This window comes from Trachypithecus francoisi, unplaced genomic scaffold (genome assembly GCF_009764315.1).
Source record: "Trachypithecus francoisi isolate TF-2019V2 unplaced genomic scaffold, Tfra_2.0 Lachesis_group15, whole genome shotgun sequence".
Taxonomy (NCBI): domain Eukaryota; kingdom Metazoa; phylum Chordata; class Mammalia; order Primates; family Cercopithecidae; genus Trachypithecus; species Trachypithecus francoisi.
Window position 1 is genome coordinate 65,813,421 of NW_022681460.1, and position 144,179 is coordinate 65,957,599.

A 144,179-nucleotide genomic window follows, 5' to 3' on the forward strand; every position below is an offset into this window, starting at 1 on the left:
CTGGATTCTAGTCTTCTAAAAATAAAATGAATATTTTAAGTTATAGCTACTTTAGTGGATAAACACAGATTGTCCAGCTAAATAGGAAACCACCAAGGACAAAAATAAAGTTAGACATCCCAAAGCTGAATGTTTTTGGGAATTGACGGGTTAGAACTGAGCCTTCTCCTATATTTCCCATATTTAGGTCTAAGCATATCTTCCTAATTATTTTAATTCTCAAATCACATTTTTTAAATCTTGTTATGTCATCACCCTGCAAATTGGAAAGAGATCAACTTACTATTCAGCTTAAATCCTTTTATGAAGTTATTTCAAAATTTAGGAAACTTCTCAAAATATTTTAATACAAAAATAATGTTACTTTTACAAAAATAGCTTAGGGAAATTGGGCCAGGTGCGGTGGCTCATGCCTGTAATCCCAAGACTCAGAGAGGCCCAGGTGGGCAGATCACCTGAGGTCAGGAGTTTGAGACCAGCCTGGCCGACATGGTGAAACCCTGTCTCTACTAAAAATACAAAAATTAGCCAGGCGTGGTGGCACACCCGTAAAGCCCAGCTATTCGGGAGGCTGAGGTGGGAGAATCACTTGAACCAAGGAGGTGGAGGTTGCAGTGAGCTGAGATCATGCCACTGCACTCCAGCATGGGGAACAGAGCAAGACTCCATCTCAAAAAAAAAAAAAAAAAAAACGGCCAGGTGCGGTGGCTCACGCTTGTAATCCCAGCACTTTGGGAGGCTGAGGCAGGAGAATCACGAGGTCAAGAGATCAAGACCATCCTGGCCAACATGGTGAAACCTTGTCTCTACTAAAAATACAAACATTAGCTGGGCATGGTGGCGCACACCTGTAGTCCCAGCTACCCAGGAGGCCGAGGCAGGAGAATCACTTGATCCTGGGAGGCGGAGGTTGCAGTGAGCCAAGATTGCACCACTGCACTCCAGCCTAAAGAAAGAGTGAGAGACTCTGTCTCAAAAATAAAAATAAAAAAAAAAAGGAAAGAAAAAGCCAAAAAGATGAAGCCAGAAGTGGGGAACCAACAACCATTATTGTAGCAACAATATTAGAAGGATTAAGGATAAGGAAATTATTGGACTTGATTCCCTTTTTGTCTGATACGGAGTCTGGCTGTGTCACCCAGGCTGGAGTGCAGTGGCGTGATCTCAGCTCACTGCAACCTCCGCCTCCTGGGTTCAAGTCATTCTCCTGCCTCAACCTCCCAATTAGCTGGGATTACAGGCACACCCCACCACACCCAGCTAATTTTGTATTTTTAGTAGAGATAGGGTTTTGCCATGTTGGTCAGGCTGGTCTCAAACTCCTAACCTCAGGTGATCCACCCACCTCGGCCTCCCAAATTGCTGGGATTAAAGGGGTGAGCCACTGCACCTAGCCTGATTTCCTTTTTATCATATTACAATACACAAACATTCCTTGGCTCCTTGGGTCGGTTGGTTTTCTTCAAGTGGGATTCTTTCAGCAGCCCTCTATTTGAGCCAGGTGCTAGGTTCAGTGAGAACACAACACTTATCTTTCCGGAAAATGGTCAGAGGAATCCAGAGATCCAACTGAAATCCAATCAGAACCCATTTGTTTTACTGTTCAGTTCTTTAAGAACACAGTAAGTTGTAGGAAATGATTTATACCTAGAAGAATTTTAGCACTTACCCAAAATAAGGTATTAGCCTCTGAACCCCATTTAGAACACTAAAAATAATCCATTTATTTCATTTATAATATTAGTGTTCAGTTACCATACTCATATATTTTAATAACGTATCAAACTATTGAAAATTTGTTAACATTTAACTGAAAATCAAAAATACCCACCTGGCTAATGAAACAAAATTAAGCAGCTTTGTTTCCTGGCAGACAATGACTAAGAATAGCTTCAAATAATTTGTGAGCATTTTCACTCAAAAATTTTATTCTATTTTAGATCAACTGAATTTTTAGGATGCTTTAATACAGGTACATTATACACCAATTTTAAAAGTTCAGTGGGCCAGGCACAGTGGCTCACACCTGTAATCTCAACACTTTGGGAGGCCAAGGCGGATAGATCCCAAGGTCAGGAGATGGAGACCATCTTGGCTAACACAGTGAAACCCTGTCTCTACTAAAAATACAAAAAATTAGCTGGGTGTGGTGACATACGCCTGTAGTCCCAGCTACTTGGGAGGCTGAGGAAGGAGAATCGCTTGAACCCGGGAGGCGGAGGTTGCAGTGAGCTGAGATCGCACCACTGCACTCCAGCCTGGGCGATGGAGCGAGAATCTGTCCCAAAAAAAAAAAAAAAAAAGTTCAGTGAACTTTTTTTGAAAAATGGCACTTTTAAAAATTAGGGCAGTGGAATTTAAAATACTTGCATGAACAATGTTATGGATTATTTTCACCCCAGAATGTCATTTTCTTCTAACGTTATTGACTAGAAAAGAGTTGAAACTCTCGGCCGGGTGCGGTGGCTCACACCTGTAATCCCAGCACTTTGGGAGGCCAAGGCAGGTGGATCACTTGAGGTCAGGAGTTCGATACCAACCTGACCAACATGGTGAAACCCCATCTCTACTAAAAAAATACAAAATTAGCTGGGTGTGGTGGTGCATGCCTGTAATCTCAGCTACTTGGGAGGCAGTGGATATATTTAAGAATTGCTTGAACCTGGGAGGTGGAGGTTGCAGTAAGCTGAGATCGCATCATCCCACTCAAAAGAAAGAAACCCTTAATAAAAAGCTGATATTCATAATTCAGGCTTAGATTTTATTAGTGGTTTTTATTTGAAGAGATAGGGTTCTTAGGTTTCTACTAGAAGGGTGTAGGAAAGATTTTTTAAAAAAGAGAGGGAGAGACTGAGTCTTACCCTGTTGCCCAGGCTGGAGTGCAGTGGCACGATCATAGCTCACTATAGCTTTGCTCACTACAGCCTCGAACTCCTGGGCTCGAGCAATTCTCCTGTATTAGCCTCCCAAGTAACTGGGACTACAGGAACACATCACCATGCCTGGATAATTTTTATTTTTTGTAGAGACAAGATCTCACTCTGTTGCTCAAGCTTGTCTTGAACTCCTGGCCTCAAGCAATCCTCCTCCCTCGGCCTCCCAAAGTGCTGAGATTACAGGTTTGAGCCACCATGCTTGGACAAGATTACATAAATTTTGAGAGGTTGATGTGGCCTTTAATAAAACCAAATCTGTAGAAAAAAATCTCATTTCAACAGGATCTCACTAGACCAAAACTTTTTGAAATGTTTTCATTGTTGCCCTTCATATTATGTAAAGGAATCACTTCTACTAAGGAAAATGACATAAGGAAATGTTTTAGAAATTATGAATACTAAAGATAAAGGAGACATTTCTTGACTCTAACCTATACACACACACACACACACACACACACACATACATATATATCTTACAGAAAAAAAAACTCTTAGGCCTAGCTAAAATCTATTATTTCCATTTCTACCCATTTATTCATGCTCCTTAAAGCCCATTCCTGTTTATTCAACATTCTACAATTTTTTTTTTTTTTTTGAGACGGAGTCCGCTCTGCCGCCCAGGCTGGGGTGCTGTGGCCAGATCTCAGCTCACTGCAAGCTCCGCCTCCCGGGTTTTACGCCATTCTCCTGCCTCAGCCTCCCGAGTAGCTGGGACTACAGGCGCCCACCACCTCGCCCGGCTAATTTTTTGAATTTATTTTTTAGTAGAGACGAGGTTTCACCGTGTTAGCCAGGATGGTCTCGATCTCCTGACCTCGTGATCCGCCCGTCTCGGCCTCCCAAAGTGCTGGGATTACAGGCTTGAGCCACCGTGCCCGGCCCTCAACATTCTACAATTTTAACTTATAAACATGTAAAGTCCAAGAGCAGTGCTTGAACAATGCTGAAGGCATAGCACTGTCTGTACTAATCAGGTGGCATTTAAGTTTGTCTTATCATATTTACATAATTGTCTCCTCAAACAGCCTTCACACTCTTGAGAGTAAGAGCCTTTTTCTATCCCTAAAACCAAACATAGAGACTCACATATAGTAAAATGTTGGTAATGGCTATGAAAGACGCAGATTAGTGGATACATTTAAGAATTAATTTAAATTGTAAAGAAAATTAGACCTTTACAACTATTTCAAATGGACTAGTCCTGGACCACAGGAGTTCACGGCCTGAGTATGGAAGCAATAAACAGCAGCAAACTGAAGCCAACCATAAACAAACTCTCAAGTTATGGGCAACAAATAATGCTAGTTTCCTGTGTCTAAGACCTTACCCAAGAAGAGGCACTTGTGAAAAGATGTACGCACAATTTTTAAAAGCCATTTTATTTATTTATTTATTGAGACGGAGTTTCACTCGTCACCCAGGCTGGAGTGCAATGGCATGATCTCGGCTCACTGCAACCTCCGCCTCCCCAGTTCAAGTGATTCTCCTGTCTCAGCCTCCCTAGTAGCTGGGATTCCAGGTGTGTGCCACCATGCCCAGCTAATTTTAGTATTTTTAATAGAGAGGGGGTTTCACCATGTTAGCCAGGCTGGTCTTGAACTCCTGACCTCAGGTGATCCACCCATCTCGGCCTCCCAAAAGTGCTGGGATTACAGGCGTGAGCCACTGCACCCAGCCTAAAAGCCATTTGTAAAGAAGTAATACACAAGACTTTTTTCAAGAGCTGGGGGGAATGTCTCACATGCCCACAAAGGTTCTTTGCCAGAATTACACACATGCACCCAGTAGAAGGGCTTTGCTGGGAGTGCTGATTCTGCTCATTCTGGAGCTTATATTTCCTCAGTTCTAGAACTAGAAAAACTAACATCTTATTATAAAAGTTATAAATCACAACATTTAAATAAGATCCCAAAGTGCTACTGCCTTCTTAGAAATTCAGCTACAGTCATTGTATTAATAAATGTATTTATAGGTGAGAGATGGGTTTTGGTCTGTTCATCCTCAATCCTGTTCTTTCCTGACTTTAAGTCAATTCATTCACCACTCACTCATCAGCATTTATTGTATAGCTACTACAAGACAAGCCCTGGGCTAGGGAGTTAAAGAGAAATGACGACTGAAGTACGGTCCTGGCCCTGGAGCAGTGTAGTCACATTCTGCAATGTACAGTTGGATTAATGCTATTTACTTACTCAGACTTCGCAAAAGGAAACAACCAGAGAAATAGTTTTTTCCTGTGATCGTAAACACTCCCTATCTGGTGGATTTGCTGTTCTTTCTTCTATATTCAAAAACAACCAATGCCTCTTTTGCTTTTAACTTTATTTGGCAAAGCAGCACTGCATAAACTGTTCAAGAACTGGGACACAGCTTACACAGCATGTTAAGTTCATGTACATTATCAGCAGCACATTAGAAACAGAAAACAACACTAAACTACAAGTCTCCTATAATTTTGAGAGAGAGAAGGGAAGAACTAAGTCAGTTATGTCCAATCTGAACAGCTGAGTGTTTACAGGACATCACCTGCCATCTTAAGGTTTAATATTTACAAATGCCTAGTTTTAAGGTAACAAAGCAGCTGATTGTATCTACAACATGCTATTCTATGACACCACATCAAAAGCTTTAAAAAGAAAGCTCATCTCTATTTTCTTAGTAGCATCTAACAGACATCCAAATACCAAGAATCTTAACTTGTGAATGGTGGTGTTATCCAATGCACAAAAGCAATCTGATAAATTAATATCAGAACAGAATTAAGTGTCCAAGAAAAGAAAAACCACTCCTCAAAATCAAATGACAAACTAAGTTTTCCATTTTGCAGAACCCTTTCTTTTAATATTTCCAAGTAAAATATAGGCATGTTAAAGTAATATTACACAAATTTATACTCTGTATCCTTCCTCTACCAATTTGGCTCTGTGCCTCTTTGAAGAATCAGAAACCCTAAAAAAAAACACACATTTTCATGCTGAAAATAACAGTGTAACAAAGTCCAAAACAAGCTGTGATGGTGTTGGTTTTCAAAAAGCTTTGAGGACTGAGATGAGCAATCCACTGTAATTTTATACTGGTCAAGCTGATGTTGCTTCTACAATTCATCCCTGTGAGGAAAAAAGAGAGAAATACATTAGTAGGAGTTACACACTGCCCAATTTGACTTTATAATAATTTAGATACAACTATTAAGTCAATAAAAATGCACTGATCACCAAGCAACATATTTAAAGGATAAAAAAGCAAACAATCAAAGTGAAAGCAACAGAGCGTCAGCCATTCCAAACATCTTCCATGCCACTCCAGAATGAAGTATGCAACCTCAAGGGCGTGAGTTCTTTTTTATTTCTAAAAATAGATATCTTCCTTCAATGTCAAAATTCAGAAAAATTATCTTTTAGACCTATGTTCATCTTTACACTATAGTAAAATGACAACTTAGGTGTTTTAGAGTTCAAATGAGTTAATAGTTACATTCATAAAATTGGACAAAAATGTGGTCTTTTGCTCAGAATGTCCATTAGCAATTGTGGAGTGGGTCAATCTCAACCTAAGCTCTCTGAGAGAAAAGGCATCATCTGTAGGTATAATATACCTGTCAGCTGATTTCATAAGGCAGCTTTATCAGCTCCAAAAGAAACCATTCGCTCAGCCAGGTGCAGCACTGTACCAGCAACTGCCAGTGAGAGGAAGGAAGGAATAAAAATGCAGTCTAAAATAAACTGTATGGTATCTCAATTAGACCTCAGTAAAACTGTTAAAAGTGAAAAAATGAATAAAACTATGAGAAAAGCCCACAAGCCTCATAGCTGAAGGTAATTTGAGTGAAAAAACAAGAACTTTAGGGGTAAAGAAGCAAGATATTGATAATTAAGTCTCAACTGGTTTAAGAAAAAGGAAAAAAATTACATATATGTATATATAGAAAGAGGGGAAAGTAATGTAGAAAAATGGTAATAATTGATGACTCTGGATGAAGAGATTTAGGAGTTATTTGTACTATCCTAGCAACCTGTCTGCAATAAAAATTAAAGTAAAAAGTTTTGAAAAAGTTGTTAAAATAAATTTGAAGGGAAGAAGAAATAAAGAGCTCATATTTCACAAGTGGGGGTAAATTACTGGACAATTTTTTAAAACTAAATTTTATAAATTGTGCAAGAAAATATTTTAAAAATTATTTCTCCAATAAGCTGCCTTTATCCTACAGTAATGGATTATCTATTAAATGACAAATTATAAGTCTGCTTCCTCTTACTATATTCTACCAAATAACAATATTATAATTCTCATAGAACAGCTTTTACTTAAACTCATGCAGGCGTTAAAATATTTCATCTACAAAGAATTACTTGCAAAGTGCTCTATTCATAAACTAAAATTCACTTGTGCTTTTTAGAATATGAATTGAAGAGATTGTTTTTCTTGTTTTGACTTTTTCTTTCTTTCTTTTTTTTTTTTCTCCTGAGATGAAGTCTCGCTCTGTCGCCCAGGCAGGAGTGCAGTGGTGCGATCTTAGCTCACTGCAACCTCCGCCTCCCTGGTTCCAGTAATTCTCCTGCCTCAGCCTCCGAAGTAGCTGGGATTACAGGCAGGCACCACCACACACAGCTAAATTTTTTTTTTGTAGTTTTAGTAGAGACAGGGTTTCACCATGTTGGCCAGGCTGGTCTCAAACTCCTGACCTCAAGTGATCCCCCTGCCTCAGCCTCCCAAAGTGCGGGATTACAGGTGTGAGCCACCATAACCAAGCCAAAGATACTGTTATTTTTAAATAATTTACTACAATTTGGCCGGGGGCGGTGGCTCACACCTGTAATCCCAGCACTTTGGAAGGCCGAGGCAGGCAGATCATGAGGTCAGGAGATTGAGACCATCCTGGCTAACATGGTGAAACTTCATCTCTACTAAAAATACAATTAGCCAGGCATGGTGGCATGCACCTGTAATCCTAGCTACTTGGGAGGCTGAGGCAGGAGAATTGCTTGAACCAGGGAGGCGGAGGTTGCAGTGAGCTGAGAACACGCCACTGCACTCCAGCCTGGGTGACAGAGCAAGACTCCATCTCAGAAAACAACAACAATAATAATAATAATAATAATAATAATAATAATAATATACAATATACCTCCTGCAAGACATTAAGTATACTGTAAATAAATTCATGCCCCCTCAACAACATAGTACCATTTTCCCAACTATCCTCTCCATCTAAAAAATACTTTAAAAAAGGAAATTAGGTTTATAGACCTGAATTTTAAAATTAGGGGTTCTAGGGAAAAACAAAAATTTGCTGCCAGCGCATGCACAATCTTGTAAAAGCCTATTACTCTAAATCCATGTAACTTTCAAGTTATTAAATTTTTCCCAATGTTCAAAATTCTATATGACCATTTCTTTATCTGACTTACATGCAAAGATCATTTGCAATAAAAAATAGCGTGTACTAAATTTTTAGAAAGGCTCTTTAAAATTGCTATATACTATGCTAAATATATTCATTAGGTTAATAACTATATATTTCTACTAGTATATAATTATACATAATTTAATTATTAGATTTTAATAACTCTATGATACTAACATTTAGTCTTATACATTCTTTACCAATAATAAATGAAAAGATATACTATAAGGAAACAATAATCAGAATCCATGAATGTTTTCTAATAATTTCATGGATCTTCCAAGGTAATAAAAGTGTTGTACAATTTGCTTTGTATGAAGCATTAAGAGAGACAAAAAGAATTCCAAAAGTAACAGAATATATCCCTTCTTTTAAGGATGCAATGTATGTCACAATACTGGAACATATGTAAAGAGATTAAAAAGGAACAATATAGAATATGGAACACAGGATCAATTGGATCCCTTAGCACCAATACTGTCAATCTTGGAAATGCAGTCAATTCCTAACATCTTTTTCACAGATGCAAGGCACTTTAAGAAGATATCAATAAACAAAGAGCTTATGGAATAATAAACTTGAACATTCCTCAGTTTCACAAACCCAAGATGGGCCAATTACACTAACTCTTGTGACTATCAAAAACAAAAATAGTCTGGGTGTGATAGCTCACACCTGTAATCCCAGCACTTTGGGAGGCTGAGGCGGGCAGATCACTTGATGTCAGGAGTTTGAGACCAGCCCGGTCAACACAGTGAAACCCTGTCTTTGCTAAAAATACAAAAATTAGCCAGGTGTCATGGTGTGTGCCTGTAGTCCCAGTTATGCGGGAAGTTGAGGCAGGAGAATCACTTGAACCCAGGAGGCAGAGGCTGCAGTGAGCTGAGATCGCACCACTGTACTGCAGCCTGGGCGACAGAGTGAGACTCTGTCTCAAAAATATATATAAATACATAAAAGTAAAAATAAAGCTTTTACCAGAAAATTAACAAAATAGTTTTACATATAAATATATTTATTTAAAATAAAATACATACTTAAGAACTATTAACTTTCTGTAGCAACTAATACAACTATTACATATCCATAGTCATGAACACAATTCCACAGATTCTAGGTGTGTGGCCTATAGATCTAGCAGTCTCCCCTTCTATTAATCCACTAAAATTACAAGTGACATCTTTCCAAGTGTGAAAAGACTCAAGTCTACATTCAAGTTTGGATCTTTACTTGGTACTAGAATTCCGCATGTCCACTAATTCTCATTTTTAAAAATACAGTTTCTGTCACATCTCCTCAGCAAAAATGGGATCTCATCCTCATCAGAGCACTGCAATTAGCTCTGGATTCCTCAGTAAGAAAGGTGGAAAGCTGGTGAGACACAAAAGAAGGTTCCTAGGAAAATATTTAATGAGTTAAAGTAATCCTGAAGAAAGTTTGAGGCTGGTGGCTCAAGCCTATAATCCCAGCACTTTGGGAGGCTGAGGTGGGTGGAATGCTTGAGCTCAGGAGTCTGAGACCAGCCTAGGCAACATGGCAAAACCCCTTGTCTACAAAAAAAAACCAAGAAAATCAGCTGAGTATGGTGACACGCCCTGTGGTCCCAGTTACTCAGGAGGCTGAGGCAGGGGGGTCGCTTGAGCCCAGGAGGTTGAGGCTGCAGTGAGCAGAGATCATGCCACTGCACTCCAGCCTGGGTGACAGAGAGAGACTGTATCAAAACAAAACAAAAACAAAAACAGAAAGTTTGAAAGAACAGAAATCATGTAGCCTGGCAAGAAGTTGACTAGGGAACTTTTTAGATGATAATTCCCAGAAAACAGTGACAGTTTTTTAGATGTAGCTATCCACTCACTTCTCTCTACCCTTACTAACACTGCCTTAATGCAGACCATCATCATTTCACTCCTGAATTGCTATAACCACTTCCTGTTTCTGACTCGACTTTTGTCCCTTCCCAAGCTACTCTCTACACGACAGCTGGAGTTATCTTTCTGAAATGTAATTCTGATCACTTCACTGCCTGGCTCCCTACTGCGAGTCTGAACACTACCCTATAACTGCCTATTCATCTTGGTCTTTGCCTCTCCTACGTTACTGTAAGCTCCATGAGAGCAATCAGTTTCAAATTCACAGCTGACGACTCCTGGCACCTAGTACAGTAACTGGCCTAGTTGGCATATGCATATTGGTTAAATTCACAAATAATATTAAGATCCTCATGCTGAAAAATATTTAACAACTGAACAAATGGCCAAAGAAAAGCATTAGATGTTTCTTTTTCAAAGGCAATTTAAAATACACTTTTTTTTCTGTCAAGAACAGTTTAAGCTTACATTGGCCTAAAAAGAACAGAAATAGTGCACACAAAAACTAGAGGACCCTCAAATCTATTCCAGACTTAAAATTTTAAAAGAAGCGTGGGTACCTACTTGTGGGAAAGGGAAAGGAGGTAGTGGTGAGAACTGATTTCAAACCACGTTTGCCACAGGGCCCCTTCCTCCGACTTCTGGTCTAAGTGATGCCCCAGTAAGAGAGCAGAGAGGGGAGATGAGAAAGCTGAGGTGACTCAGAGACCTAGTAGTAGCCACTTCCCTCTCTTACGACAGCTCCTGTCAGGAACCAAGCTCCCATGACCTCCACCCCTGACCCTGGCTGTCCCTGTTCTCAATGGGTTTCAGTAAAGTTGTTTCCTGCCACTTCCCCTTTAGGTCTATAATGGTAAAAGCTTCTCGCTATTACCCTGGGTGTCCCTGATCCCTGGGTACAACAACATCCTTTATTTGTTTCCATAACCTTTCCCATATTTCTCTGAAAAGTACTTTTATTAAAATCATTTCGAAATCCTGTCTGAGTACGCCTCCGCCGCCTCCCAAAGTGCTGGGATTACAGGCATGAGCCACTGCACCCAGCCTAAAAGCAGGTATACATTTAATGTTTAGCAGATGACTGAATAATTGTCCATAAATTTAAAAATTATTCTAAATTTTTTTTTAGAGATAAGGTCTTGCTCTGTTGCCCAGCCTGGAATGCTGTGGTGATCACAGCTCACAGCTGCTTCTGGGCTTAAGTGATCCTCTCATCTCAGCTTCCCAAGTAGCAAGAACTAGAGGTGCACACCACCACACCTGGCTAGTTCTTAAATTTTTAGTAGATATGAGGTCTCACTATGTTTCACAGGCTTGTCTTGAACTTCTGGCTTCAAGTGATCCTCCCACCTCAGTCTCCCAAAGCATTGGGATTACAGGCATAAGCCACTGTACCAGGTCCTATTTTAAATTTGTTAATACAAATAGTTTGGTTTTATCAAGGGTGGATTCAGGTTTTGTGGCGGCCTAAGGTTTATATAATTAGAGAGCAGGGGAACCTTTTTATGAAGTTAAAAAAAAAACAACAGTAAGACTATGCTTAATATAAAATTAAGAACAGAGCCGGACATGGTGGCTGACGCCTGTAATCCCAGCACTTTGGGAGGCCAAGGCGGGCAGATCACCTGAGGTCAGGAGTTCAAGATCAGCCTGGTCAACATGGTAAAACCCCTTCTCAACTGAAAATACAAAAATTAGCTGTGCGCCTGTACTCCCAGCTACTCGGGAAGCTGAGGCAGGAGAATCGCTTGAACCTAGGAGACGGAGGTTGTAGTGAGCTGAGATTGTACCATTGCTCTACACAGCCTGGGTAACAGAGCAGGACTCTGCCTTAAAAAAATTTTTTTTTAATTAAATTAAATTAAGAACAGGGTCAGAGAAAACCTACACAAGCAAGGGCTCTGCAGCTTCAGCTTTGTCAGCTTCACAGTAAATCTACCTCTAGTCATAAAAACAAAATTCCCTTTTTATAATTCCTTCATAATTAAGTTATAGGCAAGATGTTCACTAATATTTATTGTATATAAAAAGAAAAATTTCAAAGTTTCTAATGAAAATCAACTCTTCTTATCAAATTTCAGTAACATCTTTGCCCCTTTTATACTGTAATAATCTCACAATTATGTAATTGTATAAACCAGACTAGAAGCAAAGTGAAGGAAGGCTGTAGTTAGTTATTAGTAACTACATCTGATTCCAGTTGAAAAAAACCAGTAATTTTTTAAATGCCTTTTTAATTTTAATTTTAATTAATTAATTAATTAATTTTTTGAGACAGAATCTTGCTCTGTTGCCCAGGCTAGAATGCAGCAGTGTGATCTCGACTCACTGCAACCTCCGCCTCCTGGGTTCAAGCGATTCTCCTGCCTCAGCCTCCTGAGTGTCTGAGACTACAGGTGTAAGCCACCATGCCCAGCTAATTTTTGTGTTTTTAGTAGAGACACGGTTTCACCATGTTGGCCAGGCTGGTCTCAAACTCCTGACTTAAGATGATTGGCTCGCCTCAGCCTTCCAAAGTGCTGGGATTACAGGCATAAAATGCCTGGCCTAAAATGCTTTTTTTTTCTTTCAGTGGCTGTGTTCCAGGCTATAATTCACAGAAAATAGCTATTTGTGAAGAATAAAAACAAAATTGAGAGATCTATTAAACTTATTATCACCCCTTTTACTTATTAAGAAAATATTTTAAAATAAGAATCTTTATGTCAAATAAAAATAGATTCTAAGACAAGGAAACTGTAAAGCCTTTCTTGTTTTGGCATTTAATTTCAAGTAATTTGGGCTAATGGCACTGTTATGTACTGATGTCACTCTCTCTCATGGAAGGGAGTGGGAAGCAGAGGAAAAGAGAAGAGAAATCTTGGCTTCAAACAAAATACTCAGATTATGCTGACATAAAACAAAAGTGGACATTCTTTATAAGCCATGCTGTGCTGAAAGTTGCTGCATGCTGCTGACCCTTTGGGTGGGTTTGTGAGACCTGGGCACTCACTGGGTAACTTGTAGAATCCTTGCCTGTCCCTAGGAATTTAGCCAGAATAGCTTAAACAGTGGTTGGCCTATTCTATAGAATGGGAAGAAGGTGACTCTTAAACAAGGCTGAATGAAAAATAGATATGGGCTGTCAGGTATCTATGATTTGGTTGAAACAGATAAACCAAGCTGAGAGGTAGAATGTCCTCTCTGGTATTGTGACATTTTAGAAAATTGAGACAACTGTTATCTTTCCCCTTCTTTCTCCTTGTTGGTACAATAAACAGGGCAGGAAATGACGGCCCCGGTTTTGTTTTTTGTTTTTTGTTTTTTTTGAGACAGAGCCTCGCTCCGTGTCCCAGGCTGGAGAGCAGTGTCAAAATCTCAGCCCACTGCAACCTCTGCCTCCAGAGCTTAAGCGATTCTCCTGGCTCAGCCTCCTGAGTAGCTGGGATTACAGGCCTGTGCCCCAACGTCCAGCTGATTTTGTATTTTTAATAGAGACGGGGTTTCACCATGTTGGCCAGGCTAGTCTCAAACTCCTGACCTCAAGTGATCTGCCCACCTCGGCCTCCCAAAGTGCTGGGATTACAGGCGTGAGCCACTCCGCCTGGCCTCTTTTACAGACCAAACTCATTGTTTCCATGCCCATCCAGTGCTATAAAAATAATTTAAAAATATAAAAACAGAGTGGCTGATAATGAATAAAAAATCCTTACGAAGTACTCAATTGTAGCTGAAAGTCTCTTAAAAAAAACAAAGAAAAAAAAGCCTTTGTGCCAACTAAGTCTCACCCTCCCTTTCCCAAAGATATATATGTTAAACCAAAATAAGGGCAGACCATGCAACATTTTTCACATTTTTAATGTAATGAATTTCTGATGTTATAATGGAGGAACATAAAGGTGACAACCAAAAACAGCTCTTGTAATCTAATGTCTTAAAATCCACACCCTTTCACCTTGCATGTGTGGAAGAAGAAAGAGCAGAAGATAAAATCACTTCCACCTGGACCACTGCTTTTCTTTATCTGTTAAAGGCACGTATATCACCCCCATCAGAGGCTTCATTTTGACGCTGCCATCTTGTAGCTTGTCATACTGCTCCAACATTTGGTTTCCACCTGCAGGACCAACTGGCAATATCAATCTTCCTCCAGGCTTTAACTGGTCTATTAGCTAAAAGAAAAAAAAAAAAAAAAAGCACATACACACCAAGTTACAGATTTTATTTTATTTTATTTATTTATGTATGAGACAGGGTCTCACTCTGTCACTCAGGCTGGAGTGCAGTGACATGATCTCAGCTCACTGCAACCTCTGCCTCCTGGGTTCGTTCAAGCGATTCTCCTGCCTCAGTCTCTCAAGCAGCTGGGACTACAGGCACATGCCACCATGCCCTGCTAATTCTTGTATTTTTTTTTTTTGAGACGGAGTCTCACTCTGTCACTGGGGCTGGAGTGCAGTGGCCGGATCTCAGCTCACTGCAAGCTCCGCCTCCCGGGTTTACGCCATTCTCCTGCCTCAGCCTCCCCAGTAGCTGGGACTACAGGCGCCCACCACCTCACCCGGCTAGTTTTTTGTATTTTTTAGTAGAGACGGGGTTTCACTGTGTTAGCCAGGATGGTCTCGATCTCCTGACCTCGTGATCCGCCCGTCTCGGCCTCCCAAAGTGCTGGGATTACAGGCTTGAGCCACCGCGCCCGGCCTAATTTTTGTATTTTTAGCAAAGACGGGGTTTTACCATATTGGCCACACTGGTCTGAAACTCCTGACCTCAAGTACTCCACCCACCTCAGGCTCCCAAAGTGCTTGGATTACAGGTGTGAGCTACCGTGCCTGGCCCAGATTTTATATTAATAGTCATTTGACATCATTATAAACAACTTTTAGTGTCCATGGGCAGAAAGCAGAAATGTTCTTCATTTAGTATATACAGGTTAAGGCCGGACACGGTGGCTCACGCCTGTAATTCCAGCACTTTGGGAGGCCAAAGTGGGCAGATCACTTGAGGTCAGGAGTTTAAGACCGGCCTGGCCAACACAGTGAAACCCCAACTCTACTAAAAAAGTACAAAATTTAGGCCGGGCGCGGTGGCTCAAGCCTGTAATCCCAGCACTTTGGGAGGCCGAGACGGGCGGATCACAAGATTAGGAGATCGAGACCATCCTGGCTAACATGGTGAAACCCCGTCTCTACTAAAAAAATACAAAAAACTAGCCGGGCGAGGTGGCGGGCGCCTGTAGTCCCAGCTACTCGGGAGGCTGAGGCAGGAGAATGGCGTAAACCCGGGAGGCGGAGCTTGCAGTGAGGTGAGATCCGGGCACTGCACTCCAGCCTGGGCGACAGAGCGAGACTCTGTCTCAAAAAAAAAAAAAAAAGTACAAAATTTAGCCAGGCTTGGTGTCGGATGCCTGTAGTCTTATCTACTCAGGAGGCTGAGGCAGGAGAATTCCTTGAACCTGAAGACGGAGGCTGCAGTTAGCCAAGATCATGCCACCACACTCCAGCCTGGGTGACACAGCGAAACTCTGTCTTAAAAATAAATACACAGTATATACAGATTGAGCATCAATAATCTGAAAACCCAAAACTGGAAATGCTCCAAAATCCAAAACTTTGAACATCAACATGACACCACAAGTAGATAATTTCACACCTGACATGTGGCAAGCCGCAGTCAAAATGCAGTCACAACTTTATTCCATGCACAAAATTATTTGAAATATTACATAAAATTACCTTCAGGCTATGTGTATAAGAGTTATAACATAAATGAGTTTTGTTTAGAGTTGGCCCCATCCCCAAGATATCTCATTATGTATATGCAAATATTCCAAAACGCGAAAAAATCTGAAAAAATCCAAAATCTAAAACACTTCTGGTCCCAAGCATTTTGGATAAGGGCTACTCACCCTGTACATACTTTGATTGTTATATTATTACTCAACTATCAGCCTCCTCTACTAAACTACAAGCTCTTGAGGATGGGGACTGTGTCTTATTCATCTTTGTGCCTTTAGCATCTAACACAGTACCTGGTACAATTGTAGTGCTCAAAATGTTTGAACTGAACCACCTAATATAGAACTATCCTCTTGGCAGGCCAAAGGCAGAACACAGAATTCTAATGCCTGTGTGCCTGTTTGGAATCTTTGTGGATTCGAAGAAAGGAGGAGGGGAGGAGAGGAAGTGTAGAAAATCAACAAGGAATCCCTATCCTATTATTGTAGAATCTAGGGCATCACTGAAGGGATAAGGGAACCCTAGTTACATGATTAAATTCAGGTTTACTGGTACCATAAGGAGGGAAGGTAGGGCTGGAGTCCCTGTAGCATTACAATGAGGACACTCCTGTCAATGAAGAACCAAGAGTACTCAATGAAAGCTCTTACAGTCAGAAAACTTTTAAATCATGTTACCATTTTCATATAGCTTTATGGATCACTATTAATAAAAGACATTAAAGAAGAAACCTTACTTCGGTTTTCTATTGTAGTTTTTCATTTTTTTGAGACTGAGTCTCACTCTGTCACCCAGGCTGGAGTACAGTGGCACGATCTCGGCTCACTGCAACCTCTGCCTCCTGGATTCAAGCAATTATCATGCCTCAGCCTCCCACGTAGCTGGGATTACAGGTGCCCACCACTGAGCCCGACTAATTTTTTTTGTATTTTTAGTAGAGACAGGCTTTCAACATGTTGGCCAGGCTGGTCTCAAACTCCCAACCTCAAGTGATCCGCCCGCCTCGGCCTCCTAAAGTGCTGGGATTACAGGCATGAGCCACCACGCCCAGGCAGAAACCTTACTTTGGGTATTTATTACCTCAGGAAAGGGTGCCCTCAGTCAAAATTTGGGTTGTCTGCAAGTCTATTTTGTTGTTTTTCTCAATTTCAAGGCTTATAATGATAAACAGCTGACTTCCTCTCCCTACTCCACCCTTGCTCTCTAAATCCAGTTATTTCAAATCATTTTAGCTATGTCTTCTAGTATTTACCTTTATATTTCAAAACATAAGCTAGATAAGGATTGAACTCTCTTAATCTACATTCTGCTTCCTTTCCCCAAACCAACCAATCATTTTTTGTTAAAATCATTTCTAGTTATGACTGTGTAACTATGATTTGCTGCTGAGTCAAGAAGTATCCAATGATTGTTTCCTTTCCTCCTCTTGCTCCAAATCTGAGCTGGTTATTCTCCAGGCTTGCTGCACAGCTTCCATCCAGGCCCTTCCCTGGGTAACAATCCCGTAAACTTCCATGCCTCTGCCTGATCAAGATGCCCTATGTGGTTTCCTCTTTTGGTTTCTCCTACTGTCTGTCTCTTCCCTCATTTCATTTTTGGATGACACAAATAGCATTTTAAGACATTAAATTTTAAGACTTTTTTTTTTTTGAGACGGAGTCTTGCTCTGTCGCCGGGGCTGGAGTGCAGTGGCCGGATCTCAGCTCACTGCAAGCTCCGCCTCCCGGGTTCACGCCATTCTCCTGCCTCAGCCTCCCGAGTAGCTGGGACTACAGACGCCCGCCACCTCGCCCGGCTAGTTTTTTGTATTTTTTAGTAGACACGGGGTTTCACAGTGTTCGCCAGGATGGTCTCGATCTCCTGACCTCGTGATCCGCCCGCCTCGGCCTCCCAAAGTGCTGGGATTACAGGCTTGAGCCACCGCGCCCGGCCAATTTTAAGACATTTTAAGACATCTTAATCATTTAAGAAAGTTCCTTCGGAAGCATTTTGTGAAACAGTGCATGGAATGTATTAAAAGAAAGAGATGGGGATTTGCAAACCTAAAACTATCTTTAATCTATTTGGTGATGTGTGTGCATACATACATAATTCAAGGTTGGAAATAATTTTCAGCTCAGAATTTGATGGTTTGGTACTCTGACTTACAAATTCTAATGCTGTTTGCAGTCTGATGCCTTTCTGATTACCAGTCCTTAACAGGAGATGTTTTATTTTTCTAGAAGCTTTTATTTATTTATTTATTTATTTATTTTTAGAGACCGGGTCTTGTTCTGTCACCTAGGCTGAAATACAGTGGTGCAATTATGGTTCACTGAAATCTCAACTTCCTGGGCACAAGCAATCCCCACCTCAGCCTCCCATGTAGCTGGGACTACAGGCACAGGCTGCCACATCTGGCTAATTTTTAAATTGTTTTGTACAGATGGGGTCTTGATATGTTGCCCAGGCTGGTCTCAAACTCAGGTCCTCAAGAGATCCTCCTTCCTTGGCCTCCCAAACTGCTGAGATTACAAGTGTGAGCCACTGCACCTGGCCTCTAGCGGCTTTCAGAATCTTTTCTTTATCCCCTAATATTCTGAATATACATGATATGGGTTTCTTATTTTAAAAATTCTTTGTGTTAGGCACTCAGTTGCAAACTATAGAATTATGTCCATCGGTTTTTAGAAAATTTCTTACTTAGGGATTAGTGCTGATCATTCCTCATGCGGAGTTTCAAGCAGCACTCCCTCTTTTCAGACCCATGCTTTACCTATGATTTTCAAGGTCTTGATGCCACCAATTCCTAAGCCTTTTCAGAGTTTTGCAGAGCAAACTGCGTATGCATAATATTTCACTCTGTAGTCTCTTTAGCTTCCATTTCCTCCACCCTCCTGGGTCAGCTATTATTCCATCTGCTTTCTATCTTCACACACTGTAGAGTTCAAGATTGCAGGTATAGTCTCCTAGTTAATTGAGTATGGAGTTTATGCTTCTGTTTTTCCGGCTATCTTGGGGTGATATCCAAGAGAAGGCATAAACCTCTTCATTCTGCTATCTTAAAACTGGAAAGCCCCTTCAGTACATCTATCTTAAATCAGATGTATACATACCCCTATAATACCTGCAAGTATTACTACAATATTTAAATTCAATTTAATTAAATCTAGAAATATCTTTTAAGATCACCTCAGGGTCCCAGAAGGGAGAAATGGGCCCTGCACCCACCCCCCTCATTTAAGCACAGTTCTATTTCAGGTTTTAACTGTTCACTCTAGGTTGTCAATATATTTTTTTTTGAAAAGTTAAAAACTCATTGGTCATGTGTTCAAATTCAATTGAGCTGTTTGTTTATGACTTGTAAAATTTTCTGTATTATATTAATACTTCAGTTAAAATGTGTTAAAACCACTGGTTCAATCTACTTTTCTTTTTTTTTGAGATAGGGTCTCACTTTGTCACCCAGGCTGGAATGCAGTAGTGCAAGCATGGCTCACTGCAGCCTCAACCTCTCAGGCTCAGGCAATCCAAGCTATCCTCCCACCTCAGCCTCTTGAGTAGCTGGGACTACAAGTGCCTGCCACATCAAATTTTGTATTTTTTGTAGAGATGGGGTTTTGCCATGCTGCCAAGGCTGGTTTCGAACTTCTGAGCGCAAGTGATTCATCTGCCTTAGCCTCCCAAAGTGCTGGGATTACAGGCGTGAGCTATTTTAAAAACAACAACAAAACAAAACAAAACAAAACAAAAAACAGATAATCAACAGGGCCAAGCAATTAAGTGATTTTCCCAGTCACTCGGCCAATAAGCAGCAAGTCAATGACCAGAACAAATTATCCAACTTTCAGCTTCCCATAACTGATCTAAGCCTACAAAAAAACCAGATGAGACTAGGCAGAAGAAACAGTGTCACCTTCATCCCCTGGTCATCTAGTCAAGAACTATGCAAGAGGCATATATAACAGAAATCTAGGACCACAGGCTAGAGTGCCACGGCACAAACACGGCTCAATGCAGCCTCAACCACTTGGGCTCAAGCAATTTTCCCACCTCAGCCTCCAGAGTAACTGGGGCTACAGGCATATGTGCCACTATGCCTGGCTAATTTTTTTTTTTTTAAACAGAGTCTTGCCATGTTACTCAGACTGGTCTCAAACTCCTAGGCTCAAGCAATCCTCCCACCTTGGCCTCCCAAGGTGCTGGGGTTACAGGCATAAACCATCATGTCTGGCCATATATCCTACTATTCTTTAAGATTCAGTTCAAGTTCCATCCCTATGTGATGTCTCCTTGACCACTCACTGTACAATTCTCTCCCTCATATGCATATTTTATTTTCCTTCCAATAGATACCATGTGTTAATTATATACTATCATATCGCTAAATTCCTGGTTATATATATGACATATCTCTTCTAGAATACAAGCTTTGTGAGAATACAATGTATGGCAAATACTTTCTCATATCTCCCATACACCAAATACAGCCGTACATATTATGGTATTTAAAAAACATCAAACTGGCCAGGCGCAGTGGCTCACGCCTGTAATTCCAGCACTTTGGGAGGTTGAGGTGGGCAGATCACCCGAGGTCAGGAGTTCAAGACCAGCCTGGCCAACATGGTGAAACCCTGTCTCTACTAAGAATACAAAAATTAGCTGGGCGTGGTGGCAGGCACCTGTAATCCCAGCTATTCGGGAGGCTGAGGCAGGAGAATCACTTGAACCCAGGAAGTGGAGGTTGCAGTGAGCTGAAATTGCACCACTGCACTCCAGCCTGGGCGACAAGAGCAAATCTCCACTTCAAAAAAAAAAAAAATCAAACTGATTATCAGGTCATAAACTCCAAAGGGATTTTTCCAATTCTACTGTTGTCCTAGTTCTTACCCGGATCAAAGATGAGCGCCACAAGCTGGGGTTTAGTAATTTTCATGCCATTTATACAATTGTTTGCATATGAAAAAAGAAAAGAGTAATAGCTAATTGTAACCAAAATGTATGATACGAAAATCTAATTATATTTTAAACATCATCTAGAAGTCTTTTCTATTTAAGTCTTGTAGAGTTTTAGTTGAATAAAACACACAAACAGAAAAAAATCCTGACTCACCGCCTGGGGTACAACAGGGGCTGCAGCTCCTACATGAATGGCGTCATAAGGGGCTTCTTCAGCATATCCCATTCTTCCATCCCCCACTGAAAGAAAAACAGCTATGCTTTAAAAACCTGTTCAGATCAACCCTAATGTGAAGAATTCTAGTACAGGAGGTTTACAATGGAGAAAGGATAGATTTTTCAATAAATAATCCTGGGACAACTGGATATTCACTTTTTTGCTGTTTTTAACTCATTTTATTTTATTTTTTGTTTGGTCAGAAACATTAAAACAATGGAATTTGATTTTGATGAAAAACTGGAGTTTACAATCATTTAGTAAACGAAAAGCACTTCATTTTCCTATCTCGCAACTCTTTTTTATGAACTCCTAACCTCAGGTGATCCACCCACCTCAGCCTCCCAAAGTGCTAGGTTTACAGGCATGAGCCTGTATCCCACAACTCTTAAGAACAAAAGCATTAGTAAATAAATATCTGTGAACAGATTAAGGATAAGGCAGACTGGATAATAAACCACCTCTGTCGTTCACACTCCCTGCACGTGACTCACTCTAAAGGGTGAAACGCACTGGAGATAATGGAACTTATAAGTTCTGTTTTAAATCTCATCCTAATCATTCAAATAAACCCAAGATAAATAAATTTTATTCCTTATGGGCAGCAAACTACATGAATTTTACTGGAGGAATACTTTGGCAGAAGCACCTATTTAAGTTAACCTAATAGATAGTACCTTAATAGTACTACATTCAAAAGCGATACAAGATAGTCCCATGCTTCTCTCAATTCAGGAACAGCTATGCCATCAGGACAACAGGTAATTCCTATTTTATAGTAATCCAGAATAGATTGAAACACGGTGGAACCAATTCCCTCTGCTACTCCATACTCTCCTTTCTCGTTGGGTTGTGTAAAGTTATGTTCTTGGCCAGATCCAAACAAACATCCTGCCCAACACTGTATTTGGTTCTGCAGTAGAAACATATGGGTCTACAACAAATCTAGTGTTACTCACTATTGGTGCTATTCGTTCAGATGTTCTTATATTCCGAGCTCCTTCTTTTGCATTCTCAAATACAAACACCATCTCCCCAGATATCTTAACAGCTATTATCTAAACTTGACTGACTACTGTTTCTAATGCTGTTCCCAGCACTGCTAATGGAACCATGTGGGGAGGCTTTTGGAGAACAAGGACTGCTTGGACAAGAGGAACTGTGCTCAGGTAATCCGCCTGCCTCAGCCTACCAAAGTGCTGGGATTACAGGCATGAGCCACCGCGTCCAGCCGGAGAAGTAACATTTCTAATACAAGAAGTGAGTTGAGACGCTGTTCTTTCATGAGATGAATCCCATGATCTGTCACTTGACCTTCATCTATCTCTTGATCTCTCATGTCTCTCACTGGCAACATGAGACTCATTTTGGTGTGGTTTACTCCTGTATTCCCCTTTCAGTGTCCACAGAGGATCAGGGCAAAGGCCAAGGCCAGTAACAACTCCACTTCCTCCTCAGCCACATCCCTCTAGAAGTGGCTGTGGAGGCTGCCACTCAGGCGGCTGTGGCTACTAGAGCTTCCCAGGCCTATTTTTTAATTTAATTTAATTTTATTTTATTTATTTATTTTTATTTTTTATTTTTTTTGAGACGGAGTCTCACTCTGTCGCTCAGGCTGGAGTGCAGTGGCTGGATCTCAACTCACTGCAAGCTCTGCCTCCCGGGTTCATGCCATTCTCCTGCCTCAGCCCCACGAGTAGCTGGGACTACAGGCGCCCGCCACCTCACCTGGCTAGTTTTGGTTTTCTTTTTGTATTTTTTAGTAGAGACGGGGTTTCACCGTGTTAGCCAGGATGGTCTCAATCTCCTGACCTCGTGATCCACCCGTCTCAGCCTCCCAAAGTGCTGGGATTACAGGCTTGAGCCACCGCGCCCGGCCTATTTTGATTTTATTTTATTTTATTTTATTTATTGATTTGAGATGGACTCTAGCTCTGTCGCCAGGCTGGAGTTCAGTGGCACGATCTCAGCTCACTGCAACCTCTGCCTCTCGGGTTCAAGCGATTCTCCTGCCTCAGCCTCCCGAGTAGCTGGGACTACAGGCATGTGCCACCACACCCACCTAATTTTTGTATTTCTGGTAGAGACGGGGTTTCACCATGTTGGTCAGGCTGGTCTCAAACTCCTGACCTCCTGATCTGCCCACCTCAGCCTCCCAAAGTGCTGGGATTACAGGTGTGAGCCACCGCTCCTGGTATTTTATTTTTTAAATAGAACTAAGTGTGTCTGGGGAAGACAACTGGATATTCCTATACAAAAACATGTAACTGCACCTTTACCTCATACATACACAAAAACCAACATCAGGAAGATCAAAGACCTAAACATGAAAAGCTAAAAATGATAAAGGTTCTAAGAAATAATAAGAGACGTATCTTCATGGCCTCAGGGTATCCTTAAAAAGCACTGAAAAAAACTGGTAAGTCTGAGTACATTAAAATTAAGAATTTCTATTATCAAAAGGGTAAGATGAAAAGGCACACCCCAGATGGGAGAAGAAATGTATTTATATATATAAAGGGCTAGAAGTCCTATAAGTCAAAAATACAAGCAATCCAATATCTGAACAGGCACTCCACAAAAGACAAAATCCAAATGGCCAAACACATTACAAAAAATTCAATCTCATAGGTTAACAGGAAAATACAAAATTAAACTCACAAAGAGATGACTGCAAAATACTCACTAGGTGAGCAAAAAGAATAATCATTTTTATTTTTTAGTACTTAAAAGTGATTGTAAAAAAAATACAATAATTATATCTGAGTATTATTTAGCTTGCATTGGATCGTCTGAAAATAAAAATCCTCTGAAGAAATTTTTAAAGTTTTCTGATACTCACCAACAAGCTGTACTCTCCCTGAAGACAGAAGTGTTGGATCGTCCTTCCTGACATTATTTATTGAGTCATCTACTAGCTCTTTAATGTGATCAATTCCTATGACTTTTCCGGTACATCCAACCTTGAAAAGAGAAAACAATTCAGTAGTTCATTGGGCTAAATTTGTTTTTCTAAAGTATTACTGAAGTTTTTCCTTATCTAAAGTCATACTCTGCAAAGAGAAAACAAAAATAGCTTAAGCCTTCTATAGATTGCTAAACACTCAGTTTATCATACATTATTTACCATATATACACCTTTCTCAACTATCACTCCCATTGAATAAAACTTATAATACTAAGAACAATTACTTTCTTAGATTAAATCCAGAACTTTGTAGAAAATTGCCAATATTTAATAGTAGTACAGTAATTTTTTATTTAAATGCCATCTAAAGTATAACTTTAAATATTAAAATGTTACATAATGAATTTGACAAGGAGGAATTTTTTTTTTTTTTTTTTTTGAGACAGAGTCTCGCTCTGTCACCCAGGCTGGAGTGCAGTGGTGCAATCTCAGCTCACTGCAACCTCCGCCACCCGGGTTCAAGCGATTCCCCTGCCTCAGCCTCCTGAGTAGCTGGGATTACAGGTGCACACCATCATGCCTGGCTAATTTTTTTTGTATTTTTAGTAGAGATAGAGTTTCACCATGTTGGTCAGCCTGGTCTCAAATTCCTGACCTCGTGATCCGCCTGCCTCGGCCTCCCAAAGTGCTGGGATTACAGGAGTGAGCCACCACACACCCTGCCTCCCGCCTGATGGGAAGAAATTTCTACACTTGATTCTACTGCTGTTAGTAGAAAACAAGAAAATATATACAGTAGCTCACACCTATATTCCCAGCACTTTGGGAGGCAGAGGCAGGTAGACTACTTGAGCCCAGGAGTCCAAGACCAGCCTGCCCATGGCAAAACCCCGTCTCTACAAAAGAATACAAAAACTAGCCAGGTGTAGTGTCACGTGCCTGTGGTCCCACCTACTCAGGAGGCTGACATGGTGCGAGGATCACTTGAACCTGGGAGGCAGAGGCTGCAGTGAGCTGAGATCGTGCCACTGCACTCCAGCCTAGATGACAGAGTGAGACCCTGTCTCAGAAAACAAAAAACAAAAAGCAACAACAACAAAAATCCCTTCTTCGCATATTTATTTATTTGTAAATTAAAATATTAAGTATAAATGTTTTAAGAAAAAATATAAAAATTTTAAAAAGTAACCCTTACAAAGCCTTTGAAGTCAGACTATCTGGGTTCTTGTCTAAGTGTCATCACTTGCATACATACATACCTTGGCAAGTTAACCATTCCTTCTCCTTTTTTTTTTTCTTTGAGATAAAGTCTTGCTTTGTCGGCCAGGCTGGAGTACAGTGGCACAATCTCAGCTCACTGCAAGCTCTGTCTCCCGGGCTCGAGCAATTCTCCTGCCTTAGCCTCCCAAATAACTGGGATTACAGGCACGTGCCACCACACCTGGCTAATTTTTGTATTTTTAGTGGAGACGGGGTTTCACCATGTTGGCCAGGCTGGTCTCGAACTCTGGACCTCAGGTGATCCACCTGCCTCGGCCTCCCAAAGTGCTGGGATTACAGGTGTGAGCCACCACACCCGGCCAATCATTCCTTCTATGGATCAGGTTCCTCAGTACAAAATGGGGAAGAAAAAGGCATATACCCCATCATAAAAATGGGGTAGCACTTAGAACACAGGCACTAGTGTTTAAAACACAAAGCACTTTCACACATGGTAAATGTGTGAAAAACATTAATGCCATTTTATGAAAACTCAGGAACCAAATGAGTTTTTAAAATGAATACATCCTCTAAAACTATAAACATGTCAAGTATAGAGAATGAGTCATTTATTAAATGGTATTTCTAACCTTAAAAAAAAAAATCACTGATACCCATTAATAAGGACTTAACCTCTACAAAATGAGCAAAACATCTGAGAAAATATGAGTCCTTATTATGTGCCAGGCATTGTTTTAGATGTTTAGGATACCATCAATGAAAACAAAGAGCAGAGAAAATGCCCAACTCCCTGGAGCTTACATTCTAGTAGGTCTGCTGATTATACATTTATAGCAAGTTACATGGATTCTAGTCCAAGGTGGATCCACAACTCCCAATTTAACTAGATCAGAATCTTCCAATCTGGCCTCCAGGCACGATATTTCTCAAATCACACTGATTTGATGATCTAAGCAAAGATCAACCTTTACTCCAACATACATCAGTGGGTCCCCAGTTAATACTCTGGATAGCCATTGACCAGATAAGGCTCTGGTGAGAAAAGGCAGAAGTATAACAACAAGGCATTATTTTTCTAAGAGCACTTTTTCTAATGCAAAAGTTCTACCTTCATCCTGGTAAACCTGTAGGAATGTTTAGAAACCAGGCTCATTCTCGGCAGGGACAGTGGAGAGGGTGCTGGGAGATGAGTCCCCTGGGAGAGGGGGCCCGGCTATGATGCTAAATATCTCAGGCTCCTGAGTGGCTGGATTTCCCTGGGACTCTCAGACATGTTGCAGGGCCTGGTGGGAAAACTGTGGCCCAAACAAGGAAGTAGAATTCTGAGTTATTGGGGCTAAGCCTGACCCCCTCTCCATGCTAACCCCACCCCCCACACTGTACCTCAGTAGGTTTTTGTTGTTGTTGCCCAGGCTGGAGTGTAGTGGCACAATCACGGCTTATTGCACCTCCACCTCCTGGGTTGAAGGGATTCTCCTGCCTCATCCTCCTGAGTAACTGGGACTGCAGGTGCTCCACCACGCCTGGCTAATTTTTGTATTTTTAGTAGAGATGGGGTTTCACCACGTTGGCCAGGCTGGTCTCAAACTCCTGGCCTCATGTGATCCACCTGCCTAGGCCTCCCAAAGTGCTGGGATTATAGGCGTGAGCCACCGCGCCTGGCCCCTCAGTAGGTTTTCAGGAGCCCCCAGCCCTCCTTCTCAAACCGTTCTGGGCCTGACCATCTATACTGCCCTGTCTCCCCCGGCCACATGCCCCACCAAGTACTACACAGATTCCCCTACCTAGGGTCCCTGCACCATGAGATAAGGTGAAATACCAACTGTGGACCAAACGCAATAAAACCTGTTTTTAAGAAGAAAAAAAAAAAGAAAAGAAAATCAGGCTCATTCTATTCTTTTCCGCCAAGTGAGAACTTGGAAGAAGGTAGTTTGGGAGCTAATGGCCACCATCTTGTGGTTACAAGGGTAGAGCTTACCAGATAATGACACCAACATGTGGAGGAAAGTAAAGCCAAACCAAGAAACTGAGAGAACCCTATTGCCAATAACAACATCTGCTCTTCTAAATCCAGCCACACAAAAGATCGTATATACCCCCAGACTTTTCTGTTATATAAACTAAATAAACTCCCTTTTAGCTCTGCCAGTTTGGGTTGCATGTTCTGTCACTTGCAACAACAACAAAATCCTAAGTGATGCTCATTCCAACCACTATCCTAATAGAATAAACAAACAAACAAACATGAAAACTACTAGTGAAAAAAAAATACAGACAAATCATATTATATTCTTCCGTTGGGGCCAGAACGAGAAATAAAACTCTTACCATACGTGCAAAACATGCAGTAAGGATTCCACTTCCAGATCCTACATCAAGAGCTTTAGCTCCTTCATGCAACTGATCAAATAGAAGTTCTAGTGCATATGCATGCTGCCAAAAGAAAACAAAATATTAATTAAGACTAAAGTACACATATCATGGCATATAAAGAAAGTTGCCAACTTTCTACAAATTTTCCTACTACTGTCATCTACCAAGATAACCAAAACATATATCCTTATATCTGCCCAGGTATTACTTAAGAAACCTGTTTGATTAGAATTCTTACATTCAGATCACGTGTTTCAGTAATTTTAGACCTCCAGTGTGTGAATTTTTAACTTTTAATTAATTCAGTAAAAACATTAAAAGATTTATAAGTGAAAAGTCTCCACCGTACTCCCATTTCCAACCATCCAGGTTTCACTCTGTAAAGATAACCAATATTACTAGTTTCTTGTGACTCCTTCCAAAAAGGAAGGAATTCATTCTTTGCATATATAAGCAAATACAAAAATACAAAGGTAAATTTTCTATTTTTAGTAGAGAAGGGGTTTCTCCATGTTGGTCAGGCTGGTCTTGAACTCTCAACCTCAGGTGATCCGCCCACCTCGGCCTCCCAAAGTGCTGGGGTGACAGGCATGAGCCACCACACCCAGCCAGTATTCTCATTACTAAAAATAATCAGATCAGGCTGGGCATGGTGGCCCAGGCCTGTCATCCCAGCACTTTGGGAGGCTGAGGTGGGTGGATCACGAAGTCGGGAGTTTAAGACCAGTCTGGCCAAGATGGTGAAACCCCGACTCTACTAAAAATACAAGAAAATTAGCTGGGCACAGTGGCGGGCGCCTGTAATCCCAGTTCCTCGGGAGGCTGAGGCAGAGAATTGCTCAAATCTGGGAGATGGAAATTGCAGTGATACGAGATCCCGCCACTGCACTCCAGCCTGAGAAACAGAGCGAGACTCCATCTCAAAAAAAAAAAAAAAAAAAAAAAATCAGATCCAATAGCAGTAAACACATTTACTACCAGATCTTGGTTGATAAAAATACATCCATTAATCAATAGTGATAAATTAATACATCATTCTATACATATATAAATGAAAAATAGGGGAAACTTCCCAACAATACATATACACATAATAAATACATGTAGAAAAAATGATGAAAATCATCCTTTGGGCAGCCATCTCAATAATAACTGATTGATTCAGGTAAAAATCATAAATGGAAGCTAAAACTAGTGGACTAACATTTGAAAAACAGGATTATTTACATAATCTCAAAGGGTTTGCCTCAGATAAATATTAATCAAAAAAGGAAAAATAGTAATTTTACAATGGAGTTCAGAAAAAAGTTTTCCAGTGGAAAAACTTGGTCAACACTACCTTAATCAGATGACCAAAGTTAACATCACAATTATGGGACACACTGACATCAAATGCCTCTGCTAAGATACTTCATTTCTGGGATATGCCAGGCAAAAATGCATAACCCATATTGAATTATGAGGAAACATCAAACAAACCCAAATTGAGGGACATTATATAAAATAAGTGGCCCATATTCGTATAAATTTTCAAGGTTTTCGAGGCCGTAACAGAATAAGGAACCATTTCTCAGTCATTCTTTAAAGAAAACTAAAAAGACATGACAATCAAATAAAACTCACACTCTACCATTTTCTTTTCCTATAAGGAACATTATCAGAACAATTGATGAAATCTGAATAAAGTCTGTAAATTGGCTAATAGTGTTATATCAATGCTGACTTCCAGATTTCAAAAATTGTACTACAGGTATGTAAGAGAATGTCCTTATTTTTAAAGGTGAAGAGCATTGGCCAGGTGCGGTGGCTCACGCCTGTAATCGCAGCACTTTGGGAGGCCAAGGAGGGCAGATCACGAGGTCAGGAGATCAAGACCATCCTGGCTAACACAGTAAAACCCCATCTCTACTAAAAATACAAAAAATTAGCCAGGCGTGGTGGCGGGCGCCTGTAGTCCCAGCTACTTGGGAGGCTGAGGCAGGAGAATGGTGAGAACCCGGGAGGCGGAGCTTGCAGTAAGCTGAGAACGTGCCACTGCACCCAAGCCTGGGTGACAGAGCGAGACTCCATCTCAAAAAAAAAAAGGTAAAGAACATTATGCCTATAATTTCCTCTAAAAGAGTTTGGGAAAAAGGAAATATAATACACATACACACATACACACCCACACACAGAGGAAGGAGGGGATAAAAGGGAAAGAGAATAAATGATAAAGCAAATGGTGAGATTTGCTTTACCCATGGTAAGACTGTGTGGACAAAGGTATACAGGAACTGTACTATTTGTATATTTCTGTAAGTCAGAAATTATGTCAAAGATTTAAAAACATTTGGGCCGGGTGCGGTGGCTCACACCTTTAATCCCAGCACTTTGAAAGGCCCAGGCGGGAAGATCACCTGAGGTCAGGAGTTCAAGACCAGCCTGCCCAACACGATGAAACCCCGTCTCAGCTAAAAATACAAAAAATTAGCCGGGCATGATGGCGGGCGCCTGTAATCCCAGCTACTTGGGAAGCTGAGGCAGGAGAATCGCTTTAACCAGGGAGGTTGATGTTGCAGTGAGCCAAGATTGTACCACGGCACTCCAGCCTGGGTGACAGCGAGATTCCGTCTCAAAAAAAAAAAAAAATTAAAAACATTATATCAACAAAAATAGCCAATGCCAAAGAGAAGGAATGAAAATGCCCTATTCCACAAAACGAATCTAGGTGATAAAATCCAAAACACTTGTTACCTTGGGGTTGGGGGATAATTAAGGGAGGGCACAAGAGAACCTTCTGAGATGCTGAAAATGTCCTGGGTAGTGGTTATACATGCATACTGTGTTAAAATTCACCAAGCTGTACACTTAAGATGTGTGAACTATACTGTGTGTGTAACAATTAAAAAAAAAAAATTGACAACTACTTATTCCAGTCACTAAAAGTGGATGACCAGACGTTATGGACCTCCTGACGTGATGCAACAGGAAGGACCATTAGGAAGTGTTCCTAGAAAAAAAAAACGTTTCAAGAATAAGTCAGGCCGGGCGTGGTGGCTCAAGCCTGTAATCCCAGCACTTTGGGAGGCCGAGACGGGTGGATCACGAGGTCAGGAGATCGAGACCATCCTGGCTAATACGGTGAAACCCCGTCTCTACTAAAAAATACAAAAAACTAGCCAGGTGTGGTGGCGGGCGCCCATAGTCCCAGCTACTCGGGAAGCTGAGGCAGGAGAATGGCGTAAACCCGGGAGGTGGAGCTTGCAGTGAGCTGAGATCCGGCCACTACACTCCAGCCTGGGCAACAGAGCGAGACTCCATCTTTAAAAAAAAAAAAAAAAAAAAAAAAAGAATAAGTCAACCACCACCAGGAAACAATTAACCAAATTCAGAATATGGGAAATTCTATATAACAAATACAGAACTGACAAAAATAGTTTTGTCAATAAACAAATAGCATTTAAAAAAAGAAAGGGGTCTTTCTTTAAAAATTAAAAGAGACTTTAAAAAACTGAAACAAGACCAAAAAGATGCAACGTATAGACTCTGTGTGGATACTGATTTAAGCAAATTAACTATGAAAATTCTTAAGCACCTGGCAAAGTTTGAACATGGACTAGACATAAGATATTAAGGAACATTGTTAGGTATGATAATGGCATTGTAGTTTATTTTTAAAGTCATTGAGATTTATAATAAACTATCCAGGGATAAAATAATATTCTGTATGTTTGGGATTTGCTTTAAAATACTTCAGGAAAAGAGAGAGTTACACCGGGAGCAGTGGTTCACAGCCTGTAATCCCAGTCTTTGGGAGGCCGAGGTGGGCAGATCGCTTGAGTTCAGGAGTTCAAGACCAGCCTGGGCAACACAGCAATACCCCATCTCTACAAAAATACAAAAATGAGGTGGATGTGGTGGTGCACACCTGTAGTCCCAGCTACTCGAGAGGCCAAGGTGAGAGGAGGGTTTGAGCCCAGCAGGCGAAGGCTGCAGTGAGCTGAGATTGTGCTACTGCATCCAGCCTGGGCCACAGAGCATGGCTCTGCCTCAAAAAATAAAAAATAAAAAGAGAGAGAAAGAGAGAGTTAGATAAAACAAGATTAGTAAATTGTTGGTCATTATTAAAGCTGGGTGATTTATAGGTTCATTACACTATTTTATTTGTATACATTGTACTGGAACTCCTCCATAATTTTCCATAATAAAAAGCTGTGTTTTTATTTAAAGCTAAGGTTTCCAAGCACTTGGGAGCTTAAAGAATTTTTAAAAAGTTAAAGCTATCTTTTCCCCCAACTAATATAGAAAGAAGGCCTTTTTTTTTTTTTTTTGGAGACGGAGTCTCGCTCTGTCCCCCAGGCTGGAGTGCAGTGGCACGATCTCGGCTCGCTGCAAGCTCTGCCTCCTGGGTTCACGCCATTCTCCTGCCTCAGCCTCCTGAGTAGCTGGGACTACAGGCGCCCACCACCACGCCCGGCTAATTTTTTGTATTTTTAGTAGAGACAGGGTTTCACCGTGGTCTCGATCTCCCAACCTTGTGATCCGCCCGCCTCGGCCTCCCAAAGTGCTGGGATTACAGGCCTGAGCCACCGCACCCGGCCGAGAGAAGGCCTTTAATAGATACAGCCTCACATAATCCAAGACATTTCAAACTTTCAAACCAGAAAGTTCTTAATGTTCCACAGAACCCTTTTAGGGGTAACACACAAATGTTTTCTTCCCCAATATATTCAAGGTTCATGCATTACATTTGCCAATCTAGAATGTTGCCCCAATTATCTTCCTCCACTTTGCTCTGTTCTTCAGACACTGACTCATTTAAGGAGTTCTGGCAAGGCATGGTGACTTATACCTATAATCCGAGTCCTTTGAAGGGCCAAAGTGGAGGGATAACTTGAGGCCAGGAGTTTGAAATCAGCCTGGACAACATAGTTGAGATCGTATGTCTATAAAAAAGTTAAAAATTATCTGCGTGTGGGTCATGGCACATGCCTATAGTCCTAGCTCCTTGGGAGGCAGAGGCGGGAACATCACTGGAGCTGAAGAGTTTGAGGTTATAGTGAGTTATGATCTTTTGCACTCTAGCCTGGGCAACAGAGCAAGACCTTGTCTCAGGGAAAAAAAAAAAAAAAAGAGTCCTGTCCAGTTGTCCCCACACACAATGCACCACATTCTAGATGTGTCTACTTCCTCAGGGTTAGATTCAGATCAAAGACTTCTAGTAAGAACACACACAGGTCTTGCTATGCAACTTCCCCAGAGCATCACATTAGGAAGTACATAATATTGGACCACCTCACCACTGGACATGTCAACCTCAACCACTCAGTAGATGTGGTCACCAATAGATCACTCTACTTTCAAGGCATATTTTTCTCTTTATAACTGATAATATGTGGGCCAGGTGTGGTGGCTTACGCCTCTAATCCCAGCACTTTGGGAGGCTGAGGTGGGTGGATCATGAGGTCAGGAGTTCGAGACCAGTCTGGCTAACATGGTGAAACCCTGTCTCTACTAAAAATACAGAAATGATCCACGCATGGTGGTGCATGCCTGTAATCCCAGCTATTTGGGAGGCTAAGGCAGAAGAATTGCTTGAACCCAGAAGGCGGAGGTTGCACCCAGAAGGCAGAGGTTGCAGTGAGCCAAGATCTTGCCACTGCATCCAGCCTGGGTAACAGAGCTCTGACCTGAAAAATAATAATAATATGTAGAGTACTAATTTGAGACTACGTGAGTATTTTTGTTCAACAATCTTCCTCCTAATGGTTTTAGATTCATTAATAATCTTTGCCTAATTCATTACATTGATGATTACAAAATAGTGATCTTTATTTTTATTTTTGTAGAGTCAGGGTCTTGCTTTGTTGCCCAGGGTGGTTTTGAACTCCTGGGCTCAAGTGATCTGCCTGCTGGGCCTCCTGAAGTGCTGAGATTACAGGCATGAGCCACTGCACCCAGCCAAAATACTGATTTTTAAAATTTCATTACTCCTTCTACATTTATTAATTAACATTCTTCTGTTTTTCTGGGAAAAAAAAAAAAAAAAAAAAACATTTTCACTTTTTTCCCTGTCTTGCTCTTTTTGTTTTTTTTCTAAGTCTCCACAGACTCATAAATTTTTCTTTTTCAATTCACTGTGCTATAATCTGTTACCATCATTATTCTTGTTGATTCTCAAATCCTCTCCAATTTGGCCTTTGGGAGCCTCTTCAAATCTGCTCCTATGTCCTTCTGACATTACCTCCTCAGTCTTTGAGTACCTCCTCACTTGACAGATGTCAGTCACTACTCCAAGGGGTACTCGACTCTTTTAGTAAGCAGTGGTATTTAGGATCCCAAACCTGGATGCCAGGTGTGCTCACTGCTACCAGGATACCATTTTAACAGGTTGCTTTTAATCTCTTCACCACTGCACATATCACATTTTTCTTTATAGGTTTGGAAAATATTCCAGGATTATAGTTACTTCCAAGCTTGTGATTTTAAGGTTCATTAGATGTAGACGTCATTTCTCTTTGCATTCTCACTTTCTGCTTCTCTTACAATACTGCTAAGATTTATGCAATAAATGATTCAAGATCACAACTGCTTGTTCACATAATACAATTAAAAATATTTTACCCTACTCACATCTTGCACTGTATGCTTACTGTCTGTATGTGCCTATATATAAACATTCATATAGATGTTCCATGTAACTATATATACACATAGATACATAAGTTTTCCTTATTAAGAGTCATAGATTACTCAGAAAATGTAAGTCATTAAAAATGCATCCATTTTGGGAGAAAATTCTGACATAAGCTATGACATATGCTAAGTGAAATAAGCCAGTCACAAAAAGACAAACACTTTATGATTCCACTTATATGACGTACCTAGAGGAGCCAAATTCATAGAAACAGAAAATAGAATGGTGGTTGCCAGGGGCTGAGGTAAAGAAAGAATGGGAAAACTAGGAAATTGTTATTGAATGAGTGTAGAGTGTTAGTTTTGCAAGATGTAAAGTGTTCTGAAGATTGATTGCATAACAATGTAAATGTACTTAACACTACTAAATGGTATACTTAAAATGGTTAAGATGGTAAATTTTATGTTATGTGTATTTTAGCACAACTAAAATTTTCAATGCATTTATATAAAATACAGTTTTGACAATAAAAAGACAAATAACCCAATTAAGAAAGGTCAAGAGGCCAGGTGTGGTGGCTTATGCTTGTAATCCCAGCACTTTGGGAGGCACAGGCAGGAGGATTGCTTGAGCTCAGGAGTGAGACCAGCCTGGGCAACACAGCAAGACCTTGTCTTTAAAAAAATTTTTTTGGCTGGGTGTGGTGGCTCACGCCTGTAATCCCAACACTTTGGGAGGCTGAGGCAGGCAGATCATGAGGTCAGGAGTTCAAGACCAGCCTGGCCAACATGGTGAAACCCTGTCTCTACTAAAAATAGAAAAATCAAGGCCGGGCACGGTGGCTCAAGCCTGTAATCCCAGCACTTTGGGAGGCCAAGATGGGCGGATCACGAGGTCAGGAGATTGAGACCATCCTGGCTAACACAGTGAAACCCCATCTCTACTAAAAAATACAAAAAACTAGCCGGGCGAGGTGGCGGGTGCCTGTAGTCCCAGCTACTCGGGAGGCTGAGGCAGGAGAATGGCGTGAACCCGGGAGGCGGAGCTTGCAATGAGTTGAGATCCGGCCACTGCACTCCCGCCTGGGCGACAGAGCGAGACTCCGTCTCAAAAAAAAAAAAAAAAAAGAAAAATCAGCCAGGTGTGGTTGCATGCCTATAATCCATGCCTATAATCCTAGCTACTCAGGAGGCTGAGGCAGGAGAATTGCTTGAACCTAGGAGGCGGAGGTTGCAGTCAGCTGAGATGGCACTACTGCACTCCAGCCTGGGTGACAGAGTGAGACTCTGTCTCAGGAAAAAAAAAAAAAGTTTTAATTATTAAAAACAAACAAACAAGAAAGGGGTAAGAGACTGAATAAATGTTTCTCCAAAGAAGATACAGAAATGGCCAATATGCACATGAAAAGATGCTCAACATCATTCATCATTAGGGAAATGCAAATCAAAACCACAATGAGATACCACTTCATAGTCACTAGGATAGATAAAATTTTTTTAAAAGAAGAAAATAACAAATGTTAACAAGGAAGCAGAGAAACTGGAACCCTCATACATTGCCAGTGGGACTGTAAAATGGTGCAGCTACTTTGAAAAATGGTTTGGCCATTCTTCAAAATGTTAATCATAGAGTTTTCATATATGATCTGGTAATTCCAACCCTAGGTACATACTTGAGAGAAATGAAAACACACAAAAGTTTGTACACAAATGTTCACAGCAGCATTATTTAGAATAGCCAAACACTGGAAACAATCCAAATGTCCACCAGCAGTTAATAGATACATGTCGTATAGCCACACAAAGGGATATTAGTCAGTCATAAAAAGGAGAGAAGTACTGATTCACACTACAACAGGGATAAATCTTGAAAACATTATGCTAAATTTAAAAACACAGTCATAAAAGGCAACATATTATATGATTCTATTTATATGAAATGTCCAGAATAGGCAAATCTATAGAAACAAATAATAGATTAGTAGTTGCCAGGATCTGAGCAGAGCAGGGGTTGGGATCTGACCGCTAATGGGTATAAGGAAGGTTTCTTTCTGCAGTGATGAAAACCTTCTCATATTAGATAGTGGTGATGTTTGTGTAACTCTGAATAAACTAAAAACCACAGAATTCTACACTTTAAAGGGATGAACTCTGTAGTATAAGAATTGTATCTTTTTCTTTTTTTTTTCTGAGACAGGGTCTTGATCTGTCACCCAGGCAAGAGTGTATTGGTGTGATCATGACTCACTGCAGCCTCCAACTCCCAGGCTCAAGCAATTCTTCCACCTCAGTCTGCAGAATAGCTGGGACCACAGGCATTTATTATCACGCCCAGCTAAATGTTTTTTATTTTTTGTAGAGATGGGATCTCACCATGTTGCCCAGGCTGGTCTCAAACTGCTGGGCTCAAGAGATCCTCCAGCCTCGGCCTCCCAAAGTGCTGGGATTATCGGCTCAAGGCACTGTGCCAAGCCAAGAATTATATCTTAATAAAGCTGTTTTGTATTGTTGTTTTAAAATGCATCCTTTGCCTTCAAGTAATTGCTATGCTTTGTTCAGCAATAAACTGGACACGCAGACCAAACTTCAGGGGAATGAAAAAAATCACTAAGTATTTCCCTTAATACCTGAAAGCACACCACTCCAGTGAATTTCCCAACCATGCTAGATACTGGTTCTCCAAAATAACTTTTAGCATTCGTGCTTCTTTTTTTTTTTTTTTTTTGAGTCAGAGTTTTGCTCTTTTGCCCAGGCTGGAGTGAAGTGGCGTGATTTTGGCTCACAGCAACCTGCACCCCCAAGCCAGGTCCAAGTGATTCTCCTGTCTCAGCCTCCTGAGTAGCTGGGATTATAGGCGCCTGCCACCACACCCGGCTAATTTTTGTATTTTTAGTAGAGACGGGATATTGCCATGTTGGCCAGGCTGGTCTCGAACGCCTGACCTCAGGTGACCCACCTGCCTCAGCCTCCCAAAGTATTAGGGTTATAGGCGTGAGCCACTGCACCCAGTCACATTCATGCTTCTATATAAATCTTTCATTTAGGTAGTGTTGTGGGACAAATCAGAGATGGGAGAGACTGAGCTCAGTTCAGGAGAGTGTTTAATTATTAAGGTGATCACCTGCTCAGTCGGACTAGGGTCCAGAAAGTCTGATCCCTGAACAAGGGGATCAATCACCTTTCAAGCAGTTTGTGGCGGGAGTTTCGTGCTGCAGGAAGGGTACTTGCAGAAGCAAGAACAAAGGCAGTCAATTAGTCTTTTACATTTGTTACACCATGTCTTACATCCTTGGGAATACATGCTTTTGTAGCAATTGCTTATCAACCTTGTGACTTTACAGCCGAGCTAGGGAGGGAAGCAAGAAATCACTGTGCCTCAAGGAATGTAAAACGATGGAACACAGATAAGCCTCTCTGGGCACAGAGGAGGGGTAAGCAGTTAATATTCTCTCTTAACCTGGCCTCCTGCTAGAGCGGGGGTGCTATATTACATTCTACCTTCAAGAAAAAGAATACATTTTTCAACCATTATACTTACAGAATTCATTAATTCCCCCTTCAGTAGTAGTTCAAACTGTTTGCAGATTATCTTAAGACTGTAACTTTTCTTTTTAATCACTTACTGAATAGGTAATATACAAAAAAGCCATTCCTAATCTATGGTTTAAAGAAAAAAGAAAGCCAGGCCCAGTGGCTCACGCCTGTAATCCTAACACTTTGGGAGACTGAGGTGGGAGTATCACTTGAGCTCCAGGGTTCAGAACTAGCTTGAGCAACACATTGAGACCTCATCTCTACAGAAAATGTTTTTAAAAAGTTAGGGGTGGTGGTATGTGCCTATAGTCCCAGCTACTCAGGCGGCTAAGGTGGGAGGATCTTTTAAGCCCAGCAGGTCTAGGCTGCAGTGCGCCATTATCATGCCTCTGTACTCCAGCCTGGGCAACACAGCAAGACCCTGTCTCAAAAAAAAACCAAAAACTAAAAACTTAAGGGCTAGGTGCAGCGGCTCAGGCCTGTAATCCCAGCACTTTGGGAGGCCAAGGAGGATGGATCACTTGAGGTCAGGAGTTTGAGACCAGCCTGGCCAACATGGTGAAATCCCATCTCTACTAAAAATACAAAAATTAGCCAGGTGTGGTGGCAGGCGCCTATAAATCCAGCTACTCAGGAAGCTAAGGCAGGAGAATCACTTGAACCTGGGAGGCGAAGGTTACACTAAGCTGAGATTGTGCCACTGCACTCTAGCCTGGGCGACAGAGGGAGACTCCATCTCAATAATAATAATAATAATATAATAATAATAATAATAATAATAATAATAATAATACATTAAAATGTTAAAAAAATTAAGAAAAAGGAATAAAGAAATTGATAACAGGTCAGGCACAGTGGCTCAAGTTTGTAATCCCAGCACTTTGGAGGGCCGAGGCAGGCAGATTACCTGGGGCCAGGAGTTCAAGACCAGCCTGGCCAACGTGACGAAACCCTGTCTCTACTAAAAATACAAAAATTAGCCAGGCGTGGTGGTGTACATCTGTAATCCCAGCTATTTGAGAGGCTAAGGCAGGAGAATTGCTTGAACCCGGGAGGCAGAGGTTACAGTAAGCCAAGATCACTCCACTGCACTCCAGCCTGGGCAACAGAGACTGTGTCTCAAAAAAAAAAAAAGGAAGAAGAAAAAAAGAAAAGAAAGGAAAAGAAAGAAAGAGAGAGAGAAAGAAAGAAAGAAAGAAAGAAAGAACGAAAGAAAAGAAAGAAAGAAAGAAAGAAATTGATAACAGATCAAGGACATACAGTGAAAATCAGATCTCACTTCCACTTGTATATCCCAAATAAGCTAATTCCCTATCTTAGAATAAATCATTTTTAGTTTTCATTCCCAAAGAAAAACATATGTGTACATGTATGTGTGCATGTGATTTTCACACATTACAGAATGTTCTAAATACCCTCTGGGACTCAACTTTTATACTGTTTCATTCTTATTTTTCCCACCCAAAAAACTACCTGTAAGTATTACACTGTATTTCTTGAAGACTTTGTCATATTTGTACTTGCAGAGCTCCTTCATTTAACCGTCTCACAATACTCCACAACATGGAGGTTAAGATGGTCTCTGACTTAACAGTGGTTCAACGCATGATTTCTCGACTTTACAATGATGTAAAAATGATACACATTCTGTACAAATGGTACTTCGAGTACCCATACATCCATTCTATTTTTCACTTTCAGTAAAATATTCAATAAAATACATGTGATATTCACCATTTTATTATAAAATAGACTTTGTGTTAGTTGATTTTGCCCAACTATAGTCTAATGTAAGTGTTCTAAGCACATTTAAGGTAAGCAAGGCTAAGCTATGAAGTTTGGTAGGCTAAGAATATTAAATGCATTTTAGAGTTACAGTATTTTCAACTTATGATGGATTTATAGGGACATAACTCCATGTAAGTCAAGGAGCATCTGTACTATAATTTATTAACCATCCACCATTTGTGGACATTGCTATTTTTTATAATTATAATAAATAAGATGTCAATAAATAACTTTAGTTAAGTCATTCTGCACTCATGTAACTATATTATGGGATAAATATCTTGAAATAAAACTGGGAAATCTAAGTTATATTTATTTCACATTTTGATAGATACTGCCAAATTGTCTTCCAAAAACATTCAGTTTACTCTCCCACACAAAAAAGTACGTGACTGCCAGTTTTCCATTTCCAATACAGAGTATCAAAGTTTTTAATCTCTAACAATCTGATAGTTGAAAACTGGTACCTCATTATAGTGCTAATTTGCAATTTACTAAGTATAAGTGACGATGAGGCTGGGCATGGTGGCTCATGCCTGAAATCCAGCATTTTAGAAGGCCAAAGCAAGAGGATCACTAGAGCCCAGGAGTTCAAGACCAACTTGGGGTGAGGTCCTGTTTCTACAAAAAAAATTTTTAATGGCCAGGCACAGTGGCTCACGCCTGTAATCCCAGCACTTTGGGAGGCCAAGGCGGATGGATTACTTGAGGTCAGGAGTTTGAGACAAGCCTGGCCAACATGGCGAAACCCCATCTCTACTAAAAATATAAAAATTAGCCGGGCATGGTAGCACATGCCTATAATCCCAGCTGCGAGGGAGGCTGAGTGAGGCACGAGAATTGCTTGAACCCAGGGGGCGGAGGTTGCAGTGAGCTGAGATCATGCCACTGCACTCCAGCCTGGGCCACAGAGCAAGACTCCACCTCAAAAAAAAAAAAAAATTGTAATACGTGAAGATGGCATCTTTTCATTTGTTTAAATGTCACTGTCATTGGTATTTCTGTTCAATGAACTATCTTAGCTTCTGTTTTTTTTTGAAACACAGTTTCACTCTTGCTGCCCAGGCTGGAGGGCAATGGCACGATTTCAGCTCAACACAACCTCCGCCTCCCGGGTTCAAGCGATTCTCCTGCCTCAGCCTCTCAACTAGCTGGGATTACAGGCATGTGCCACCACGCCCAGCTAATTTTGTATTTTTAGTAGAGACAGGGTTTCTCCATGTTGGTGAGGCTGATCTCGAACTCCCGACCTCAGCTGATCCGCCCACCTCGGCCTCCCAAAGTGCTTGGATTACAGATGTGAGCCACCACACCCGGCCACGATGAACTATCAATCCTGTCCTTTACTCATTTTATTTTGGGCTTACTGGTCTTTTACTTATTAACAGGATACACACAAACACAAATATATGCATACATGTCTACATATTGAAAATTTCCCTTGCTGTCAAATGTATTACAGTATTTCCCTCAATCATTAATTATTATTACTGAGATGAGGGTCTCTCTCTGTCAACCAGGCTGGAGTGCAGTAGCACAATCATGGCTCCCTGCAGCCTCAAATTCCTGGACTCAGACAATCCTTCTGCCTTGGCCTCCCTTGTAGCTAGGACTACAGGAACATGCCACCACACCCAGCTAATTTTTAAAATTTTTTGTAGAGACAGAGTCTTGCTTTGTTGCCCAGGCTGGTCTCAAACTCCTGGCTTCAAGTGATATTCCTGCCTCGGCCTCCCAAAGTGTTGAGATTACATACGTGTAAGCCACCACACACAGCCAATTTTTCCTCTTTAATTTTTGCTTATAACATTTTTTTCTCTGCAAAAATCCTAGATATGTAAGTTTCAAAATGTATCACTTTTTTTTAATGGCTTCTGTGTTTTCTATCATGTTTCAAAAAGACATTTCTATTCAATGTTTATAAATGTCTGCTTTTTTCTTCTAATATAATTATCAGTTCACTATAAATACATATAGAATTTATTTTAGTATTAAGTTTAAATAAGAGCTTCTCCAACCCCAAATACTTGCAGAGAATCAGAAAAGTTACTGTTCTGGCCAGGCGCAGTGGCTCACGCCTATAATCCCAGCACTTTGGGAGGCAAAGGCGAGTGGATCACCAGAGGTCAGGAGTTCAAAACCAGCCTAGTCAACATGGTGAAACCCCATCTCTCCTAAAAATATAAAAAGCCGGGCGTGGTGGCAGGTGCCTGTAATCCCAGCTACTAGGGAGGCTGAGGCAGGAGAACTGTTTGAACCTAGGAGGTGGAGGTTGCAGTGAGCAGAGATCACACCATTGCACTCTAGCCTGGGCAACAAGAGCGAAACTCTGTCCAAAAACAAAAGGCTGGGCGCAGTGGCTCACGCCTGTAATCCCAGCACTTTGGGAGGCTAAAGCAGGTGGATCACGAGGTCAGGAGTTTGAGACCAGCCGGGCCAACATAGTGAAGCCCCATCTCTACTAAAAATACAAAAAATTAGCTGAGTGTGGTGGCAGGCACCTGTAATCCTAGCTACTTGGGAGCCTGAGGCAGGAGAATCACTTGAATCCAGGAGGCGGAGGTTGCAGCAAGCCAAGATCACGCCACTGCACATGAGCTTGGGCGACAGTGTGAGACTCCAGCTCAAAAAAAAAAAAAAGAAAAAGAAAAGAACAGCTACTGTTCTTTCCTACAAAATAAAACAAGAGCACTCATTCAAATACTGACATTTAAACCCCCCAAAAGGTTGGACACAGTGGCTCATGCCTGTAATCCTAGCACTTTGGGAGGTTGAGGTGGGAGGACTGCTTGAGCCCAGGAGTCAAGGCTGCAGTGAGCTGTGATGATCATACCACTGCATTCCAGCCTGGGAAACAAAGAAAGAACTGGTCTCAAAAAAATAAAATAAAATAAAATAAAACCCAAGAAAATTCCCAACAAATTAAAACTGCTAGATCACTCAAACTAAGTCCTTCTCAAAGAGCTATGCAGCTTAATGGCTCTTATACTTAAACATTCCCTAATGAATTTTCCACATAAAATGTGAAATATTCAACTTGAGATTTCTATAAAAGGTCCATTATACTATTTAAAATATTATCTCCTTTAATTAACTCTCTACTAAATAACCTTTTATGTTTAATTTTTACATGTCACAGATACTGACAACCACCAAAAACTTTAATATGCCAGTTTCTACCTTAAAAACCTCCTTCTACAGACCCTCTATTAAGAATAAGACATTCAAAAAAGAAAATGATGTTCATTACCAATTCACACAACTCATAGATGATAAATTGATATAATTAAAAATTTAAAACTTCCTTTAAACCTTTTTTACTAAAGAAAATGATTATAGAGAAAAATGTGATCCATTTGTAACCAAGTGAACAAACTTAACTTACCATGTGTGGAGCACTGATTGTTGCTTGGAAACCTGCAAAACAAGAAGAGAACTACTGACACAGTCAGCTGCAAAAATATACTATTTCACATAATTTCTTTTCTACCATCCATATGTTATTTTTCACAATAATTCTTTTTTAGTTTTTATGATCTCAAGAAAATAAAACTTACATCTATTAGAGTACTGCCACCTAGCAGTTAAAACTAGAAAATATAATCATGCCAAAGGGTAATGTGCTCATGTAGTAAAACAGTCCCTCTAAAGTACGGCAGCTAAAAATTTCTTCTCCTGTAGAGTCAGCTAAGAAAGGAAGAATTTCAGTAAGTTGAGAGTTGATGTATTTTTGGCTTGTTTTTCCTTCAGATTGTTTTTTAAAAATAAGCTTTCATGTGTAATAGGTATACAAAGTCTGTGCAAAATGAAATTGCTTCATATTTCTGTCAACTTAAAATAAAACTAGAATAACTGAAAAAGCAGCTTAAAAGACCAATAAACTACTTCATTTTATTCTTTATCTTATCATCTAATGTTAATTCACACAATCTTTTCATGGTTCTTAACTTTTAGTTTCTTTTCTTCTGGTGCTGCTTTCTCAAAACTTATTTACCTGCTTCTTTCTGCCTCTGAAGCAAGTTTCACTGAGCGGTGGTAGCAGGTGCCTTCGGGGTTCAGAAGCTCCCCAGGATCTTCTCTGCTGACTGTTATAGTGCTTCAAAAGAAGATAGCATGGCAGCCGACTGACACAATCCTGAGGCACTTCTAAGCCTCAAAGGCGCCCACTGCCAAGGCTCAGCAGTTCAGCAAAACCTGCTTCAGGAGAAGCAGTTAAATACGGGACTTTCTAAAAACAAACACAAGCCAAAAAAGCAGGGCAAATAAAGCAGGTAAGTCAGTAATAACTTAAGCACACTTACTGATTTAAATATTGATTTAAAAAATTAATCCTAACCTGAAAACTAATCTCTAGTCAACACTAAGGCCCCTCAAGAAAACTCAGAACTCGGCTAATACTGTAAGTTTTCATTAAAAGTTTTTATTTTTTACAGCAGGGTGTGGTGGCTCATGCCTGTAATCCTAGAGCTTTGGGAGGCCAAGGTGGGTGGATTGCTCGAGTTCAGGAGTTTCGAGACCAGCCTGGGCAACACGCTGAAACCTCGTCTCTACTAAAATACAAAAAATTAGCCGGGTGTGATGGCATGCGCCTGTAATCCCAGCTACTCAGGAGGTTGAGGCAGGAGAATTGCTTGAACCCAGGAGGCGGAGGTTGCAGTGAGCTGAGATTGCGCCACCGCACTCCAGCCTGGGTGACAGAGTGAGACTCCATCTCCAAAAAAAAAAAAAGTTTTTTTTCACTAAAATATTTTATTTCAAAAAATGTTTTTAATTCTTTATACTATGTATATATTGTTTGAGAAAGCAGAAAAACATACATAATTTTATTAAAATAGGTATGTTTGGGATTATGAAACTTGCTGAGTCATAAAATTCAAATTAAGAAGGTAATAATAGATAAATATCTGTGTCCCAGGCTTTTTCTACTTACCAAAATCATAAAGTAAATGATGAAAAATGTGATGTTTTCAGAAATCTAAAGCTTACCTATTGATTGTGGAGAATCCATGTAAGGGTTACATTTTGCATAGTGGGAACGGTCTGTAGCCAGCATCACTTCAAATACTTTATCTGTCTTGATGATTCCGTTTTCTGAAACAAATGAGGCAAATATTTTCAGAAGAGAGAGACGTGATCAGACGTATTTTAGAATAATTAGACCAGTTACGCTGTAGAGACTGAACTGGAAGAGAGAATGATTGGAAGTTGTTGCAATGGACCAGGTAACAGCAACCTGGTTTCTCTTTTTTTTTTTTGAGACAGAATCTGGCTCTGTCCCCCAGGCTGGAGTGCAGTGGCTCCACCTCGGCTCACTGCAAGCTCCACCTCCTGGGTTCCCGCCATTCTCCTGCCTCAGTCTCCCCAGTATCTGGGACTACAGGCAACCGCCACCACGCCCAGCTAATTTTTTGTATTTTCAGTAGAGATGGGGTTTCACTGTGTTATCCAGGCTGACCTTCATCTCCTGACCTCATGATCCACCCACCTCAGCCTCCCAAAGCTGTACTACAGGCATGAGCCACAGCGCCCGGCCCAACCTAGTCTTTAGTAACAGCAAGGACACAGAAAAGTAGAAGGATAATGAGTTATATTTGGTAGGTAACATATATCTGACTGACTGGATTTGGGAGTGGGAGTGGGGGTAATCGTTGAGATGCTGATGCCATTTACCAATTTAAGAAATCCTGTAGAAGGATCAAAGTTAAGGGGTAAAAAGGTAAGTTATCTATTCAGTTAGGGGCTTCAGATCATACAACTGGAGATACTCTGTAGTCAGCTGGACACATGGATCTGGAGCTCAGGAAAGAGATCTAGAATAGATATTAAGATTTCTATTTATTATGGATGGCAACTGAAACAACCAAAGTGAATTCAAAGTGGCCAGAGAATAAATAGAGAAGACAAACAAAGCCAACATCTAAGAGATACACAAAGAAAACAGAGTCATCAAAGATGAGGAGCAGTCACAGAGGCAGGATGAAGATAAGACCATACTGTTGTAGAGCCAGGAGAAGTGAATTTCTCAAGAAGGAAAGCAAGATCAATAATATATATTTGACTTCCCCAACAATTAGTTATTTGAGTTTAAGACCGGATGCAGTGGCCCATGCCTGTAATCTCAAAGCTTGGGGAGGCTAGTGAGGGAGGACAGCTTGAGCCCAGGCAAGGCAACATAGTAAAGCCCTGTCTCTACCAAAAAAAAGAAAAATTTAATCAGCTGGGCATCATGGCACAAGTGTGTAGTCATAAATACTCAAGAGGCTGAGGTGAGAGAATTAATTGAACCCAGGAGTTTGAGGTTATAGTGAGGTACGATCATACCACTGCACTCCAGCCTGGGTGAGAAAGTATGACCCTGTCTCAAGGCTGGGCACAGTAGCTCACAACTGTAATTCCAGCACTTTGGGAGGCCCAGGCGGGCAAATCACTTAAGGTTAGGAGTTTGAGACCAGCCTGTCCAACATGGTGAAACCCCATTTCTAATAAAAATACAAAAATTAGCCAGGTGTGGTGGCACACACGTGTAATCCCAGCTACTCAAGAGGCTGAGACAGGAGAATTGCTTGAACCCGGAGGCAGAGGTTGCAGAGAGCTGAGATCGTGCCACTGAATTCCAGCCTGAGCAATAGAGTAAGACTCCATGTCAAAAAAAAAAAAAAAAAGAATCCTGCACAAATATGTGCTAACTCCCGTTTTCCTCCCCACTACCAATATCATTCTCCATTAAAGAAGGTGCAGGGTGCTATACTAACAGGAGGGGGTACACATGAACTCTGTCCACAAAATGCCTAAAAGTAGGAAAAAGAAAAAAAAAAATCAAACTAATGCCATTCAAAACTAATATAAAAAGAAAACTAAATGCAAATAAATACATTTCTGCTGATTAAACAAAACCTGTATTTAAAACTATATTCCAAGAAAATGTGCCAGGAAGTAAACATATTACTAGGAAAAATTAACTTCAAAATACATTCTAATGAAACTATTAGATTTTAAAGGAAAGGAAAAAAATTCTCAGAACATCAAGGCAAAAATAATTAGCTGGGCTGGCACAGTGGCTAACGTCTGTAATCCTAGCACTTTGGGAGGCTGAGGCGGGCGGATCACTTGAGGTCAGGAGTTCAAGACCAGCACGGCCAACATGGCGAAACCCCATCTCTACTAAAAATACAAAAATTAGCTGGGCATGGTGGCACATGCCTGTAATCCCAGTTCCTAAGGAGGCCGAAGCACAAAAATTGCTTGAACCCAGGAGGAGAAGGCTGCAGTGAGCCAAAATCGCATCACTGCACTCAAGCGTAAGCAACAGAGCAACGCTCTGTCTTTAAAAAAATTAAAAAAGAAAAAAAAAAAATTATCCGAGCATGGTGGTGCATCTCTGTGATCCCAGCTACTCAGAGGCTAAGGTGGGAGGATCATTTGAGCCTGGGAGGCGGAGGTTGAGGTGAGTCAAGATCATGCCACTCCACTCCAGCCTGAGCGACAGGGTGAGACTCCATCTCCCAAAAAAAAAAAAAAAAAATCAAGACAAATAGATCGAATTACCTATTATAATAAGAATTTTAAAAATTAGGGGCCAGGCACGGTGGCCCACGCCTGTAATCCGAGCACTTTGGGAGATCAAGGCCAAAGGATTGCTTAAGCCTAGGAGCTCAAGACCAGCCTGGGCAACATAGGGAGACCCTGTTTCTTTAAAAAAATTCGAAAATTAGCCAGGTGTGGTGCCATGTGCCTGTGGTTCCAGCTACCTGGAGGTTGAGGTGGCATGATCACTTGAGCTCAGTAAGTTGAGGCTACAGTGAGCCGTGATCATGCCACTGTACTCCAGCCTGGGCAACAGAGTAAGACCCTGTCTCAAAACACAGACAAACAGGTCGGGTGTGGTGGCTCATGCCTGTAATCCCAGCACTTTGGGAGGCCAAGGTGGGTGGATCACCTGACGTCAGGACCAGCCTGGCCAACATGGCGAAACCCTGTCTCTACTAAAATTACAAACATTAGCCAGGTGTGGTGGCACGCACCTGTAATCCCAGCTACTCAGAAGGCTGAGACAGGAGAATTGCTTGAACCTGGGAGGCGGAGGTCGCAGTGAGCCAAGACTGCGCCACTGCACTCCAGTCTGGGTGACAGAGCGATACTTCGTCTCAAAACAAACAAACGAACGAACAAAAAATTAGGTCACCACAGGTTTCTTAAGAGCAACAAACAAGCCGGATGCAGTGTCTCAGGTCTGTAATCCCAGCAATTTAGAAGGCCAAGGAGGGTAGATCACTTGAGTCCAGGAGTTCGAGACCACCCTAGGCAACATGAAGAGACCCCATCTCTACAAAAAAACTTAAAAAATTAGCCGGATGTAGTGACGCATACCCGTAGACCCAGCTACTCAGGGGACTGAGGTGGGAGGACTGCTTGAGCCTGGGAGGTCAAGGATGTAGTATGCCCTGATCATGACCTGCACTCCAGCCTGGGTGATAAGAGTGAGACCCTGTCTCAATAAATAAAAATAAAAATTAAGAGCAAGATTCAAAGCAAAGTAAGAATAAAGCAGCATTTTCAAGAAATTCAAGGAAAGCAAGTGCAAGTCAACCATAAAAACAAGTGAACAGCTAGGTACGGTGACTCATGCCTATAATCCCAGCACTGTGGGAGGCCAAGGTAGGAGGATCACTTGAGCCCAAGAGTTGAAGACCAGCCTGAGCAACATAGTGGGAACCTGTCTCTACCAAAAAAAAAAAAAAAAAAAAAAAAGGAGTGAATTACTGATATACCCAACATGAATGAATCTCTTTTTTTTCTTTTCTTCTTTTTTTTTTGAGACAGAGTCTAGCTCTATCACCCAGGCTGGAGTGCAGTGGCGTGATCTTGGCTCACAGCAACCTGCCTCCTGGGTTCAAGTGATTCTCCTGCCCCAGCCTCCCAAGTAGCTGGGATTACAAGCGCCTGCCACCACGCCAGCTAAGTTTGGTATTTTTAGTAGAGATGGGGTTTCACTGTGTTGGCCAGGCTGGTCTCAAACTCCTGACCTCATGATCCACCTGCCTCAGCCTCCCAAAGTGCTGGGATTACAGGCGTGAGCCACCATACTTGGCTTGAATGAATCTCAAAAGCACTCATTTAAGTGTAAGAAGCCAGGTGAGGAGACTACATATGATTCAATTTTTAACACATTCTAGAAAAGCCAAAACTATAGTGGTAGAAGGCCCATCTGTAGTTGCTAGGGGATAGGAGAAGGGAGGAGATTAATTGCAAAGAGACATGAGAACTTTTTGGGTGAAAGAAGCATTCTATTCCTGAGATCAGCAAACAACTGTAAAGGTCCAAATAGTAAATATTTTAGGATTTGCAAGCCATATAATCTCTGTTACAACTACTAAACACTGCCACTGTGGTGCAAGAACAGCCAGAAACACTATATAAATGAAAGTGTGGCTGTGTTCCAATAAAAATTTATAAAACCAGGCAGCAGGCCAAATTTGATCTGTGGCCTGTAGTTTGCTGACCCATGTTCTACATCATAATGAAGTTGGTGGTTACACATTCTGTTTGTCACATTTTTCAAACTGTATTCTTATAACTGGTGAATTTTTATATAATTTATGCCTCAATAAAGCTGATTTTTTTAAGTGTAAGCCAAGGATTTTATACCCAGCCAAGCTGTCCTTCAAATATCAAGGCTATAGGAAGGAAAAAAACCATTTTGAATATGCAGGAACTCAGAGAATGCTGCACACACAAACCCTTTCTGAGGAATCTTCTAGAGGATGTGTTTCATCTAACCAAGAGATAACCAGGGATATGTTGGCAAAGGACACATATGCAATTGTATAGCAAAGGCAAAAATAAGGATAGGAACATGGGTGAAATAATAGCACTTAAATGTTGTATGCTCTGACAAAGTAGAAAGAATACAACTAAAAACAATGGGAGGAGGAAAAAAGGGAAAGCAGAATTAGATCACTGATTATTGTATAGGTAATAGAAGGAATCAAAGGATACCATTTCATACTGATAAACCAGATAGTAAAAAAAAATTTTTTGAACCCGGGAGACAGAGCTTGCAGTGAGCCAAGATGGCGCCACAGTACTCCAACCTGGGTGACAGAGCGAGACTCTGTCTCAAAAAAAAAAAAAAAAAAAAAAAATATTAAAAAATGCTTTCAATGTTTTAGTCTAATGACCTTTTTGGGTAGGTTGCCTACACTTCTTTGTGTAGAAATAACGTTTTCTATTTGGGTAATTTATCCAAAATTTATATTTTAAAATGGAAAGACCATATGAGTTTGTCTTTTCTAGTTTATCACTATTTACATTGTTTTCTCTATTTGATGTGCCTTTTTTGCTGATTTTAAAAAATATTCATTGTTACTTGGAAAGTTTGTATTTATACCTCTTATAGCGTCGTTAATTGACTTTAAATTTGTTTTTTTTTTTTTTTTTTTTTGCTGAGCATGATGGCTCACACCTGTAATACGAGCACTTTGGGAGGACGAGGCAGATGGATCACCTGAGGTCAGGAGTTTGAGACCAGCCTGACCAACATGGTGAAACTCTGTCTCTACTAAAAATACAATATTAGCCAGGCATGGCGGTGGGCGCCTGTAATCCCAGCTACTCAGGAGGCTGAGGCAGGAGAATCGCTTGAACCCAGGAGGTGGAGATTTCAGTGAGCCGAGATCACACCACTGCACTCCAGCCTGGGCAACAAGAGTGAAACTCGGATCCACCCGTCTCGGCCTCCCAAAGTGCTGGGATTACAGGCGTGAGCCACGGCACCCAGCCCCATTTTTTTATTTTTAGAGACATGCTCTGGCTTTGTTGCCCAGGCTGGAGTGCAGTGGCACCATCATAGCTTACTATAACCTCAGCCTCCTGAGTTCCAGTGCTCTTCCCGCCTTAGCCACCCCAACACATAGGCCTACATGTGCATGCCACCACACTTGGCTAATTTTTAAAAGTTTTTTTTGGCCGGGCGTGGTGGCTCACGCCTGTAATCCCAGCACTTTGGGAGGCCGAGGCGGGCAGATCACAAGGTCAGGAGATCGAGACCACGGTGAAACCCCGTCTCTACTAAAAATACAAAAACTTAGCCGGACGCGGTGGCGGGCGCCTGTAGTCCCAGCTACTTGGGAGGCTGAGGCAGGAGAATGGTGTAAACCCGGGAGGCGGAGCTTGCAGTGAACTGAGATCGCGCCACTGCACTCCAGCCTGGTGGACAGAGTGAGACTCCGTCTCAAAAAAAAAAAAAAAAAAAGTTTTTTTTTTAGAGAGTGTGTCTTGCAATGTTGCCCAGGCTGGTCTCAAATTCCTGGCGTCAAGTGATCCTCCCACCTCAGCTTAGATTACAGGCGTGAGCCCCTGTCCCTAGCCTGAAAGCATTTTTTTTTTAAGTTTTAAAAGCGGAGTAGTAATAGCAGTGATATTTGCTGAGTGTTTACCATGTGAAAGATACAGTTCTAATAAACAGAATCTTATGTTTTCTCAAGCCTATAAAGTAGGTACTATTATTATGTCATTTGACAGATCATAACATTGAGGTTAGAAAGAGTAGTTAAGTAGTCCAAGATAACAGAGCAAATAAGAGGTAGGGTTATTCAAATTAAGATGTTAGAGTTCTGGCCGGGCGCGGTGGCTCAAGCCTGTAATCCTAGCACTTTGGGAGGCCGAGACGGGCGGATCACGAGGTCAGGAGATCGAGACCATCCTGGCTAACACAGTGAAACCCCGTCTCTACTAAAAATACAAAAACTAGCCGGGCGAGGTGGCGGGCGCCTGTAGTCCCAGCTACTTGGGAGGCTGAGGCAGGAGAATGGTGTAAACCTGGGAGGCGGAGCTTGCAGTGAGCTGAGATCTGGCCACTGCACTCCAGTCCGGGCGACAGAGCGAGACTCCGCCTCAAAAAAAAAAAAAAAAAAAAAGATGTTAGAGTTCTATGATCACTTCACTATACTGCTACTAACATATTCAAATAGCTTAGTGAGTTCTACTGTTTCCCAAAATAGTTCTTGAGTGGTTCATTTCCCTGAAATTAATTTAAATTCCAGAGGGTGATTCATAGACTCTCAAGGTCACAAGAGGTTTTAGGAGCCATCAAGTCTAACTTCATAAATTGGTACCATATTCTCTTCTAAAAGAGTTCCATTATTGTGGTTCTTACTAGCTCATTCAGACCATTCCGATTATTAGACAATTTCTCTGTATTAAGATAAATCTCTCTTTTTATAATTCACTCACATGAAACCCTTAGTGTTATTCTCTGAAGCCACAAAGAATATATTGAATTTCTATCTGGTCAACTATTTTTTACATAAAGATAAATCATGACTACCTCAAGCCTTATTTTTTTCAGGTTAGGCAGCTTCACTCAACACTGCCAAATATTCATCAATTTTTGAAACCATCATCATATTCACTGTATTCTTTCCTCTCTAGATGGACACTTAAGTGTGACATCTTAAAGACTGTACTTGAGGTACATTCTAAAAATCAAAGTAAATTAAAGAAATCATTTCCTTCAAGCTCGATAAGATACTTCTATCAAATTTATGTGAGCTTCTTTGGCTCTATAGATATGAAGGCATATGGAATTTACTAAAAACTCGAAATTGTTATTAATAGCATGCCATCAGTCATTTATTAAAAAGCTGAACCCATCAAGGCTCAGAATAAAACTTTTTTAGGCATTACTGGGTGGTTTCCAAAAATTTTCACAACTTCCTTATTATTTATTTTTGCCCAGGATCCCATGTTTTAAAAGATGCTTAAACCAAACTATTATATATTTACTAAGTTATTAAACCATTTTTCTATCACTGGTAATCTATGATATATACAACTGCCAGCACCCTAAAATATTTCTAACAAACAGAAAAGTAATTTGACGTTTTAGTTTGCATGCACAGGCTAATTAGGGGTAAACATGCAATTACCATTAGGCTTTTTTGAAATAGAGAACAACTTGAGAGCCACCCATACCCAATCTGCTTGCCAACCTAGGGTCTAAAGATCGTAATTAAATGATTATAATAATGGCTAATGTTGGTCCAAATATGCAATGATTCAAGTGAAAACAGGATTCAAAAAGGATAATGCAATAGAATCCAAGCTATCAGCCAAATAATAAAAACCTTGAAAAAATTAGGGTCATGTTAAGAAAAATGTTTCTTTTCCCAAATTGAAGCATGGGTGAAAACGGGCACACAGGATAAATCAAATTCCAGGAAAAACACAAAAACACTATATAAGAGTTATGATTTACATATGAAGAAAACTAAAATGTGGCAAGATTTCAAGCAACTAATGAAGTGTTAAAAAAAAAAAGGAAAAACATTCTTCAATAGTAGAAAGGCCTTCAATAGTAGAAAGTCTTCTTATAGTAGAAAGTCTTCAACAGTAGAAAAGCCTGTAATTCTAAGATTGAAGACACAGGAGGCAGCGGTGGCTCCTATTCCATCAAAACCCAGTTTAACTCTGAGGAGCAGTGGACAAAAGCTCTCAAGTTCATGCTGACGAATCTTAAGTGGGGTCTTGCGTGGGTATCCTCACAATTTTATAACAAATGACTTTTTTCCTTAAGGGGAGGTTTGCCTTAAAGGCTTTTAATTTTGTTTTGTTTGCAAACATGTTTTAAATTAAATTCGGGTAATATTAAACAGTACATGTTTACAATACCAAAAAAGAAAAAATCCACAAAAGCCACTTTATTTTAAAATATCATATGACAGATAGTTTCCAGAGCTACAACATGCCAGGTATAGCTGCCAACCGTTGTCACAGTTTTGACTCTTAACCCCATGGACTCCTTTCCCTTTCTTCTCTGAAAAAAACTAATTTAAATTTGCTTTTTTTTTTTTAACTGAGTTGAATTGAGATTAATGTGTTTTCACTGGATTTGTATCTCTCTCAACTTCCCGCACTTAACAGTATGAAATAGAAACTTTCGTCTTTACTGAGACGAGGCTATGTTTGAGATGCACAGTTGGATAATGTGGGAAAATGACATCTAAGCTTTACCTGGTCACCATGTGATGTGATCAGATGCTTGAAATGTAACACTTCTCACTCGGTTCTCGACTCTGCTCTGTGTTAGAGATATGAAATGGTGTTTGATACTGTTTGAGACATTATGGAGAGATTTATTATTTGTAATAAAAGATTTGCTGCAGTCTGAAAACTGCCAAAAAAAAAAAAAAAAAAAAAGAAAAGCCTGTAATACAACAAAGGGCAGGGAACAAACTCAATACACTACATAGTTCAGCAAAGTATGGATATAGTCATAAATATGAATGATGGCTACTGACTTTCAACTTTTGAAATCAACAACAAAGTGCATAAGATTTATTTACTGCTGAAAACAAAATGTAAATGTTATCAACTCTGACAATGTAAAAGAACTGTCTATCAATTAGGAAATGAGAGCAGGAACTCCCTAATACCCTTTCTTACCAAGTAGATGGGTTAAGAGGTAGAGTCAGTTTATAAATTACGGAACAAGAAATAGAGGTTAAAGTCTATTACTCAAAGTTACAAAGGTAACCACAAAAGAGGAATCAAAAACTATGATACAACTATATGAAGGAAGGGGACAGGTTTGTATTGTGTAAATACTCATCCATCTTGGCAGGAGGTCAGCAGATGACGTCTAAAGTAGATAAATGCAAGAAATGAACAGATAAATCTTTGGCTCACACACACACAAAAAAAACCACGAAACATCAATTTAAGCATATGATTTAGAGATATGAAGGCAATCACAAGAACCAAAAACAGTTAAAAGTGGTGCACTCTAAGCAATGAGTTGGGGAATGGGGAAGAATGTTGTTTTTCATTATAAGCTCATCTTATTCTGTATCTTTTAAATATATACATATATTACTTGATTAAAAATTAATATTCTCAATTATCCTAACCTATCATAGATAGTATGTATGCGTGTATATATATGTATACACACACACACACACACCCCACCCTTACAATTAGCAAGATACAGCAAGGACTCCTTTACTTTCATAGTGATAGAATTTTATTTTATGTATGTATGTGTGTGTGTGTGTGTGTGTACACATATATTTTGCATTTTATCTACTTTAGACATCATCTGCTGACCTCCCACCAAGATGGATATTTACAACAATACAAACCTATCCCCTTCCTTCACATAATTATATCATAGTTTTATATATGTGTGTGTGTGTATATATATATATATACACACACACACACACACAATTTTCTTTTTACCTGCATCCTCTATAATCCAGTATATAGCAACATAATTATTTTGGGTGCATTCCCAATTAGTCTCCCTGTGATTATGTGAATCCTTCCAATTAAGTTCTTGTCAATGGAACATATGTAAAAATTATGGATACAACTTCCAGATCATGCTCTTTTTGTTTTTTGTTTGTTTGTTTTTTGAGATGGAGTCTTGCTCTGTTGCCAGGCTGGAGTGCAATGGCACGATCTCAGCTCACTGCAACCTCCGACACCCTGGTTCAAGCGATTGTCCTACCTCAGCCTTCCGAGCAGCTGGGATTACAGGCATGCGCCACCATGCCCAGATATTTTTTGTATTTTTAGTAGAGACAGGGTTTCACCATGTTGGCCAGGATGGTCTTGATCTCCTGACCTCATGATCCGCCCACCTCGGCCTCCAAAAGTGCTGGGATTACAGGCGCTCACTGTGCCCGGCCCAGATCATGCTCTTAAAAGGAATGGGTGTTTTCCTTTTTCTCCTGCTTGCCTCCCCATTGGCTGGAAGAAGGAAATGGTGAAGGTAAACTATCTTTAACCTTGCAGATGAGGGAAAGAGCAGAGCAACAAGAGAGGAGTCTAGGTCTTCAGCACCATAGAACCACCGTATTAGCCTTGAACTGTTTGGATTGATATGGGAGAGAGAAACTTTTATTTTGTTTAAAGTATTGTTTGGTCTTTGTTATAGCAACTGAACAATGTACCCTCATGCACAAAGCATATGAAGAGGTAAATAAGACCAGCCTGAAGAACAGGATTGGAGTTGGAGCATGGGAGTAAGCTATGTAAGACTCTAAAAAGGCCTGGAAAGCTAAGCAAAAGGTGTTTACACCTGATACAGTAAGCATTAAGAAACCTAAGCAGCAAAGTGACAACACAGAAATCGGTACACTAGGAAAATCAGTATAATGTGTAGAATGGATTGGATCTAAAGGGACGGAAACTGAAAAGTATGACAACCAATCAGATACCAGGTACGTTACTCTTAAGTTTCAACTACGAACTTGGGCTGGGATGGTATCAATGAAAATACGGTGAAACGGATGGCTATGAAAGGCATTTGTAGGAACTGCTGAGTTAATCTGATGACAGTCTGAAAGAATCAGTGATTATTCTAAGATATACGATCTGGGGGAATAGAAAAATGCTGAAAACTCTGGCAGAAATGAAAAAATAAAGAGGGCCTGTGTTGGTATGAAGCACTGAAAATACAGGTAAGAAAACAGGCCTGGTGCGGTGGCTCACGCCTATAATCCCAACACTTTGGGAGGCCGAGGTGGATGGATTACCTGAGGTCAGGAGTTTGAGACCAGCCTGGTCAACATGGTTAAACCCTGTCTCTACTAAAAATATAAAAATTAGCCAGATGTGGTGGCGGGTGCCCGTAATCTCTGCTACTTGGGAGGTTGAAACAGGAGAATTGCTTGAACAAGGGAGGCAGAGGTTGCAGTGAATTGAGATCCCGCCATTGCACTCCAGCCTGGGCAACAAGAACAAAACTCCATCTCAAAAAAAAAGGAAGGAAGAAAGGAAGGAAGGAAAGAAGGAAGGAAGGAAGGAAGGAAGGAAGGAAGGAAGGAGATAAGCTGCAGATGGATTTCAAGTCATATAGAAACTTTCTAAGCTTGTTACAAGGTTACATCTCAATAAAAGAAATATTACCTTATTATATTAGTTTATAAGACTTGGATAGCTGTTAATCATCTACCCTACATTTCTTCTCTGCTATCAACATGTCTGGAAAAACAGTAAGAAATTAACAAAACTTTCACCTTTTTCTTCCCATTCAGAATGATTAGGCATGACAGATACTAAGTAGAAGCTTGAGACACTCCCAAAGTACTTCCTGTACTGAAAAAGTCTGAAAGGAATTAGTTTTAAATTCACAATATGGCCAGGCACGGTGGCTCACGCCTGTAATCCCAGCATTTTGGGAGGCCGAGGCAGGCAGATCACGAGGTCAAGAGATTGAGACCATCCTGGCCAACTTGGTGAAACCCCATCTCTACTAAAAATACAAAAACTAACTGGGCATGGTGGCGCATGCCTGTAATCCCAACTATTCGGGAGGCTGAGGTAGGAGAATCACTTGAACCCGGGAGGCGAAGGTTGTGGTGAGCCAAGATGGCGCCACTGTACTCTAGCCTGGGCAACAAGAGCAAAACTCTGTCTCAAAAAAGAAAAAAAAAAATTCACAATATAATTAAGGAAGAATTTTATGTGATGGCAAGTTATGGTAAAGCACATTCTCTAAGTACCAGAGATTATTTTAAAATATGTACTTTTCTCTGCCAACCAATGGGGGGAAAATATGGTTCTCTCACTATACCTTAATAACTTTTAATTTACATAGTATTTAAATGTTATTTCTCAAAGGAGGATATGTTCCTTGGATGCCTTTACATCACTAACAAACTACAATGTTATACAAAACTTAAAATGCAGGTAACATTAGAAGTTAAACTTCTGCCGGGCGCGGTGGCTCACGCCTGTAATCCCAGCACTTTGGGAGGCCAAGGCGGGCAGATCACAAGGTCAGGAGATCGAGACCATGGTGAAACCCCGTCTCTACTAAAAATACAAAAAATTAGCCGGGCGCGGTGGCGGGCGCCTGTAGTCCCAGCTACTCGGGAGACTGAGGCAAAAGAATGGCGTGAACCCAGGAGGCGGAGCTTGCAGTGAGCCGAGATCGCGCCACTGCACTCCAGCCTGGGCAACAGAGCAAGACTCCATCTCAAAAAAAAAAAAAAAAAAAGAAGTTAAACTTCTGTAGCTGGCTACTAAAACACATACACTTCACAAGTAATTTCATGCAATCCATACCCTATTTTAAAAAAAAAACCTTGGGCCAGGCGCAGTAGCCTGTAATCCCAGCACTTTTGGGAGGCCAAGGCGGGCAGATCACAAAGTCAGGAGTTTGAGACCAGCCTGGCCAACATGGTGAAACCCCCTGTCTACTAAAGATACAAAAATTAGTCAGGTGTGGTGGGGCATATGCCTGTAATCCTAGCTACTCAGGAGGCTGAGGTAGGACTATTGCTTCAACCGGGGAGGTGGAGGTTGCAGTGAGCTGAGATTGTACCACTGTACTCCAGCCTGGGCAACACAGCAAGACTCCGTCTCAGGAAAAAAAAAGACAGAAAAATAAATTGGTCGGGCACAGTGGCTCATTCCTGTAATCCTAGCACTTTGGGAGGCCGAGTCGGGCGGATCACTTGAGGTCAGGAGTTCAAGGCCATCCTGGCCAACATGGTGAAACCCCATCTCTACAAAAAGTACAGAAATTAGCTGGGTATGGTGGCACATGCCTGTAGTCCCAGCTACTCGGGAGGCTGAGGCATCACTTGAACCAGAGAGGCAAAGGTTGCAGTGAGCCGAGATCACGCCACTGCACATCAGCTTGGGCAACAGAGTGAGACTCTGTCTCAAAAAATAAAATAAAACATTTTTTAAAATCATAAAATCTAGGTACAAAGGACCACTTGGCGGGGGGGGTGGGGGAATCACAGAATCTTAGATTTGGAAGGGTTCCTAGAGATCTAGCGTACATTCAAATCTGATGACAAAATCCCTTCTACAAGATCCCTTACAGTGAAATGGTCAACCATTCTTTGCTTCAACATATTCGGTGACAGAAAACACTTTTTCAAAGCCAACTCTTTGATTATTAGGATAGCCTTCTGAATACTTAATTATAATGAGCCAAAATCTGCCTCCCATTTGTCCTGGCTTGACCCTCCACTACACGACATTTCTTCACATTTAAACACCACTGCTCCATAAAGCCTTTGCTAAACCAAACCACCTCAATCCCTTCAAAGCACCATGTAAGATGCTGATCCTCTTGTTATCTTCATCGCCCTTATCCGATAATCTTTAGTTTTACATTGCCACCCTGAAAGCATTTAACCAAAGCTAAATATAGTATTAATAAAAATATTTTTGTAACAGCACAATTGAATCTTTCCCCTCCTACAGCCTAAGATCTTGTTAACTAGAATGTAATACAGCCAAGCATCAAGATCTACTGCAACCCAAAAGCACCTTCAGTGATGGCAGATCTGTTCTCTATCTGCACTGTCCAATAGGGTGGTCACTAACTCCATGTGGCTACTGAGCTCCTGAAATGTGGCTAGTATGACTAAAGATAAAAATTTTTAATTTTATTTATTTAATTATTTGAGACAGTTTCACTCTTTCACCCAGGCTGCAGTGCAATGGAGTGATCTCGGGTCACTGCAACCTCCGTCCCCTGGGTTCAAGCGATTCTCCTGCCTCAGCCTCCGAGTAGCTGGGATTACAGACTCCTGCCACCATGCCCAGCTAATTTTTGTATTTTTAGTAGAGATGGGGTTTCGCGTTGTTGGCCAGGCTGATCTCGTACTCCTGACCTCAGGTGATCCACCCACCTTAGCCTCCCAAAGTGCTAGGATTACAGGCATGAGCCACCACACCCAGCCAATTTTATTTATTTTTATATAATTTAAATTTAAACATACACACAGGATTTTAAGTTTACTTACTAGTACCTATCCATAAGACTGGCTTAAAATAAGTCAAAATGAGAAGGTATCTTCTGAACTCTGAGGCCTCAATTTCTTAGGATTTTACTAGCTGGTTATATTTTTCCCATGTACATACAAAAGTGATGGAATATAAAGACTAAATGCTGGCTGGGCGCAGTGGCTCATGCCTGTAATCCCAGCATTATTGGAGACAGAAGCGGGTGGATCATTTGAGCCCAGGGGTTCGAGAACAGTCTAGGCAACATGGCGAAACCCCATCTCTACCAAAAAAAAAAAAAAAAAATAGCCAGGCATGGTGGTGTGCACCTGTAGTCCCAGTTACTCAGGAGGCTGAGGTGGGGGGATTGCTTGAACCCGGGATACAGAGGTTGCAGTGAGCCAAGATCATGCCACTGCAGCTGGAGGCTTGGGTGACAGAGAGAGGCTCTGTCTCAAAAAAAAAAGGAAACAGTAAGTGCTCTTTTCTAGTAGCAACACCTACTAGTGGCTAAGAACTGGTGCTGTAGATAGAATTAGAAAATAATTTCCTTATTTACAAAAGTAAATGCTTTTAGGATATAAAACTACAAATCATCATAATTCTTGGATATTCAAATGCCTACTAAAGATCTTGACTTAAATGTCTTATAAGAAAAGCATTCCTCAAAATAATCTCCTGATCTCTCACAGTCCCCTCCTCACAGAATAAACATGGCTGCTCACTCACTCACCATTTCCAATTTAGAATATGGCAAATCATTCCAGTTGCCAAGACCTAAAACCTTGGTGTTGGATCCTTGCCTCCAATCTTTCTCCCACACCCTAAATCCAAATCTGGAATTTGCTATTTCTTCTGCCTGGAATGCTTATCCCAAGTCTACCTGCATGATCTCTGTCTACTCCTCCAGCAAGTCTCTGGTCAAATGATACCTTACTGAGGCCTTCTCTACAACTATAAACCTACTGCCCCACACACTCTGTCCTCCCTCCCTACTTTGTCACTTATCATGTGACATACTATACTTGGCTGCTCCCATTAGAAGCTACAAGAGGGAGTGGATGTTTGTTTTGTTCACTGCTATATCCTCAGTGCCTGTCATATAGAAAGCACTCAAATATCAGCTGACTGAATGACAAATTCTATAAACATTATATATGTAAAGTGACAAAGTCAAGAATGCAAAAGAAACATAAGTAGAAACAATTGATGTATTGGGGAATGGACTGAATTATTTTTACAAATAAAAATAGAAAAAAGAACAATTGCTTTCAGTGTTCAGTACAGTAGTTTCCCTTTATTCACAGGGAATACAGTCCAAGACCCTTAATAGATGCCTAAAACCGTATACAGTACCAAAGCCCATACAGCCCATACAGATGCTCAACTTTTTTTTGTAATTATTATTATTTTTGGAGACAAGGTATTGCTCCACCACCCAGGCTTGAGTGCAGTGACATAATCTTGGCTCACTGTACCCTCAATCTCTCGGGCTCAAGTGATCCTCCCATCTCAGCCTCCCACGTAGCTGAGAGTATAGGCATGCACCACAACGCCCAGCTACTTTTGTTTATTTTTTGTAGAGAAAATGACAAATGTTATTCTCACTATGTTGCCTAGGCTGGTCTCGAACTCCTGGATTGAAGCGATCCTCCTGCCTCAGACTCCCAAAGTTCTGAGATTACAGGTGTGAGCCATCGCACTCAGCCCTCCTTAACTTATAACAGGTTTATGTCCCTTATGACAGGTTTACATCCAGTAACGTAAAAAACTTTTAAGTCAAACTACTGTTAAGTCAGGGATCTGACATCTGTATGTTGTTTGCTTCCTATATATAACATACCTATAATAAAGTTTAGCTTATAAATTAGGCACAATTAAGAAATTAACAAAAATAATGAATAATAAAATAGAACAAGTATAATTACATGCCAGCACCATTATTCTTGCACTTTGGGTCCATTATTAAGTAAAACAAGGATTTTTTGGACACAAGCCCTGTGATACTGTGACAGTCACTGCTAACCAAATAGGCTACTAAGTGACAAATGGGCAGGTAGTGTAGACAGCATGGATATGCTGAACAAAGGGATGATTCATGTCACAGGCAGGATGAAGTGGGACATCCAGAGAGTTCCTCATGCTATTCAGAATGGCACACAATTTAAAACTCATGAATTGCTTATTTCAGGAATTTTCCATTCAATATTTTCAGACCTCAGTTGACTTGGGGTAACTGAAACTTCAGAAAGCAAAACCATGGGATAAGGGAGGGACTACTGTATAGCATTTGAAGCCTATCCATTAAGTTAACCTCCCACAAACCCTCTGGTTTAAATACCCCTGCTCCAGAACATCACCTCAACTACTTCGGCTCTCTTCCTAAATTTTACCATGGCTTGAAATTATCTCAATACAAGTAGGAACTAAACTTTAATATAAACATTATTTAAATAGTCACATTCCCTGGATTAAGCAGGCTCACAGTTGTTTTAAATTAAGCTAATTTGTTTCATGAGCACATTACCAGTCCATAATCATAAAATAATTGTATTTTTCATTTCTAGAGACCTGTGCTGTCCAATATGGTAACTACTAGATACATGTGATTATTTCATTAAGTTAATTTAAAAAAAGAATCGAGGCCGGGCGCGGTGGCTCAAGCCTGTAATCCCAGCACTTTGGGAGGCCGAGGCGGGTGGATCACGAGGTCAGGATATCGAGACCATCCTGGCTAACATGGTGAAACCCCGTCTCTACTAAAAATACCAAAAAAAAAAAAACTAGCCGGGCGTGGTGGCGGGCGCCTGTAGTCCCAGCTACTCGGAGGCTGAGGCGGGAGAATGGCGTGAACCCGGGAGGCGGAGCTTGCAGTGAGCGGAGATCGCGCCACTGCACTCCAGCCTGGGGGACAGAGCGAGACTCTGAATCGAATTTCAGTTCTTCAGTTGTCCGCATTTCAAATGTTAAATGCCACACGGAGCTAGTAGTAGGGCTACCACACTGGACAATATAGAGAACATCACGAAGCACTCTATAGGGCAAGACTGCTATAGGCTTTTTCTACAACATTATTCTAAAGCATAAAACTGATTTAGCTGAAATGCTGGCAGAATTCAACCTTATAATTTTCAATTCTACATGTCACTGGTTCTGAAAATGTAGTCCCTGGACCAGCACTGGCACCACTTACAAATCTGTTAGAAATACAAATTCTCAAGCTCCAACAATCTGTGTTTTGACAAGCTCTCTAGGTGATCCAGGAGATTTTGAAACATGCTCAAGTTTTAGTCACTGTTCTAAGTTACTTAAGAGTGGTTATGATATAAGCCATGACATAAAAAATCAACCATTACAATCTGAAATATTCTATAAATGATGCATCAACTATGAAATTAGACAACCATATTGCTGTTATGATGGATTCTAATACAAAAGGAAAACAAAATATTCTTAACAAATTATATTAAGCTTCACTTCTTAAAAATAAACAAAAAAAACAAACAAAAAAAAACCATTGGCCAGGCGCGGTGGCTCACATCTTTAATCCTAGCACTTTGGGAGGCTGAGGCAGGTGAATAATCTAAGGGTGGGAGTTCAAGACCAGCCTGACCAACATGGAGAAACCTCATCTCTACTAAAAATGCAAAACTAGCTGGGTGTGGTGGCACATGCCTGTAATCCCAGCTACTTGGGAGGCTGAGGCGGGACAACTGCTTGAACCCAGGAGGTGGAGGTTGTGGTGAGCCAAGATCGCACCTTTGCACTCCAGCCTGGGCAACAAGAGCGAAACTCTGTCTCAAAAAAAAAAAAAAATTAAAACCGTAATTTCCTTCCTCTTCCAGTAAGCAGGCCCCTTTTCATTTCAACATCAACATAATCACATTTTTATATTTTTCTAAGATTTCAATTAAAGACCTTTAACTTAGAAAGAATATACACAGTAGAATAATGAGGAAGGCAGTATTTTCAAATTTTATGTCAATTGCAATTTTCACATGAGCAAATATTACTTTTATAATAAGCTAATAAAAAGAAATCTATTAGCTAGAATTACCTCAGCAAGAAGTTGAAACTAAAGTTGCACAAGTGTTACAAAAGAAGCTAAACAACTATACTACTCTAATTTCCTCATAAATCTAGTATAAAACTATTTGCAAAATCAACATCTATGTATGCTAAATATTCCTTATTAAATTTTCTGACAGAAAAACATCCTTAGAAATTTCAGCTAAGAACAGAACTGCAATACATTAAAGTGATTATAAAACCACTGGGAAAAGATCTACCTAGTCTTGGCTTACCACAAATTTGGCCCAGAAAGGAGAGACTTTAAGAGCCTGATTGATCACAAATTTCTGCTACAGGCAAGTGCCTAGTATGATAATCTACTGGTGGAAAATTACTTAATCACAACTTGTGTACAAAATGTTTCAGGTACATATACTGCAATAGAAGGTACTGAGATTATGTTAAGGGATTTCACAAAAATATTTACAACATATTAAGCTTATGTGCCATCCACGAGAACCCAAATCATACTTCATACTACTGTTGTACCACATAAATGTCCATTTCCAATCAAGCATCATTCCATAAAATGAACCTGACAATGCTTGACAAAACATTGACATCTAGGCTGGGCGCAGTGGCTCATGCCTGTAATTCAAGCACTTTGACAGGCCAAAGCAGGCAGATCACCTTAGGTCAAGAGTTTGATACCAGCCTGGCTAACACGGTGAAACCCTGTTTCTACTAAAAATACAAAAAATTAGCCGGGCGTGGTGGCACGCGCCTGTAATCCCAGCTACTCGGGAGGCTGAGGCAGAATAATTGCTTGAACTCAGGAGGCAGAGGTTGCAGTGAGCCAAGATTGCACCATTGCACTCCACTCCACTTGGGCAACAAGAGCACAACTCCATCTCAAAAAAAGAAAAAAAAAAAGTTAACATCTAAACATTCACCATGGCCAGATGTAGTGGCTCACCCCTGTAATCCCAAAATTTTGGGAGTCTGAGTCCAACAAATCGCTTGAGTCCAGGAGTTAAAGACCAGCCTGGGCAACATAGCAAGACCCCATCTCATAAACTATCAGAAAAAGAAAATACCTACAAAAATTGGCCTGGCACGGTGGTACCCCTGTACTCAGGAGGCTGCAGTGGGAAAATCGCTTGAGCAGAGCACGAAAAGCAGGGGTTGCAGTGAGCCGAGCTCAGGCCACTGCACTCCAACCTGGGTGACAGTGAAACCCTGTCAAAAAAAATAAACAAACAAACATTCTCTGTTACCAAACACTAAAGAGTCAGTTTCCACATTAAGTATTGTCCCCCCACCAAAAAAAATTGAAAATGACTAATATATTAAATACTGGCCAGGCACGGTGGCTCACGCCTATAATCCCAGCACTTTGGGAGCCCAAGGTGGGCGGATCACGACGTCAGGAGTTCGACACCAGCCTGGCCAACATAGTGAAACCCCTTTTCTACTAAAAATACAAAAATTAGCCAGGTGTGCTGGCAGGTGCCTGTAGTCCCAGCTACTCGGGAGGCTGAGACAAAACAATTGTTTGAACCTAGGAGGCGGAGGTTGCGTGAGCAAACACCGTGCCATTGCACTCCAGTCTGGGTTACAGACCGAGACTCCGTCTCAAAAAAGAAAAAAAAAGTACCAACCATGTGCCAAACAGTACTCCTAATTTCTCTCAGCCACCTTGGTCTGTCTAGCACAGATTTAGGCATATAACGGACACTTAATGGGCATTTATGAAAAAAAGGGATGACTATTAAATTCTTAGAGAAGTTTAAAAAAATTTTTTCCTTTTTTGAGATGGAGTTTCTGCCCTTGTGGCCCAGGCTGGAGTGCAGTGGTAAGATCTTGGCTCACACTGCAACCTCTGCCTCCCAGGTTCACGCGATTCTCCTGCCTCAGCCTCCCAAGTAGCTGGGATTACAGGCATGCACCATCATGTCTGGCTAATTTTTGTATTTTTAGTAGAGACGGGGTTTCACCATGTCGGCCTGGCTGGTCTCGAACTCCTGAACTCAAATAATCCACCCGCCTGGGCCTCCCAAAGTGCTGGATTACAGGCGTGAGCCAACGAGCCCGGCCAAAAAAAAAATTTAATGGTGCCAGCCCTTAAGGAAATTACAAATCGAGTTGGGAGATAAGACAAACACATGAAAAGCTAAGTAACACAGGACAATTAAAAATACCATGTGGCAAGATATGATTACTGCAAAGTTAGTAGCAAAGAGTGTTATAAATTCTGACCAGTGAGATTATTATAGACTGTGGCCCTTGTAGTCTTCCAACAAAACGGGGACGCTATATTTCGATTTAAAAAAAGAAAGTGACACAGCAATCATCCTACCCTAAAATTATCATCAGAAGAAGGAATACAATAAGAGAGTGATATAAAGAAACTCCACACAAGGTTTTTAAAGCCTATGGTAGCCCTGAAGAAAGTTGGAACATTAGACACGCAACCTTTTGTTGATCCAGGACCTGTAAAGGCTCCTGAAACACAAGTCTCTCAAGAACAGCATCCTCTGTTCTTTCTCCGCCCCCTACGGAGCTTTCCACTGGACAGCCGCCCGAGAAATTTCTCCCAGCATCTGCAATGGCAATACTCTCATCTTCCTCCCCTCGCCTGTATCAGACAGTGGCATCTCCCTCCAGGGGAAAAAACGGAGGGCGGGGGAGGCTGCATAAGAGGGAAAGCTCGCAGCGAGGTTGATTATGGAGGAGGAAGGTGAGAAAAATGCAGGGGACGAGCGTGGGGTCTCCTGAGCGCCAGCCCACTCTCTCTACAAGGCCTAGCCCACACGCTCCCACCCCGAAGGCACGCCCCTCACAAGCCGGACCCGGGCGCGGACCTGAGTGACAGCAGCACCACCTGTACTGCCCTCCCTCCCCCAGGGCCTGCAGGGAGACGACTGCCCCTGTCCCCACCAGCAGCGGCCCCTGGCTCTTTCTCTCCCCTTCCAGTCCACGTCGTCGACGAGTGACAGGTCCCGAGGGGGGCGATTGCAAGCGCACGCCGTTCGGGACTACTGGGGCAACTCTGCGCCGAAGCCCTCCAACAGGCGCGCGGGGGCAGAGAGAACGTTCCAGACGGCCCAGGGGGACGCGGTCCAGGCCCAGCCTGCCCCAGCTGCCCTACAACGGGCGGAGGTGGCACTTACTGCGGAGATTGTGGATTAGCTCCGAGTGGCTGGCGCCGCCGGATTTCCAGGCCATCGCTAAGCACACTCGGAGCAGGTACAGAACCACCTTCAGCGCGGCGACGGTGCCCAGCAGTTTTCCCAAGAGTGAGACCACCTCCCACACCGTCACCGCCCCGCTCGCGTCCCCGCTGTAGCTGCCGCTGTTACTGCCGTCGCCGCTGCTGCCGCCACTGCGCGCTCCCGGCATCCCCCGCGGCACGCATGCGCTCTGTGACGCCGCGCGGCTTAGGGTGCGACCGGGTGGGGCCGAGGGCGGGGGAGGCGTGTGGCCTAGCCGCCCGCGCGTGTGGCTGCTGTGGCTGCCAGGGGGACTGCAGGGAGGCCGGGCTGAGTCAGCGCCACCGCCGCTGCTGCATGTCCCTTTCTGAGGCCTCGAACCGCACCGACTTCGCTCTGCGGCCGGGCTCGGTAGCCTGATCAGTCGCGTTCCCGACTGCGTCTCCGGTCACCGAGCGGGACGGCGGGATGGCGGGGTCGATCTTTGCAGACGCTGCTGGTGGTTCCGCAGTCGCGGCTGGGTCAGCTGTTTCGAGCGGCGGATCTGCTCGAAATGTCCAGATTGTTAGACGGTGGGCTTCATCCGTTCCTACCTCACCCAACCCAGTTGACTAATATTTGGGTCGGTGGAGCCCGAATAATACAATAAGAATAAAACCCAACGACAAAGGCCCTCTCTAACCCAAGTACACCGGCCTCTGGCTTTGTGACAAACATGTCACCGTTAGGCTAAGCAAAGACTTTGGAACCCTGGTTCTAAAGCTGTCAGGGAGTGGAAGAATACCAGGACATAGGGGTGGGGGTTGGGGCAAAGCTTTGCTCCCTTAGAATAATACGAACGTAAAGAGTTGCGATTGGTTAAAAAATACCACTGTGTCCTCTGGTGAACGTGTTATTCTCCCGACAAAAGTGTGCATTTCCACCTAATTAAGCCTCACAAATTCCACCATGGCTTTATTGCTATCAGCTCTGCAAGACCATGAGTGAGAAGTTCACTGAGAACATTGCTTGTCGCGTCCAAATCGCTGACTCTTAATTTGACCTGAGACTGACAGAATCCAGCCATCACTTAGTCCAGTAATCTTTTTTTTTTTTTTTTTTTTTTTTTTTTTTGAGACGGAGTCTCGCTCTGTCGCCCAGGCTGGAGTGCAGTGGCGCGATCTCGGCTCACTGCAAGCTCCGCCTCCCGGGTTCAGCCTCCTGAGCAGCTGGGACTACAGGCGCCCGCCACCACGCCCGGCTAATTTTTTGTATTTTTAGTAGAGGCAGGGTTTCACCGTGTTAGCCAGGATGGTTTCGATCTCCTGACCTCGGGATCTGCCCTCCTCTGCCTCCCCAAGTGCTGGGATTACAGGCGTAAGCCATTGCGCCCGGCCTCCAGCAATCTTTTGGAAGGAAACAAGGCTAAGACATCTGTTCTACTATGTCAGCACAATTTTCAAATTCTAGTTCTTATCCGATTTTGTAAAATGTGACGCTGGCCTGTTTCCAATCCAAAATCAACGTTACCTATTTTCTGGGATTCTGTGACCATAAATGAAAGTACTGACAAAACTGAGTTTTTTGTTTTTGTTTTTGTTTTTTGAGACGGAGTCTCGCTCAGTAGCCCAGGCTGGAATGCAGTGGCAGGATCTCGGCTCACTGCAACCTCCGCCTCCCAGGCCCCGGTTCAAGAAATTCTGCCGCAGCCTCCCCAGTAGCTGGAATTACAGGCACGACCACCATGCCCGGCTAATTTTTTTGTATTTTTAGTAGTAGAGTTTCACCATATTGGCCAGGCTGGTCTCGAACTCCTGACCTCGTGATCTGCCTGCCTCGGTCTCCCAAAGTGCTGGAATTACAGGCATGGCCCACCGTGCCCAGCCAAAACAGTGTTCTTTACTTCAATATTAAACATGAATAAATTGTTGCTTTGGGACTGTAACCCACTTAATATTTTCCATTTTATTTTTTCTACAGTTTCTTGATCTTCCATTTGGTGAAAAGAAAAAAGTCAAATCCTTGATAGGAACCTGATAACTCTAAAGCTGAGCCATACGGATTGCATTTACATGCAGTGCTTCCGTAAACTGTCCCTATGAAGTAGGACTACCAATATCACATAAAAACAACAGTAGCATAATGGCCCTTTTTAAAGAAACAACCTCTTGTATTCAGTAGGATTTACATTCTAATTAGAGAGGAATATGCATCTTAAGAAAACTAACAATAAAATATATCCAAAATATATGTAATTGGTGGTCTAGATATCAAATGCAAGCTCACGCCTGTAATCCCAGCAGTTTGGGAGGACAAGGCAGGCGGATCACCTGAAGTCAGGAGTTCGAGACCAGCCTGGCAAATATGGTAAAATCCCATCTTTATTTAAAAAATAAATAAATTAGCCAGGCATGGTGACACGCACCTGTAGTCCCAGCTACCCTGGAAGCTGAGGTGAGAGAATCACTTTAATCTGGGAGGCGGAGGTTGCAGTGAGCTGAGATTGTGCCACTGCACTCCAACCTGGGCTACAGAGTAAGACCCTGTCTTCAAAAAGAAAAAAAGCGATGTTGATTTAGATCAACATTGGCTGGGGTCATCAGGAAATCGTTAAGGAAAGAACAGATCCTTGAAGGATATGCAGGATTCGGAGGAGTAAAGAGGAAGTGAAGAATATTATAGGTGTAATCAAAAGCACAGAAGGAACCTAGAAAACTGATTCCTGGGCTATTGACAATAGATATCACAAACCTCATTCTTTTTTTTTTTTTTTTTTTTTTTTTTTTTTTTTTTTTTTTGAGACGGAGTCTCGCTCTGTCACCCAGGCTGGAGTGCAGTGGCGCGATCTCGGCTCACTGCAAGCTCCGCCTCCCGGGTTTACGCCATTCTCCTGCCTCAGCCTCCCGAGTAGCTGGGACTACAGGCGCCCGCCATCTCGCCCGGCTAATTTTTTGTATTTTTTTAGTAGAGACGGGGTTTCACCGTGTTAGCCAGGATGGTCTCGATCTCCTGACCTCGTGATCCACCCGTCTCGGCCTCCCAAAGTGCTGGGATTACAGGCTTGAGCCACCGCGCCCGGCCTCAAACCTCATTCTTAATCATGCACATAATTAAATTGACCAAAGCTAGGCAATTGGCATCAAAACTAAAACTGGAGTCTTTCAGAATTCTAACTCCAGGCTCTGACAGTGTATATTAACTTTCAAGCAAAGTATTTGTTTGGGGGACAAGAGGGAGAGGTTTAGGATAGTAGGTTGGCACTGTATTTGAGGTACTTCCATGAGTATTTAAGGATTTTTGAATTGTTTTCTATGCGCAGTGACCTGCAACTGCTTAGGTGTGGTTTCAAGGTGGTTTCTACTGTATTGATTTTGTTCTATTTTTGCTCTTAAATTTTACACTGCACAATTATTGAACACAGGAAAATACTGATATTGTAGATTAGGAGCAAGTCCTACTGCTCAAAGGCCAAAGCGCTCTTGCCTTTGCTCAGAGTCGCTCTACGAGATGGGCCTCTCAGTCTAGGTTCTCCCAGTTTGTATACTGACCGTGCCCACACTGGCTACCGAAGAGAATTGACTCTCTGCAGCCACCGTCTGCCTCCTAAAGTCCCATCCAATCAGGGTTCCGCGGGAAGAGGCGGGGCTGAGAGGCGCGCATTGTGCTTGCTTTTTGCAGTACCTGCTGCGGCTGCCTTCGGCATGGAGGAAATTTATGCGAAGTTTGTGTCTCAGAAAATCAGCAAAACCCGCTGGCGACCGCTGCCTCCCGGAAGTTTGCAGACCGCGGAGACGTTCGCTACAGGATCTTGGGACAATGAGGTATCCCCGCTGATAGGGACGAGCCCCTGCAGCTTCCCTCCCTCCTGTTAAGCTGACCCCTGGCCGCGCGCGCGCCAACTCCCACCTTCTGGTTTTTCTCGCACTTCTGGGTCCCTCGGACCCTGTCCCAGGCGCGGTTGCTCCATAGCTCAGAGCCCGTTATGGTGTGCCTGAGCCTCATACCTCGTTACGTTTTAAACTCACCATACTATTTGTCTGAGAAGTTTTGGAGCAAGCTTTCTGGACGGAAGAACAACTTTTATTTTCCGAGAGTTGACATTTATGTCATCTCAAGACACAACTCTTTGTTTTACAGGAAAATTATGTTTCACTGTGGTCTATTGGAGATTTTGGAAACTTGGACTCTGATGGAGGGTTTGAAGGAGACCATCAGTTATTGTGTGGTATCAGACACCATGGTGATGTCATGGATTTACAGGTAAATCTGTGTAGCATCCAAAAGCTAACTTTGAAAGTCTTGAGTAATACATTTAAACAAGCAGAGCATCGTAAAGGTTGTCTTGTGTCACCCCTCGTTTGCAAAAAACTGAGTGCTCTGTAAGTTATGATTTGCCTGACATCATTTAGCCATTTAGTGGCAGAAAAAGGACTGGGAAAGGGGATGTAGATTTAATCATACTTTTTTATTTATTGACCGTCGACTATGTGCTAAGTACCGTTTGGGGAGCTTTACAAAAATTATTGTTGCTTGCCAGTAAATCAAGTATTTTTACTTTGTTTTACTAAAGAGAAAATTGAGACTAATATATCTTGAGCATGTACTATGTGACAGATACTGTGCAGGGGGATTAACATCATTTTGTTTTTTGAATTCTCATAACAACTCCCTAAGCAGAGATTAGTGCTCCCGTTTTAAAGATTTACCATGATTTAGTGAACTTAACTTGGCCAAAGTCTCGAAACCAGTAGTGAGTGGTGGGGATGAAATTGAGCTTTCTGGCCGGGCGCGGTGGCTCAAGCCTGTAATCCCAGCACTTTGGGAGGCCGAGACGGGCGGATCACGAGGTCAGGAGATCGAGACCATCCTGGCTAACACAGTGAAACCCCGTCTCTACTAAAAATACAAAAAAAAAACTAGCCGGGCGAGGTGGCGGGCGCCTGTAGTCCCAGCTACTCGGGAGGCTGAGGCAGGAGAATGGCGTAAACCCGGGAGGCGGAGCTTGCAGTGAGCTGAGATCCGGCCACTGCACTCCAGTCCGGGCGACAGAGCGAGACTCCGCCTCAAAAAAAAAAAAAAAAGAAATTGAGCTTTCTTTTTTTCTTTTTCTTTCTTTTTTTTTTTTTTGAGTTGTTGTCTCACTCTGTCTCCCCGGTTGGAGTACAGTGGCATGATCTCGGCTCACTACAGCCTCCACTTCCCGGATTCAAGCAGTTCTCCCGCCTCAGCCTCCCAGGTAGCTGGGACTACAGGTGCAGGCCACCACACCTGGCTAATTTTTTGTATTTTTAGTAGAGACGAGGTTTCACCATATTAACCAGGATGGTCTTGAACTCCTGATCTCGGCCTCCCAAAATGCTGGGATTGCAGGAGTGAGCCACTGTGCCTGGCCGAAATTAAGTTTTCAAATCCTGGTGTGGAGAGCCCCTGCGTTTTATTCTGTAGAAAGCTACCTAGCCCTGGTGTACGCCTGTAATCCCAGCTACTTGGGAAGCTGAGGCAGGAGAATCTCTTGAACCTGGGTGCAGAGGTTACAATAAGCTGAGAGTGCGCTAGTCTGGGCAACAAGAGCGAAACGCTGTCCCAAAAAAAAGAAAGAGAGAGACAGAGAGAAGAAAGAAAGCTATCTAGCCCTAGGAAAGATTTTTTTTTTTTTTTTGAAACGGAGTCTCATACTGTCACTTGAACTGGAGTGCAGTGGCACGATCTCAGCTCACTGCAACCTCTGCCTCCTGGGTTCATGCAGTTCTTCTGCCTCAGCGTCCTGAGTAGCTGGGACAATTGGCACATGCCTCCATGCCTGGCTAATTTTTGTGTTTTTAGTAGAGATGGGGTTTCACCATGTTGGCTAGGCTGGTCTTGAACTCCTGACCTCGTGGTTCACCCGGCTTGGCCTCCCAAAGTGCTAGGATTACAAGCGTGAGCCACCGTACCTGGACAATATTTTTCCTTTCTTTTTTTCTTTTTCCTTTTTTTTTTTTTTTTTTTTTTTTGAGACGGAGTCTCACTCTGTCACCCAAGCTGGAGTGCAGTGGCACGATCTCGGTTCACTGCAACCCTGCCTCCTGGGTTCAAGCGATTCTTCTGCCTCAGCCTGCTGAGTAGCTGGGAGTACAGGCGCCTGCCACCACGCCCAGCTAATTTTTGTATTTTTAGTAGAGATGGGGTTTCAACATATTGGCCAGGCTAGTCTCGAACTCCTGACCTCGTGATCTGCCTGCTTCAGCCTCCCAAAGTGCTGGGATTACAGGCGTGAGCCACCGCGCCTGGCTTTTCTTTATAAAAATTTTTATTCTTTTTTTGAAACTGAGTCTTGCTCTGTCAACCAGGCTGGAATGCAGGGGCTCCAGCTTGGCTCGCTGCAAGCTCCGCTTCCCTACAACCCCGACTCATTTTTGTATTTTTGTAGAGACAAGGTCTCGCCACGTTGCCCAGGGTGGTCTTGAACTCCTGAACTCAAGCGATCTGTCCGCCTAGGCCTCCCAAAGTGCTGGGATTACAGGCGTGAGCCACCGCACCCAGCCAGGAATGATATTTTTCTAATGTTTTATTGTGCTGGTCTCAAGTCAATGGTGGGTGAATGTGTCTAGGAAAAAAATACTGTTTATTCATGAAAATACTTTGTATGGCAGTTTGGACTTTCAGCTCCATTAACACATGTTATTTATTAGCACTCATAGGCTCTTTGCTTTTTAAAATTGTTACCATTTGCTACTAATTGAGTTAAATAAACGAATAGATTTCCTCCCTGCTAATATTTCTGAATCTTTAACAAGCAGAAATTTTCTCTTTAGTTTTTTGACCAGGAAAGAATTGTCACTGCTTCATCAACAGGATGTGTAACAGTTTTCCTTCACCATCCGAATAACCAGGTAAAGAACTTCAGTTTGAAAAGTGATTTTTTTTTTTTTTTTTTTTTTGAGATGGAGTTTTGCTCTTTTTGCCCAGGCACTGGAGTGCAGTGGCGCAATCTCGGCTCATCACAAGCTCCGCCTTCCAGCTTCAAGTGATTCTCTTGCCTCAGCCTCCCAAGTAGCTGGGATTACAGGCATGTGACACCACACCCGGCTAATTTTATATTTTTCGTAGAGACGGGGTTTCTCCATGTTGGTCAGGCTGACCTCGAACTCCTGACCTCAGGTGATCAGCCCTCTTCACCCTCCCAAAGTGCTGGGATTACAGGCGTGAGCCACCGCTCCCGGCCAAAGGTAACGTTTCTAATAGACATGCCTAGTAAATATAAGACCCAGTTCATGTTGAAAGTTTTTTTGAGTCATTTAGAAAAAGCTACAGAGATTAATGTTTTATTTATTTATTTATTTATTTATTTTGAGACAGAGTCTATTTCTGTCACCCAGGCTAGAGTGCAGTGGCACGATCTCTACTCACTGCAGCCTCCACCTCCCTGGTTCAAGCAATTCTCCTACCTTAGCTTCCCAAGTAGCTGGGATTACAGGTGTGTGCCACCATACCTGGCTAATTTTTGTATTTTTAGTAGAGATGGGATTTCACCATATTGACCAGGCTGGTCTCAAACTCCTGACCTCAGATGATCTGCCTGCCTTGGCCTCCCAAAGTGCTAGGATTACAGGCATGAGCCACAGCCATGGGCCAGAGATTTATATTTTAGATGTAGCTTAATTCCCATAAGAATACAAAGAGTTGCTTTTGAACATCCAACTGCTTGATCCCTAAAAGTCATTACTGTAGTTTGAGATAAATGTGAGGCATTATTAAACAGTATTTCTTTTGAATCTAATTCTGTGTATGCAGAACTTTGATGCAAGTAGTTTCTAGATTTCATTATTCTAAAGGAAAAACAGAGATTTATTCTTGTAGAAGGATGTGAGTCAGAATTTAAAGATACTCTTGTTGGTAAGAAGTGCTAGTTCCTTAGTACTTTTCTTTAATAGTATCCTCATTTCTGATGCCTAGACTCTGTCAGTCAACCAGCAGTGGACTACAGCTCACTACCACGCAGGCCCTGGCAGTCCTTCCTATAGCAGTGCACCATGTACAGGTGTTGTGTGCAACAACCCAGAAATCGTTACAGTTGGAGAGGATGGTCGAATAAATCTCTTCAGAGCTGATCACAAGGAAGCTGTAAGAACCATAGGTAAGAAAAATCCCAGCCTGGCCAACATGGCGAAACCTTGTCTCTATTAAAAATACAAAAGTTAGGCTGGGTGTGGTGGCTTACCCCGGCAATCGCAGCACTTTGGGAGGCGGATCACCTGAGGTTGGGAGTCTGAGAGCAGCCTGACCAACATGGAGAAACACTCTCTCTATTAAAAATACAAAATTAGCCGGGAATGGTGGCACATGCCTGTAATCCCAGCTACTCGGGAGGCTGAGGCAGGAGAATCACTTGAACCCGAGAGGCGGAGGTTGCAGTGAGCAGATTGTGCCATTGCACTCCAGCCTGGGCAATAAGAGTGAAACTCTGTCTCAAAAAAAAAAGAAAAGAAAAGTGAGCCAGGCATGGTGGCGCATGTTTGTAATCCCAGCTACTCAGGAGGCTGAGGCAGGAGAATCACTTGAACCCGAGAGGCAGAGGTTGCGGTGAGCTGTGATGGCACTCTGTACTCCCACCTGGGCAACAGAGGGAGACTCCGTCTCAAAAAAAGAAAAATCATTGTATTCCTTTCATTCATCACAGAGTAATTGAGTGCTTACCATACACTTAGTAAACACTGCCGGGCATGATGGCTCATGCCTGTTACCCCAGCACTTTGGGAGGCCAAGGCGGGCGGATCACGAGGTCGAGAGATCGTGATCATCTTGGCCAACATGGTGAAAGTCCGTCTCTACTAAACATAACAAAAATTAGCTGGGTAGGGTGGCATGTGCCTGTAGTCCCAGCTACTCAGGAGGCTGAGGCAGGAGAATCACTTGAACCTGGGAGGTAGAGGTTGCAGTGAGCCAAGATTACACCACTGCACACTAGCCTGGCAACGGAGCGAGACTCCATCTCAAAAAAAAAGTAAACACAATGAGCCGGACACGGTGGCTCATGCCTGTAAATTGCAACACTTTGGGAGGCCGAGGCAGGCGGATCACAAGGTCAGGAGATTGAGACCATCCTGGCTAACATGGTGAAACCTCATCTCTACTAAAAATACAAAAAATTAGCCTGGCGTAGTGTCGACAGTCGTCTGTAGTCACAGCTACTCTGGAGGCTGAGGCAGGAGAATGGCATGAACCTGGGAGGCGGAGCTTGCAGTGAGTCAAGATCGCACCACTGCACTCCAGCCTGGGTGACAGAACGAGACTCCGTCTCAAGAAAAAAAAAGTAAACACAATGTTAAGTGATTGAGGGATATAAAAATATATGGCTGGTAGCAGTGGCTCATGCCTATAATCCTAGCACATTAGGAGACCAAGCAAACGTTAGCTGGGCATGGTGGCACACGCCTATAATCCCAGCTGCTTGGGAGGCTAAGTCATGAGAATTGCTTGAACGTGAGAGACTGAGAGGCTGCAGTGAGCCAAGATCACGCCACTGCACTCCAGCCTGGGTGACAGAGCAAGACTCAGTCTCAAAAAAATACATGTACACATGCACACACATGCACGCACGGCAGGATCCCTTTGTCAAGAGAGTAGGTTGACGAGGCCGGTATGGATGACTGACTAGAAGAAACAGAAACCATTTTTTTGTTTGTTTGTTTTTTTGGCGAGAGGGCATTATCAGATAAAGCGTCTGGGAGTAGGTAGTAATTAATAGTTTTTCTGGGTTCTAGACCATAAGTAAGACTAAAAGATGGTGTGCTAGACAAAGGGAATAGGCCAGAGGCAGGATAAAGACATTCAGAGAATGACAAAAAGTATGGTTTGACCTGACTTTAGATATCTATGTAGGAGAGGTGAAAGATGAAGCAAGAGAGGGGTAAACTGGGGCCAGATTACAGAGTCTGAAATGCAAAATCACAGAGGTTTCATCTTTTAGGTGGAAAACTAAGTGTAATGGTTCTCAACTATGCTTCAGTCAGACTTCTCTGAGGTAATTTTTTAACTGTCCACCACTCTAGACCTCTTAAATCAGAATCTCTAGGAATTGAGCCCATGAATCCATTTTGTGAGTGGTTTTTTTTTTTTTTAAGATGTAATCTCACTCTGTCACCAAGCTGGAGTACAGTGGCATGACCTCAGCTCACTGCAACCTCCACCTCCTGGGTTCACACGATTCTGCAGCTTCAGCCTCCCAAGTAGCTAGGACTATAGGCACACGCCACCACGCTCAGCTACTTTTTGTATTTTTAGTAGAGACGGGCTTTCAACATGTTGGGCAGGATGGTCTTGATCTCTTGACCTTGTCATTCGCCAGCCTCGGCTTCCCAAAGTGCTGGGATTACAGGCGTGAGCCACTGTACCTGGTCTTTTGTGTTGTTTATTATGATTTTCAGTTTTGAGTTAAGTTGCATTACTTTTTTTTTTTTTTTTTTTTTTTGAGACAGGGTCTTGCTCTGTCACCCAGCCTGGAGTGCAGTGGCATGATCCCAGCTCACTGCAACCTCTGCCTCCCAGGTTCAAGTGATCCTCCCACCTCAGCTTCCCAGGTGTCTGGGACTACAGATGCATACCAGCATGCCCAGCTAATTTTTGTAGAAATGAGGTTTCACCATGTTGCCCAGGCTGGTCTCAAACTCCTGGGCTCAAGTGGTCTGCCCACCTCGGCCTCCCAAAGTGCTGAGATTACAGATGTGACCCACTGCACTGGGCGACTTCACTTATTTGTTAATTCATGACCATTGCCTGGTGGCAGTGTAGAGGAGTGGCACAAACTAAAGTCCATAAAGTATATGTTAAATTATGAGGCATAAGTTCTAAACACCAGGAAATCAACAAAAAGGACCATTATGACAATCAGGAATGACTTCATGGAGAGGGCGAGAGTTGATGAGGGTGAAAATGAGTAGATTTGGGATGAGTCTGTAGAATAATAGAAAGTTAGAATGAGCTCTGTAGGAAGCACTGGGGTTTGGCTCAATAGAATGGAAGTTCTAGGTCAGGGACTAGTGGGAAGTAAGATTGAATTTAGAGGAGCTTGAACAACTGTCTCAGAAATGCAGGTTAACAATCTTAAAAGTTAAAAAGGAATGTATGAAAACTCAGCCTTCCATTTAGAAAACAGTTCAAGGCCAGGCCTGGTGGCTCATGCCTGTAATCCCAGCGCTTTGGGAGGCTGAGGCAGGCGGATCACCTGAGCTCAGGAGTTTGAGACCAGCCTGGCCAATATGGTGAAACTCCGTCTCTACTAAAAATACAAAAATTAGCCAGGCAGGTTGGCATGTACCTGTAATCCCAGCTACTAGAGAGGCTGAGGCAAGAGAATCGCTTGAACCTGGGAGGCGTAAGTTGCAGTGAGCCAAGAGGGCGCCACTGCCCTCTAGCCTGAGCGAGATCAGTCTCAAAAAAGAGAAAGAAAACAGTAGGCCAGGCGTGGTGGCTCACGCCTGTAATCCCAGCATTTTGGGAGGCTGAGGCTGGTGGATCAGCTGAGGTTGGGAGTTCTAGACCAGCCTGACCAACTTGGAGAAACCCCATCTCTACTAAAAATACAAAATTAGCCAGGTGTGGTGGCATATGCCTGTCATCCCAGCTACTTGGGAGGCTGAGGCAGGAGAATTGCTTGAATCCGAGAGGCAGTTATTGCAGTAAGCCGAGATGGCGCCATTGCACTCCAGCCTGGGCAACAAGAGTGAAACTCCGTCTCAAAAAAAAAAAAGAAACAGAAAACAGTTCAGACATCCTGTGAGTAATATTTTTCCATCCAAAGAGAATCCATTTAAACATATACATTACCATGCATTTTTCTATAGAAATTTAAATTATAAGTTACTGGAAATTGTAATATATCAATCCATGAAAGGAGTGCGATTTAAGATTTTCTTGGAAAAAAAGGGGACTCATTAACACATATTACCATTTTTTAAATTTTTAGACAATGCAGATAGTAGTACACTCCATGCTGTAACCTTTCTTCGAACTCCTGAGATTCTTACTGTAAATTCAATTGGACAGTTGAAAATATGGGATTTCAGACAACAAGGAAATGAACCTTCTCAGATATTGTCACTGTAAGTGTTGACTTGTAATTTCAGTAATGTAATCCAAAAATTAATGTGTTAGGTTGTTTATAGTTACTGGCTTTAAGCCATGTTGTATTTTAATTGCGTTTTAAGAGGGAGATCCCTGATTAAAATTTGGTAGAGCAAGCATTACTTGATGGGGTTGATACTACTGTGTTTCGTTTAGTAATTATTTGTTAGAGTGATTCAGAGCCTTTACTCTTTGAAGTTTGTATTATTTCATGGAGAACTTATTTCTGCTTTTTCAGTGATTGTTCAATGGATAAAATATACTCCAGATGTAATGATTGGGGGGAAAATATAATTCCAGATAATTTTTCTGAGCAGAAATCCCCCTTTTTAGGTGTACAGCCTTCTCTCATAAGAAAATAGAATGTATCACACTGAAAAAATAGTTACATAAACTAAGCATTAAATAAGATGATAAATCATACTTAGTATACTTGATGTATGAATTTTTAAATAATCTAATAAGTGGAAATGTGATTTGTACATCTTACCATCGGATTATCTTTCATTCCATGTCTCCAGACTGAAGTGAAAATAAATAATTATGGCCTTGAATTGTTTCCAAATTGTACTATTTAGAAATATATCTAATTTAGTTCATTTTTTTGGTATCATTAAGATTCAGCCAGGCCGGGCATGGTTGCTCATGCTTGTAATCCCAGCACTTTGGGAGGCCAAAGCAGATGGATCACTTGAGGTCAGGAGTTCGATACCAGCCTGGCCAACATGGTGAAACCCCATCTCTACTAAAAATACAAAAACTAGCCAGGCATGGTGGCATGTGCCTGTAGACCCAGCTACTCGGGAGGCTGAGGCAGGAGGATCATTTGAACCCAGGAGGCAGAGTTTGCGGTGAACCAAGATCAAGCCATTGCATTCCAGCCTGGGCAACAAGAATAAAACTCCGTCTCAAATAAAGAAAAGATTCAGCCAGTAGCTCCAGCCACTAAGTTGTCACTTAGTTACCATATAAAACATGTTTCTTAGGCCGGGCGCGGTGGCTCAAGCCTGTAATCCCAGCACTTTGGGAGGCCGAGACGGGCGGATCACGAGGTCAGGAGATCGAGGCCATCCTGGCTAACATGGTGAAACCCTGTCTCTACTAAAAAATACAAAAAAAAAATTAGCTGGGCGTGGTGGCAGGCGCCTGTAGTCCCAGCTACACGGGAGGCTGAGGCAGGAGAATGGCGTAAACCTGGGAGGCGGAGCTTGCAGTGAGCTGAGATCCGGCCACTGCATTCCAGCCCGGGCCACAGAGCAAGACTCCGTCTCAAAAAAAAAAAAAACATGTTTCTTGACTGAGCATGGTGGCTCATGCCTGTAATCCCAACACTTTGGAAGGATTATCTGCAGTGAGAAGTTTGAGACCAGCTGGGGCAACACAGTGAGACTCCATCTCTACAAAAATTTCTTAAAATAGCCAGGCACCGTAGCATGTGCGTGTAGTCCTAGCTACTTGGGAGGCTGAGGCAAAAGGCTCTTTTGAGCCCAGATTGCAGCAAGCTGTAGATAACACCACCGCACTCTAGTCTGGGTGACAAAACAAGACCCTGTCTTTTTTTTATTTTTTTTTATTTTTTGAGACAAGAGTTTCACTCTGTTGTTCAGGCTGGAGTGCAGTGGCATGATCTTGGTTCACTGCAACTTCTGCCTACCAGGTTCAAGCGATTCTCATGCCTCAGCCTCCCAAGTAGCTGGGACTACAGGCACGTGCCACCATGCCTCGCTAGTTTTTGTATTTTTAGTAGAGATGGGGTTTCGCCATTTTGGCCTGGTTGGTCTTGAATTCCTGTCCTCAAGTCATCCACCTGCCTTGGCCTCCCAAAATGCTGGGAGTATAGACGTGAACCACTAAGCCTGGTCAATACCCTGTCTCAAAAAAACAAAAAAACAGGCTGGGTATAGTTACCAGTCATCCCAGCACTTTGGGAGGCTAAGGTGGCTAGATCACTTGAGCCTGGGAGTTTGAGACCAACCTGGGCGACAAAGAGAAACCCCATCTCTACAAAAATACAAAAAGTTAACCAGGCATGATGGTACACACATGTACTCCTAGCAACTCAGGAGGCTGAGGTGGGAGGATCACCTGAGCCCAGGGAGTTTGAGTCTTCAGTGAGCAATGATTGCAGCACTGCACTCCAGCCTGGGTAAGTGAGGCCTTGTCTCAAAACAAACCAACAACAACAACAACCAAAAAAAACGTGTTTCCTGTGTTACACAAAGATAAATTATATTTTATTTGATTTTGATGTCATTGTTATCTCCCACAAAAGGACTGGTGACCGAGTGCCACTCCACTGTGTTGATAGACATCCCAACCAACAGCATGTTGTAGCTACTGGTGGCCAAGATGGAATGTTGAGTATTTGGGATGTTAGACAAGGTACTATGCCTGTGTCTCTGCTGAAGGCTCATGAAGCTGAAAGTAAGTATTGTGGAGATACAAAAAGTTTGTATTGGGTGAGTTATATGACATATAATAAGCACCTTTCCATAATGATACATGTGGATCATTTTACATTGTAGCTTTTAATGACTGAATTGTGTAAATTTAAATAATTATCTAATTTCTTTTTACTTGACATTTATGTTCTTTAACTTTTTTTTTTTTTTTTTTTTGGAGATGGAGTTTCACCCTTGTTGCCCGGGCTGGAGTGCAGTGGCGCTATCTTGGCTCACTACAACCTCCGCTTCCCTAGTTCAAGCGATTCTCTTGCCTCAGCCTCCCAAGTAGCTGGGATTACAGGCATACACCACCACACCCGGCTAATTTTGTATTTTTAGTAGAGACTGGGTTTCTCCATTGTTGGTCAGGCTGGTCTTGAACTCCCGTCCTCAGGTGATCTGCCCGCCTCAGCCTCCCAAAGTGCTGGGATTACAGGCATGAGCCACCGTGCCTGGCTTTTTAAAAGACAGGGTCTGGCTCTGTCGCCCAGGCTGGAGTGCAGTGGTGCAGTCACGGCTCACTACAGCCTTGACTTCCAGGGCTCAGGTGATCCTCCTGCATTAGCCTCCCAAGTAAATAGGACTATAGGTGTATGCCACCACGCCTAGCTGATTTTTTGTTGTTGTTTGTTTTTTTGTAGATATGGGGTTTCACTTTATTGCCCAGGCTGGTCTCAAACTCCTGGGCTCAAGTGATCCTCAGGAAATGCTGAGTTTACAGGTGTGAGTTATGAGCCACCACACCAGCCACAGGTTTCATTCTTATATGCAAAACTTTAGTGGAATCCTTAGATATTTATCTGTATATACTTTTTTTGAGATAGGGTCTCTGTTGCCTAGGCCGGAGTGCAGTAGTGGTGTGATCATAGCTCATTGCAGCCTCGAACTCCTGGACTTACACAATTCTTCCAAAGTGCTAGGATTGCATGAGCCATTATTCCCATGCCCAGCCTTATGTACTTTTTTTCTTAGGATAATTTTTTAGAAGTAGAATTGCTAGGCCAGACCTTTTGCATAATGCACTGACAGATTTTTCTACACAAAAATAATACCAGTTTAAGCCAGGCACATTGGCAACTTGCCTGTAGTTCCAGCTACTCAGGAGCATGAGGTGGGAAGATTGCTTGAGCCCGAGAGTTTAGGCCAGCTTAGGCAACATAACCTCTTTAAAAAGTTAATAATACTAGTTTAAGGCAGGTGGGTGACATGCACCAGCTTCTTGGGAGGCTGAGGCAGGAGGGTTGCTTGAGTCCGGGAATTCAAGGCTGCAGTGCATTATGATTGCACCTCTGCACTCTAGCCTGGACAATATAGTGAGACTCTGCTCCCCGAAGAAAGGTAATAAAAATCATACCATTTTATATGCCATAGTGAAGTGTGCCAGAATGCCCTTTTCCCATGCAAATGCAGGCTCTTTGTCATATTTGCTAATAAATGTGCTCCTCAATTTATTGTTGCATCATTTTTTTAACATGAATGATAGATTTATAAGCTTTTTTTTTTTTTTCTTCTTTTGATTCTGGTGGAGATGATTTAGCTGGACAGAAATTTTTCATTTTCTCACTCTGGCTTTGATGTCATGCCAGAATGGATTATACTGGTTTTGTTTTTTGTTTTTTTTTGTTTTTTTTGAGACAGAGTCTTGCTCTGTCGCCCAGGCTGGAGTGCAGTGGCACGATCGTGGCTCACTGAAACCTTTGCCTCCCGGGTTCAAGCCATTCTTCTGCCTCAGCCTCCCTAGTAGCTGGGACTAAAGGCATGCGCCATCATGCCTGGCTGATTTTTGTATTTTTAGTAGAAATGGGGTTTCACCATGTTGGCCAGGCTGGTCTCAAACTCCTTACCTCAGGTGATCCGTCTGCCTTGGCATCCCAAAGTGCTGGGATTACAGGCGTGAGCCACTGCGCCCGGCACTATATATATATTTTTAAAACAGGGTCTCTGTCACCCAGGTTTGAGTGCAGTGGTGTGATCACAGCCCACTGCAGCCTCAGCCTTGCCTCCCTGGCTCAATCAATCCTCCCACCTCAGCCTCCTGAGTAGCTGAGGCTACAGGCATGCACCACTATACCTGGCTAATTTTTTATTTTTTGTAGAGACAAGGTCTCACTATGTTGCCCAGGCTAGAGTGCAGTGTCATGGTACCTCACTTAAGCCTTAACCTTCTGGGGTCAAGTGATCCTCTCGCCTTGCCCTTCTGAGTAGCTGGGACTACAGGTATGTGCCACTACACCTAGCTAATTTTTTTTATTGTTAGATTTCTATAGAAATTATGATGCCATAAAAGATTTTGAGGAAATGAGGAAGACTGGTATCTTTCAGAATTGAATGTGATTTTGGAATATATAGAATTTCTTTGGGGCTGAGCATGGTAGTTCATGTCTGTAATTCTAGCACTTTGGGAGTCCTAGGCAAGCAGATTGCTTGAGCTCAGGAGTTTGAGACCAGCCTGGGCAACATGGAGAAACCCTGTCTCTGTTAAAAATACAAAAATTAGCCAGGTATGCATCCCTGTAGTCCTCGCTACTGGGGAGGCTGAGATAGGCGGATTACTTAAGCCTGGAAGGTCAAGGCTGCAGTGAGCCATGACCATGCCATTCTGCACTCCAGCCTGGATGCCAGAGCAATACCCTGTTTCAAAAAGAGAGAGAATTTCTTTGGGTTGAATTGTGTAGAAGTTTGTCACTGACCTATGTTCCCAAAGTATGATGCATAAATATGTGGGCTAAGAAATAGTTTCTCTTGATAAATAATCAACAAATACAAAATAAAAAGCCCTCCATCTGAAACTGGATCCAAATTCTTGGAACATTTCCAAATTTTGGTTTGCTAGAAGTCAGTTGCTATTTCTCTGATAAAGGCCAGAAGTATTCAGAATCTTGGCATTAACCAATATTGGATATTGCCTCTTAGAAATTCATTTTTGTATTTCTATTAGGGTCTTTCTCAGTTTTTCCAATAATATAATCTTCATATATTAATGACACAGGAATTGAAAAATATGACAACTTACCAATTTAAAAAAAACTTTTCCGTAAAAAACAGTCATTCCTAGCTGGGCACACACCTGTAATCCCAACACTTTGGGAGGCTGAGGCAGGAGGATTGCTTGAGGCCAGGAGTAGAAGACCAAGGTAGATAACATAGCAAAACCCTGTCTCTATTTTTAAAATTTTAAAAAAAGCTTTTCATAAAGTAATAGGGTTAAATGTTTTAGCAATTCTTTTCTTTTCTTTTCTTCTTTTTCTTTTTTTTTTTTTTTTTTGAGATGTAGTTTTGCTCTTTTTGCCCAGGCTGGAGTGCAATGGCGCAATCTCAGCTCACTGCAACCTCACCTCCCGGGTTTAAGCAATTCTCCTACCTCAGCCTCCCAAGTAGCTGGGATTACAGGCACCTGCTACCACACCGGGCTAATTTTTTGTATTTTTGGTAGAGATGGGGTTTCTTTTTTTTTTTTGAGATGGAGTCTCGCTCTGTCGCCCAGGCTGGAATGCAGTGACCGGATCTCAGCTCACTGCAAGCTCCGCCTCCCGGGTTTGCTCCATTCTCCTGCCTCAGCCTCCCGAGTAGCTGGGACTATAGGCGCCCACCACCTCGCCCGGCTAGTTTTTTGTATTTTTTAGTAGAGACGGGGTTTCACTGGGTTAGCCAGGATGAGTCTCGATCTCCTGACCTCGTGATCCGCCCGCCTTGGCCTCCCAAAGTGCTGGGATTACAGGTTTGAGCCACTGCGCCCGGCCTGAGATGGGGTTTCACCATGTTGGTCAGCTGGTCTGGAACTCCAGACCTCAGGTGATCCACCCACCTTGGCCTCCCAAAGTGTTGGGATTACAGGCATGAGCCACTGTGCCCAGCTACTATTTTCATTTATTTCCTTGCCCAGTACACAAATTTATTTGGCTTCTTTTTCCTTTTTTTTTTTTTCTCAGTCTCACTTTGTCACCGAGGCTGGAGTGCAGTGGTGCAAGCTCGCGCAACCTCCGCCTCCCAGGTTCAAGTGATTTTCCTGTCTCAGCCTCCTAAGTAGCTGGGACTACAAGCATGCACCACCACACCTAGCTAACTTTTGTATTTTTAGTACAGATGGTATTTCACCATGTTGCCCAGGCTGGTCTTGACCTTAGCTGATCCACCCCGCCTTAGCCTCCCAAAGTGTTCTTTTTCCTTTCTACATGTTATAGTCATTGGAAAGTTATGTTATGTCTTTTCTTTAATTCTGAAACCTTTAATTTTTATGATGGACTTGAGGCTTGAAGGTATGCGATGGAGGATAATGGAAGATGGTGCCTAGAGATGGGGGTTTAATGTTGTTTGTTCAGCGAATCTGCACAGGAATGAGCTTCTTGATTCTTGTCTCTCAGTGTGGGAAGTTCACTTTCACCCATCCAACCCAGATCATCTGTTTACCTGCTCTGAAGATGGATCCCTCTGGCACTGGGATGCTTCCACAGATGTACCTGAAAAGTCGTCACTCTTTCACCAAGGTAAAATTTTTTAATGAATACTCTTACGTGTAATCTCTCTTTTTTTTTTTTAAAGACAGAGTCTCACTCTGTCACCCAGGCTGGAATGCAGTGGCATGATCTCAGTTCACTGCAACCTCCGCCTCTGGGGTTCAAGTGATTCTTGTGCCTCGAGAGGAGTGAGGACTACAGTCATGCACCACCATGCCTGGCTAATTTTTTTTTGTATTTAGTATAGATGGGGTTTCACCATGTTGGCCAGGCTGGTCTCAAACTGCTGATCTCAAATGATCCACCTGCCTCAACCTCCCAAAGTGCTGGGATTACAGGAGTGAGCCACCATGTTTGGCCTTTTTCTTTTTGGATACAGAGTCTTAGTCATCCAGGCTGGAGTGCAATGGTGCAATCTTGGCTCAGTGCAACCTGTGCCTCTCGGGTTCAAGCTTTTCTTGTGCCTCAGCTTCCCTAGTAGCTGGGATTACAGGTGTGTGCCACCACACCTGGCTAATTTTTTTGTATTTTTAGTAGAGATGAGGTTTTGCCATGTTGGCCAGGCTGGTTTCGAACTCCTGGCCTTAAGTGATCTGCCACCTCAGCCTCCCCAAAGTGCTGGGATTACAGGCGTAAGCCACTGTGCCCAGCCTGTTATGTGTAATTTTATCATACTTTAATTTTGTTTTGTTTTGTTTGAGATAGGGTCTCACTCTGACATGCAGGCTGGACTGCAGTGGCATGATCACAGCTTGCTACATCCTCGCCCTCCTGGACTCAAGCAATCCTCCTGCCCCAGCCTCCCAAATAACTGAGAGCAGAGGTTCTTACAACCACAACCAGCTAATTTAAAAAAAAATTTTTTTGTACAGACGAGTTCTCACTATTCTGCCCAGGCGTGTCTTGAACTCCTGAGCTCAAGCAATCCTCCTGCCTGGGCCTCCTGAGGTGCTGCTGTTATAAGCATGAGCTGCTGTACCCAGCCTTATTATACTTTTAAATACCAAATTAGACATCCTTGTAGTTTTTACTTAATGGCAAAACATTTTTATTCTCTTGCCTCAGAGTAAATTTGAGTATCACAGGGCTTGAAATCTTGACTGTCAAGTTACTTACTACTGTATGGCTGATGGCTAGAAATGCTGTAAGCTGGCTCACTTGAGACAGCCAAGGTTCTTCTTTGTGAGTGCCATTAACCTAGACCCTTATGCCATAGCATAGACACAGGCAAATCTTTTATATTGCATTGCCAAGTTTATGTGAATGGCAAGAAAAAATTTTGATATTTGATGTAACTGAGGGTACTGGTTTTTTCCCAAGTTGGGCCGGGTGTGGTGGCTCACGCCTGTAATCCCAACACTTTGGGAGGCCGAGGCGGGTGAGTCATCTGAGGTCGGGAGTTCGAGACCAGCCTGACCAACATGGAGAAACCTCGTCTCTACTAAAAATACAAAATTATCCGGGTGTGGTGGCGCATACCTGTAATCCTAGCTACTCAGGAGGCTGAGGCAGGAGAATCACTTTTACCTGGGAGATGGAGGTTGCAGTGAGCCGAGATCGTACCATTGCACTCCTGCCTGGATAGCAAGAGTAAAACTCCGTCTCAAAAAAAAAAAAGGCCTGCTTTTCCTCATTATAGTCAGTGGTAGGTTATGGTCAGCCAAAAACCAGTTTTTGCATTTTCCAAGTTTCCTGTTTTTGAGGGTTTGTCTGTGGTTCCATAGTTCTTTTGCTTATTCATTCACTCAGAAATATTTACTGAATGCCTATCATGTAGGCATTCTTCTAGGTGTTAGGGCATATAACAATGAGCAGAACGAAATGTCAACATGCATAGAGCAAATATTCTAGTAGACAATTAAAAAATAGATAATGTATCAGTAAGAGTCCAATCAGAATGTCAGAAACTACCTTCCATGTAGAGGGAATTGGTCTCACATGTGTTAGAAGGGCTGGGAAAACAAAAGGTAATAGGAGGGGGGTTGGGAGAACAAATAGGAAAAAAAGGGAGTACCCAGAAATAATAATTGTTAGTACCCCTGCTACTGCATTGTTGAAAATGCTGGAAAAGTTTGTTCTGAATCAGCAGAAAAGGCGCTCCCTCAGCCAGGCTGGAACTACCACCAGTGTTGTTGCCAGAAATCTGGAGCAGGAAGGAGCTGCTTCTCCCCTCTTGTCTTCCAGTCACCCACCATGAATACCTGCTATTGGCAAGGCCCATCTGGATGGCAGATGCCAAAGCAGCCTGGAAAGTGGAGTTTGCCGACTTCCACCCCCTACAGTATATAGCAGAGCACAGAAAAGTAGAAAGGAGACTGAAAAGAAAAAGGAGGCCGGGCGCAGTGGCTAACGCCTATAATCCCAGCAATTTGGGAGGCCAAGGTGGGCAGATCACCTGAGGCCAGGAGTTCGCGACCAGCCTGGTCCAACATGGTGAAACCCTGTCTCTACTAAAAATACAAAAATTAGCTGGGCGTGGTGGTGGATGCCTGTAATCCCAGCTACTTGGGAGGCTGAGGCAGGTGAATCGCTTGAATCTGGGAGTTAGACGTTGCAGTGAGCCAAGATCATGCCACTGCACTCCAGCCTGGGCAACAGAGTGAGACTCTGTCTCAAAAAAAAGAAAAGAAAAAGGAAAATAATGTGGCCAAATACACTGCTAATTACCATGAAGAAGAATACGTAAGAGTAGGAGGAAAAACAATAAAGACAGGGGTGACGGGAGCTACTCTAGTTAGAGAGTGGTAAGAAGAAGCCACTTGGCAGAAGGAACATTTGAGCAGAGACTTAAAAGAAGTGAAGGTGTAAGTGACATGAAAGTATTCCAGGCAGAGGAAACAGCAAATGCTGAGGACCTGAGACAGGCAGAGTACAACAAGGATACCATGGTTGCAGCTCAGCCAGCAGGGTAGAGTGGTGGAAGATAAGGACTGGTGGCTGAGGAGCCCTGGGACTTTGTAGCCCATGATAAGGACTTTATGGGAGAGGGGGGAGAAAAGTAGAAACAAGGAGATGAGGAAGGAGTCTTATCACAGTGGCTTGAATAATATGTTAATCTTTACAGTGTGCAAGAGCAATGTAAAATGTAGGGGCAGTAAAAGATAAACAGAAAAACTAAGGGGAAAAAAATTCTAAAAATTCTCCAGAAAAATTCTGGAGTGAAGAGCATGTGTGGAGCATGCATGCATGTCTATGCTAACTTCATCTACAGAGAAACAAACAGTTTCATCTAAGGATTAATTAAGTATGTACTTGGTTTTTACTTCCTTCCTCCCCTAACCGCATAGTCTTGAACTTGCAAATTTACTTTTAAGGAACCTTGGTTAGACTGGAAATAAAACTTTATTCTGTGTCTACTGTTGCAAGGCACAGTATTAAACACTGTGAAAAAGTAAAACAGATATAAAATGTGCGTCCTGCTCTTAAGACATTCTTAGTCATGGACAGAGGCATGGAAAGTTCAATTAGGATATAAGAATTGTTATAAAGTAGTAAATTAATGGTACATACAAGTGCTGAGGGTTCGAGGAAAGAGAAAAACGTGAAGTAGAGGTTGTCTTCAAAGTTTTCTTAGAAAAGGAAGTTCAGCCATATTTTAAAGGATCAGCAAGATTTTAAATGTACTAATCTTTAAGCTTTAAGACATAAGGACTTGGCACAGAGCACTTAGCACAGAGCCTGGTGCATAGTAGGTACTCAGTCATTTGTTGAGTGAATTAAATTTGTACTTATTTGATATGAAACCAAGTTGAGAGGAAAGTAAGTTGGAAATAATGTCTTTCTTTATTCAACTTGTCTGCTGGCCATTTTGCTACGTTTCTGAGACTTTCCATTAAAAGATGAACAGAAAGAGAGTCAGTTGAAATCATCTGCTTTGCCTGAAGACTTCAAGTTTGGTATCCAGAGTATCCCATGGAAATTTCAGTATTTAATATCACTGAATAAGCCTTTGGTCAAAAGTGGTGATATATAATAATGGAATTATTAGCCTATTATTCTGAGAATTAAACACATTGATATCATCACCTTTCTAAATATCAGTAGAAGTTTGGATGTTTACTAATATAAAAATCATCTTGAAAGATTTCTTCCTTTTCTTTTTTTCTCCCAGGAGGAAGAAGCAGTACTTTTTTGTCTCACAGCATTAGTAACCAAGCTAACGTTCACCAGTCTGTCATTAGCTCCTGGCTCAGCACTGATCCTGCAAAAGACCGAATTGAAATCACAAGCTTGCTTCCCAGTAGGTCTCTGTCTGTGAACAGTTTGGATATTTTAGGTCCTTGTCTTGTTTGTGGAACCGATGCAGAAGCAATTTATGTTACTAGACATCTTTTTTCATAGAAGTACTGTAATTATAAGATTTCAGATAGAACATACAATTAGCCTTTTGAAATCCAACTTCTGTGCAAAATTTTATTATCAGAAAATGCAAGATTTGCAGGGGAAACATCCGTAAACTACCATTAATGTCAATGCCCAGATTTGGTTTTTGTTAGCCTGACACTCCCACACAGTTGTAGGATCCGATAGATGACTGATGGCAAAATATTGTGAACATGTGGAAGAAAATCAGTGGGATTCTGGTGCTGATGAATAAGTTACCTTCAGAGTATTATTGACAGCTCATGGAACTAGTTCTTTATTTTTGATGTTGTGGGAATTAACACATCAGTGGTGGTTATGGGAACCACCAACAGGTTCCTACAGTTTTTATCAGTAGTATGTGGAGTATATGCCTTCCTAGTGGCAGTTGCCAATGTTAACAATTATTCTTTTTATTGCAAGTATTTCCTGTGATCCTTCCACACTTTATTTCCTTAATAATAATAATAATAAACTTTTTCAGAAAGAATTGAGTAGAGCAAAAATGAAAAAGATGTATAGCTGTGTTTGATTTTTTTTCTGTCTTTTTTTTTTTTTTGAGGCAGAGTCTTGCTCTGCTGCAGTGCAATGGTGCGATTTCGGCTCACTGCAACCTCTGCCTCCTTCCAGGTTCAAGCGATTCTCCTGCCTCAGCCTCCTGAGTAGCTGGAACTACAGGGGTGCACCACCACGCCCAGCTAATTTTTGTATTTTTAATAGAGACGGAGTTTCACCATGTTGGCCAGGATGGTCTCGAACTCCCTACCTCAGGTGATCCACCTGCCTCAACCTCCCAAATTGGTGGGATTACAGGTGTGAGCCACTGTGCTCATGCTAAAATTTTTTTAAGGTGAAAATGTTTTGACAAGTTCCTTTTTCAGAATAGGTTTTTGAGCAGAACTCTTTTAGCTCCTTAGACCCAACTTTATTTTTGTTGAAAAGGAAAAAATACAACATTTTTCCTAAGGAATTTAGCTTTTGTTTAGCTTCACAGCATAGCTGAAAGTTGCCAAACTGAACATTGTGCAATAAAGTAGAATTCTATAATGATAAGCAAACTGATTTCCAAACTAAAATTTGATAGATAAAAGTGTGATTAATCAAATGATGATATGATCAGAGTAAATAATTTTGCCATTTTAAGTCTTTTGTTTTAGCCACCTGTAGTCTTACCAGCCATCTTTATCCTTGTCTGCAGGGATAATAATAACCTAATGTAGTGTTTTAAGATAATGTAATGATACTATCTTTCCAAAGTTTGTTAGATTTTAAATGTATTATTGAGCTGAGACCTTAATGACAAATCACTGCTATAAGACAATTGAAGTGTTCATTTACTTTGTAATTCCAATAATCATAGTTATGGAATTATGGTAAGGTTTTGCTTTTCTGTCCTATAAATATATATATTTTTTGAGACGGGGTTTCGCTCTTGTTGCCGAGGCTGGAGTGAAATGGCACGATTTCAGGTCACTGCAACCTCCGTCTCTTAGGTTCAAGCAGTTCTCCTGCCTCAGCCTTCCGAGTAGCTGGGATTACAGGCATGCGCCACCACACCCTGATGATTTTTTTTTTTTTTTTTTTTTTTGAGATGAAGTTTTGCTCTTTCGCCCAGGCTGGAGTGCAGAGGCGCTACTCTCGGCTCACTGCAATGTCCACCTTCTGGTTTCAAGTGATTCTCCTGCCTCAGCCTCCTGAGTAGCTAGAATTACTTACAGGTGCTCGCCACCATGCCCAGCTAATTTTTGTATTTTTAGTAGAGATGGGGTTTCACTGTGTTGGCCAGGCTGGTCTTGAACTCCTGACCTCGTGATCCACCTGCCTCAGCCTCCCAAAATGCTGGGATTACAGGCGTGAGCCACCGCTTCTGGCTGATTTTTGTATTAATAGTAGAGACAGGGTTTCACCATGTTGGCCAGGGCTGGTCTCGAACTCCTGACCATGGGTAATCAGCCCGCCTTGGCCTCCAAAAGTGCTGGGGTTACAGGCGTGAGCCACTGCGCCCTACCTATTTGCAATTCTTCTAATGCCACTTTACCTCAGGGGTTTTGGATTTTTGATCTGTCTATAGTATTATTGCTGGGACTAATTTTTTAAAGAATTTTTGTTACTACTAAATAATTACAGAAAAAGCAAAGTCAAAAGAAAATTTTAAGTACTTAGAATTTCAAGCACACAGTATTCTTTTCATATCCGTTTCTATCCATCAATGTATATAATTTTTTAATAAAATGAAATATATATACTATCTTTGTGGATGCATGTTCCCTAGCAGTAAACACATTTTTTTCTATTATCATTTTGAACTGCTACATAATATTCTAAGGTATAGGTGTGTGTACCATAATTTATTTCAATTGGTTGCCTATTATTATTTCATGTTTCCAGCTTCTCACTATTATGATTAGTGCTATAATGCCTGTTTGATTTAATTTGCATTTCTTTTAAAACTTGGCTTTTATTCTTGGTGGTTTTTTATTTTTTTATTTTTTTATTTTTAGACGGAGTCTCGCTCTGTAACCAGACTGGAGTGCAGTGGTGTGATCTCAACTCACTGCAACCTCCACCTCCCGGGTTCAAGCGATTCTCCTGCCTCAGCCTCCCGAGTAGCTGGGATTACAGGCATGCGCCACAACACCCGGCTAATTTTTTGTATTTTTAGTAGAGAGGGGGTTTCACTATGTTAGCCAGCCTGGTCTCGAACTCCTTACGTCAGGTGATCCACCCACCTCAGCCTCCCAAAGTGCTGGGATTACAGGCATGAGCCACCGTGCCAGCCAAATCATTTGATTTATTTCTTAATACTTTCTGTCCCCTGGCATCATGCTGTCCTGTCCTAGGTTTATATAAATGTTAACCTGTAATTCCTTTTATTTTGTGGTTTTGTATTTTGCATGTAATGATTGCATTTGGAATGTAGTTATTTAATGTGTCTGAAGTTTTTTTCTTTTTATTATGGATAATTCCAAACATATGAAAAGGATGGTCTTATTAACCTGTGTACTCGTTGCCCAGCTTCATCAATTAACAACACACAGCCAGTCTTACCTCTGCTGCTGTTCATTCCCCACCCCTGCTCTGGATCACTGTAAAGCAAATTCCAAATGTCATTTCAATCATAATTCTTCACTGTACATCTCTGAAGGATGAGACACACACACACACACTTTTTTTGGTGGGGGGTTGGTAGGGGAGACAGGGTCTCGCTCTGTGACCCAGGCTGAAGTGCAATGGCATGATCACAGCTTACTGCAGCCTCAACCTCCCAAGCTCAAGCAATCCTCTCACCTCAGCATCCTAAGTAGCTGGGACTACAAGTGTGTGCCACCACATCCAGCTAATTTTTTTAACTTTTTTGTAGAGATAGGGTCTCACTATATTGCCCAGGCTGGTCTTGAACTCCTAGCCTCAAGCAATCCTCCTGCCTTGGTTTTCCAAAGTGCTTGGATTACAGACTTGAACCACTGTGCCTGGCCTCTTGTCAATCTTAGTATCACAAAAGTAGACAAGTAGATATTATGTGCTTCCTGATGTAATATAAAAGGAGTAAATAACACCACCTATGAAATATTCTTGCCCAGAAGAAACTACTTGTCTTTTATTTTGTGGCATTTCAGGAGTAAGTAAAAACCATACACTTATTCAGCTCAGGGTAGGTTTTTTTCCCAGCACTGAAAAGTAAACCAGATAATTTGGATAATTGCTGTTACCCTAAATATCATTTCAAGGACTGTTTTCAGCCTAGCTGTCCTTCCCCATCTCCTAGCAACAAAACTGAACCTGATTTACCTGTCTTTACAGACACTACAGGAGACGAAAGAACATGTTAAATGACAACATATTGTCCTGTAGTTGCACTATTAAGACCACATCATGTTGTCCTGTCCACCATGCACAGCTAATTTTGTATTTTTAGTAGAGATGGGGTTTCTCCATGTTGGTCAGGCTGGTCTCGAACTCTGGACCTCAGATGATCCGCCTGCCTTGGCCTCCCAAAGTGCTGGGATTACAGGCACGAGCCACTGAGTATTTGTAACCGTAAGAGAAAGTATATTTTAACAGCATTACATTTCATGCCAATTGACAAGTTCTGCCAATTTTAATATGAAACTAAGCTTTATGTCATACAATACCATAATTTATGAATTTGTTCATTGTCACTGCCTTTATTTATGAAACCATCAAATAGAGTGTCTTTCAAGGGTTGCAGGATCTTAGAGGTAGAAAGTACCTTGGTGATCATCTCCAGCCTAAATTTCATCATCCCTTCTACGGTATTCCCAACAAAGTATCAAACCTATACTTAAAAACATATAGTGGCCAGGCACGGTGGCTCACACCTGTAATGCTAGCACTTTGGGAGGCAGAGGTGGGTGGAGCACCTGAGGTCAGGAGTTCGAGATCAGCCTGGCCAACATGGCGAAACCCCATCTCTACTAAAAATGGGAAAAAAAATTAACCCGGTGTGGTGGCAGGCATCTATAATCCCAGCTACTCGGGAGGCTGAGGCAGGAGAATTGCTTGAACCCGGCAGGCAGAAGTTGCAGTGACCCAAGATCGTGCACTTCACTCTGGCCTGGGCAAAAGAGCAAAACTCCATCTCAAAAAATATACATATAGATGGTGATAAAGTTTCCCATTTTCCAATGCAGCTTCACATTTGAACAACTCTAATTGATACAGCTTTATGGCAGAGTTTTAGCATGTGAGTAGGATCCAGAACACTCAATCCTATAAAAGGGTACAGTCCTGTTGTACATTAACACACTGATGATGTGAGCCTATGAGATGAGCCAATTACCAATTATGTTATATTCGAATCTGCTTTGTGTTGGGATACTTTAATGTAGGGTTTCACTAAATAAATGAATTTTCATATACTGAACTGAAATTTGCTTCCATCTGTCTTATCTCAGGAGCCACACACACAAAATTCCTCTCATCACATATTCAGATATTCAAAATTGATTATTATAGTCTCTCCAGTGAAGGTTTCCTTCTCTTTCTTGCCATTTTTGGCTAAATCCTTCTTATCCTTTAAGATTCCTTCTAGTTGTCATTTTTCCAGACAGCTTTTACTGGCCTCTAGCAATCCGGACTAAATTGCACTCTGTTTCAAAGGCCCACTGTGCAGAACTTAAATTGTGCGCAAAGCAGTGTGTTAAGAAGCCTGTCTCCCCCTGCTGGTCCCTTAGTGTAACAATGTTTAACAGTATCCGAACCATAGTAAGCAATGAGTCACTGTTAATTGACCTAGTTTTCACAACCTTGTTTTCACTTTAAAAATTACTCCTCTTTGTCAAAGGCCTTTTTTTTTTTTTTTTTTTGAGACTTAAGTCTCGCTCTGTCGCCCAGGCAGGAGCGCAATGGAATGATCTCAGCTCACTGCAACCTCCACCTCCCAGGTTCAAGCAATTCTCCTGTCTCAGCCTCCCGAGTAGCAGGGATTACAGGTGTGCGCCCAGCTAATTTTTTGTATTTTTAGTAGAGATGGGGTAGAGATTTAGTAGAGATGGGGGGGGTTTCACCATGTTGGCCAGGCTGGTCTTGAACTCCTGACCTCAAGTGAACCACCCTCCTCAGCCTCCCAAAGTGCTGGGATTATAGGCATGAGCCACTGTGCTCGGCCAGAGGCCCTCTTTTAAGTGTGACTTCTAAGATAAACACTTTTTCATATATTGACTGCCTTGCTGATTATGACAGAAACCTTGCCATCCTGTTAATAGGAATGATATTCCTTTGTAATGCTGTCTCAGCTTCTGAAGTGTTCACATGTGATACTCCTAAGCCACACTTCCTATATTTGGGAGTTAATACAAATGGTTTTTAATCCTTAATATGGGCCTTTCTTGTTCTAAGAAAAATTTCATTTCAGTATAGGAAAGGAATAACAATTTTCTTTGAATCTTTTGTAGAAGCTATTATTTTCTACATAATTAGCCCAGCATGCTCTCTCCACTTTCATCCCATTGATTAGGAAAGATGTTTGAGACAGGATTTCACTCTGTCACCCAGGCTGGAGTGCAGTGGTGTGATCCCCGGCTCACTGCAGCCTCGACCTGGGCCCAAGCGATGCTCCCACCTCAGTCTCCCAATCTGAGACTGCAAGCATGTACCATCAAGCCTGACTAATTTTTGCAATTTTTGTTGAGATGAGGTTTCACTATATTGCCCAGGCTGGTCTTGAACTCCTGGGCTAAAGCAGTCTGCTTGCCTTGGCCTCCCAAAGTGCTAGGATTACAGACAAGAGCCACCATGCCCAGCCAGAAAGATGTTAAATGAAATGAAGGTCTTAGGCCCACTGCTGGAGTCTTCTCAATTATCAATGAAACATGAATCTTTGCTATTTGGCTACAGTTACTGAAATATTTATAAAACAACCTCATTATTGACGTTTCATTCCATTTATCTTATTTACAAGGTTATTGTGAGAAAATGTGCTATAGTTATCATACTATCAAAAATTTGGCATAATTGAAAAATTCTTGGTCCTTTGTGAATAGTACTTCTATTTAATTGTATTATGGAAACATCCTTTTAATAATCCACTCTAGACTCTTGTCCAAGAAGCATACTAAATTCAACAGTATATAGTTTATATTGAGCCTTTAGTTAAGCTTATGGTATCAATAGTATCTAGCTCAGACTAACAGAAGGTCTGGCCAGGCATGGTGCCTCACGCCTGTAATCCCAGCACTTTGGGAGGCCGAGGGGGGTGGATCACCTGAGGTCACGTGTTGAAGACCAACATGGTGAAACCCCGTCTCTACTAAAAACACAAAAATTAGCCTGGCGTGGTGACAGGCGCCTGTAGTCCCAGCTACTCGGGAGGCTGAGGCAGGAGAATCGCTTGAACCCAGGAGGCAGAGGTTGCAGTGAGCTGACATTGTGCCACTGCACTCTAGCCTGGCAACAGAGCAAGACTCCATCTCAAAAAAAAAAAAAAAAAAGAAAGAAAAAATTGGGCCGAGCACAGTGGCTCACACCTGTAATCCCAGCACTTTGGGAGGCCGAGACAGGCGGATCACCTGAGGTCGGTAGTTCCAGGCCAGCCTGACCAACACCAACACGGTGAAACCCCATCTCTACTTAAAAAAAAAAAAAAAGAATATTAGCCAGGCATATTGGCGCATGCCTGTAATCCCAGCTACTCTGGAGGCTGAGGCAGGAGAATCGCTTGAACCCGGGAGGCGGAGGTTGCGATGAGCGGAGATCGTTCCATTGTACTCCAGTCTGGGAAACCAGCGAAACTGTTTCAAAAAAAAATAAAGGTCTGAACAGTAGTCGTGCTCTTGTTTTACAGATATGAAGCTTGGGGAGACCCAATATATGATATGCAACTATTTTATTTGAACCCTTATTGGTATCATTCTGACCCACCATTAATGTTAAACGGCAATGTAAAACAATTAACAGCGAGGTCCTGGGCCACAGTCATCTTAGCATTGAGCCAGTTCCCAACATTTCCCTACATTCAATGTGTACAAAAAGGGCAGAAAACTCCAGGGGGTGCAGGAGAAGTGGAATGACTGGAAGCTGGCTGATCAGATAATGTTAATTTAAAATAAGGTTCAGCCGGGCAAGGTGGCTCATGCCTGTAATCCCAGCACTTTGGGAGGCTGAGCCAGGAGGATTGCTTGAGCTCGGGAGGTGGAGGTTGCAGTGAGTGAACCATTGCATTCTAGCCTGGGTGGCAGCATGACTCAAAACTAAATTAAATTTAAATTTAATTAAAATATTTTTTAAAATGTTGTAGCTGCAAAAAAATCAGAAGAGTTTTTACCCCTCTATAGAGTAGAATAAACTTTAAAAAATCTTAGCCAGAGAGGTCCTAGAATCCATGATACACCAGTAGCAAGGCATACATCTAGCACCCAGATTTGGTTTCTTATACCATATTCCAATAAAAGGAACCAAGGAGCCTTGGAGGAATGATGATCCCTGAACCCGGGCAAGAAATATACAAGATAACTTGGAGAACTGGGTGTGGTGGCTCACGCTTGTAATCCCGCACTTTGGGAGGCCAAAGCGGGCGGATCACTTGAGCTCAGGAGTTCGAGGCCAGCCTGGGAGACATAGGGAGAGGTGGTCTCTAAAAAAAATACAAAAATTAGGCATGCCGGGCATGGTGGCTCACGCCTGTAATCCCAGCACTTTGGGAGGCTGAGGCGGGCAGATCATCTGAGGTCGGGAGTTCAAGACCAGCCTGACCAACATGGAGAAACCTCTTCTCTACTAAAACTACAAAATTAGCTGGGCATGGTGGTGCATGCCTGTAATCCCAGCTACTCAGGAACACTGAGGCAGAAGAATTGCTTGAACCCAGCAGGCGGAGGTTGCGGTGAGCCAAGATGACACTGCTGCATTACAGCCTGGGCAACAAGAACAAAACTTGGTCTCAAAGAAAAAAAAAAAAATTAGTCAGTCGTGGTGGCCTGCACCTGTAATCCCAAGCTACTCGGATGCTGAGGCAGGAGGATCACCTGAGTCGTGGGGGTTGAAGCTGCAGTGAGCCATAATTATATCACTGCACTTCAACTTGGGTGACAGAGTGAGACCCCATCTAAAAAAAAAAAAAAGATTTTGGAGCACCTTGTGCTGCCTGAAAATATGAAAGTTCTTTTTTTTTTTTTTTTTAAAGGTAAGGTCTTGCTTTGTCACCCAGGCTGAAGTGCAGTGGCTAGATCTCGGCTCACTGCAGTGTTGGCCTCCTGGGCTCAGGCGATCCTTCTGCCTCAGCCTCCTAAGTAGCTGGGACTACAGTTGTGTACCACCACACCTGGCTGATTTATAGAGATGAGGTCTTGCTATGTTACCCAGGCTGGTCTTAACTCTTGGGCTCAAGTGATTCTCCTGTCTCAGCCTCCAGAAGTGCTGCGATTAAAGGGGTGAGCCACCAAACTGGGCAGAAAGTTCTTTAAAACACACACACACATATGACAAGCCAACTGAAAGAGCTCCAGTGGCCAAAACTGAAACAACTTGAGCAACAAAATAAATACCCAAAGCATAAAATAAATATCCATGAGGCCATACTGACATAAAGGGTTTTTCTTTTGTTTATTTGTTTATTTATTTTTATGTAAGATGGACCCTTGCTTTGTCACCCAGACTGGAGTGCAGTGGTACAATCTCAGCTCACTGCAACCTCCACCTCCCGAGTTCAAGCGATTCTCCTGCCTCAGCCTCCCAAGTAGCTGGACTACAGGCATGCACCCACCACGGCCGATTTTTTGTATTTTTAGTAGAGACAAGGTTTCACCATGTTGGCCAGGCTAGTCTCGAGCTCCTGACTTAAGTGATCCGCCCACCTCTGTCTCCCAAAGTGCTAGGATTATAGGTGTGAACTACCACGCCCGGCCAATAAATGTTTGAATAAATAAATGAAGGAGAAGGGATAAATCTGCAGAATTTCAAATAATGTATTTGAATTCTCCACTTTTATTTATTTGAGACAGAGTCAAGATGATGAAGCACAACTCCCTATTCCTTAAGAGTGGGTGGCACATAGTCTGATGTCTTACCCTAAGATTGCATGAATTTCTGGTAGGGTTTATGTTCTCAGGGCCACACTGGTCTCCAGACTTCTTCCATGTATACTGCCCCCTCCTTCCTTTCTAAGGTCACCCAAGCATGAAATCGGACTCTACATCTATTGCTAAAAACAAGCCCCATTTCCATGAAGCACTGAAGAGTTGAGTAGGCTGAAACTGGACCAAGATCTTCCATCACAATAATATAAAAACCTGCAAATGCGATGGCAGGTATCGCCATTCCCACACACACATCCAGCACCCACAGTAAGTATTTCCCCAACCATCAGCACTCTCGGCACCTACAGTCCCCGCTGCTTTTCATCTGGTCGGTTTGTTCTCTTCCTGATCATTGCACCTCTCCTTTCCCTGCTCTTTCATCTCTCGCCCTACTTCACATGAGTAAGCCTCCTATTCCTACACAGAGCAATTTACTCAGCTCCCTGAATTATCTAGGAATTTCCCCAAAGATGAGAGTTTGTGGAGATACTTTCCTTTAGGTTTAGAGAGCATTGAGTGCCATTGGTTGATGACAGAGGTGACAGGATTCTGGGGGCAGTCTATTCTTCCAGATGCAGAATCCTTTTGGATAGGGCAAGTAGACCTGTGGACATATTAGATTCCTATAATTCATATAATTTTAGGGCTGAAAACGTTTTCATGGGTCACCCTTCCCTTGAAGAAAGTAAGCTCTTTAGTGACCCACCTTGGGTCACATTGTCTACCTTCTACAAACTCTGTGCTTGTAGAAAATAGGCTTTCAACCAAATATTCTTGGAACATAAATCTTTTTTTTTTGAGACGGAGTCTCGCTGTGTCGCCCAGGTTGGAGTGCAGTGGCGCGATTTCGGCTCACTGCAAGCTCCACCTCCCGGGTTCACGCCATTCTCCTGCCTCAGCCTCCCAAGTAGTTGGGACTTCAGGCGCATGCCACCTTGCCCGGCCAATTTTTTTGGATTTTTTAGTACAGACGGGGTTTCACCGTGTTAGCCAGGATGGTCTCGATCTCCTGACCTCGTGATCCGCCTGCCTTGGCCTCCCAAAGTGCTGGGATTACAGGCGTGAGCCACCGCGCCCGGCCGGAACATAATATTTTACCAGGTTTTCACATTTGGATTTCTGGATACAGTAAGTAGCCAGTTACTACTTTAACGTCAGAAAAAGATGTCTTTAATTTTTTAATAGTCTGTAGTAGAAAAATTACGAAAGAAGGTACTTAAAAACACCAGCTGTATATTTCCTAGAGGAAAAACTGGCAAAGGCGCTCTTCACAAAGGGTAGACGGTACCTTATACATCAAACCCAACGATCCCGTCCCACACTTTACATTCAGCTTAACCATAAGTAAAACCTCTTGTCACACCGTCACCGTTACTCCAATTATGGCAATAACGACCTCCTTCTACGGATGCGGTTGACAGATAAGATCTCTAAACTGCTGCTAATCAATCGGTCCTGGCTCAAGAATTTCTTATCTGCCTGATTCAGAAAATACAGATGCTGGAAGCTCACAGGCTTGTTCAGGGAAAGAACGCTAAGCAAGAATAAAGTTTTATTTCAAAGCGCCAAAAATCTCGAATTCTGAAGTCCACAGCAAGGTTTCCCAGAGCGACTCACAGTTGTTCCCTTGTGAGAACGTAGCTCCGTGATATGCGCATCCCTACTCGGTCCAGAGAAATAGATCAATGGGAAAAAGGATTGAATCAACGGGAGAGAGCCTTAACCCACGGCCGCGGGCGAGTCGTCTGGGCAGGGGCAGGCGGGAGCGACGTGGGGCGACGCTCACGAACGATCAGAGCGGCGGGCGACGCAACGAGGCCCGGAGGCCGCTGGCTGTGCACTCCCTCGCAGCAGCCGGGCGGGCAGAAGCCCCCAGTCCTCTGCCCCCGCGCAAGCGACGCCGGGAAATGCCCACATCCGGGAAACCTGCAGCGGAGTGCGGCGGCGGCGACACTGAGTGGAAGGCAAAATGGCGGCGGCGGCGGTGTCGTGGTGTTAAGGGGAGAGCCAGGTCCTCGCGACCCCCGCGACGGGTCGCGCTGGCCCGCTCCTCTCCCCGCTCTGCCCCACCAGGGATACTTGGGGTTGCTGGGACGGGCTCCGGCCGCCTCGGCGTCCGCCCTCAGGCCCGTGGCCGCTGTCCAGGAGCTCTGCTCTCCCCTCCAGGTAGGTCCGGGGCCGGCGTAGCGGGTGCTCTCCTCCCTTGCTCGAGTTGGCGGGGCGGTGGCCGCCGGGGCCCACGCCCATCCCCGCTGGCGAGGGTCCAGAGGTTGCTGTGGACTGGCGGGCAGAACTGGCCCGCTCCGGGCCTGACTTGGCTGGTTGCATTGACCCGAGCTGAGCCCTGCCCTGGGGAAGCGAGGGTTGGCCGCGCCCGGTGCTGCAGGAAGAGCCCCGGGCTTTTCGGCCTCGGAGGTGCAGGTTTGGCTGGGTAGAGCCTGTCTTGCTGGCGGCCTTGCGCCGACGATCTCCCACCCCACCCCCAACACGCGAGTCGGCGGTGTCCAGGAGGGAAGGAATGGGAAAGGTGGTTCTGAAGGAAAATTGCAGTAAAAGGGCTACAGTTCTTTGAATCCCAGAGGGCCGTGATCCTGGGTGTACCTTGGAGAAATCCTTGGAGTCTCTTATGTCTAGTTCAGTGTGATTTTAGGTTACTGTTCTTAGCTGGAAGTGGTGGGAAAGATGGAGAGGTCTTTATGGAGTAGCAGTGTGTATATAAATACAGCAAATGAAAGAACGACAATTAAGGGAACGGTGACTCTCAGATGACTTGATTTATCACTGTTCTGTCAATTTCTAAGGGAACAAAATTTAATGTTTGCCAACTTATATGTTAATACGACTTTTAAAACAGTATCGTCCTCCAGAAGTTATTCATAAATCTAGTGAACAATAAGTATAATCTCATGCACAGAAGTATATTGTGTAACTCCAGTTTTGGAAATGGATTTGAATGTTAGCGATCATGAAACTTGTCAGACCTTTATGAATTATTTATTGAAGGTTAAAATTTTTTTATCAAATTTCCTCCATGAGGAAGAAAAGCTAGGACATTATAATTGGAATGAATGTTCTCTGCTACGAAAACAAAGCTTATCTCTGTAAAGTAGGGTAGTTGATTCCCTAAGGCAGTGGAGGAATTTGATTGAACAGTAAAAGAAGTAGCACTGTGTTAGTCCAGTTGGCTGCTACTGCAAGAAACTAGATCATGGTCCATGCTTGGAATGGTATATTCTGTGCCTAAATATTGATTAAATATGCCTTGCTGCTCACCAAAAAATACTTCTACTACATTTTTAATGTATAATATCTGGCTTTCATTGTATAGGTCGTTTTTATTTTTGTTTTGTTTTTATTGCAAGTCCTTGTTGTTCTGTATAAATAGTCTTGGAACGGTTCTAACCCTGGTTGTTTAGTTATTTATATGTTTTATTTATATTAATGGGAGATTGTTACACATCACAAAAGTTATTTAGTCATTGAATAACATTTTCGCCAAGTAGAAACAGCAATCATTTTTCAGCATGAAGATACAGTGTTGCTTTCACTTTTGATCCGACAATTATTAGAAAGTGAACTGAAGAAAATATCAGTATGCAGTTTCCTTTAAAGATGGGAACTCGCTATCTTGCCTGTGCTGGATTCCAACTCCTGGGCTCCAGCAATCCTCCCACCACAGCCTCTCAAGTAGCTGGGACTACAGGTGCACTACTGCACCCAGCCAGGGTACTTTTCTGATAAACTTAATTCAACCCAAGTTAACACTTTGAAATCTTATGTAATGGTACCATTTTTTTCCCCCTAAGTTGGACAAACTAATCAGTGATACTTGTTTGTTGATGTTTGTATTTTTGATGAGGGTCTGAACTTTTTTTTTAAAAAATGGCGATTTGTCATACCAAAGCAGTTTGATTCCGGAGCTCTTACTTTAACCATGAGGTTAAAAGTCGTTGAAAGTTATGGAGTAGGTAGGTGACATGATCAGAATTGTTTATTAAGATGAATCTGGCCCCATTGTAGTGTGGGTTAAAAAGGTAAGCAGTTTTGCTTTGAAGAATTATTTTAAAAATTCTCTTTGCCTAGTAATAATTTGAATTTTCACATGTCATAGCAGCAAAGATTATTGAGATTTAGTAATGCCAGTATTAACCATACCTTGTTGTGGGGATTATAAAATTAGTATAACTTTCTAGAAGGCAGTCTGACAATAAGTATTAGAATTTTAAATATGTATTCTCTTTGATCCAGCAATTCCACTTCTGAGAATTTATTTTAAGGAAAATGCTCAGCAATGTGTGCACAAGAATTTTTATTGCAGCAATTTTTTTTTGTTCACAATTTTTGTTATGTGCAAGGAATATGCTATAAATATTATATATATGTTCATTTTATTAAACTATGAAGCATAATAAAATGAACATCCATGAACTTACCACCTGTCCTCAGAACTAGAACATTACCAGTATAATTGAAGTTATCAGTTTGCAGTATTATTTTACATTAGCAGAAAAATGAGGAACAACCTAAATGTCCATCAGTCAGGGATTTATAAATAATAGTACATCTGGCCAGACGTGGTGGCTCACGCCTGTAACCAGCACTTTGGGAGTCCAAGATGGGCGGATTACCTGAGGTCTAGGAGTTCGAGACCAGCCTGGCTAACATGGTGAAACCCCATCTCTACTAAAAATACAAAAATTATCTGGGTGTGGTGGCGCACGCCTGTAGTCCCAGCTACTTATAAGGCTGAGGCAGGAGAATCACTTGAACCCGGGAGACAGAGGTTGCAGTGAGCCAAGATAGCACCACTGCACTCTAGCCTGCAACAGAGCGAGGCTCCGTCTCAAAAAAAATAAATAAATAAAAATAAAAATAGTACATATACATGATGAAGTTCAATATCAAGGTATTTAAAGGAATGAGGTTGAACTATCATATTTTCTCAGTTCTGAAATACCACTAACTCTAAGATAAGCCATCTATTTAGTAGCAATTTTTTAGCGGGAAGAAAGTAAACAAAGCTTTTATTAATAATCAGTAGCATACATTTATTCGTTCAATTGTTTACTATTTTCGTCACAATAAAGTTTGAGTCTCAGCCTTATTCACATTCAGAATCTAGGATTCTTCTGAATTACTTTGGGTAGTTAATGCAACATCATGATAACAGGCTGCTTTTCATAATGCTAGTTAATTATCTTAACCTATGTTGTCTTTATGATTGTGTGTATAATTTTAAGGTATATTGAAGAATACTGGGATTTTGCTTTCCTTTTTGCTTAGTTTTTTTTTCTTCTTGTTCTTAATTGAATTACTTATTGCTGGAAATTAAACAGCTTCCTCTGAAGATAACTGCAAAAGTTTTGACAGATTTTGAGTCTGTCTTCCCTTTGAAAATTCTGTGATCTTGCTTGAATTTAATAATTATGCCTTTAATTGCATTGTCTATTGAATGACAGTTTGAGTGCACAATACTATATCACAATGGAATCTTTTCAAAACATTTTGTGGGCCAGGCATGGTGTAATCCCAGTATTTTGGGAAGCTGAGGCAGGAGGAACACTTGAATTCAGGAGTTTGAGACCAGCCTGGGCAACCTAGCAAGCTCTCCATCTCCATTTACAAAAGTAGTAATAGCCGGGCGGGTAGCTCATGTTTGTAATCCCAGCACTTTGGGAGACTGAGATGGATGGATCACATGAGGTCAGGAGCTCAAGACCAACCTGGCCAACATGGCGCACCCCTGTCTCTACTAAAAATACAAAAATTAGCTGTGTGTGGTGATGGGTACCTATAGTCCCAGCTACTCCGGAGGCTGAGGCAGGAGAATCACTTGAACTTGGGAAGTAGAGGTTGCAGTGAGCCAGAATATGGCACTACACTCCAGCCTGGGCAACAGAGTGAGACTCATGCCTATAATCCCAGCACTTTGGGAGGTTGAAGCAAGTGGATCACCTGAAGATCAGGAGTTCAAGACTACCCTGGCCAACATGGTGAAACCCTGTCTCTACTAAAAATACAAAAATTAGCCACACATGATGGCACATGCCTGTAATTCCAGCTACTTGGGAGGCTAAGGCAGGAGAATCACTTGAACCCGGGAGGCAGAGGTTGCAGTGAACTGAGATTGTGCCATTGCACTCCAACCTGGTCAACAAGAGAGAAACTGCTTCTCAAAAAAAACAAAACAGAAAAAAAGAAAAAACATTTTGAGCATCATATATGGTGCTGCCAATGAAAATATTACAATTGGCCGGGTATGGTGGCTCATGCCTGTAATCGCAGCACTTTGGGAGGCCAAGGCGGTTGAATCACCTGAGGTCAGGTGTTTGAGACCAGCCTGGGCAACATGGTGAAACCCCATCTCTACTAAAAGTACTAAAAATTAGCCGGGTGTGGTGGTGGACGCCTGTAATCCCAGTTACTTGGGAAGCTGAGGCAGGAGAATTGCTTGAACCTGGGAGGTGGAGGTTGCAGTGAGCCGAGATGGTGCCATTGCACTCCAGCCTGGGCAACAGAACGAGACTCTGTCTCAAGAAAACAAAAAAAGAAAATAATACAATTGAGGTAACAAAGAGATTTCGGCTTTTATTTTGTGGTTAAGTTAGGCATGTGCAATAACTGCTACTCTAGAACTTCTCTGCTTTGGAGGGGAGATTGGACCTTGATTTATTTGGAAGGAACTCTCAGCCATTGTTTTAATTATCATCCCTGGCCACCTGTGAAGTGTGTGTTGGGTGAGTATTCTCTCTTTGGAAGGTACAAATCTTTCTCAACTAGCTTACTGCTCATAGAAGTTGGGGGCCCAAGGGTTGATCTTAAGATATACTCTATTTATTTATTTATTTATTTTTTTCTGGGACAGAGTTTTGCTCTGACTTCAGCCCAGGCTGGAGTGTAGTGGCAAAATCACGGCTCACTACAGCCTTGACCTCCTGGGCTCTATTGATCCTCCCACCTCAATTGATCCTCCCATCTCAGTCTCTCCAATAGCTGGGACTGCAGGTGCACACCAACATACTTAGCTGATTTTTTTTATTTTTTCTAGAGATAGGGTCTCACTTTGTTGCCCAGGCTAGTCTCAAACACCTGGGCTCAAGAGACCCGCCCCCTTCAGCCTCCAAAGTTTTGAGATTACAGGCATGAGCCAGTGCACCTGGCCCTAAATTTTAGAAATATTAAAATGTAGAAAAGCATGCTTAGAATCAAACAAACATGACACTGGCTGGGCATGGTGGCTCACGCCTGTAATCCCAGCACTTTGGGATGCTGAGATGGGAGGATCACTTGAGGCCAGGAGTTTGAGACCAGCCTCGTCAACATAGTGAGACCCTCATCTCTATTAAAAAAGAAAAGAGAGAATAAAAGATAAAATGTGGCTGGGCGCAGTGGCTCACACCTGTAGTCCCAGCACTTTGGGAGGCCAACAAGGGCGGTCTCCTGAGGTCAGGAGTCCGAGACCAGCCTGACCAGCATGGAGAAACTCTGTCTCTACTAAAAATAGAAAATTAACTGGGTATAGTGGCACATGCCTGTAATCCCAGCTACTTGGGAGGCTGAGGCAGGAGAATTGCTTGAACCCGGGAGGTGAAGGTTGCAGTGAGCCAAGATCACACCATTGCACTCCAGCCTGGGTGACAAGAGCGAAACTCCGTCTCAAAATAAATAAATAAATAAATAAATGACACCTATTACTGTGGAAAGATGTTCATGGTGTTACGTTATTCCTTTGCTAACAAATTGGGCCCTGATTAGTGATAGAGGCAAGATTCTTGGATCCTATGGTCCACATGCCCAGTAATCTCTTAATCGGGTCCAGATATGGTGAAGTAATGTGTCCTGTATGCTGCGTGTGTGCGCACTCTGTCTGTCTGTCACTCACTGTGTCTGTTTCTCTCTGTCTCCCTTCCTTGTCTCTTCCCCTCACTCACTCACCACAGTACACAAGGGCCACAGTAAGCGCTCTTCCTAGAAAAAGAGAATCATGGAAGATAAGCAGCAAATGCTGATCTGTAATCTGAAATCTCCTAGTCAGATTCTGTGTAAGCAACCAGCCCTGGAGGTAGGGGAGATTGGACCTTGATTTATTTGGAAGGAACTCTCTCATCCATTGTTTTAATTATCATCCTTGGCCACCTGCGAAGTGTGTGTTGTACCTTCCCTTTGGAATGTACAGATCTTCCTCAACTAGCTTATTGCTCATAGAAGTTGGGGGCCCAAAGGTTTTAAATTTTGAACAGACAAAAAGAGTTTTTTAGTATGAACTTGAGGATGATTTAAGAAAAAAAAAGTTCTTTTTGTTTTTTGAGACAGAGTGTCACCCTGTCACCCAGGCTGGAGTGCAGTGGCACAATCTCGGCTCACTGCAACCTCCGCCTCCCAGTTTCAAGTGATTCTTCTGCCTCAGCCTCCTGAGTAGCTGGAACTACAGGCACACATCACCATGCCCAGCTAATTTTTGTATTTTTTAGTAGATACGAGGTTTCACCATATTGGCCAGGCTGGTCTCGAACTCCTGACCTCGTGATCCACCCGCCTCGGCCTCCCAGAGTGCTGGAATTAGAGATGTGAGGCACCGTGCCCGGTCAAAAAATATATTTTTTTAACAAAACAGTTTCTTTAAGTTAGTAAGCCTCTTCTGATCTGTTTGGTTTCCATCAATTCTATGTATCAGTAACCACAACCGAAGTTCGCATATATTGGTAAACTCATCCAAAGATTTAAGAGCGTCTATTCTGCCTCTCATTTGGTTATTTGAGGCTATTAGGTTTGACGGGAAGGCTACATCTTTAATATGGTCTTAACCACAGAAGCACTAGTTAGCTAACCGGTTTCAGTAGGCATCTGTGCTCAGTCTTTTAATCCTGCCTGTAGGGGTCTAGGTGCAAACTCCTTTTCCAGTCCTTCAAGGCTTTAAATTTCTGAACTTTTTCTATTCTCTTCTGTTTTTGCTTTCAAATCTGCTACTTCCTTCTTGAACTTATCATTTACTTATAGTACTTGCCAAATATCTAATAGCAGCTAATACTCAGTTCCAAAATCCTCTTTACCAAACTCTTTTATAAGACTACAAGGTCAGTAGCCTCTTTGTATGCACACTGACCTTATAGTTGTATGAAAAGTTATTATAGGCAACAGCTTTACCAGATATTTTGCCACTATGAAACATGATCCTCCATCTTTCCGGCCTCTGGTATCTGTTTCCTCTCAGCCCTCAGCCTGACCACTAAGGCAGTATCACTAAGGTAGGACTGCATAGGTTTTTATTGTAGCAGCACCTCACTTCCAGGTACCAGTTTGCTGTATTAGGATAATGAAACACTGAATATACAGATGGACAATGGCCAGATCATGTATGAAACTAGAACTCTGACCCATGACCTATGTAGCAGTAGGCCCAAACAGTCAGGACTTGGTCAATAATTACCAGCTTCCCTAATTTTTGTGCCTACTTCCAATTTGGGACAACTCAGAGAAAGCCAAATATGCTTCCCAAACCAACCACATAGGATACCCCACTTCCAGTGTTGACGAAGAGTCAAACTCTGTAAAATATTTTAAGAGATCTATTCTAAGCCAAATATGAGTGGCCATTGCCCCATGACACAGCCCTCAGGAGCTCCTGAGAACATGTGCCCAAGGTGATCAGACTACATCTTGGTTTTATACATTTTAGGGAGACGTAAGACATCAATCAGTATATGTAAGATGTACATTGGTTAGGTCCAGAAAGGAAGACAACTTGAAGCAGATGGCTTCCAGGTCATAGGTAGATTCACAGATTTTCTGATTGGCAGTTGGTTGAAAGAGTTGTTACTGTCTAAAGACCTAGAATCAATAGAAGGGAGTATCTAGGTTAAGATAAGCAGTTGTGACCAGGCACGGTGGCTCACGCCTGTAATCCCTACACTTTGGGAGGCCAAGGCAGGTGGATCACGTGGTCAGGAGTTCAAGACCAGCCTGACTGACATAGTGAAACCCGTCTCTACTAAAGATACAAAAATTAGCTAGGCATGGTAGCATGCACCTATGATCCCAGCTACTCGGGAGGCTGAGGCAGGAGACTCACTTGAACCTGGGAGGCGGAGATTGTGGTGAGCCAAGATCAAGCCACTGCATTCCAGCCTGGGCAACAGAGTGAGACTCCATCTGGAAAAAAAAAAAAAAAAAAAGGATAAGGGGTTGTGGAGCCCAGCATTCCCATTATGTGGATAGAATCAATAGGAAGGAATGTCTTGAGTTAAGGTAAGGGGTTGTGGAGACCAAGGTTCCCATTATGTAAAGGAAGCCTCCAGGTGGCAGGCTTCAGAGATAATACATTGTAAATGTTTCTTATCAGGGTTGATTCTCTCCGGGATCAGGCAAAAGGCCTGAGAAAGGAAGGGAATTATCTTCAGAATGTAGATTTTCCCCACAAGAGACAGCTTTGCAGTACTGTTTGAAGATATGGCAAAAGAAATATAATTTAGGGTCAAATACTTGGATTTCTTTCAGGGCCTGCCATCTGTCATGTGATACTATGCTAGAGTCAGGCTGGAATTGGGTATCTTATTGCTACAGAGAGTCTGTTTTGTCAGTCTTAAGATTTGTTTTAATGTTAATGCTAGTCAGCTTTGCCTGAATTCCAAAAGGAAGGGGGAATAATGAGGCATGGACAAACTCCACTTTCCATCATGGCTGGAACTAGTTTTTCAGGTTAACTTTCAAATGCTCTTGGCTGAGAGGAGGGGTTCATTCAAAAGGTTGAGGGACTTAGAATTTTATTTTTGGGTTACACCAGTTCGCCCACCTCCAGTTTCCCATGTCAGCAACCTACAATCAGAGCATACCTGAAGTCTTCCCCCCTTTTTTAGCGTAAAGATTGCCCACTCCCCTGCTTGCCTTTGAATCTTTGCCAAGCACAGTTGACAGTGGCTGACTCCCTACCTGTATAGTAAGATCTGATTAAATAGCCTCTGCTTGTTTCCATTTGGGCAGTCTTTGTCTATTTTCACAATATTATTAGACAGTTTTATGGTAACAAATCCCCAAATATCAATGACTTAATACAACAGAAATGTTTCTCTTGCTCAGAGTTCAGTGGGAGTCAGTAGGGCTCTCTATCCAGTGGCTTAGGGACCCACCTTCCTTCCATATTGTCAAGCCACCATCTCAAAGTGTAACCTACATTGTCATTAAAGCAGGAAAACTGAAGCAAAGTGACTTTTAACTGCCTCAGTCCAGAATTGAGATATGTTACGTCTGTTCATCTAGCTTTGGCAGAATCTGGGAAATGGAGTTGAGTACTGTATGTGAATATAGTCTCTGCCACAATATATTTACCAAAAGCAATTGGCTAAAGATATACACAATTCCTCCATTTCAGCGTTTTTGAAATCAGAAGATGTAGGTTATCTTACAATTGAAATTTTTTTTTTTTGAGACTGAGTCTCACTCTGTCGCCCAGGCTGGAGTGTAGTGGTGCAGTCTCAGCTCACTGCAACCTCTGCCTCTGTGGTTCAAGCGATTCTCCTGCCTCAGCCTTCCTAGTAGCTGGGACTACAGGTGCCTGCCACCATGCCCGGCTAATTTTTGTATTTTTAGTAGAGACGGGGTTTCACCATATTGACCAGGCTGGTCTCGTACAATTAAACTTGAAATGAATATTCAAATATAATGCTTCTGTTATTTCCCCTGATAAATGAAGTGATATTATTTGATGGAAATAATAGTTTCTTCAAAATAAATCCTGTGTGTTTTTATTGCATATATTTAAATAAGAATTTGTAGCAGAATCATTCTGGGATCCAGTCATTTCCTTTCCTTTTTTTTTTCTTTTTTAACTCTCTATTTTGGAAAACTTCAAGAATACAAAAAAGTAGAGAGAAAGGTCAAGGCAGTAGGATTGCTTGATGCCAGGAGTTCAAGACCAGCCTCGGCAACATGGTGAGCCCCTGTCTCTACAAAATAAGTAAGAAGAAGAAAGAGACTAGTACAGTGAACCCTCATATACCCATTACTCAGCTACAACAGTTTTCAACAAATGACAACTTTTGTCTCATTTATATCCCCAACCCCTTCAGCACACAACCAAATTATTTTGAAATAAATTCCAGACATTATTTATTTTATCCACAGGTATTTTCAACATGTAGATGATAGAAATATGCTTAAAGTAAGTTTTCAGTTATTTAAACCTAAAACACATTGTCACACATATACCAGAACTCAGTCCTTTCTCTGACCTTTGTGCAGTCAATGTTAGGAGTTACATCAGAGTATAGGACTAGAGAATGAATTTTTCTAGTCCAGCGTTTTCTAACGTATACTCCATGGAATGTGAATCTCATGAAACATTATTGGGGGAGTTCTTGTCTTGAACTCCTTACCTCAAGTGATCCTTCCACCTGGGCCTCCCAAAGTATTGGGATTACAGGCATAAACCCCCAGGCCCCCATTGTCTTCTCATAATTCCCCATGATTACATAAAAGAATGAGATGTCCGGCCAGGCGCAGTGACTCACACCTGTAATCCCAGCACTTTGGGAGGCCGAGGCGGGCGGATCACGAGGTCAGGAGTTCGGGACCAGCCTGACCTACATGATGAAACTCCATCTCTACTAAAAATACCAAAATTAGCCGGGCATGGTGGTGTGTGCCTGTGATCCCAGCTACTCAGGAGGCTGAGGCAGGAGAATTGCTTGAACCAGGGAGGCAGAGGTTGCAGTGAGCCAAGATTGCCCCACTGCACTCTAGCCTGGGTGACAGAGGGAGACTATGTCTTCAAAAAAAAAAAAAATGAGATGTCCAATTTTGTGTATTATGATCCCATTTTGGTTAATAGTAGTATATGTTAGAATATTCAGTATTAATTGTGATTATTATTAGTTTCCTGTGTCTTATGTAACAAATCACTGTAAACCTGATGGCTTAAAACAACATAAATTTATCCTCTTAGAGTTCTGGAGGCCAGAAGTCTAAAATCAAGGCATTAGCAAGGCCAGTTTTCCTCCAGAGGCTCTAGGAGAGAAGCTGTCCCTTGCCACTTCCAGCTTCTGTTGGCTGTTTACATCCTTGGCTTCTGACTTCATCATCACATTGCCTCCCTTTTTGTTTGTGAATCAGACCTCCTTCTCTCTCTCAAAAGGACACTTGTAATTGCATGTGGGACTTACCCTGTTAATCCATGACAATCGCTTAATCTGACAATCCTTAATCACATCTGCAACATCCCTTTTTCCAAATAAGATAACATTTACAAGTTCCAGAGAAGATTAGGAGGGGGAATATCTTTTTTTTTTTTTTTAAAGACAGGGTCTCACTCCGTCTCCTAGGCTGGAGCGCCGTGGTACAGTCATGGCTTACTGCAGCCTCCACCTCCTGGGCTCAAGTGATCCTCCCACCTCAGTCTCCTGAGCAGCTGGGACTACAGCCACGCACACTGCCACACTTGGCTCATTTTTTGTAGTATTTGTGGAGATGGGATTTTGCCATGTTGCCCACCCAGGCTGGTCTTGAACTCTTGAACTCAAGTGATCCTCCCACTTTGGCCTCCCAAAGTGTTGAGATTACAGGTGTAAGCCAGGAATATCTTTTTTTTTTTTTTTGAGATGGAGTTTTGGTCTTATTGCCCAGGCTGGAGTGCAATGGCGCGATCTCGGCTCACCACAACCTCCGCCTCCCAGGTTCAAGCGATTCTCCTGCCTCAGCCTCCCGAGTAGCTGAGATTACGGGCATGTGCCACCACACCTGGCTAATTTTGTATTTTTAGTAGAGACGGGGTTTCACCGTGTTAGCCAGGATGGTCTCGATCTCCCAACCTTGTGATCCGCCCGCCTCGGCCTCCCAAAGTGCTGGGATTACAGACATGAGCCACCATGCCCGGCTCAGGAATCTTTTAAGAGGCCATTATTCAGCACACTACAGTGATTCTCACTCTTGAGGAAGGTGAATTATGAGGGACTTCTACTTTTTTCTACTGTATATATTTATATAAACATAAACACTTGAATTTTTCAAAAAAGATGCATACTATATTTTTTTAACAGCAGAAAGAAGAGACAAGTTACCTGCATTTGTAAGTTCAAATATTTTTGCACTACCTACTGGTAACCAGGTCCCATTATAGGGAAATGGAAGCAAGTATTTTGACAGAAGGAAAACTATGTTTCTTTTCTCTCTCTCTCTCTCTCTCTCTCTCTCTCTCTCTTCTCTCTCTCTCTCTCTCACTCTCAGAATGATCTTGGAAATGGTAAAATAACAATAATAATAAAGTGATGATTAACTTATAGTTGAAACTCAAAATAAATGAGATATTAAAAGAATACCTACATTCTATAAATGAATTGCAACTCAGATACTAAAAGAACTGACATGTGAGATTCCGCAGCAGTGTTAATTCTTGAGAAATGGTAGGCTTCAGAAGACCTAATATAGAAAGTATCTTCACTTTTAGAAAGGGCCAGAGGCGAATTCTGCAAACTTTAGACTGGTGAGCTAAATGTTAAGCTTAGAAAAACTCGTTAGTAAGCTATTAAATAATATTTTGGGAAAGCTTAGAAAAGGAAATGTTTTAGGGACCAGCTTCCTTCATAAAAAGCACATGGTATGTCCATCCTAATTTCATTTACAAAATAATTATATTATTCATGTACTACTATGTTATAGATAGCATATGTGTAATTTTCAGACAATGAAAAGGTTCATCTTTTTTTTTTCAAAGTGGAGAAATATGAGCTGCTTGTCATAGAGTTTGATTGATTCATAGCTAATTTAGCAATTGTGCCATGAGAGTACTGATTTATGAGGTGAAGTCATCAGGAAACTACCTCTAGTGGCTGCTGCAGGGCTTTGTCCTATCTCAGACCTGCTGCAAATATGTGTGTGTGTGTGTGTGTAAAGGTAAACTGAGGCTGTATATAATTTCTATAAATACAAATTTTTAAAAATTAAAAATGGGTATATTTTTAACAGCTCTATTAACATATAGTTTATATACTATAAAGTTCACTCAGGCTAGGTGTGGTGGCTCATGCCTGTAATCCCACCACTTTGGCAGGCTGAGGCAGGAGGCTTACCTGAACACTTGAACCCAGGAGTTCAAGACCAGCCTGAGCAACATAGGGAGACTTTGTTTTACAAAAAATTAACAAATTAGCTGGGCAGGGTGGCGTGTGCCTGCATTCCCGGCTACTTGGGAGGCTTAGGCAGGAGGATCACATGAGCACAAGAGGTTGAAGCTGCAGTGAGCTGTGATCACACCACTGTACTCCAGCCTGGGCAACAGAATGAGACCCTGTCTCAAAAAAAAACAACCCTCAGTTTACCCATTTAAAGTGTTTTTTAGCGTATTTACACAGCAATACATTGTAATCTAATTTTAGAGCAGAAAATAGGTTAGTTTTATATACAGTATGGTGAATTTTCTTTTTTTGCTTAGGTTACATTTGGGTATCTGTTTATGTCTGTGTATTATATAGAACTACATCATTCTGCCGACCACAGTGACTCACACCTGTAATCCCAGCACTTTGGGAGGCTGAAGTGGGCGAATCACCTGAGGTCGGGAGTCTGAGACCAGCATGACCAACATGGATAAGTCCCGTATCTACTTAAAATACAAAATTAGCCAGGCGTGGTGGCGCATGCCTGTAATCCCAGCTATTCAGGAGGCTGAGGCAGGAGAATCGCTTGAACCTGGGAGGCAGAGGTTGCAGTGAGCCAAGATGGCGCCATCACACTCCAGCCTGGGGAATAAGAGTGAAAAAAAGAACTACATCATTCTTTTTGACTTAGATGTATATTATATAAATGTACTATGAATTACTTAAACAGTCCTCCACTGATGAACATCTAGACTGGTGTCAACTTTTGCTGTTATAAATGATGTTGCAAAGAACAGCTTACATCTTCACATACTTGTGTGTATATTCCTTTACTTGTGTGGCATTGTTCCTCTTAATCCTAGTTCAATTTATAAGGTAGATGTTGATAACCACTTTATGTCTCAGGAGTCAGTTTCAGAGAATTAAATGCCCAAGTCCACATTGCTACTCATTAGCAGAACAAGTAATTTTTTTTTGTTTTTTTAAATATAGATAGGGTCTCCCTATGTTGCCCAGACCGGTCTCAAACACCTGCACTCAAGCAGTCCTACCTCCTTGGCCTCCCAAGTGCTGTGATTATAGGCCTGGGCCACCATGCCCGGTCCCTGAACAAGTACTTCAATCTCATTTTTTGTTGTTGCTTTCCATTACAAGTGCTGTGCTTTTCTAGTACTCACAGGAGTACTGTAAATCCAGCTAAGCCGTTCATGAGATTCATCCACAAGATCCAACCACCTCCCGCCAGACCCCACCTTCAGCAGTGGGGACTAAAGTTCGACATGAGATTTGGTAGGGACACAGATTCAAACCATATCAGAGTCCCAGTTCATAGCTTGGCAAATAAACTCAGGCATCTGTTCTTAAAGCATAAAGGGACCTTCTGAAATAGTGCTTTAAAGCAGAGGAGTGCAGTGGCTCAAGCCTGTAATCCCAGCACTTTGGGAGGCCAAGGCAGGCGAATCACTTGAGGCTAGGAGTTCGAGACCAGGCTGGCCAACACAGTGAAATCCCCATCTCTGTTAAACAATACAAAAATTAGCTGGGCTTGGTGGCAGACGCCTGTAATCACAGCTACTTGGGATGCTGAGGCATGAGAATCACTTGAACCTGAGAGGCAGAGGTTGCAGTGAGCCAAGGTCGTACCACTGCACTCCTGCACTCCAGCCTAGATGATAGGGCAAGAGTCTGTTTCAAAAAAAAAGAAAAGGCTGGGCGTGCGGTGGCTCACTCCTGTAATCCCAGCACTTTGGGAGGCCAAGGCGGGCAGATCGTGAGGTCAGGAATTCAAGACCAGCCTGGCCAACATGGCGAAACCCCATCTCTACTAAAAATAAAAAAGAAGTTAGCTGGGCGTAGTGACGGGTGCCTGTAATCCCAGCTATTGGGGAGGCTGAGGCAGAATTTGCAGTGAGCCAAGATCACGCCACTGCACTGCACTCTGGGTGACAGAGTGAGACTCCATCTCAAAAAAAAACAATTAAAGCAGCAATACCCTTCTAAAGAAATATTGAAGTCTGATTTGTAAAATTTAAAATTTGATCCACTAGGTAAAGTTGTTAATGAGAGGTTACCTGTTTTATTGTTCACTTAATAATCCCTAGTATTTGTATATATGCTTTATATGCTTACTAAAGAACTTTTTTTTTTTTTTTAAATCGTCATAGCTACTACTTGAGATAAATCTAGGTTATAGGCTAGGAAGTAAACATGGAGAGATTAAGTAGCTTGTCCTGAACCCGGAGTAATCCTTAATGGAGTCAGAACTATAACCGGAATCTCTTAACCCCTGTATCAATGAACTTTTCCTCTAATACATGGTACTGCTTTATTAACCACTTTATAGCTTTCCTTTCTTTCTTTCTTTTATAGAGTTAATTATTTATATTGCAAAGAATTTTAACAGTTCTGGGGACTTCCTTGAAGGATCATTTTCACTTTTGCTCAGAAGAAAGCTCTGGATCTATCAAATAAAGAAGTCCTTTGTGTGGGCTACATATATAGATGTTTTCATGAAGAGGAGTGAAAAGCCAGAAGGATATAGACAAATGAGGCCTAAGACCTTTCCTGCCAGTAACTATACTGGCAGTAGCCGGCAAATGTTGCAAGAAATTCGGGAGTCCCTTAGGAATTTATCTAAACCATCTGATGCTGCTAAGGCTGAACATAACATGAGTAAAATGTCAACTGAAGATCCTCGACAAGTCAGAAATCCACCCAAATTTGGGACGCATCATAAAGCCTTGCAGGAAATTCGAAACTCTCTGCTCCCATTTGCAAATGAAACAAATTCTTCTCGTAGTACTTCAGAAGTTAATCCACAGATGCTTCAAGACTTGCAAGCTGCTGGATTTGATGAGGTAAGAATGTTTAAAGACAAAAGAAATAATTCTTCTTACCTTATGCTACATAACACTTTTTGGGTGATAACATGCCAAAATGTTTCCTTTAGGAGAATTTAACTGCGTATACACATTTATGTATTCTATCAGCAAAGAGTATTATGTTTATGATTCCATTAATTACTATAACAAAATAATTGTTATTTCTTTAGTTTCTTCTGTGATATGTATCACTAAATTCTGGAGTTTCTGGAATTTAAAAGGCCAGGTCATGAAGTCAGAATGGAAGTGCAGTTGAAGAAAGCCACAGGTGAGGGTAGGGGAAGGACGTCTGTTTGTGTGAAATACAAGCTTGGTGAACTAAGTGGCTGTTGGGGAAATGATAGTTCCAAGGATATGAGATTTAACTTTATAGTAGGGAGAAAGAATTATAGTTATGAGTTTGTGTAAGCAGTTGTGTTCTCAGGCCCAAATCTTAAATTCAAAAAAACTAACAAAATTTCACTTCCAGCTAACTATGCCAAGTGTTTAATATTTCTCTTCGGAATTCATTTTGAAGTTTTTTCATAGCCCATATATTTAACCCTTTCATTTAGGTTATTAATAAAATTTGCTTATGATAACATACCTTGTGTCAGGAGTCATTTCAGATACGTATTGGCAATGTAAAATGTAACTAAATGTGAATAATCACAAGTTAGGCCGGGCATGGTGGCTCACGCCTGTAATCCCAGCCCTTTGGGAGGCGGTGGTGGGTGGATCACCTGAGGTCAGGAGTTCCAGACCAGCCTGACCAACATGGTGAAACTCTGTCTCTACTAAAAATACAAAATTAGCTGGGCATGGTTGTGCATGTCTGTAATCCTAGCTACTTGGGAAGCTGAGGCAGGATAATCTCTTGAACCCAGGAGGCAAAGGTTGCAGTGAGCCAAGATCGTGCCATTGCACTCCAGCCTGGGCAACAAGAGGGAAACTCCATCTCAAAAAAAGAGTTAATTACATTTTTCAAAATTACAGTAATTTTTTTCTGATTGCAAAAATATTACCTGTTCTCTGTTAACAATTTAAAAGTGTAAAGAAGCAGCTGAAAATTATATTTAGCTTCACTGTATAAAGGTAACGACCCTTAAAATTCCTTCACTGTTTGTTTTTTTGTGTTTTTTTGGTGACTGAATTTCCATAAATATCTCTATTTAATTTGAAAAATGAGAACCTAAGTATGCATTATAGTAAAGGATTTGAAAAGGGAGATTTACAACTAAACTAGAAGGAAAAAAATTTTTATTTTTTATTTTTTATTTTTTTTGAGACAGAGCCTTGCTCAGGCTGGAATGCAGTGGCGCGATCTCAGCTCGCTGCAACCTCTGCCTCCCGGGTTCAAGCGATTCTCCTGCCTCAGCCTCCCGGGTAGCTGGGACTACAGGTGCCCACCACCACGCCCGGCTAATTTTTGTATTTTTAGTAGAGATGGGGTTTCACCATATTAGCCAGGCTGGTCTCGAACTCCAGACCTCGTGATCCGCCTGCCTCGGCCTTTCAAAGTGCTGGGATTACAGGTGTGAGCCTCCACACCCAGTCGGAAAAAAAAAATTTCTGGCACATTCTATTTACTTTTTTGGTTAATATTATTTTCTATCATTTTTATACTTAAGTGTTCTAAAAATACTGGATTTGGACCAGGAAATAGAGAGAGGAGGAGGAGGGAAGGACCTGGGATAATGTTTTTCTGGTTAGTATTTGGAGGATTAAAGAAATGGCTTGAGTGGAGATTGTCCCAAGCACTTTCTTCCTAATCCCTTAGCCAAAAGGCAAAGAATAATTATTGATCTTATTCTTTCCTTTTACATATTGCTAAGCAAAGAGAAGTTATGAAATCACATAGCTATAAAAGCCCCGAGTGGTAATGTGTTATGTCAGATAAGTCACCCAGTAATACTTATTTATGGAGCTCTTACTGTGTGTGCACCCCACCCATCAGTCAGGATAGTGAATCATACCAGACATGGGCTATATACCTTTAAGGTAATTAAAAGTTCTTTCTAATAAAGTTCTTTCTAATAAAGAAAGTTTTAAGAAATCTAAGGCATTGGTCATTGCTCTATTCATTATTGGTAATAATAACAATAACTAGTTTATATTACAAAGATATGTTTGTGCTTTTTTTTCATTGAAATGCTACTACACAAATGATAGCTTTATTGTAATTACACATTTCAAATTGTCATAAGATTGCTTTACTCAAAAGTATTTAGACATTTATCATAGCTCATTTGTCCAAATAATGAAGTATGGTATTTTTTATTTATTTTATTTTTTAATTAAAAAGTAAACTTTAATGTCAAAAATGCAAACGTGGGGAGGGCAGAAAGATCACACACAAGGCTGTCCCTTCACACTTGGAGGGTTGCACATCGGCCGGGCAGAGGCGCTCTTCACTTCCCAGACAGTGGGGCAGCCGGATGGAGGACTCCTCACTTCCCACACTGTGAAGCAGCTGGGCAGAAGTGTTCCTCACTTCCCAGACACTGCGGAAGTATGTTGTTATTTATACCAACGGTGATATAAAGAATCTGACAGTCTACTTCTACTTCCTTGAATCACTCATTCTGGTAGCATCCCATTATATTGTAGAGTTTATCTTGTTCAAGATCCTAACTTGGTATTTCAAAATTATTATCTAGTTTTCTTTCTTTCTTTTTTTTTTTTTTTTTTTTTTTTTTTGAGACGGAGTATCGCTCTGCCCACAGACTGGAGTGCAGTGGCCTCAGCTCACTGCAAGCTCTGCCTCCCGGGTTTATGCCATTCTCCTGCCTCAGCCTCCTGAGTAGCTGGGACTACAGGCGCCCACCACCACACCCGGCTAGTTTTTTGTATTTTTTATTTTTTTTATTTATTTATTTATTTTTTTTTTTTTTGAGACGGAGTCTCGCTCTGTCGCCCAGGCTGGAGTGCAGTGGCCGGATCTCAGCTCACTGCAAGCTCCGCCTCCTGGGTTCACGCCAGTCTCCTGCCTCAGCCTCCCGAGTAGCTGGGACTACAGGCGCCCACCACCTCGCCCGGCTAGATTTTTGTAATTTTTAGTAGAGACGGAGTTTCACCGTATTAGCCAGGATGGTCTCGATCTCCTGACCTTGTGATCCGCCCGTCTCGGCCTCCCAAAGTGCTGGGATTACAGGCTTGAGCCACCGCACCTGGCCTGTATTTTTTAGGAGAGATGGGGTTTCACCATGTTAGCCAGGATGATCTCGATCTCCCGACCTCGTGATCTGCCCGTCTCGGCCTCCCAAAGTGCCAGGATTACAGGCTTGAGCCACCGTGCCCGGCCTATTATCTAGTTTTCACTTCATTCTTTTTATCATTTCAGAAACCCTAACCTACTCCTTTTATTAGCTAGGCCAAGTTCAAGATAGTGCCTTTTTTTTGAGAATATGTTTCTGGTGACCCTGTACAATTAAAAGCTCAAATATTTCAACATTGATTTTCTCACAGGAATAAATGTTAAATAGGATTGATGCATTCTTGGAGCACATAATACAATCACTGGGGTATATTTTTGCTTATAAGCATGAAAAACAAAAGCATAATTATGTGGTCATATTTTCTTATCACATAAGACTTCCGGCCAGGCGTGGTGCCTCACGCCTGTATCCTAGCACTTTGGGAGGCCAAGGCGTGTGGATCACTTGAGGCCAGGCATTCGAGACCAGCCTGGTCAACATGGTGAAACCCCAAGTCTACAAAAAATACAAAAAAAAATTAGCTGTGCCTGGTGGTGCATTCCTGTGGTTCCAGCTACTTGGGTGACTGAGGTAGGAGAATCATCACTTGAACCTGGGAGGCAGAGGTTGCAGTGAGCTGAGATCACACCATTGCACTCCAGCCTGGGTGACGCAGCAAGACTCTGCCTTTAAAAAAAAAAAAAAAAAAAAACTTCTGGCTGGGTGTGATGGTTCACACTTGTAATTCTGGTGCTCTGAGATGCCAAAGCCAGGAGGATTGCCTGAGGCCAGGAGTTCAAGTCCAGCCTGGGCAACATAGTGAGACTCTGTCTCTACAAAAAAATTAAAAATTAAAAATCAACCAGATGTGTTGGCATGTGCTTGTAGTCCCCAACTACTTAGGAGGCTGAGGTGGGAGGATCACTCAAACCCAGGAGATTGGGACTGCAATGAGTTATGGTTGGTTACACCACTGCACTGCAGCCTGGGCAACAGAGCAAGACCCTGTCCCTAGTGGAAAAAAAAAAAAAGACTCCCATTCCAGAGTTACTGATTTGAGCGTGCTTTTTTTCACACTGGCACTAACACCTCCACTTAATGAATGCTTAATGTTTTTATAGATGTAAAAAATATTTTAAAACATAGCAATAAATACTAAAATATAAAGGTTAGCATAGTAATCACCAAAATCACAAGGCTGAAATTCTAGTGCATTTAACAAGAATATGGGCCAGGCGCGGTGGCTCACACCTGTACTCCCAGCACTTCAGGAGGCCAAGGTGGGTAGATCACTTGAGGTCAGGAGTTTGAGACCCAACCTGGCCAACAAGGCAAAACCTTTTATATATTAGCTAAAAATATATAATTAGCCAGGCATGGTGGTGGGCTCCTGTAAATGGCAGCTTCTCTGAGGCTGAAGCAGGAGCTTGAACCCGGGAGGCGGAGATTGCAGTGACCTGAGATCATGCCACTGCACTCCAACCCTGGGCGAGAGCAAGGCTCCGTCTGAAAAAAAAAAAAAAAAGAGGCCGGGCGCGGTGGCTCAAGCCTGTAATCCCAGCACTTTGGGAGGCCGAGTCGGGTGGATCACGAGGTCAGGAGATCAAGACCATCCTGGCTAACACGGTGAAACCCCGTCTCTACAAAAAAAAAAAAAACTAGCCGGGCGAGGTGGTGGGCGCCTGTAGTCCCAGCTACTCGGGAGGCTGAGGCAGGAGAATGGCATGAACCCGGGAGGCGGAGCTTGCAGTGAGCTGAGATCCGGCCACTGCACTCCAGCCTGGGCGACAGAGTGAGACTCCGTCTCAAAAAAAAAAAAAAAAAAAAAAGAAAAATGATTCCCACAATATTGGAAAAGGGTAGTGGGTGATAATTTTCTTACCAACAGAGGTGTTACTGCTGTGTGATAATAGCATAAATAAGGCCGGGTGCGGTGTCTCAAGCCTGTAATCCCAGCACTTTGGGAGGCCGAGACGGGCGGATCACAAGGTCAGGAGATCGAGACCATCCTGGCTAACACGGTGAAACCCCATCTCTACTAAAAAAAATACAAAAAACTAGCTGGGCGAGGTGGCGGGAGCCTGTAGTCCCAGCTACTCGGGAGGCTGAGGCAGGAGAATGGCGTGAACCCGGGAGGCGGAGCTTGCAGTGAGCTGAGATCCGGCCACTGCACTCCAGCCTGGGTGACAGAGCGAGACTCCGTCTCAAAAAAGAAAAAAAAAAAAATAGCATAAATACATATAGAGTTCACTTGACTTAACCAGTTTTAAAATTGAACATTCTCTGATGAATTTTAACTTGGGTGATTTCTATTATTTTACATTTGCACATATTTGGTTTTAACAAAAATCTAAATAATAATGCTTTTAGCAAGATAGTGATTCAGTTTATATAATTACGATTAGCTCAACGTCTTAAAGATTTCAGAGCCTAGGACTCTTTTGAATGTCTTGAATTTTACTTCTTGGTGGCAACATGATCTAGCACAGGTGTCATATCTGTTGCCTAGGAAATGGGGTCGAGGAAGGCCGGTACCTAAATCAGGCAGGCATGGCAAAATTTTTATGGCAACCCTTGCTGCTTCCAACAAAATCAGTAACTTTTTCCAAGAAAAGGAGAAATGACTTTGTGTAGTCAATAAGTTCTTACCACATCCTTTCTTTGGTTGGTTTCACATTCTTCTTTTATCATTTCACATAGGAGGATCATCTGTCAGTAGCCTGTTCACCCGTTAGTCTTACTAAGCCATTTCTTGTTTAAAAATATCATTTGAAATGCTGAATCCACTAGGACAAGTAAGTAGTTGCCTCCCTCTTGAAAAATGCATGTCAGCATACTTTCTGCATGATACTGAGTGATTTATGTTTACATGAAACATAAAGTACAAGGAGTGGAAGAGAGCAGCCAACATTTTAGCTCCAGGCACTGTGCTTGGTACTTTATGTGTTTTCTTATTTAAACCGCACATCAACCCTGTGAGCCTATTACAGGCAAAGAAACTGAGCCTCTGAAATGTGAAATAACTTGCCAGGTGTCACTCTACTTTACAGAGCTGCTGGAACTCAAACCCACATCTGTCTGATTCCAAATCCTCTGTTTTTTTCATCTTACTATATGGCCTCCTGAAGTCTTCATCACATAATCATATATAGTCTAAGTATCTTCTTTTATCTTATATTTGCATTCCTGTAATATAGTTCTCTCTTTTTTTTTTTTTTTTTTTTGAGACGGAGTCTCGCTCTGTCGCCCGGGCTGGAGTGCAGTGGCCGGATCTTAGCTCACTGCAAGCTCCGCCCCCCGGGCTTACGCCATTCTCCTGCCTCAGCCTCCCGAGTAGCTGGGACTACAGACGCCCGCCACCTCGCCCGGCTAGTTTTTTGTATTTTTAGTAGAGACGGGGTTTCACCGTATTAGCCAGGATGATCTCGATCTCCTGACCTCGTGATCCGCCCGTCTCGGCCTCCCAAAGTGCTGGGATTACAGGCTTGAGCCACCGCGCCCGGCTATAGTTCTCTGAAAACGTAATCTCTAAGAGGAAAAGAGACAGAACTACTATACACAATGGCAGTGTGCTTAATAAAATACTCATATAAAAAGTGGTTTTTTTGTTTGTTTGTTTGTTTGTTTTTGTTTTTGGATGGAGTTTTACTCTTGTTGCCCAGGCTGGAGTGCAGTGGCATGATTTGTACTCACTGCAACCTCCACCTCCCGGGTTCTCCTGACTCAGCCTCCCAAATAGCTGTGATTATAGACATGTACCACCCAGACAATTTTCTATTTTTAGTAGAGACGGGGTTTTACCATGTTGGTCAGGCTGGTCTGGAGCTCGTGACCTCAGGTGATCTATCCCCCTCAGCCTCCCAAAGTGCTGGGATTACAGGTGTGAGCCACCACACTAAGCCCAAAAGAGTTGTTTCTGATGTTTTTATTACTACCTTTTTAACAATCTGATACTCTCTGATTGTTTATATAAGAATTAGAAGGCTGGGAGCGGTGGCTCACGCCTGTAATCCCAGCACTTTGGGAGGCTGAGGTGGGCAGATCACCTGAGGTCAGACCAACCTGGCCTGGCCAACGTGGTGAGTTTGAGACCATCCTGGCCAACATGGTGAAACACTGTCTCTACTAAAAATACAAAAAATAAACCGGGCATGGTGGTGTGTGCCTGTAATCCCAGCTACTCGGGAGGCTGAGACAGGAGAATCGCTTGAGTCCAGGAGGTGGAGGTTGTAGTGAGCCAAGATCACACCATTGCACTCCCACTTGGGCAACAAGAGCGAAACTCCATCTCAGAAAAAAAAAAAAAGAATTAGAAATAATCAGAATCATGTTGCTATGATTGTACCCAAAGAAGTTGTTAATCCTAATTCAAGCCAACAATGGTGTATTGAAAAAATAAAAATTTAAAAACACTTTTAAGAAAGATGTTAATCCTAGGAGGAAATAGAAATATGTTACTTAAAGATGAAAATGCTAAAGAAACATTTGGAAGATTAGAGGGTTTTGTTTTCTTTCTTTCTTTTTTTTTCAAGACAGCATCTCGCTCTGTTGCCCAGGCTGGAATACAGTGGTCATCTCAGCTCACTGCAACCTCCACCTCCCAGGTTCAAACAACTCAAACAATTCTCATGTCTCAGCCTCCTGAGTAGCTGGAATTACAAGCATGTGCCAGCACACCTGGCTAATTTTTGTGTTTTTTTGCAGAGACTGCGTTTCACCACGTTGGTCAGGCTGGTCTCAAACTTCTAGTCTTAAGTGATCTGCCCAAGTCGGCCTCCCATAGTGGCTTGAGCCACTGTGTCTGGCCTGTTTAAGTTGAGATTTTGTGTGGAGTTTTTAGTAGCTACAAACAGAACATTAATATCATGGTTTGGGGCCCTGTTCTTCATAATTATGGATTTCTCTAGTGGAACTCATAGTGTTCTTTCCCTTGCATTATTATAAGATTGAAATTTTGTTTCTTTTTTTTTAAACTTCATATCAGGATATGGTTATACAAGCTCTTCAGAAAACTAACAACAGAAGTATAGAAGCAGCAATTGAATTCATTAGTAAAATGAGTTACCAAGATGCTCGACGAGAGCAGATGGCTGCAGCAGCTGCCAGACCTATTAATGCCAGCATGAAACCAGGTGATTAATCAAATATTTTATTGTCTCATCTCTTCTTTTACTGTGTAGTTTAAAAATACTGAAGTCTATCAAATCTTTCTTCTTAGAAATTATAAAAGCATCCCAGTAAATGAAAGTCTCAAATTAAAATAATGTTATAATGTTATCCCAAAATGAATTTAAGGATGGGGTCCTCACATTTAAAAGTTAAAAGATAATTCTGGTAAGCAGCAGTCTAGATTGAGATCTATTTGATTGGTAATACTGCAGCTGAAATACATCTATTTTCCCTCCAAATCCTATCATTCAGACTACTCTTTTTTCTTTTTATACATTTTTTTCATGTTGTGAGAGTAAAATATGATCAACATAGAATATTTAGAAAACAAATAAAAATATTGTTGTTAATAACAGTATTTTGCTGTATTTTGTTTCCCAGTCTTTTTTCCTATGGGAAACTGGAATAGGTTTATCTATGCGTATTTTGATTCTTGTTGTTTAAGCAAAAAATGGGATCATACTAAAACCTACTTTTTGCACTTAATATACCATGTACAATTTTACTTGTTATTAAGTTTTCTACAGAATAATTTTAATAGCTACATTAAAATAGACTTATTTGCTGACTGCAGTGGCTCACACCTATAATCTCAATACTCTGAGAGACTGATGCGGGAGGATTGCCTAAGCCCGGGTGATCCTGCCACTGCACTCCAGCCTGGACAACAGAGCTAGACCCTGTCTCAAAACAAACGAACAAACAAAAAAGATGTATCATATACTTTATTTAACTAATCTCCCATTTTTGGATATCAGCTTTGTTTCCTTTTTTATTTGCCATTGTAGACAGCACTATAGTAATTATCCTTATAGCTAGATCTTTGTGTATACCTAATGATTTCCTAAAAGTAAGTTTTAGAAAACTTAAAAAACGTTAAGGCTTTTCATAGATATTGCTGTCTAGAAAGGTAGTACCAATTTATTATTTTTTTTTTTATTTTTTTGAGATGGGGTTTCACTCTGTTGCCCAGGCTGGAATACAGTGGCATGATCTGAGCTCACTGTAACGTCTGCATCCCAAGTTCAAGCAGTTCTCCTGCCTCAGCCTCCCAAGTAGCTATGATTACAGGTGCCTGCCACCATACCCAGCTAATTTTTTGTATTTTTGGTGGAGACGGGGTTTCCATGTTGGCTTGGCTGGTCACAAACTCCTGATCTCAAGTGATCCGCCTGCCTTAGCCTCCCAAAGTGCTGGGATTACAGGCGTGAGCGACCACGCCCAACCAGTAGTACCAATTTATATTCTCCCTATCAGTTTCCTATGAAAATGCCTATGTTTGTAAAACCTCGGTATTATTATTTTTGTCTGTTTAATGGTTATGGAAACACTGTCTTATTTTATATTTGCATTTCTTTGATCACTGCATTTGTTTATTGGTTTGTTTTGGTGTTTGTTTATTTGTTTTTGAGACTCACTCTGTCACCCAGGCCAGAGTGCAGTGGCGCGATCTTGGCTCACTGCAACTTCCATCCCCCGGGTCTGAGTGATTCTCCTGCTGCAGCCTCCCGAGTAGCTGGGATTACAGGCACCTGCCACCATGCCCAGCTAGTTTTTGTATTTTTAGTAGAGATGGGGTTTCAGCATCTTGGCCATGCTGGTCTTGAACTCCTGACCTCGTGATCTACCTGCCTTGGCCTCCCGAAGTGCTGGGATTACAGGTGTGAGCCACCACTCCTGGCCTATTAGTTATTTTTTAATTGCCATTTTACCTCTTTTAATTTTGTCTTTTTTTTTTTTCTTTGAGACAGAGTCTTGTCACCCAGACTGGAGTGCAGTGGTGCGATCTTGGCTCACTACAACCTCCGCCTCCTGGGTTCAAGCAATTCTTCTGCCTCAGCCTCCAGAGTAGCTAGGGTTACAGGTGCACACCGCCATGCCTGTCTGATTTTTGTATTTTTAGTAGAGACGGGGTTTCACCATGTTGGTCAGGCTGGTCTCAAACTCCTGACCTTGTTATCTGCCCACCTCAGCCTCCCGAAGTGCTGGGATTATAGGTGTGAGCCACTGCACCCGGCCTGTCTTTGTCTTTTAAAAATTGATACCCGGGCCGGGCGCGGTGGCTCAAGCCTGTAATCCCAGCACTTTGGGAGGCCGAGACGGGCGGATCACGAGGTCAGGAGATCGAGACCATCCTGGCTAATACGGTGAAACCCTGTCTCTACTTAAAAATACAAAAAACTAGCCGGGCGACGAGGCGGGCGCCTGTAGTCCCAGCTACTCGGGAGGCTGAGGCAGGAGAATGGCATAAACCCGGGAGACAGAGCTTGCAGTGAGCTGAGATCCGGCCACTGCACTCCAGCCTGGGTGGCAGAGCAAGACTCTGTCTCAAAAAAATAAAAAAAATAAAAAAAATAAAAATAAAAATTGATACCCGGCACAGTGGCTTACACCTGTAATCCCAGCACTTTGGGAGGCCAAGGCGGGCGGATCACCTGAAGTCAGGAGTTAGAGACCAACCTGACCAACATGGAGAAACCCTACTAAAAATACAAAATTAGCTGGGCGTGGTGGCACATGTCTCTAATCTCAGCTACTCGAGAAGCTGAGGCAAGAGAATTGCTTGAATCTGGGAAGCAGAGGTTGCAGTGAGCTGAGATCGCACCACTGCACTCCAGCCTGGGCAAAAGGAGCGAAACTCCATCTCAAAAAAAAAAAGAAAAGAAAAAGAATTGATTTATAAGAGGGCTATAGTCATTCTTCCTATTCAACACATTTTTATTGATCATCCACTGTTTCACGCTCTTTGCTCTGCATTGGGTAAGTTCTTGCCCTTTTGTGGACCTTACCTAGTAAGGGAGATCAAATAATCACCCAGATAACTGTAGAATTATAGCTATATACGGTGTGAATGAAGAGAGGAGAGTTATGTGGTACTGTGGAGTTATATAATAGTGGGATTTTTTTCTTTTTTCTTTTTTTTAACCGCATCAAGAAGATCAGAAAAGCCCTTCCTAACAAACTGGTAATAAAGCTGGTATCTGAAGAAGTACAGAGTTAATGGGAATGGGATTAGTGGGTGTCCCTATGCATGGCTGCTTTGGCAGATTTTGATGCCACAAAAAAAAATGAAAATGCTTGGAGCACTGAAAACAGGGTTGTGACATGTGACTGGAAAAGTCCATAGGGGACTGACTCTGCATAGGGGCCTGACTCTGTTTATTAATTTTATCCTAAGAGCAGCAGAAAGGTGTAGAAGTGTTTCAGGCAGGGTAATAACATTATTAGATTTGTATTTCAGAAAGATGGCTGCAGTGGATGAGAATGGGTTCGAGAGGAGCGAGGATAGATATGAGGACAGGTGTGTTGGGAAACAGTAGTTTGTGAGGCTAATTTGGACTTGGGCAATAGCAGTGAAGAAAATGAATGAATTAAGAGGGATGGGAGTGGTAAAATTGACAAGGACTTGGTAATAGATTACATATGGTGCGTGATGATAGAAGGGGATAACTCTTAGGTTTTTGGCTTAGAAAAATAAATGGATGATAATACCTGACATTAAGAAAGGGAATGTTGGCCGGGCACGGTGGCTCAAGCCTGTAATCCCAGCACTTTGGGAGGCCGAGACAGGCGGATCACGAGGTCAGGAGATTGAGACCATCCTGGCTAACACGGTGAAACCCCGTCTCTACTAAAAAAATACAAAAAACTAGCCGGGCGTGGTGGCGGGCGCCTGTAGTCCCAGCTACTTGGGAGGCTGAGGCAGGAGAATGGCGTAAACCCGGGAGGCGGAGCTTGCAGTGAGCTGAGATCCGGCCACTGCACTCCAGCCTGGGCAACAGAGCGAGACTCCGTCTCAAAAAAAAAAAAAAAAAAAGGAATGTTAAGAGAGAATAGAATTTGGGTGGGAAGGATCGTAAATCTGGCTGTAGTTTTCCAAGTGGAGATGTCAAGTAGGGAGCTGGGTATGTATGCATGAGCCGGGCATATGAAATAGGTCACCTAAGGGATGTTACATAGATCAAAATAATAATATGGCCTGCAACCAAGCTTATTATTTAATAGCTAGTAGGAAGGGGTAAACCTGCAAAGGGGACAGAGAAGAAATAGGTGAAAAGGAAGAAAACCAGTAAGGTTTTCAGTGTTTTGGGAGCCACAGAAAGAGAATGTTTCAAGAAGGGGAGGGAATGGTCAAAATGCCAAATACTTTTAAGAAAGAGATATTGACCAAGATGAGAACTAAAAAATAATCTTGTTGACTTTAGTGACGTGGTGTTTTAGTTTGCTAGGGCTGCCTTAACAAAATAACACAGACTGGGTGGCTTAAACAATTAAGATTTATTTGAGTGCTGGAGACTAAAAGTCCACGATTAGTTACTGGCAGGTCTAGTTTCTTCTGAGGCCGCTCTCCTTGGCTTGCAGGTGGCCGCTGCCTTGCTGTGTCCTCATATGTTTGTCCCTCTGCATGTGCATGTGTCTTGAGTCTCCGTCTCCATGTCCACATTTTCTCTTACAGGGATACAGGTCATACTGCATTAGGACGCACCCTAGTGACCTAATTTAATCTTAATTACCAAATACAGTCACATCTTATAGTACTGGTGGTTATGACTTCAGCATATGGATTGGGGGTTCAGCAAATGAGGTAACTTGTCATGTCATGGGAGCATAATTCAGATTGGAGTGGGTTGAGGACTAAACAGGATATGTAGTAGTAAAAGAAAAACAAGGTATACCTTCAAGAAGTATTTCTGGAGGAGAGAGTGAGGACATTAGCAAGAGTAGTGCTGCTCAAACCATCTATGGTGAAGACCTTTGATTTTTCAAATTTCCAATTCATCATGAATTCAATTCATAATTTTATAAATACAATAAATTATTAGAAAATGAAAATTTAAGTGCCAGGCATGGTGGCTCACACTTGTAATCACAGCACTTTGGGAGGCTGAGGCGGGAGGATTGCTTGAGCTCAGGAGTTTGAGACCAGCCTGGGCATCATGGTGAAACCCCAGCTCTACAAAAAATTATCCAAGTATGGTGGCATGTGCCTGTAGTCCCACCTACTCAGGAGGCTGAGGTGGGAGGATTGCTTGTGCCCAGAAGGTTAAGGCTGCAGTGAGATGTGATAGCACCACTGCACTCCAGCCTGGGCAATAGAGTGAGCCCCTTTCTCAAAAAAAAAAGAAAGTTAAAATTTTAAGTGACATAAAAATATAAGTTTAGGGCTGGACACGGTGGCTCACGCCTGTAATCCCAGCACTTTGGGAAGCCGAGGCGGGCGGATCACGAGGTGAGGAGATTGAGACCGTCCTGGCTAACACGGTGAAACCCCGTCTCTACTAAAAATACAAAAAATTAGCCAGACATGGTGGCGAACGCCTGTAGTCCCAGCTGCTCGGGAGACTGAGGCAGGAGAATGGCGTGAACCCGGGAGGCGGAGCTTGCAGTGAGCTGAGATCACGCCACTGCGCTCCAGCCTGGGTGACAGAGTGAGATTCTGTCTCAGAAAATAATAATAATAGTAATAAGTTTAGGCTGGGCACAGTGGCTTACACTTGTAATCCCAGCACTTTGGGAGGCTGGGGCGGGTGGATCACCTGAGGTTGGGAGTTTGAGACCAGCCTGACCAACATGGAGAAACCCCGTCTCTACTAAAACCTACTAAAAATACAAAATTAGCTGGGCATGCGCTACAAAATTAGCTGGGCATGGTGGCGCATGCCTGTAATCGCAGCTACTGGGGAGGCGGAGGCAGAAGAATCACTTAAACTTGGGAGGCGGAGATTGCAGTGAGCCATTGCACTCCAGCCTGGGCAACAAGGGCAAAACTCCATCTCAAAAAAAAAAAAAGAAAAGAAAAGGAATATATATATATATGTTTAAATAGTTTATCATTGTATTTAACAGAATAAGTTTATTCTGTCAAATTTCTATAAATGTTTCTCAGTCCTCACTCTCTGTTTCCATACTTAATCTCATGTCAGTTTGTGATATATCTTATGTCAGTTTGTGGACCAGATAACACTTTGAGGTAGAGCTCTATATATGGGAGTGGAAGGAGAGTCGTCGTCTTATTATTTTTTTAAGTAAAGACTTAAACATGTTTAAAAGATAATTGGAAGACTCCAGTTAAGAGGATGAAATTAATTATTCAAGAGATACTTGAGGATCAAGTAGGAGGAATAGGATCCAAAGCATAGCATGAGGGAATATTAGCCTTAGATAGAGGAACAGCCATTTTTCTCTAACAGCAGCAAATGGGCCTGGGTTAGGTAGGGAAGCTAAGGGAGTCCTTTCTGATGCCTGCTGTTTTCTCTGAAATAGAAAACCTAGTTATTTTCTTAAAGTAATAAGTGTGGAATGGGGCAGGCAATTTGAGGAGACTGAGGACTGGCAATAGTGGAGACTATAGAAAGAGTTTCCTGGTGGTGCTGAGGCCATCCAAGGATGCTGATCCTAAATTATAGTAGAATCAGTTTGCCCATTGCATCACTTTTTCTTGTAAGTGTTAAAAGCAACAACAAAAAAAGATAGCTGGAATTATCCCTGACTGGAGTTTCACTAAACAAGTACAAAATAAGATCGATCATATTGCTAAAAGGGTAATTTTTTTTCTTTGAGAGAGATATGAGCCACCGTGCCCAGCCTGAAAGGTTAATTTAAATCCTTAATCAGAGCATACTCCTCCTCTGCCTTTATTGGCTTCTTATTCTTCCAAATTCCTTGTCCATGACCTGGCTACCTCTTAGATCCCATCCAATACTACTTTTTCCTCCTCGTTTACTGTTCTACAGCCATACTGGGTTAATTTTGTTCTTGGAAAATACCAAGCTCCCACTTCAGGACCTTTATGTAGTCTTTTTTTTTTTTTTTGAGACAAAGTTTTGCTCTGTAGCCCAGACTGGAGTGCCGTGGCGCTATCTCGGCTCACTGCAACCTCTGCCTCCCGGGTTCCAGTGATTCTCCTGTCTCAGCCTGCCGGGTAGCTGGGATTACAGGCATGTGCCACCACACCCAGCTAATTTTTGTATTTTTAGTAGAGACGGGGTTTCACCATGTTGGCCAGGCTGGTCTTGAACTCCTGACATCAGGTGATCCGCCCACCTCAGCCTCCTAAAGTGCTAGGATTACAGGCGTGAGCCACCGCGCCTGGCCTGTGCAGTTTGGACTCATATATTATCCCTCAGAGGAGCCCTTATCCCTTTCTATCCTCTTGTTACTCTCTATCATTTGATGCCATTTATGTTTCATTCACAGAGCATTTATCATTCCCTGAAGTTACCTCGTTTATTTATTCAACTGCTTTGTGTCTGGCTCCTCCTTTGAGAATGTAGGTCCCATGGGCCAGGGATGTTCTGTTTACCAATGTCATTGGAATGCTTAGAGCAGTGCCTGGCATATAGTTGATGCTCTATAAATATTTAATGAATGGGCCGGGTGCAGTGGCTCATGCCTGTAATCCCAGCACTTTAGGAGGCCCAGGTGGGCAGGTCATGAGGTCAGGAGTTCAAGACCAGCCTGGCCAACATAGTGAAACCCCGTCTCTACTAAAAATACAAAAAATTAGCCAGATGGGGTAGTGGGCTTCTGTAATCCCAGCTACTTGGGAGGCTAAGGCAGGAGAATCGCTTGAACCTGGGAGGTGGAGGTTGCAGTGAGCTGAGATTGCGCCATTGCACTCCAGCCTAGGTGACAAAGCGAAGACTCCATGTCAAAACAAACAAACAAACAAACCCCCAAATATTTAATGAATGAATAAAAAGAAGGTGATCTCGGAGAAAAAGAGAGGGAAGAACAAAGTGATAGACCATGGATTTAAGTTGGATAAAATGTGTCATAGGCCGGGCGCGGTGGCTCAAGCCTGTAATCCCAGCACTTTGGGAGGCCGAGACGGGCAGATCACGAGGTCAAGAGATCGAGACCATCCTGGCTAATACGGCGAAACCCCGTCTCTACTAAAAAATACAAAAAACTAGCCGGGCGAGGTGGCGGGTGCCTGTAGTCCCAGCTACTTGGGAGGCTGAGGCAGGAGAATGGCGTAAACCCGGGGGGCGGAGCTTGCAGTGAGCTGAGATCCGGCCACTGCACTCCAGCCTGGGCGACACAGCAAGACTCTGTCTCAAAAAAAAAAAAAAAAAAAAAAAAGTGTCATAAAGAAAGGGGAAGGCCAAGTGCATTGGCTCACGCCTGTAATCCCAGCACTTTGGAGGCCAAGGTGGGAGGATTGCTTGAAGCCAGGAGTTTGAGACCAGTCTGGGTATATTAGGGAGACCCTGTCTCTACAAAAAGTTTTAAAAATAGGCTAGGCTTAGTATCTCCTGCCTGTAATCCTAGCATTTTGGGAGGCTGAGGCAGGAGGATCACTTGAGCCCAGGAGTTTTGAGACCAGCCTGGGCAACTTAGACACCATCTCTACAAAAATAAATAAATAAAATAATTAGTTGGGCATGGTGATACATGCCTGTAGTCCCAACTATTTGAAAGGCTGAGGTGAGAGGATTGCTTGAGCCCAGGGGTTCAAGGCTGCAGTGATTCATGATCATGCCACTGCTCTCCAGCTTGAGTGATTTCAAGACTGTCTCAAAAGAATAAAAATAAGAAAAAGGAGGACTGATAAAGTGGGGGATTAACCTTGGAGATGTTGGCCGGATGCGGTAGCTCACGCCTGTAACCCCAACACTTTGGGATGCCAAGGTGAGTGGATCACCTAAGGTCAGGAGTTCAAGACCAGCCTGACCAACATGGTGAAACCCCATTTCTGTAATTTTGAATACAAAAATTAGCTGGGTGTGGTGGCATCTGCCTGTAATCCCAGCCACACGGGACTGAGGCAGAAGAATCGCTTAAACCTGGGAGGCAGAGGTTTCATTGAGTCGAGATCATGCCAACGCACTCCAGTCTGGGCAACAGAGCGAGACTCTGTCTCAAAAAAAAGAAAAAAAATCTTGGAGATCTTGGTAAGGTTGCTACTTAATGAAGTTTAAAAACTTTTGCAGTAGGAGTAAACAAAAGAGAAGAAGTTGTGGTCTGGGAGTATAAACATATAAACCTTAAAGAAGTGATTCTGAAACTAGCAGATATGAGTGATACCAAAATTTGAAATACAGTCATGAGAATGATACTTGATGTGGAGTGGAAGAGGGGACGTCAAGAAGCTGAGATATGAGGGCAATGGATGGTTTATTCTCGTGGATATTGAGGTTACAGGATGAAGGCGGGGCTTAGAATAGACTGAATGCTGAAGCTGTGGCTGAATGAAGCAGAGCAAATAGGTAGGAGCTCATTAGGTGAGAGGAATTAGTGAGTGTGGCCTCCCACATAGCATGAACTTCAAAAGAGCTGGCTTTTTTAAAGGAATAATATCAAACCTGTAAGAACAAATGTTAGAACCCCATCTTTTCGCCAGGTTATTTTTAAAGAAACCTTAATTTCTAAGGGCAGAAAGGAAAGTAATATCAGCCGAAGAAAACCAGCTTCAAGAAGGTGGCAGGAAAGCTTGGAGGAGAGGTTACCGATAAGGCACATTTGCTGGCTGTGGAGCCAAGTGGATTCAGAGGACATAGTGGAAAGGTTTGGGAAGTGGAAGAATATGGAGAGCTCTGTAGGAGGCGCAGAACAACAGGGGTGACTGTATACTCTAAAAGCTGAATGAGTGACATGGTGTATTTGACTTCAGCTGGCCGTCTGAGGAAAGTGAGAAAGAGCCTGATGGCCAGAGGACTTGTCCGGTTTATCCAGAATGATATGTTCCCCAAACATTATTTACTTACCTGCTTTTCGTCTGGCTCCTCCTTTGAGAATATAGACCCCAAATGCTGCCCCGCCTAGATGAAAGGGAGTGTTAAACTGAGCATTATGAACATTCACCACATTTTACCAGTTTTTTTCTCAGATGTGTTGTTAGATATATTTTTGCCCAGGATAATGTTGAGCTTTCAAATTTGTTAGTATTCTTTTTTGTTTTTTTTTTTGTTTTTTTGAGACGGAGTCTCGCTCTGTCGCCCAGGCTGGAGTGCAGTGGCCGGATCTCAGCTCACTGCAAGCTCCGCCTCCTGGGTTTACGCCATTCTCCTGCCTCAGCCTCCCGAGTAGCTGGGACTACAGGCGCCCGCCACCTCGCCCGGCTAGTTTTTTGTATTTTTTGGTAGAGACGGGGTTTCTCACCGTGTTAGCCAGAATGGTCTGGATCTCCTGACCTCGTGATCCACCCGTCTCGGCCTCCCCAAAGTGCTGGAATTACAGGCTTGCGCCACTGCGCCCAGCCTTGTTTTGTTTTTTAATGGTAATGAGTGTTTGTATTTAGATCTCTACTTTTGTCATGCCTGGGAAGACATTTGCTAGAGGTACCCCAATATTATTGAATGGTCTTTTCTTTTTTTCTAGTGCTTACATGATTTCATCTTTAATATTTAAACCGTTAGTCCTTCTGGAATGTATATGTGTATTGTCTTTATACCAATGTATTTTGTATATTTTTCCTAAGTGGCTGGACTATTCTATTTTAAATACTTCTTTTTTTTTTGGTATTGTTTATTTTTTTTTGCTTGTTTTATTGATTGGAAATTCCATTAAAGACAGTTTCTGTAAAATCTATACCTTATTTAATGTTCAGCTAATTATAGCCTACTACCTTTTTCTGTTTTAAAAACCATATTAAAAGGCCAGGCGCAGTGGGTCACACCTATAATCCCAGCACTTCGGAAGGCTGAGGTGGGCAGATCACTTGAGGTCGGGAGTTTAAGACCAGTCTGGCCAACCTGGCGAAGCCCCATCTGTACTAAAATTACAAAAATTAGCTGGACATGGTGGCGTGTGCCTGTAGTCCCAGCTGCTCGGGAGGCTGAGGAAGGAGAATCACTTGAACCCGGGAGGTGGAGGTTGCAGTGAGTCTGTGCCACTGCACGCTAACCTGGGTGACAAAGTGAGACTCTGTTTCAATTTAAAAATATATATATATTTAAATATATTTAAAATCAGTACTAGCTATGAATATTACAAATAGATATGCCCTTTGGCTTAATAATGCCACCTCTAATAATGTATCTACAAATATGCATGCATATATATGAAACTATATCTGTTCAAAAAAATTTTATTTTTTTTTTTTGAGATGGAGTCTTGCACTGTCACCCAGGCTGGAGTGCAGTGGCACAATCTCAGTTCACTGCTGCGTTGGCCTCCTGGGTTCAAGCAATTCTCCTGCCTCAGCCTCCCGAGTGGCTGGGACTGTAGGTGCACACTACCACGCCTGGCTAATTTTTTTGTATTTTCAGTAGAGATGGGGTTTCGCCGTGTTGGCCAGGCTGGTCTCAAACTCCTGGCCTCAAGTGATCCGCTTACCTCAGTCTCCCAAAGTGCTGGGATTACAGGCCTGAGCCACAACACCTGGCCTGTTCAAAATTTTTCATTGCTGCATTTTTTTTTAATGTATAAAGCAAAAGACAGAATAACCTAAATGTCCATCAGTGAAGGAACTGATTAAATAAATTAGGGTATATCCGTAAGGTGAAAAACAATGGTAACATTTTTTTAAAGTGAGGAAATACTTGCTATACTGATACAGAATCTTCATTTTGTTTAATGAAAAAAGCTAGGCATAGTAGTAGTACATATAGGATGTATAGTACTAACTTGTCTATGTATATCCCTGAAGTACCTTATTAAAGATCGGTCGGCTAAAGGACAGAAGTATGATATTGTACTTTGTGAATTTTGAGCCATCAGTCAAGAATACTTTTTTTTTTTTTTTTGATACAAGGTCTCGCTCTATCTCCCAGGCTGGAGTACAGTGGCGTTATCTCAGCTCATTGCAACCTCTACCACCCAGGTTCAAGCAGTCCTTCAACCTCAGCCTCCCTAGTAGCTGGGACTACAGGCACGTGCCACCACACCTGGCTCATTTTTGTGTTTTCAGTAGAGATGGGACTTCACCATGTTGCCCAGGCTGGTCTGAAACTCCTGGGCTCAAGCAATCCACCCACCTCAGCCTCCCAAAGTGCTGGGATTACAGGTGTGAGCCACCACACCTGGTCAAAAATAAATAAAATTTTAAAAGGTGAAAGGAAACCACTTACTGAAATTTTATTTTTATAACTCTTTTTTCTTTTTCTGCTAAATTGAGCTAAATAACATGTATTATTACCTCACATATCATTTTTTTGTAGTGAGAACACTTAAAATCTACTCTCTTAGCAGTTTTCAGGAGTACAATACGTTATTAACTACAGTCACCATTTTGTACAAGAGATCACTTGAACTTTTTTATATTTTTATAATTCTTGAAAGAGAATTGAGTATCATTTGTAGTATCAGAATTGCAAACTTTTCAAAAATAAGAGGTTGAAAACATGATTTTTTTTCCTCTTTATCTCTCTTATAACCATAGGAAATGTGCAACAATCAGTTAACCGCAAACAGAGCTGGAAAGGTTCTAAAGAATCCTTAGTTCCTCAGAGGCATGGCCAACCACTAGGAGAAAGTGTGGCCTATCATTCTGAGAGTCCCAACTCACAGACAGATGTAGGAAGACCTTTGTCTGGATCTGGTATAACAGCATTTGCTCAAGCTCACCCCAGCAATGGACAGAGAGTGAACCCCCCACCTCCACCTCAAGTAAGGAGTGTTACTCCTCCACCACCTCCAAGAGGCCAGACTCCCCCTCCAAGAGGTACAACTCCACCTCCCCCTTCATGGGAACCAAACTCTCAAACAAAACGCTATTCTGGAAACATGGAATACGTAATCTCCCGAATCTCTCCTGTCCCACCTGGGGCATGGCAAGAGGGCTATCCTCCACCACCTCTCAATACTTCCCCCATGAATCCTTCTAATCAGGGACAGAGAGGCATTAGTTCTGTTCCTGTTGGCAGACAACCAATCATCATGCAGAGTTCTAGCAAATTTAACTTTCCATCAGGGAGACCTGGAATGCAGAATGGTACTGGACAAACTGATTTCATGATACACCAAAATGTTGTCCCTGCTGGCACTGTGAATCGGCAGCCACCACCTCCATATCCTCTGACCGCAACTAATGGACAAAGCCCTTCTGCTTTACAAACAGGGGGATCTGCTGCTCCTTCGTCATATACAAATGGAAATATTCCTCAGTCTATGATGGTGCCAAACAGAAATAGTCATAACATGGAACTGTATAACATTAATGTACCTGGACTGCAAACAAACTGGCCTCAGTCATCTTCTGCTCCAGCCCAGTCATCCCCGAGCAGTGGGCATGAAATCCCTACATGGCAACCTAACATACCAGTGAGGTCAAATTCTTTTAATAACCCATTAGGAAATAGAGCAAGTCACTCTGCTAATTCTCAGCCTTCCGCTACAACAGTCACTGCAATTACACCAGCTCCTATTCAACAGCCTGTGAAAAGCATGCGTGTATTAAAACCAGAGCTACAGACTGCTTTAGCACCTACACACCCTTCTTGGATACCACAGCCAATTCAAACTGTTCAACCCAGTCCTTTTCCTGAGGGAACCGCTTCAAATGTGACTGTGATGCCACCTGTTGCTGAAGCTCCAAACTATCAAGGACCACCACCACCCTACCCAAAACATCTGCTGCACCAAAACCCATCTGTTCCTCCATATGAATCAATCAGTAAGCCTAGCAAAGAGGATCAGCCAAGCTTGCCCAAGGAAGATGAGAGTGAAAAGAGTTACGAAAATGTTGATAGTGGGGATAAAGAAAAGAAACAGATTACAACTTCACCCATTACTGTTAGGAAAAACAAGAAAGATGAAGAGCGAAGGGAATCTCGTATTCAAAGTTATTCTCCTCAAGCATTTAAATTCTTTATGGAGCAACATGTAGAAAATGTACTCAAATCTCATCAGCAGCGTCTACATCGTAAAAAACAATTAGAGAATGAAATGATGCGGGTAAAACCTTTTAAAATGTCCATTTTTATACTTAAAATCTATTTGCTTGGTGTGTATTTTAAAATATTGTGCTCCAGTATTTTTCTGTTTTTATAGCTAAATACAATATATTATCAGTTACAGAATTTAAAAGTGAATAAATATTAAAGTGCTTTTGATTGTAGCATTTTTTTTTTAGTATTTCAAGATTTACTCAGAATTTCCTCTAATAAAATCTTGTGTAAATTAAGAAAAATATAATTTGCAGTATATAGTTTAGGTGTAGATAATACCTTTATATGAAAATTGGAGGAAGGGTTGTTTTCTAGGTTTTATACATTATCTTACAACATTTAAACATAAACTAGAAATTTGTGGGTCTCACGCCGGGCGCGGTGGCTCACTCCTGTAATCCCAGCACTTTGGAAGGCCGAGGTGGGCAGATCATGAGGTTAGGAGATTGAGACCATCCTGCCTAACACAGTGAAACCTCGTCTCTACTAAAAGTACGAAAAAAAATCAGCTGGGCGTGGTGGCAGGCGCCTGTAGTCCCAACTACTGGGGAGGCTGAGTCAGGAGAATGTCATGAACCTGGGAGGTGGCAGTTGCAGTGAGCCAAGATCGCGCCATTGTACTCCAGCCTGGGCGACAGAGCGAGACTCCGTCTCAAAAAAAAAAAAAAAAAAAAGAAATATGTGGGTCTCATCTCTTGATGTACTTATGAAACAATTCCTTTTACTTGTAGAAAATTTGGAGTTTATGGGTTTATTCATCACATAGATCTTATTAGAAAGTGTAAAAGAAATTCCCTTCAGTTATTTCTCCCTTCTCATTTCATTTTTATAATATACTAGAGAAAAATGTGCTGAAATTATTTAGTCAAACTGCACTAAAAGGGAGATCAGAATAAGTAAACACACTTTAATCTGTGTTGTCATTTCACATAGATCTCTTCACTAGATATTAAGGTAGTATGATCATCATCTTTTTTTTTTTTTTTTTTTTGAGATGGAGTCTTGCTCTGTCGCCAGGCTGGAGTGCAGTGGCGCCATCTCGGCTCACTGCAACCTCCACCTCACAGGTTCAAGCAGTTCTCCTTCCTCAGCCTCCCCAGTAGCTGGGACTACAGGCGCCCGTCAGCACACCGATCTAATTTTTTATTTTTAGTAGAAACGGGGTTTCACCATGTTGGCCAGGCTGCTCTTGATCTCTTGACCCCATGACACACCCGCGTCTGCCTCCCAAAGTGCTGAGATTACAGGCGTGAGCCACCGCACCCGGCTATTATTGTTTTTATCATATGCTTACAGTTCAAAGATTTGACTCCTAATCTTACATCTGTTACTCACAATCCAAGAGGCTTAACCTTGTGATTAAACTCCTTTATATATATACTTGAGAGAACCATTCTTATAAAATGATTTTTCCAAATCTGATTTTACAGTATTGTTGTTTCCATTTTATATTTTATTAAATGAGAAATACCATAATAATTTCTATGACTTATTCATGTTTTAGTTTTTAGGATTTCTTACTAAAGTCTGTCTATGTGTATTTTCTTAGTTTATTTTTCCTTTTTCCTCTTCACTTTCACTAATAGCTGATTTAAACTTTTATGGTGTTGGAAGCTTTGCTGACTTCTGTAGTCTCCATTACTGTGTAGGCAAGTAAGATTTTAAGAGAAACAGTTCTGAACTAAGTCTGGCATGCCACCCTTAAAAGATTTTGCATGCAAATATGAATCCTAACAGAAGCATGTGGTTGCTCTATTTTAGTCTTGTATTTCTAGAATTAGACCCCACTTTTCCAATTGAATTTCTTTTCTATTTAAACCCTTTAATTAATTATTTATTAGTTAGCCAAAAATGTTTCTCCCTTTTAAATCCAGGCATTCCATATCTGTAATACTTAGAAGTTAGTTTTTGTTTTTAATCTATTTTTTGATATATTCATGAGTCACACTGACTATTCTTTGAAGTATTCCTAAATATCCAAAGGATATCTTGTGAACAACGAGGTTGTTCTTTTCGAAGTAGGAGAAACCCTTTGCAATTTGTGTTAGTGGTGGGCTGTGAGTCGCACCTTTACTCTAATGCCCTGAAAAAGAGAAAAGGAAAGATTATTAGTGACTATTATGTATTTATTGAGAATGGGGAAAGGATTGGTGGGTTAGAAAAGGTATTGTTTTGTTGTTCTTTGGTACATTAACTTTTTAGAATAAATGAACCTGGAGTGGAAGAATTTTTTTTTTCATGAAGGACAAAATAGGAGGAAGAATATTTGAGGCCTAGGAATTCCACCAAGAGAAGCATATAACAGAGAGATAAATGACGATGCATGTTAACAGGTGTTTGTTGCACATTGAGAACCTTTTTTTTTTTTGGAGTGCATTAGAGAAGAGTAGAAAGCTTACTCATCTTGTACCCTCTTCTTGCGCTCCACAGCTGAATTTGCATATGTATTCACTTTGAATATCCTTTTAACTACCCCTTAGGCTGCACTTTTGATCATTAATTTCCTTTGAAATGTTTTCTAGATTTCTAACATGCTTTATTAAAAATTATGTAATTAACCTTTAAATATATGCCTGAAGTTTTTCCAAGCTATTTCTTAATATTCAATATTGAAGAAGATAATTCTTATTTAACATCTAGTTTATTTGCCTAGGTTGGATTATCTCAAGATGCCCAGGATCAAATGAGAAAGATGCTTTGCCAAAAAGAATCTAATTACATCCGTCTTAAAAGGGCTAAAATGGACAAATCTATGTTTGTGAAGATAAAGACACTAGGAATAGGAGCATTTGGTGAAGTCTGCCTAGCAAGAAAAGTAGATACCAAGGCTTTGTATGCAACAAAAACTCTTCGAAAGAAAGATGTTCTTCTTCGAAATCAAGTTGCTCATGTTAAAGCTGAGAGAGATATCCTGGCTGAAGCTGACAATGAATGGGTAGTTCGTCTGTATTATTCATTCCAAGATAAGGACAATTTATACTTTGTAATGGACTACATTCCTGGGGGTGATATGATGAGCCTATTAATTAGAATGGGCATCTTTCCAGAAAATCTGGCACGATTCTACATAGCAGAACTAACCTGTGCAGTTGAAAGTGTTCATAAAATGGGTTTTATTCATAGAGATATTAAACCTGATAATATTTTGATTGATCGTGATGGTCATATTAAATTGACTGACTTTGGCCTCTGCACTGGCTTCAGATGGACACACGATTCTAAGTACTATCAGAGTGGTAAGTAAACTCATCAAATTTATTTTAGTTTGTTCATACTAATGTAATTTATTGATGTAGTAATTATAAGATGATATCATCACTGAATGAGAGCCAGAAGATGTGGGTCAGGTCTTGATTCTGTTGGATAAACTTGGGTGAATCCTTTAGGCACTTATAAAATGAAAGAATGTGCTAGACTTGATTCTTTCTAAATATCATTAACATTTTTTGAGTCACACCTTTTACATTTTATTTGTAAATATGTCAGACAAATAACTTTTTTTTTTTTTTTTGATGGTGTATTGCTCTGTCACACAGGCTGGAGTGCAGTGGCGTGATCTCGGCTCACTGCAACCTCCCCGTCCTGGGTTCAAGTGATTTTCCTGCCTCAGCCTCCCGAGTAGCTGGGATTACAAGCACCCGCCACCATGCCCGGTTAATTTTTGTATTTTTTTTTTTTTTTGAGACGGAGTCTTGCTCTGTCACCCAGGCTGGAGTGCAGTGGCCGGATCTCAGCTCACTGCAAGCTCCGCCTCCCGGGTTCCCGCCATTCTCCTGCCTCAGCCTCTGGAGTAGCTGGGACTACAGGCGCCCGCCACCTCGCTCGGCTAGATTTTTGTATTTTTTTAGTAGAGACGGGGTTTCACCATGTTAGCCAGGATGGTCTCGATCTCCTGACCTCGTGATCCGCCCGTCTCGGCCTCCCAAAGTGCTGGGATTACAGGCTTGAGCCACCGCGCCCGGCCAATTTTTGTATTTTTAATAGAGATGGGGTTTCGCCATGTTGGCCAGGCTGATCTCAAACTCCTGACCTCAGGTGATCCACCTGCCTCAGCCTCCCAAAGTGCTGAGATTACAGGTGTGAGCCCCTGCGCCTGGCCAAATAACATTTTAAAAATAATTTTTTAACGAATCCTCATATCCATCATTCAGTTAAAGAACTAGACTATCAGTACTTTAGAAGCCCCTAAACAATCACTTCCCCTTTTCTCCTCCACAGAGATAATTATTATTTCAGAACTTTATAATAGGTTCTTTACTTTTATTGATACTTTTATTACAAATGTATATATCTCTAAATAATATATTATTTCATTTTGTCTACTCTTTAACCTTTATTTAAATTTAATCTATATATATTCTTTGTGTTGACTTGTTTGAGGTTCCTCCATGTTATTACATGTAACATTTATTTTCATTGCTATTTAGGATTCCATAACGTGACTATTACACAACTTATATAACCCTAAACACTTTATGATCCTTGATCCTATTTTATCCTCACGATGTCACTGTGAGGCAGGATGAAGAAACTGAGGCCTAGTTAGATGAAGTAACTTGCCCAAGGTCAGACAGAAATCAAGTGTAAGGGCTAGGCTTTGAACGCAGGTTTGTCTGATTTCAGGGCTCATATTATTTCTACTACACCACACTGCCTCACCAAG

At 42.1% G+C, this 144,179-nt stretch overlaps 3 protein-coding genes across 5 annotated transcripts in view; 2 read left to right on the forward strand and 1 right to left on the reverse strand.

The window, feature by feature from the left end:
* Positions 1 to 5,240: 5,240 nt before the first annotated feature.
* PCMT1 (protein-L-isoaspartate (D-aspartate) O-methyltransferase) lies at positions 5,241 to 66,979 on the reverse strand. Of its 2 annotated transcripts, none has more exons than XM_033235097.1 (8): positions 66,462 to 66,979; positions 44,509 to 44,613; positions 42,908 to 42,939; positions 27,541 to 27,645; positions 23,926 to 24,046; positions 21,021 to 21,106; positions 14,193 to 14,362; positions 5,241 to 6,046 (listed from the first exon to the last, which is right to left on the reverse strand). In XM_033235097.1, exons 1-8 carry the CDS (start codon positions 66,688 to 66,690, stop codon positions 6,034 to 6,036), a joined length of 861 nt encoding a protein of 286 aa, XP_033090988.1. In that variant the 5' UTR covers positions 66,691 to 66,979; the 3' UTR covers positions 5,241 to 6,033. The 2 variants fall into 2 exon arrangements, with proteins under 2 accessions (XP_033090988.1, XP_033090989.1); XM_033235098.1 differs by having other exon boundaries at positions 14,146 to 14,362.
* A 5-nt stretch (positions 66,980 to 66,984) lies between these two features.
* Positions 66,985 to 90,025, forward strand: NUP43 (nucleoporin 43). The gene is made up of 9 exons (XM_033235095.1): positions 66,985 to 67,072; positions 70,158 to 70,300; positions 70,617 to 70,739; positions 73,274 to 73,351; positions 74,415 to 74,595; positions 78,424 to 78,559; positions 80,854 to 81,005; positions 85,387 to 85,509; positions 89,591 to 90,025. The coding sequence occupies exons 1-9, from the start codon at positions 67,054 to 67,056 to the stop codon at positions 89,818 to 89,820; spliced, it is 1,185 nt and encodes a 394-aa protein (XP_033090986.1). The 5' UTR covers positions 66,985 to 67,053; the 3' UTR covers positions 89,821 to 90,025.
* A 10,995-nt stretch (positions 90,026 to 101,020) lies between these two features.
* LATS1 (large tumor suppressor kinase 1) overlaps positions 101,021 to 144,179 on the forward strand; it is a 58,886-nt gene continuing 15,727 nt past the window's right edge. For both annotated transcript variants that reach the window (XM_033235099.1, XM_033235100.1), the window contains exons 1-5: positions 101,021 to 101,540; positions 116,828 to 117,315; positions 125,500 to 125,647; positions 138,010 to 139,523; positions 142,170 to 142,752. In XM_033235099.1, coding sequence (XP_033090990.1) covers positions 101,060 to 101,540; positions 116,828 to 117,315; positions 125,500 to 125,647; positions 138,010 to 139,523; positions 142,170 to 142,752 — 3,214 coding nt within the window. In that variant the 5' untranslated portion in view covers positions 101,021 to 101,059. The remainder of the gene's footprint in view (positions 101,541 to 116,827; positions 117,316 to 125,499; positions 125,648 to 138,009; positions 139,524 to 142,169; positions 142,753 to 144,179) is intronic.

Bases quoted from the DNA above. Each gene is read 5' to 3' on its own strand.
- PCMT1 (XM_033235097.1), bottom strand. From the start codon at position 66,690: ATGCCGGGAGCGCGCAGTGGCGGCAGCAGCGGCGACGGCAGTAACAGC. The intron at 44,614-66,461 runs GTAAGTGCCACC...CATTTGTTTCAG, and splicing joins GCTAATCCACAATCTCCGCA to AAAACGGAATCATCAAGACA. The intron at 14,363-21,020 runs GTGAGTCAGGAT...TTTTTCTTTTAG, and splicing joins CCCCTGTTGTACCCCAGGCG to CTAATAGACCAGTTAAAGCC.
- NUP43 (XM_033235095.1), top strand. The intron at 70,740-73,273 runs GTAAATCTGTGT...TTTTCTCTTTAG, and splicing joins GTGATGTCATGGATTTACAG to TTTTTTGACCAGGAAAGAAT. The intron at 81,006-85,386 runs GTAAGTATTGTG...CTTGTCTCTCAG, and splicing joins GAAGGCTCATGAAGCTGAAA to TGTGGGAAGTTCACTTTCAC.